This window comes from Girardinichthys multiradiatus, chromosome 4 (genome assembly GCF_021462225.1).
Source record: "Girardinichthys multiradiatus isolate DD_20200921_A chromosome 4, DD_fGirMul_XY1, whole genome shotgun sequence".
In the NCBI taxonomy this organism is placed as follows: Eukaryota; Metazoa; Chordata; class Actinopteri; order Cyprinodontiformes; family Goodeidae; genus Girardinichthys; species Girardinichthys multiradiatus.
The window spans coordinates 24385417-24494319 of NC_061797.1; the positions used below are offsets into that span (position 1 = coordinate 24385417).

Genomic DNA, 108903 nt, shown 5'->3' on the forward strand with positions numbered 1-108903 from the left:
AAAGTATCACAATAGCATCAGCCTGCATGAAGGTTTTTGTAACCAATTTCCTTCCTCCTCAAACCTTAGCCATTCCATCACCTCTGGACTACAGACGTAGCAGTAAAACGTTCTCCAGCGCGTCCATTCAATGGCTCGGCTGGATTGCAGGCAGCAGAGCCATATTTATCGAGCATGCATTAAATAGGGGTGAAAAGAAAATCGGGCCATATTCAGTGGATGGGTATGCAGAGATTAACGGTGTCAAAGTTGCGTTTGAATTTTATGGCTGTTTTTTCCACGGCTGTAAAAAGTGTTACATGCCTCATGACAAGTGTCCGTTGAGAGGGGTCGCATTTGAACAGTTTTACGCAGCCACTGTTGAGAGAAGCAAGGTGTTACAAACTGTGTACGGCCTTCGTCTCGAAGTCATATGGGAGCATGAGTGGATTGAAATGAAAAAATCAGACCCAGGGGTGATCAGCTTTCTTGAGAAAGTTAATGCACCCGAACCGCTATCCCCCCGGGATGCGCTGTATGGTGGACGCACCTGTCCTATGAAGTTGAGGTACACAGCGGAACCGGATGAAACTGTACACTATGTGGATTACACATCTCTGTACCCTTATGTAAACGCCAACTGCGTTTTTCCCCTCGGACACCCCACCATCATTTACAAAGATTTTGATGACCCCAGCAGCTACTTCGGTATAATCAAAGCTGTGGTCTACCCACCACGTAACCTGTTGTTCCCTGTTTTACCTTACAGAACATCCCAAGGTAAACTTGTGTTCACTCTCTGCCGCTCATGCGCTGAATTAAATAACCAGTCAGGTCCCTGCATGCATAATGATCAAGAAAGAGCTTTGATGGGAGTGTGGGTGAGTGCAGAACTCTGTAAAGCTTTGGAGTGTAGTTATCGTCTTGCTAAAATCACAGAGGTGTGGCATTTTGAAAAGAGAAGTGATACAATCTTTAAAGGTTACATTCATTGCTTTTTAAAGGGTAAGCAGGAGGCTTCAGGCTATCCGTCTGAAGCAGTGGATCAGGAGAGTAAGTCAAAGTATATAAGCGAGTACAAACTGCATCAGGGCATCCAATTAGACCCTGAGAAAATCGAGATGAATCCTGCCAAAAGGCAGGTTGCAAAATTGTGTTTAAACAGTTTTTGGGGGAAATTTGCGCAAAGAAGTGATCTGTCTCAGACCACTGTCATCACTAACCCTGAAGACTTTTTCAGCTTCATGTTCTCGAGTAAATACAGGGTTAACTATTTTCATTTTTTCAACCCTGAAATGTGTGTAGTGCAGTGGAACTACAGCAAACGTGTCATATATCCACCAAGTAAGACAAATAATGTGTTTATAGCAGCATTCACCACCGCTTATGCACGTTTAAAACTTCTCAGCAGCATGGAGAAGTTACAGGACAGATTGATTTATATTGACACGGACAGTTTGATTTATGTGACAAAAAGTGGTGAAACTCCTCTGGAATTGGGGAATTATCTGGGTGATCTTACTGACGAGTTAGATGGTGACAGCATTTCGGAGTTTGCATCGACAGGACCCAAGAGTTATGCATACCAGACCAAAAACCGTAAAAATGTAATGATACGTGCTAAAGGCATCACTCAGACGCATGAATGCAGCGAGAGGGTCAATTTTGACAGCATCAAAGGGCTGGTCGAGGGCTACTTACAGGGGTCAAGTGAGGGTGTCATTGAAATCCCCCAGCACATGATCAGGAGGGATAAAAAGAGATTCCGTTTGACAAACGCGACATTTCTTAAAAAGTTTCGACTGGTGTATGATAAGAGACGTCTTTTTTCTGACGGGACAACTCTGCCTTTAGGTTATTAGAGTTGAAGAAGAAATAAAATAAAAAGTCACATGGATTTACAGGAGATTGATTTTGATCCTAGATTTAGAGCCCCTTTCTCATGTATGATAGTTGGACCCAGCGGCTGCGGGAAAACTTTCTTTGTAAAAAGTATTTTACAAAACTGTAATCATGTCATGGATATTGTTCCAGAAAATATTGTATGGATTTACACATCTTTTCAACCCATGTATGCTGAATTGCAGAAGATGAATAAAAATATTACCTTTGTGGAAGGATTGCCTCCTTCTTTTGAAGATGAAAACCTGTTTCCTCCTGATCAGAATCATCTGATTATTCTAGACGATGTTATTGCTCAAGCCTCAGATGATGAAAACGTGATGAAGGTCTTTACCCAGTTTCGTCACCATCGTAATATGAGTGTTATGATGTTGACTCAGAATGTTTTTCATCAGGGGAAGTTCAGTCGCACTATTAGTTTGAACTGTAATTATATGGTGTTGTTTAAGAACCCGAGAGATAAGCTGCAGCTGAATATACTGGCCCGCCAAATGTTTCCATCTCAAAAGGGTCTCTTCTTGGAGAGTTTTGAAGACGCAACGAGAGAAGCTCATGGATATTTAATCATCGATTTTACGCCTACCTGCCCAGAACATTTCAGACTGAGAACGGGGATACTTCCTCAGCAGTGGCCTGCTGTGTACGTACCCAGAACAAAGTAAGTCATCATGTCAGCGCGTATAAAAAGGAATTTACCATTATTCAGAGCTTTGTACCAGGCCTGTCCACAGAAACGTAAAGATATTCTCGCACACTGCTCTCCCGACTTTATTCAGGCTCTGTGCGAGATTGCACTGAATATCCTAAAAGGTAACATTAAACTATCACCCTCTCAACACCGACAATTGAAGAAACAAAGAAATATCATCAGATTGTTGGGTGATAAAAGAACCGGGATAAAAACTAAACAGTTGGCTCTCAAAAAGCAACGAGGTGGTTTTATTCTGCCCATCTTAACGGCTCTTGCACCCTTGATCGGTGATCTAGTGGGTGGAATCATCAGGAGATAATGTCTCTCAGAACATCGCAGAAGATGTTTCTCATTTCACCTCATCAATTCAAGCGTCTGACCCAGTCAGACACGTCCATCAGGCAGACGGCGGAGGAGAATTTGGATGCTGAAATGAGAGCGATATTAAACGAGCCGGGTTTGACTTCTTATGAAAAAATCAAGAGATACGATGCTCTTCTCCAGAGGTATCTGACTTTACTTAAGCAAGGTGTCAAAGAAGAAAAACAGCGGGTCAGTTTAACGCTGCAGCGTGACACAGAGGTTCCTGAACATGAGCGGTCCCAAGAAAAACAAGGCCCAGGGCAGGACGAGGCCCCTAAGGATCAGGTTCTTACGGAAGTACTGAAAAGCCTTCCTAAACACAATCGTAAAAATGCCGAGTACATTTTGAAGAAATTATCCGAAAGAAGTGAGAGTTGGACTTCGCGAGGTGAATTTGTATTTAACGGAAATATTATAAAGGGGTCCCACATGATTGATTTGTTGAAAAATCTCATGCTTCCGTTTAAAAAATCTGGAGCATCACAAACCCGAGGATGGTCTGATTTTCTACACTCCATGTCAGAAGTAAACATACCTATATCTTCAGTCATTAACCCTTATGCTCGTGAAGAATATAGACGTTTCAAAACAGAGGGTACATCGATTGAAAATGGGGGTACACCCCCCAGCGTTAAGCAGAGAAGAAAAAGAAGAAGAAGGCAGATAACTCATTCTCCCTACTGGTTGAGATCTGAGCTGGAAGATCCAAAAAATGCTGATGGGAGATCAAAAAGGTCTCTTCGTAAGACGACACTACCCCGATGGATTACATTTTCACCATAAACCGTTATAAGAAAAATGAAACATGTAGTCTATTTCTTTTATTCAATAAAATATTTATTGATTATATTTTTCAAGTCTAACTTCGTTCTCTACTTCACACACTAACATATGATATCATTACACAAATATTAAATCATAAGAAGAAAAAAAAAAAACAAACAATGAAAAAAAAAAAAATAAGACATTTTAAATTCCATAACAATCCAGAAACATCTCCAAAGAGCATGTTCCGTGAGTATAAAATGTACAACTTTGATTAATGACACATTTCTGATATTTTTTCACAAAGTTAGATACCATTAAATCATTCTTAATCACATCTCCGGTGTATTTCGACAACACTTGCTGCATTGATAATCCGCACGCTCTATGACATAGATAAAAAATGCAATGGTGACCGCACACAGTGGACAGAGTGTTTTGAAGCTGATTATTATGATACAATATTTTTGAGGATCTGTCTACTAAAAATGTTACGATGCTTGACGGGTAGAACTCGAAATCCGGAGAGAATCCATAAGAGTCAAAAAAGCTGGATTGACCATTCTCATCCAATGTCAGAGCTAGCCAGTGTTCCCCCGGCATGTGTGAAGGATGTGTGTTCACAATAAAGTAGGCCGGCCCTGGGAATTTGTCAGCTAGCAGCGGCAGCTGGTCGCACGGCCACACACCGCAAAACAAATCTCCCAGCAGATGACACATCAGGCTCTCAATTTCATGATTATTCATGCCTGATTAGATTAATAATAATCCACCAGCACACGCCTCTTTGAATCAATCTCTAAAATAGAATCATAACAAGCGTAGATGATCAGCGTGGTGGTATATGGCAATGGGTTTCTGAAGCGCATTTCCAATCTTAAATTCCCACTGGAAACTGGAGATAGAGCATCTGTGTCCTCACCCGGGTTAAGATTAAATGTGAATAGAGAGTATCCTTGATTAAATTCCTGACGTGTTATACTCAGTGGAAGATCTTTTAGATGTCGTCCTGTAGCCGTAAACAAGTTGTAATATTCTCTCACTGAATGACCTTGGTTAAAATTTGGCTGGAAGGCTTTAGCAGGAATTTGTCTGCCATCCTTACACAAAGCTAAATATTCCATATCAAAATGATTAAAGTCAAACGGATTGAGATTGCGTGTTCCTGTAAAAGCGTCATGATCCAGTAACGCAATCACCACATACTTGGGAAAGATGCCTAAGAAAGATTATCTTGGTTGCATACCCTTGAATTTTCAGGGATGGAATATGTTTTTACATTCACACGTGAAAGTGGATACAGAGCATTTGCTTTCATTAAAGCTGAAGCGTGCCCCAGTCGTACAGCTGGAGAGACAGTAACTTTTTTGATAAAAAGAGATGCTCCTAATATCTTGAGTTTGTAAGTGGAGTCTCTTGCGGCCATGAGACAAAAGGCATCGTTGGCTCTTGTAAGTTTAATTTTAAGGTAAACAGAGTTTAAAAGAAGTCTCTCGCAGAAAAATATGTCTGCATACAGGGGGCCTAGGAGATGTACCTCCCTGGAATTTGCCGTAAAGCCTGCTCTGCTGTTAAGACCTTGGTTAGGGCCGTTAGTTGTAACAATAGAGTTCAGAGCACCTGCAGTGTCTTTATAAAAAAGACCAGAGCTAAACTGGGTTTTTAAAGAATCCTCAGAAAAGTTTAACAATGTCTCAATCATGGCTCTATATGGATGTGTAGCGCTGGATTGTGAAATCATTCGATCTCCGAGAGTGACGTCACACTGACTGAAGATGGTGTTTAACGGGTAGTTGATGAGCCCTACAGGTGCATCATCGTTCCATTCTCGTTAGTAATTTTCACTCTGAGATGCAACAGCGTATCGTTGAGATCCAGATACTTTTCTCCGTCTCCCGGAATGAAAAACTCGATCGGCCCTCCATCAGTGATTGCTGATAAAGGCTGGATCTCGGTGTAAATTTTATCTTCGATCGATAGCTGCGTCATCGGGGCAGAAAATAAGTCCAACTCTGCCAGCGTGCACTCTGATGATTTGTTATGTAAAAGAGCCATTATTTAAATATATCAAAACTTGCGGATTACTTCCTTCCTCTTCGTTTGTCAGCTGCGACTGATCTCCTTTTTCGCGTTTGTCGTTGTTTTTTAACCGTCCTTAAACGATCACCAGGGGGTCTTGTTCTGGGTCTTTTGGATAAAACCATAATTCCTGAACCTTCTTGACCGTCGATGTGTGTAGAACCACTCATTTTACTCACGGCTCTACCGATGACATCCGAAGCGATATTTGATGCAGCCGTTTTAAGATGGGGTTTTGCAATTGCAAATCCTTTTTTAACCAGAGGGGATACGAAGCGGAATAATTTTGAAAATAATGATCCAATTCCGCGTCCGTACATGACCGGGGCCCCATAAAACCCTGGCAGATTACCGCCTGATTGACTTACATAGTAATTTACAAAGCGATTTGGATCACGTCTCAGACTTAGATGTACCATGTTCTCTCTTGCCTGCTTGATGCAGTGTTGAATGACCAGCGTAATATGAATGATAACCAATCAATCTTAGAGGTTATATACATATCTCTGGAATAGTTTATACAAATAAAATTTATCTCAGGCTACGTTGTGATATCACCGGTCTGAAGTGTAGTCTTATGACGGTCTTTCCATAGACGAAATTTACAGGAACGTTTTGGTCCGATTTAATTTCTATATTGATATTTTCAATATGTCTTCTGGAGACTGGAAGGTAGTGGGCGGGGTTAAACGTCTGAGTAATCATATCACTGAATGTGCCTTGTACTTTGACAGTAAAGGTGCAAAAGTGTCGCCTACTATTTGTGGGCTGACCACGTCGCTGTAACAGTATAGGTGATAGAAACCAGCCTTTATATCCGCCGGAAAAGGAGCCAGTTTTGGTTCAGAAACATGAATCCATTCCCCTGGTTTCACGCCCATCATATAAGCTAGAGTGCTGAAGAAGCGTATTTCATACGGACTATTTGCTTGAAATGCAAATCTCTTTTGAACTTTGCTGAATTTAATGCGTAAACCCGATTTCAATTTTTTGAAAAACATTTCCATCTCTGTCTCGAGTTGAACAACGCTGTTATAGTAGCCACTTCTGATCCTTTGCGTATTGATCTCCACATCACCAACCTTCCTCCATTCAAAGTAGGCATCATAATCCGGTAAATTATGCCATGTATGAGGGTATGAAATCTCGGCTAATGCAACCATCCATTGGCCTTCTAAATCAATATGTTGAGCTAAATTTACACGGAAACTTGAACTGGTATTATTTTTAAACACTTCCATGCTAGCATTAGATGGAAGAGTAACGTAAAAGCCATCATCCTCTACCTGACGGTTCATGATGCTGTGTCAACTGTGAGGTTTAGTGCAAACCTTTTTTATACGTTTCGAAGTTCATCAAACTTGATCCAACTGTTGAATTTCTCAGGCCAGTTTTTCCAGCTTACAAAAACCTGTTTGACTCCCTTGACCGTACGTCGTTTTAATATTTTTTCCACTTGATACATCTTGTCGTTAAATATTTTTACTTTTTGAAGTTCCTCAGCGTAAAAGGAACCCTCGATAGGTTCTCCATCCAAATCTTTGAGTTTGTATACAGGAGGAGAACGGGGTATCCGGTCATAGACTGTAAACACTTCATCCGTAAAACTCTGTTCGTATTTTTTGTCAAACACTCCACGGACCTTGGATATTCTGACAAGATCCCCTTGTTTAAACGTTGTCACTGAGTCCTTGCAATATCTGTTGGACTTGACATCATACAGATTCTGAAACACTTGAAAGGCATTTTCTGGGGTCACTTCCATAGGGCTCATTTTAATGCTGGAGTGGTAGGAATGGTTGTAGCTTCTAGCTAGGTTTTGCAGTACATCGACGTACCGCCGGGTATTGTTAGCTGTAAAATATCTCCACATCGTTGTTTTTAATGTGCGGTTAAATCTCTCGACCACTGAAGCTTTTGCTTCACTCGCTGTGGCAAAATGTTCAATACCGTGTTTCTCCATTAAAACTTTAAATTTCTTGTTAAAAAATTCTTTACCGGCATCAGTCTGAAGTTTTTTGGGGATCTGACTTTCTGTAAAAACTGATTCAAATGCCTTTACCACCTCAGCGGCTGTTTTCCTCTTCAAAACTCGTACATATGCCCTTTTTGAAAAGATGTCAATGACTGTTAATAAATAATTATAACCATCATTTTCCATGGCCAGAGCTTGCATGTCACAGAGATCAGCCTGGAACTGCCTCAATGGTCTGGTGACAAAAACTCTGTTTCTCGGGAACTTTATTCTTGCAGGTTTATGTAGAGTATAGGTATCTTCTCCTGATAAAAAATCTTTAACTTTTTCAACCGCAACCTTCTTTCCCGTTTCATCTTGCATAACCCTCCTCAGCCTATCTACACCCCCAAAACTTCCCGGATTTGAAGGGCTATAATATACTTTCTTCATCAGCCGTCTTCCTGCCATCTCTGCCTTATGCTCACTCTGCCGATTACTTGTTAAATAATGAGAAAAAACACACAGGAGGGTAGATTTATCCTTATTTTTATTTTTATTTTTTATTTTTAATTTAATATAAACAAAAAACAACCAGAAAACAAAATCAGATAAAATGCAGATGAATTCAAACACTACTAGCTTTTTAAACAACACTTTTGGGAAAGGTTACTATGTTCCTACTTTAATTGTATTTAATAGTAAAAAGAAAAAAGAAGAAAAATCATATAATGCAGATTAACTAAAGTACTGGAATACTAAAAAAAAAAAAATGATACAACAACAAGTCATCAAACATGTGAGATCAGTTTGTCAGTCCATAGCACTCTGAAACAGAGTTAAGTTGTTTGAGATGTTTCTCATCGACCATGCGATCATAACCGTGCGCTATTGCACTGTGGATGCCTTGTACCGATTTCAGTTCATATAAAACCGTCTTGGCAATCGTCTTCACTCTGAAGTCATCCGCTTGTATGCTTCGAAGTACCAGAAGATTCTGAATAGCAGGAATGAGTTTGGGGGTTACGAGTCGTCGTACGATGCGTTGAAAGTTGACTTGGTAATAATCCTCCCCCAGTACCTCCAGGCAATGGTGTTGACGCTGGCTTGGGTGGTTCGTTATACATCCATAGCAGGTTTCTCTGAGATAGTTCAAAGAGGTTATGTTGAATAAATGAAGTATCGCTGTTTTCACCGTATTGATGAGGGTGGTTGAGAACCAACCGTCAATTTCGTCCTCCTGGTTACTCTCATCCTCTGCTGAAGGCTGAGGGTCCTCCATCGGTTCCAGGGTTTGTGTAGGGGCTTCGGTAGAGGGTGAGTAGCCGGTGGCTACCTCCTCCTCCACGACCACCTTCATGTCTTCAGGCAGGACATTCGCGTCTACAGACTCAGCCATGAATAGCGGTGATGGTGAGCAGAGGTCTGGAGAAAGCGGTAGATATTTCATGTTGTATCCTGTAGGTGATGCAGGACTGTAGTGGTTCTCTGAGAATGAGGATGTTGAGGTGGATGGTGAGAAGAGGTCAGGGGAAGGCGGATGATATGGTCCAATGTTGAAGCTTTCATCGTGCTCAGGAGAGAAGTGGATCTCTGCTCGGTGGTTGTAGAGATCCCTGTATGGTGTCGGTCCACTCATTCTCATGATACAATTCTCAGTGTCTGTGAGCTTGCAGTTATCCCCCCGTATATATATCATAGGAAGGGGCGTGTCCTCAGAAGAGGGTTCGTTCTAAACGTAAAACAGGAAACGTCAGCGTTTTTTTCACTGACATGACATCGATCCAACTTCGTGACTTTTGGAAAAGGTCGGAAAGACGATGTCCAATTTCACTCATCTTCTCTGCCCAAGCTTCAAACGGCAGAGCCAGCATTGTCTTGAATACGCCGCAGTCTTGATTGAAAGCCTCCAACACAAACAGATCTGAGGGACTCGTCCGGTTGTTCCTGCGTCTGCTTGCCCGAAAAGACCAGCGGCCATTTGCTGTGGTTTTTGACCCCCACACTGCGCTAAAGAGAGGTTCTCTCTCAGCTATTTCAACATCGGATGGTATATGAAACATTCTCGCCCGTTTTACAGGTCAAGGAGACAGTTCATTTTCTTCTTCTTCTTCTTCCTCCCTCTCCTGCCTTGAGACTGTTTCAGGGCTATCATTAAGGTGCGGGATTGCAAGCTTTAACACAGCCCAGTCGCTGTGGGTGAGAGTACACAGAGCCAGTGATCCATTAAATACCTCATCTTGATCCAATTGATACAGGCAAAGCTCTCCTATTTCATACATGAAAATATAACCCCAGCTGCCAACCAGGCCATATGGCTCCAAAGACCATTCTTCCTGCAGAGTCTTGAACGGGGGTCTTTGTACCCTGCAGATGTAGTATGTTGATTTCTTAGGAGCATTCAATTCACGGGATGAATACTGGTAGACGGTCACTGGGGTTTCGCACAGAACTGACATACCTCTTGGCCGACCCGAGGTCTGATTTTCAACCATGGTTGTTGAAGTTGATTTTGGATCCTCATCATCGGTAGAGTATGTCACGACGGGAATTCCGATAGGTATCTCCGTTGAGGAAGTATATGATGCAGTTGCTTGTTCATCATCATCATCTTGGCACGCGTTGCGTTTCTCCTCCGCTTGACGATAAACTCTCTTAACTCTAGCCATTGTTGAACGGGTGTTCTTTTTTTCCAACGAATGCTGCATGTAAAGTGCAGAGTTTTATCTCTGTATTTAAAGTAAACACTAAGGCACGCCCTATTGTTTTCATTGGGTTATTCAAGGTTTAACGATGCTTACAAACACACCCCCTCTATTTTTAATTGGTGCTGATGCCAAACAGTTTCCGATAATACCATATTTGTCTTGTTCTATTTATAACAAACACACCCCTGTGTTTTAATTGACTCATTTAAGGTATCGCCCCTAATGACGACAACCAATCAGCATCCACTGTTACGCCCCCTTGGACACACCACCTGCTTGACCACGTGACCTCCTGCCCACATGGCGCCCATATGGCCCCCACCGGAAATCCCGCCCTCACCGGAAGTCCCACCCACCTGTCAAAAAGTTTGATGAAAGGGTGTACTTAAATTCTCTCACGCAGTGTTTCTATATGCAAATATCTCCTAGTTTCTTATTATAAATTTTGAAGTTAAATAACTTACTTTATAATAAAAAGCCATTTTCACTGTATCTCTGTCCTGGCAGCCAACTTTATTTAGTCTACTCATATCATAAGCACAGGTAAAGCTCTGAGATATTGCAATGATGATGGCTGCAAAGGATAGTTTCAGCCATTAATGTGCATCAAAAATGCCCCCACATTTAAGACAACCACTGCTAGAAATATTCAAGAAGAACAATTTTCCAGGTCATCAAGAACTTCAAGTCAAAGACATTCTATATGTGTTTGCTTTTTCATCCAATTCAATTAAATCCAATTCAGTTTTATTTATATAGCGCCAATTCACAACACATGTCGTCTCAAGGCACTTCACAAAGGGTTTGGAATGGTGCGGGGTTGTTGGGGAGGTTAAAATAAACCACTGAGTGTTAGAGTTTGGCCATTTTAGAATGGGCTATATGTAGGGGTACTAAGAAAAATAATAAACTGATAAAGTTGGTCCATCTAGAGCCCACTGGTGGCCATTGCTATATTGTCAAAAATTGAGGCACAATTTGTTCATACTCTGCTTATTTTAACAGGATCATGAACTGTTTCAGAAGTCAAAAGCAAAAATAAAATGTCTCAAAGATTTTAAAACTGTACTGTGGTGAACGTAGCGATCAACACCAAACACAAATAAGCCAAGAAATGGTGAACACAAGTCAGGATGTGAGCCAGTAGTGGACATCCAGCCTGTCAAAATGAATTGCAAAAGTTACAAGTAACAAAAGTTAACACAGTCAATATTGATTCTTTGCATATGAGACGTATGTACTATAAAAAGCCTTTTAAACTTATAAACTATTTTTATGTATGTTACAGAAACATGTAAAACAATCCTTTTGGTCGTGTACATGTCTTTATTGTAATGTTTAAAAACTAATTTTATATACAAAATTTCCTTTCTGTGTGCTTTTCTTTTTTTTTTATATAGTTGTTTCTGCAGATTTTCTACAACATAATATAGTATTTCATCTAAAGAAAATCCTCAGTGTCCCAGACTGCATTATTTCCGGCAAAGCAGCCAGGGTGAATAAAATCCATGTATGAGTTAGAAATGTAAATGTATCAGATGTAAACCAGAAATGGCAATGCTGAATAAAAATAGATTAAAAAAAGTAAAACCTGTTGCCGCCATGGACATCATTGGACGAGATTGTGGCTGCATGGCATGAGCATTGCAGGCTACGTTAGTATCTGGATGCTTCATGAATAACGACAAAAACCCTTTACCCTTTCCACTTAAGACCTGAGATGCGTGATTTGTCCAGCAGGTGGCGGTAGAGTGCAATCGAACAACCTCTGCTTTGTTACAGCAAAGTGCCAGAGGTGCTCCCGGTTTATTTATCATGTCAGGTTCACATGTGCCAAACCATCAACTTTTAATAAAACATGCAATCACCTGGCACATCTTACTATTTCATTTAAATGTCTTCACACGTAAGATACCAGAGATCGCATCTGAAAGATGTTAGAAATAAATGTGATTTATCGATTTAATAACCGGTTTTCGTTATTTAAAGTATGTTTATTGCTTTGTTACTGTTTGAAGCAACGCAGCGTATGTAGCTAATCTTTGGTCAATGATGTCACTTTAATAAATGTATTTTGTTAGGATCCTTAGCCCCATTTATTTCCACCCTTTACCATAGCAAATACGACCTGCAGCAGTAATATAGGCCCTTTATTCGCTGTGTGCTCTCTGAGATGAAAAAATCACGCTGTTTCTGCAGATTTCTCAAGCGTTGAGAGCGAAATATTCAGCAGTAGGCTAGGCTCTTTTGTTCCGAGAGCTGATCCAGATTCTGTGTGTGTGTGTGTGTGTGTGTGTGTGTGTGAGAGAGAGTGTGGGTGTGTGTGTCAGAGAGAGAAAGCGATGAGAAGAGATAGAGAGAGAGAAACACACAGCCAGCACAGAAGCAGCGTTTAGGATACAGCAGAGTGTGTGAGGCGGAAACAGAGGCTGTGGGATGCTGACAGACTCTTCATTGATGCTTAAAATGGCGAGAGCGTCTTGGACCCCATTGAGCCACTGAACAGTAGATTGGTTGGTCGGATCATGTCTTAGCTGAGATTGGACGCTTGAATTGCATTTTATAATTATTTTTATTTTTTAAATCCACTGCTTCCCTCCAATCAACGCTGTAATTTTTCCACGAGTGCTGGAGTATTATCTGTGTTTAAATGGCATCCAAACGGCGCCCATGCCTTGTTTCGTGCTTTTTGGGAATCCTTCTCAAAGCTTTAATCGGTAAGCCGCTCCACCAATATTACTGGAACAGGATGTTTTTGGCTGGATGTAATAACGTTTTGCTGCCATCCTGCAAGGAGCGTAATGCACGCTGGGTGTTCTGCACGCAGTGTAACCCTGAACTTGGCTGCTGTCCGGTTGTATACAGTCTGCAGATTTCCGTGTGAAGCTCGGAACTGATGTCTTGATTTGCGTAATTGCTTCTTTGGTGATTTGTAATTATTTTTCAGAACTTCTTATGAGTAATTCATATGAGCAAACTCAAATCCAGATGAGACTTTTAATGCAGCCAGCTCCTTGTTTTGGTGGGATAACAAGCTGAAGCATGCAGGAGTTTCTAACATATGCTTTTAGAATATTATATCCTATGCTTCAAGGAAATCAGAAAAATCATTTATGGCACATTTGTCTCTCCTTAACTTAAAAGTTCCGATTTCTAAGTAGGGCTTTTTATATCAGGGGACTTCAAAAGTAGATGGATTTATTGACTGGTCAGTCGTTAGAGCACACCACCCCATGGCTGGGCGAAATGACAGTGGTTATTGCTCAGAGAATAGATTAAAAGACTGTGGTTATTGCCTGCTGGGGAGAATATTTGTACAGATTAAATGTCAAGGTTGTCTCTCTACTCCCTTTTAAATGTTCTCCTCCATCCCTTTGTTCGCTATGACAGTCACTTTCTCTCTCTATGTGGGGGCCCCTAATTCAAAAGGCTGGAGAGTGTATTGAGTATTTGCAAAGCATACCACACAGGGACCCACAAAGGGCCCCGCTGGAATCATAGAGGCTACTGGTTCATAACATGTTCGCTCGCTCGGAGGACTGGGAACAAAAACTGTCAGAAACACACACTCAACCCTGTGATGGATGCAGTTCCAGTCTGCTCAGCGCATTGAAGAAATGAAGCTCGTTCAAGTGCTCGTCTGTCTCAGAGAGTAGATTAGGCTGCTCAGATAAGGGAGATTTTATGGCATTTTAAGCAGTGTTGATAAGGGAGAAAGAAGCAGTATCATTTATATCGGCCTTCCATCTGCTAAGAATAGAAAGTCCGAATTAAAATGCAGAAAATCACTAAAGTGAACAGATGGTGAGAAGTTTCAGTCAGTAAATGCTTACTTCATAATAATATTTTTTCATGGCTCTCATTGAACTTCATGCTTGTTTTGGTTCCTTCCATGTTGTTTTTCTCAAAGCACTTTAATCTTAAAATTAAGGTAGGAGAGAATTCACCTGTGATAGTATTGTTTAATATAACAATGATATTTCACTGACTATTCTTTTCTGACATCCCAATGTTCTCATTACTCTCCATCAGCTATAGCATCTTTACTACTATTATCCAAATATATATATTCACTAGTCTAACTGAACTATCAATTCTTTGCTATGGGCCGGTGACTGAGAGCCCATAAAACTGAAGCAATCTGTTATTTGTATGCAAGACATATACGCTAAAAATATGTCTGCCAATCCTGCTTAAGAGTAGTCGTATGTGATTCTAATATTGCAAACACCGATTTAGCTATAATGCTTGTGATTCAATATGTCTTGCAGGAATCATTAAAGTCACAATTTAAATAGTCTGTGACAACAGCATTGTTAAGCAGCCGATGTGCATTTCTTCTCTGTAAAATGTTTCACTTTGATATTTAGAGCTGTATAGAAAAAGAAAAGCAGAGTAACTATAAATTATATAAATAACTAGAAATTATGTCTAGGACACTTTTTTATGTGTGATTTTAAAACTCATATCCAAATCTAAAGTAACCTCTAGACATTTGACCTTAGCTTCATGGAAACCTGAGTCATCCAAAAACTGTGAATATTGCTATTAAGATTCGTACTGTTATAGAACTGATTCTCTGCAAAACATAATGGTTGGGAAGTAAACACTGAAGCATCTGGCCTTCTTTCTCTCCAGCTCATTAACTTCATTCTTTCACTTTCCTATGTTGCATTAGAATATTCAATTATCTTAGGAACTATCATCTCTGAATATCTGTTGTACCAGCAGATATAGCCAGAGAATATACAATAGGGTACTCTTTGAAAATCATGTGCATTAAGATGGGAAGACAAGAGTATTGATTAAATATTTATTAAGCAGGAGCCAATTGTTAGAATATAAGTATCAACATAGCATGCATAGTTCCCCCTGTGGAAAAAGGATAAACACAGCCCTTTAGCCAGAAATAATTGACTTTGGACAAAAGAAGATGAGTTGTTTTGTGACTCTTTTTAATAGCTCGTTTAACGTAAGGGTTCTCTGTAGTTTGATTAATGAACTTGAAACTAAAACAGAACCCTTGTTGAACATGCTGAAATAAATGCTGATTTTCTTTTATTGTTGTTATTTAATATACATCAATTCTAAGACCTAAAGGTGATATTTGTCTTATATGTAGCAATAATAATATTGCTTCTCCTCTTTATTTGCAATTAGGAGCAATTAATGGATCAAAATCAAAGAAGTAAAGACACTTATTAAACCTTTACAAAACATAAGTTGTTGCAGACGCTACAAACTTATCATATGAACTGTAATCAGTTTATGGTATTTGTTCTCATAAAGGTGAACCAACCAAAGAACTAGCATGATTAAGTCTTTCCATCCACATTTAGACAGTTTCACTGTAATTTCAAGGCATTTTTGCTGTTTGGGAGGTTTCTTTTTTAAACTTAAAGACAAAAACAAAGCTAAATATTTCTCATCAAATTCAAAGACAGAACCTCACATGTTGCTTTTGTTTATTTTTACATTAACCACTGAAAGATACATGGTAACTTTTCAGGTTTTTCGAAAACCCTAAAACTTTGGAAAGATTTTGAAATGCAACCTTAGTTTTAAAGAGAAAAATCCTGCATATTTTACTTCTAACCTCTAAACGTGGTATCAGTAGCTTAAAATTGTATTATTGCATCCACCTTCAGGTGGTATGATATCCCCACCTTGCATCCTGCTAGAAGCCTGCGCAGTATCCTGTTCTCTCAGCTTTGCTTGCTGCCTGCTAACGTCATATACTTGTAAAATTATCTTCTCCTTTTCTTTTTTCTGCCCTGTAGCTATAAATCTATAGTTCAAATCTCAAAACCTATTTCTCAATGGTGGTCAGTAAGCACCACCCTGAGCCACACTGAGTCGACCCTTCTTGTGCTTTTCTGGTAATCAGACAATCAAGAATTTTTAAAAAACATCATTACAATATGTGTGTTAATGTGTGTGTGCTTATCTTACCTTAAAAACCCACACTTCCATAGCTTCAAACTTGTGAACATGTGCCTAGGGCCATTATTCTCTACAGCTGTGCACCAAATCTCCATCTGCACACTCCCCTCTTCCCACAATCTATGAAAGCGCACAATTCACAGATGACCGTAACCTTTTTATTGTTTTCTTTTGTCATTGGAGCTGCATCATAATTAGCTGTTGTGCTCAGTTATATTTACTCTGACATTTCTCCCAGTGCTGTTTATGACCTTCGAGCCACCCAGATCTCATATTTGCATTAGCCGGTCAGTCGGGCAGAATGCTTTATTCGTCAGGAAAGACATTGCTGTCACATTTTCGCCATTAATGGAAGATACTCGGATTTGAGTTAAACACAAAATCATTAAAGCTATTTAATGTGCTTCTAGTGAATGGCACGTTAACACTGCAACATTATTATCACTTTGGTGCAGTGACATTGTCTGCTGTCAGTCTTTAGTTTAATGCAATCAAAGAAACTTGATGTTTCATTTATTTTTTCTAGAAGCATTTTGCATTGGTAACTGTCCTTTCTTGGATAAAACGATGAGCCCATGTGTGCATGTCTGGCACCTGTTTGTAATCAGTTAACAGCTTTCTTTGCTTTCTGGACATCTGAGGCCAGAATCAGGCCAGCTAAGGGTTAAATACTTCTCCACCACCACCCCCTTGTTCACTGATGTCTCTGTGGTCCATTTTACTTTCCGTCCTCTCTGAGGGGAAAAAAGAAGGAGGGAAGGGGGGACCACGTATGGAAAGAACACAGCCCAATCATGGAGGTATATTTTTTGTGCAGTTCTTTTTACATGTGCTCTTCATGGAGGGGCGTGTCGGTGAAATGGTCGACTGTTCCTGAGGAGTAGTACTTTTCTTTTGGAATGTTAGTGGATCTGGCCGAAGGGTTCTCGATTTTGACCCCCTCCTTTGCCCTCATATAGCCCATCCCACCAGATTCCAGGGCCCAGTACAGAGAGTGGTGGTGCTTAGTCCATCAGCAGCTGAAATATGATGCCAAAAGAGCGTGCTGGGCTACTCTTTTACAGAACAAAGTCATGCCTTGCTGTTTACACCCCCGAATACACAAAATTAGATCTCCTCACATTAATATGGACTCAAACCATCAATACAATTAAGCCACTGGAAAGTTTCAGTGAGAGTAATATCTTGTGTTTGCAGTGACCAGTGTTTAAACCTTCTGCCTGTAGTACAGTTTAAAGCTAGAATTCAAGTTTAGATATATGTTACACTACAGGAAAACACTTGCTCTTGATGCAATAAATCTAAAGAGCATGAATTCCCTTGTGACTGTAGCCTAAAATTGGCAAAAAAAACAAAGGCTTTTTATTCATCAGATGCAGGGACCAGTGAACAGCTACCGGAACATAAAGAGCATTCTAGTTTGTCTCAGTGAAAATAGAATAGATTAAAACATAAATATCCTTTATTGTCCCAAAGTGGGAACACTCAAGTGTGTCAGCAGCAGCATAAAATGCAAATGGAAGCATATAGATACAAATGTAAAAAAGTATAAAAATGAATAAGTAACCACAGTAAAGAAAAAATAAATAAATAAAACATAAGAAAAATAAATACTTTACAGTTATAAAAAATGGCATATTCAGATTATAAATTATAATCTGTCTGACCAAAGCTACAGCTCTGTGTGATTTCAGATATAATGCATAGTAATTGATAGTAACAGAATGATTTGACACAGCTTTGCTGACCTGGCAGAAAATATTAGGATGAGTGAGAAATATTTGGGGTGGGTGATATGGCAAGAATATGATATTATGATGTTTTTAATGTAAAATCACAATTTGTCTGAGTAAATCATAATTTAGAACAATAAACATTTCCCAATATATTTTAATGAGATTTTCTGAACTTATGTCAAGCACAATTAAAATGTATTGAATATGTTTACAAATTTGAGACTTAGTGTACAGTCGATCTCAAACTGTTTTGACTCCAAACGGCAAATGACAGCACTACTCAGGTTAAGTGCCCTGTTGCTCAGGGACACCAACAAGTGGTGACAAAAGCCCCACCCCAGCCAGACAATATTTTATGTATAATTTAATTTATTACTATAAATTTAAGATTGAGAGTAAATGCTATAATAAGTTTAAATTCATTTATTATATGTCATTGATGGGATGAAATTTCACTTATTCCCAGCTCTTCACCTCCTAAGTATGAGATCATTGTAAACCTACTGAAATCCTGTTCTGGCTTTTGGTTTTCGTGTGCCACCCTAAGATTATTAGTGCCCCCCATCAGGCCACACTTTTGAAATTTTTCCAGAGGTGCCCTTTCTCGCTACATAATAACCTTAACCTTAATCCAAAGGACAGATGTAAATAGCTAAGTGTGAACAGCCATTGGCAGAATGACATTATCACAATCTTTCTGGTTTTGGAGAAGATTATCAACAAGTTGTAATCCTCTACGATTTGATATTGTCAAACCACTAATCTCTAATAAAGATGAATACTTTAGGAGACAAACAGGTGTATTATCTATCGAATTGCTATACATGTTTCAAAGTAAATTTCTAACATCTGTTTTTGTGTGTATATCTCTCTTCAGGTGGGGTTTGTGGAGCTGAACTCTCCTTGAAGCTGGAGCCCAGCGACATCATTGCTGTTCAGGAGCAGCCGCTCATGCTCCACTGCCAGGTGCATGGCATCCCACCCATCACCACGCAGTGGAGGCGCAACGGCCTGCTCTTAACTCAGGAACGGCATTACACCACCTTCATCAACGGCTCGCTTCTGATAGCCCACTTCCAAAAGACCAAGTCTGATGGCTCATCTGATGAAGGCGACTACGAGTGCATGGCCCAGAACTCTTTTGGGCGCGTGGTGAGCCGAAAAGCCCGCATTCAGGCAGCCAGTAAGTTACTTTATTATTCTTAGGGTTTTTTTGTGTGTTTCATGTGGCTCATTTGCCTGCTTCCTGTTTAACCCATTGTTATTTCTCTTGTTAAATATGCTACATTTTTGTGTATCTTGAGAAAAAAGTGTGACAATTTGTCAGCATTGTAGTTACAAATCAAAATCAAAGCTGATTACTTCAAATGCATTCATTTGCAATGTACAAATTTGAAGATTGCAATAAGTTGTCTTATGTACTGTATAGTCACTTTTAGCTAGCTGGCTAATCATTTAAATATTTATAAATCATTGAGTTTAATTAACTTTCTGATGCTCATCTCTGGTGCTGCTTGGAAATTTAAGCCTCTGACTGCAGCTTTAACAAGAACTCCTGCTGAGACTCTCTCCACTGCGTTGTAGGAGTGCAATAAGCTGTAGGCAACTTAGCAACCCACTCACTGGTACAGGCATCAAGATGCATTTTCTCCAACCTGACGACCGAACTCCTTATTAAAAAAAAATAAAGATCCTCATTAAGTTCCAAGTTTTTGTTGCCATGGGTCATCTTTACCTCATCTCTATCAGATCATTGTAAGACAATCTGACGCTCTGTCCGCCTGATTTGTCTATCGTTGTGCAGCATGAAGTTTTCATCCCGCTTGAAATCAAAGGCCTCAGGGATACACAATCCACACCAGCTTAAAGCGATAATGCACTCTTCCATACTGTGCCAAGTTAAGGCTGTAGTCTCTGAAACACAGATGGACAAAGGCTCACAAAAGCCTGTTGATTCATAGATTATGTGTAGACAGAAAACGGCTGTGACCGATATAGCTTTTCAGCTCTGTGTGGTGCGAAGATTAGCATGGATGTCTCTGACAGAAAGGGAAAAGTCACTTTAGCACAATGGCTGGTCCTGTCAAACAACATGTAACCTTTAGGGCATGCATCTTGAAGTCTTTCTAAAATAAACAAGTCAAAAGAAATAATGCAACATAAATCAGTTCAATCGGTTGTAGAAGCAAGATTCAGTATGCTTTGTGCATCAGCAAATACAGGCAATGATTTGGCTTATTTGAGTTATTTAAGCTTGTTTAAAATCCCATAATATATTTATCTTTTATCACAGAAACATATTCTCACACTGAGAATCTTAGCTCTAATGCATTTATGCATTTAAATGCATAATGCATTTATTCAGTTGGGTAAAAAAAAATTTAATATTACCATATGGCACAAATATTGGTACAACTAACATTCCCTTTAAATAAATGTAAATGAATACTTTTTGTTTATTTATAGTTTTCTTTTTTAACTTGATCAGATTTTAGTAATCCATGACTATTCATGCCTTGGGGGTATACATGTGATATGACGAGGAACATCACTTTCAGCCACAGGCCACTTTGCTGGATAAGATCTTATATTTTCTGGCCACCATGTACAATGAGCATGGTAAGGAAGGAGAAATAAAATCTCCAAAGCTTGAGTGAACCTCAGAAAAATGTGGCACAATGGGGTCAACATGTATTCATAAAAACTGTTGCATGCTGGCTGATTTTTGGGTGGCAAAATGACAGAAAATAAGCCTTTTCTTTTCTACCATCACGACTGCTGGAACTTTTAACGGGGACAGTAAGCTTTGGTTAGATGTGTCTGAGATTAATCATCTCTGCAATAACCATGTCAGGTTGCACTGGTGATAAACAAACAATGAATACATGGAATAGTGCCTCATTCCCAGTATGGAGTATGGTTGAGGGATCTGTGATGCTGTGGGCTTAGTTCTCTTCTTTTAAATAAAAATCTGTCGGTGTCTGCTAGTAAACTGAAAGAGGGTGACCACTGGGTCCTTCAGCAGGACATTAATCCAAAAACATTTCGCCAAAACAGCACAGAAATGTGAGATGCAAAATCGGCCTTCTTTCTAGGATATTACGTTTCCAAACCTAAATGTGTTAAAAAAGCCTGTATGGTGAGCAGAAGAGAAGAGAGCACATGAAAAACTCTAAAGAGATTGTTCAAAGAGGAAGAGTCAAAGACCACTCTCTCTGAATAAACTAACCTTATGACATGTTTTAGGAGACAACAAGACCTGTTTGATTGGCAAAAGAGGATGTACAAAATTACAGCAGTGCTACCAATAATAATGCCATCAGTAATACCGATTAAATTTAGTAAAATTAACGGCTGGAGTTTTCAGTTTTATTTTTTAGCATGAGGTAAAACAAGATTAATTAGCCTCTTTTACATATCTTTACCAGAGGTACCAAAATATTTTGTCCATTGTATATGGTAGAATTAGCTTTTTCCACAAGTTTTCCTGGTAAATAAAATATTGCCAAAAACAGAGTCGTAGCCTTTTTAAGCCTCAAAACATCAAAATGGGCTTTCAGGTGCTCTTAGTGCACACGACAATGTATTTGTGTGGTATTTATGTGGTTTTTAAAAAAACATTGACTAAAAATTAATTATAAAGAGGAGGTTTTCTAATGCAGTCATCTAGTGTGACATTAATGTGCTCTTCTAGTGATTGAGTGTTATGTCAATGGCTCTAAATGGTGTAATAATCAGACATGATTTTAAGGTCTTGTAATTTAATGTCAAATTGCTACATTTATTCTTTAAAGATAATGTTAGAAAAACGTTTTTCATAATTAAATGGTTCAGAGCTGTTAATTAAGAGCTGTAGAGAGCAATTCTCTTTCACAGAAAAAAACAAATTAAACCTCATGGTTGATTTCCACTGTTTCAGCTAGTCTTTTCCATTCAGAAGACAGTTTCTGTTTTTTTGTTTCACTTGCATTGATTAGAATTACTAGGGAATTAGCAGAAGTCACATTCTGACCCCTGACCTCTGATATCTCAGACTGTAAAACACTCTCTTTAATCAAAGTATAAAACGGCTAAATTGCACTGTTATGTATCGATGAGTTAACTCAAGCATCTGTCAATTAGACTTTTCTTTCAGTCAATGTCTAATTTTATACCCATTGTTACCCAATAAGTCTGAGATTTGTGATGCTTTAAAAAACTAATTTTATTTGTTATGGCTGGCTCTGGATTCTCTCTACAACAGAGTATTAGATCTATTGTAGATCAAAGGAAAACAACGATGTGGGCACGGAGGAGTAATAAATATCAGTTTTTTGTTTCCGACACATTTCTGACGTTACAGTGTCAGAGAATATCTCAGTTTTAATATCATAAATGTATCTTAATTCATGGAAAATTATAAATTGTTTCTGGCAAATTTATGACTTTTTGACATCAGAGACTATACTTTTTTCTTGTAAATATGTGAAATTGATCTAGAAATATCTGAGTTCCTTGTTAGAAAGGTATTCCTGTGTGGCCACGTGTTTTTTTTCCTTGATCTACAATGGCTTTAATATTTCTCTCTGTGGTGTCTTATGGAGCAGAATTACAAAGATAATTCTGAATAAGCAGAGATAACAACTTTGCTGCTGAGGTTTTCTTAATTTCCTTCAACTCTTTGCTTCAACATAAGTTGCAGGTCCTTATAATAAATTGTCGCATGAGCTTCATCTTGAGTATGAAATATACATTGTTCCTTTTTTCTTTCCTATGTTTTTACATAATAAAACAAAACAAATATTTTTGAGTGTGTTTGTGCTCCAAGACAAGTGTGTTTAAATGTAGGTGGTCTTGTGCTATTTGCTGTGTATTTGTTTTCTCCCAGAACAAAGCTCTGACTTGTATCACTGTGATATGGTGCGTGGTACGATTTACTAAACCCTCTTTATAGCCCACCCAGTGGATAAAGCCTCTATCCAACCCTTCACGCCATCACCCTCTTTAAATTTCACTTTTCATTTGCTTGACAACCGTTTGTGGGGATTCGCTGCTGGTGGCTGGTGTTGGACAGACTCCCTGCTGCCCATATAAATCTGCAGTTGGTCCCAGAAACGTTTTTTTTTCCTGCCCAAAGGTTATCTCTTTAATGGTGGGTTCCTCTCGTTTTGTGTCTCCCCTCTTCCCCACTTCCTCTAAGACTTCCTCATTAGCTTAGGTTCAGGAAGCTCTTTATCATTCATACCAATGACAAGCCCAGTATAGTGGACCCGGCCGCTGCTCCATCCCCCCACAGCAAAAACTGTGTCACCAGGCACGCACCATGACAGCTTCACGTAACAGTAAAAAAAAAGCATTATTTAGCTTGACATCTTATTTATTTTAGAGAATTTACAGAACACATAGTGTCAGCCTTTTCTAATCAGATAAATAATGTAGGTTTTCCGAATGTGACTTTGATGAAAGAACTGACTGAAATAATGACCAGTGAGTGTCTCATTTGTGTTGGTTTAATCCCCAAATATGTCTCTTTAAAACGGGGTGTTTTCAGGCCTGATAGGACTCAAATATGTCACATTTGACTCCTTAAAGCTCTGTGGATGGTTTATCGTGTGCAGGTAGTGAAAGTTATTTGTGTGGCATTGATGTAAGATTACGTGACAGGGGTTGTTTTGTTGTGAGCTCTGTCTCACTCCCGACTGCCTTCATAGTCTCCTGCCTCGAAGATCACTGGAGCAACATCCCTGCCATCTTGTTGTAGCTTTCTTTGTCTCCCAGCCAGCCAGAGTCCATTCTCAATCTAATATCCCCCTAACCCCTCGTTTACCACCCCTTTGTTCACAAGGAAGCAAATTGTCTCTCTTGTCATATTGGTTAGCCGTATATAGTACTGACATTTAAAAATTGATGTTTGCTTGAATGAGATTAGCTTTTCCTCTTTATTCTCACATGGTTAGGATTATTCTCAGGCATGCATGAAACTGAAGTAATACTCACTACATTTATGTTCTTTTTTTAATTTAAGCAGGAGTCTTTGCATTTAGCTACAAAACTAAAAATGTAGTCCTTCCTCCATTTTTCTTTCTCTCTTCATTCCTCTCATTGGTATTCCTGTCATTTAAACATCATCTCGGTGCATATGGACACGGTGAGCTGATATTGACTCACATAGTCCACCATGATGTGGTCAGTGCTCCATCTGTCTGCCTGTGACTCAGATGGATTCTGGATAAAAGAATATTTTTTTAATTAATTTCTTTGGCTCTGTACCAAGGAGGCAGACAGCGAATAACATCTCCGATATGTGCATTTTAATAACTAAAGGTGTAACATTTATTTGCACTATGCTTTAAAGAAGTCACAATGATGTTACCACAGCTTATTACCAGTCTGCACAAACGTGTTTTTATCAACTTGTGTGAAGTGCCATGATAGAAAATTAGTAGGTGAAGGTGCTATCTACAGCATTCCACACCAATCTAATGCATCAATGGCTGTTAATAATGACACGCAGAATCTTGATCAACCAATTGTTTTTTGAGCCATTAGTGTGTTTTAGAATGGATTGCAGGAATGGGAAAGCAGGTAAATGGAGAGGTGATGAAAATATGACAATGCGATGGTCATATATTCACTTGTGGTAAGCTGTTTATTTATTTATTTATTTGTCATCCTTGATATCCAGCATCAACTGTGCCTGCTACTTTGCAGCTTGTTTAAATCGAATAGGCTTCTAGGAACAACCAGATACGATATAAATGCCATTAGATTCTAACAAGTCCTAGTCCTAGTGAAGGGATAACCTGAGCCAAATAAAAAAGCTCTCAATACAACGGTCTATGTTTGTTCCAACCCTCACCTATGGCAGTGGGACGTATCATGACTAAAGAAACATAGCCCCAGATTATAACTCTTGATATGGACTTAGCATTAATAAGATAAATAAGGTAAGGAATGTAATCATCTAGGTGCCCTCCTCACTAATGATATCAAACACTGATTTAGTTATTTCACTGCATCCCTGATAATAAAAGCCTTTTTATTGGCCTAAACTCTCAAATTTAACGACCATGACTTTGTGTGGTGTTGATAAGTTTAGAACGTCATAGATCCTTCCATTTCCTGTAAGGATGTACTTTGTCCTCTGAGGGTTATTTTCTTGTCAAGAAGCTGAGTAAACTGCTGCTCTGAAAACCCTTCATGACAGTAGCCCTGTGAATCTCAATTATTCTTGAGGATGACACATCATTGACCTTGGAGCTGTGGAAAATCACCAAGGGATCCCAGACTGCAGTAATATTGTCTTAGACTGCTGTGTGTCTTCATGTTGCAGAGTTGAATAGGATGCAGTTTAAAACAGGGCTTCAGAGAGATTTTCTAAGCATATTACTATTATTCAAATCACTTCATTTAGCTAATTGCTGATCAAATATTAATGAAAAGCATTCATCACTAATTATGATTTATTAGAGAAGTGAAAACATTGCACACTGGGAAACCAAAAAGGCATCTGTCCTGGCTTGTTTCAATGATTCACATGAATTCCAGTCAACTTATTTCCCAAAATCTATCAGTAAATGCAACAAAACAGGAGAACACTGGTTGCATGTTTGCTTAAAAGCTAACAGGACTTATCTATGGACAGAAGAAATATATTCCAATACTCGGTTACTTGCTTCAACGTGTTAGATCTTAGCTGCTGCATGGAGCAGAACGGATATCCTTAAGCTCTAAAAATACCTCCTCATGTAAAAGGCATCAAATGGTAAATAAATCAGCCAGAGGAGGTAGATGGAAACAGATGGGTGATATATATATTTAACATTTTGAAACAACCATTACTACATTTATTCCTTAAAGTCTGTGCTAATTGCTGAGTGGTTTCTATCTAATATGTGGGCTGTAGAATGACAAAAGATACATGGATGCTCATGTAGAACCTTCAAAAGTAAAAGTTAAAATGCACTAGAGGAAAAACATCGGATGTAGTACGGAGTGCTGACATTCACGAACTCTGACCTTGCTTTTTTGCCCACTGTAAGCATTTATTTACAACTGCTTTACTGCTTTCCTAAAATTTGTCTAAACTGATGGTAAAAATATTTTTTATATATAATCTAAAATAAGAAAAATCAAACTTGATTGACTTTCCTGTTGGTCTCATAAAATTTCTAAATGCGTTTATTGAAAATCTCCGCAGCTTTCCCTGGCTAAAATAAGGTGTAAAAGAAAAAAGAAAAAAAAAATATATATATATGTATATAGACACAGAATTGCTTTACCCTAGCAAGCCAAACAACTGAAAAATACATGCAAACCAAATATTGAGCTGTAAATTTGCTAATTTGGCATTCAGTTTTTGCTCTTGTCTGACTCTGCTGCTTGTGTGGAATCTGTTGTTAAGGTCTCTGTTGGTCTTCAGACCACCCTAGCAATCCTCAAACAAACAAATGAATAGGGGGCCAAAAATTCCTTCTGCCTCCATTTAGGGCTCAAGGGAGGAATTCCAGAGTAATAGAGGTGAGAGGTGAAAGGAGACGAAGCAGAGTCCAGACCAAAGGTTAGCTGACACCGACTACAGTCCAAATGTGGTATTTTACTTTGCTCTGTCCTCATTAAACCTGCATACTCAACCAACACACTGCGGTAATGTAAAGTTTAGGTTCAAGTTCAACAAACCAAAATCAGCTTTATCCTTCAACTTTTCAACAAAAGGAACAAGCAATGGTTGTGGTCTTTCATCCCTGAAGTTTATGCTGGTGTTTCCGTGACTGCAGGCTTAACTAGGCTGGTTCTTGCTACTGCCCTGTCACCGCGCTTCACTACACTTAACAGAGCCTTTATGGCTACACTGTGCAGTTAAAACACTTACAGGGCTTGCGGCATCCACCCATAAAAGCCCCAAAACTCCCTCTTCCTGTCCACTCCTTGGCGTAAATTTTGTTTTGCATGTGTGAAAACGTGAAAAAGGGCAGAGGTGAAGCCACTGGTAGATGATTTTCCTGACACAGCCACATGCACACACATACGCACACTACAGGGCCTCTCAGTCCAGTTTTCCACATTGTTTAAACTGGGATCAGGAAATCATCCTGCCAATAAGCAGAAGAGACTGAGACAAAAGGCCATATAGTGATGGTCAGGCAGCAGCTTTGGGCCTCTGCCATCTCTCCCCCACTCAGCTCCATGCGTGTTTGTGTGTTTTTGGGGTACCTCTCGCCTCAGAGCAGTTCTTATTGTGCAGCTCGGGGTGTTGAAGTGGCTGGGAACAGGCAGGGGCTGCATGTTCAGCCTGTGGTTATTCTGCTTTGTGGTAGTGGCCTCAGCATTTGTTGTCCTGGCTGACTCAGCTAACAGCGGCTGAGGCCTCTTTTGTCACTGCTGACTCTGAGTGGGTGTGTTTTTCCTTGTACCCCGGCCCCTCAACCCACATTTCACCAATGACTTAGAAATACAGAGGTCCCCCCTAGGGGTTTGATAGGTGGGGGGTTATCTGGGAAACTTTGACCTTTTTGAGTGCGCTAGTGCGGAATAGCCAGTATCTTTTATATCTCCTAACATTATGCTACCCCTCTTCCAAAGCTGCACCTCCTCCTCTGTCCCCAGGGGAAACCCACCCCCTGTCTGTTGGCCCCAGGGCAGAGGCAGTGACCTTGGCTTTGGCTTATAAACAAAAGTGGCCCAAACCTGCTGCTGCATCACAGCTCCAGCCTCTATGCCTCGTAAACGAGCAACGCAGCAATGCATTGAAAGGCAAAAGAGCAACATATGCACAATGTCCGAACTCAAAAAGTAATTCAGAAGGTGCGCACATTTGCTCCATGGCTTTACCTTTTCTGTCATATTTTATGAGTGCCAGAAATGTGAAGCAAAAATCCTTCTTCCTTCTCACAATTAGAGTGATTAAGTTCTGCAAGAAAGCAGGGATTTGACCCAAAATGACACGGATTAGTGATAGCACACATCTTTGTGGTCCTGCTCCAACTGCAGCCATTAAACTTGCCATATTTGCACATCTTTGTTTTTTTTCTTTGTTTTTTTTAGCAAAAGAAGTATTTTTCAAATCACTTTTAAATTATAATAATGTTTTTGTGATGGAAAATAATTAGTTTCCCTATGCATGAATTGTTAGTGACATCATGGTCTGAATGTAAAATGGAGATCTGTTGTAAGAACATGAACTCTCTGAGATCCAAAGTCTTTACTCTCTTCTTTGCTTCCTCTATAGTTGTCACAAAGACCCTGAAGTGTTTGGGGTCAAAAGCCTGTCTGGCTGCTGCATACGTGGAGTCGGTCACTGGGGATAAAATAAATTCCACAGGAGCCAATTAGAGGAGGTTACTGCTGCATGGCACAGGATGAAAGATATTGGGGATGGCCAGTTTCTCCCTGACAACCTGTATGTTGTCTGTAACTCTACTACTTCTAAGAGCCAGGAAGGCTGGCAAAATATGGAGCCCAAGATGCCTGAATTACAATTTATGTTGTTATACTTCATGTTTTACAATTTGTATATTAGAGAAAAGTATGTTTTACCTCTTTGAAACAGACACAGGAATCCATTGGGAATGTTGTTTGGGCAAAATAAGATAAATAATAAGGTTAGTCTGAACCAGTATTGAATCATAAATGTCATTTTGGAAATGTAAAAATGAGGATTGAGTGCAGAAAGGTGAATGCAGCAGATTTTACTCAAACAGCTATATCATATCAATGTTTGCAATATCGCAAGAGACTGCTTGAACACAATGTTTGGTACGGTATTATACATCAAGTCCCATGCACACAAATTCTACATGTCAATAGTATATTGGCAGGTTGGATGAATTTGTCACGATGTGTTTTGGGGTTGGACCACAGCGCAGACAAGAGCTCGGGAGCAGCATTTCAAAGCAGTCTTCAGTTTATTTCAAAATATCAAAGTAACAAAACACTGTAGGTGTAAACCAGAGTCAGGAGTCCAAACTTACAAAGTCACTACAGGAACATGCGGAACTCGAAGCATGGACGAGGGCAATGAACGAAGGTGTGAGACGAGCAGAGAGTTGTGAACGAGGTGTGAACGAACAGAGGAACCAGCAAGGAACAAAGAGAACAGACCAACTAATATACAGAGAGACATGAGAGGGTAACAAAGGGCAGACAATCAAAGAAACAGGGAACAGGTGTGACATGGACGCAGGGAGACAGAGGGAGCAGGTGAACCTAATAAGACTAAGACATGAGGAAAGGGACTAATTAACAAAACAGTGAAACAGACCTAAATGAAAACTATAGACCAAGATAAAACAGAATCAAGAATAAACATGAATTAAAGGAAACTGAGAACTGGAGGTAACACAACAACCTAAGATCTAAGGACTTAGCAAAAAGAAACCATAAAGGAACCCTGACTACAAAAGTAAACAGTAACTAAAGCTAACCTATAAAGGAGGGACTGGAGAATAAAGATAAACTAGAGGAAACAGAGCTAAGAGGGACAATGAATGTAAAGGGGACAAAAACTGAGTAATTAACAACTAAAAGAGGAAAACCACTGACGAGAAGTAACAAAACAGAAAATAAAATAAGAGTGCAAAGGAACCAATACCAAAACATGAATATAAGACGAGAGCAAAGCTAAGGAACCAGAGAACTATAATAATAATAATAAAGAAACCATTCTAAGTAAATAGGGAAGCAACACTAAGGGAACAAGGGCGAGAGGAAAACACACTGGGAGGGAGAAGGAAACCAGAACAGCCAGGAAAACAAAATACCCAAACATGAATACAAACCAAAAACCTCTAGCTAAAGTAAACAAAAACACAAAAACCCAAAACAAAGTCCAAAATGTCACATCCTGACAGAATTGACAACACTAGATTTATTTTTTGACAGCTGTGAGGCTAAAGCTCATAAAGATTAATGGGGATACTGTCAGAACGAAGAAGAAAGAAAAGACAGAAAAATATGGGTTAGTTACAATATTCAGCAACAGTATCTCAATTGCATGTTTTCCTGATAGCCTAATCAATACAAACCAATTAGAAAACAGCAAATAGATTTATAAAGTATATCAGCAACAATCAGGGATAAAATAAACTGTACAGAAAGATAGAATGTAGAGTAATGAGGGAGCTCCAGGTCTCTCCGGATCTGGAGATTGGACCTTGAGACATGGAGAAAAATTCAATTTCAATGCTACGCCATGACCTTCTCACCCCAACAGCTTTGCTTTCAGGGTCAGCATTCGACTAGAAGAGTGATGCAAAGAGTGGATGTACCCTCTTAGCTCCAAGAAGTCTGCCTCTGCCGTGAGAAAATGCCAGAATGCTGCTCTCCAGACCCCAAAGTTGTAAATCATCTCTGTACCGTGTGCATTATCAACACTTAAGATCACATAAAATCCCTGACAGGGACATGTGCTCAGTGGCTGTACGTATGCTGACTGACTGCTTGCACAAAAAGCAACTGCACAGTGTGTGCTCAGTCTGCACATGAACATGTGACCGAGATCGTTTTTTTTCTGTGAAATCTAACTAAAGACATTTAATTCTATCCAGAACTAAGGAGCAATCTCAGGCTCCATCTGCAGACTTCAAATAGCTCTCTTTCAGTGAGTGTCAAAGGATGAAATGTTTATTTTTCCTTTGCAGGTCGGAAATTTGTATCAGCTTTCCAGCTGGTGCCTTTAATCATTTTTACGAATCTGTCTCTCCTATTTTTTCTTTACAGAAGTCGTTTTATGTCACGCGTTAGTGAGTTGTAAGGTGGACCACTTCATTGCCATGGCATGAAAAGATGAAAGATGATGCTTGTAGCATAATAACCCAATCCATTTTCCAGCACGGGCATTATTTGTGAGTGGGAAGACAGCTTTACAGGGTTAGCTGGCTGATGCTGGGTTGGGCGAGCCAGTGATATGTGCTTATGTCTGACAGCCTATGGTAGAGCCCCTCCCATCCACTGTGGTGGGAGGCAGTGGTGGGAGGATGGCAGGCTAGATGAACCTGAAGACTAGAGTCGTCCTAGCTACATGTAGCCCATGTGTTTCCATATTAGTGGGCATCACTTTACATCCCGTGCAATCCTTATAATACCAGATTTCAGACAGATAACTGTTCTAAAATGAGGGGTTATTTACCTGTTTGGAAATGTTTACACAATTCATGGTAACAAACACAAAAAATTAAAGGAAAAACTTCAGTTTACTAGTGTTAGTGAATCAGTTCTCTAAGTTTATGATTCTGTCCACATCAACTGTGCCGAGTTTCCCTTTTTGCTGAAGGAAAACATTCTCACAGCATGATGCTGCCACCACCATGTTTCACAGTGTGGGTTGTGTGCTCAAGGCAATGTGCGATGTTAGTTTTATGCCTCGAAGCATTTTGCATGTAGGTCAAAAAGCTGGGTTTTGGTCTCATCTGACTAGAGCACCTTCCTTCACATCTTTGTTGGGTCCCCTACATGGTTTGTGACAAATTGCAAACTGGACTTTTTATGGCATTATTTCAATAATGGCTTTCTTCTTTCCTCTCTACATTAGAGCTCAGATTTGTTGATTGCACAGCTAATTGTTTTGGTGTCAACAGATTTTTCCACTTGAGCTGTGCAACTCTACGGCTTCTCCAGAGTAATTAATGTTCTCCTCAACCACTCTGTCAGTTTATGTGGGTGGCCATGTATTGGTATGTTTGCAGTAGTAAAATATTCTTTCAAATTTTGGATGATGGGGTCACAAGCACTCTGTGTGATGTTCAAAGCTTGGGATGCTAAAACTTTTCCATATTTATCCTTTCTGGTATCTTCCTTGTTCTCCATGCTGTTTGTTTGATAATGTTATCTGACAAACCCATTAACAGTCCATTAACAGAGATGCTGTATTCATACTGAGCTTGAATTATATGGAGGTAAACTATTTACTAATTCTGTAATATCTGAGCACTGTTGGTTGCACTGTATTTTATTTAGGCTTATCCGAGTAAAGGGGGCACCACACTTTTCAGATTTTTTCTTGTATAAAATATTGAAAACCATGTATGATTTTCTTTCCACTTCACAAATACGCACCACTTTCTGTTGGACTGTCACATAATGCCCAAATGTGATACATATTTACATTTCTATTACTGCTGCTAATGCACAATGGTGGTGTGTTAGGCACATCAAAACATGCTGATCCATTGATGATCCTTCTTAGCTTTGTTCTAGTTTCAGGCATAACCCCTTTTAAAGAACCCTTTCAAAGACTTAACTGGACCCATCTGTTCTTTTTCAGCAAACTTCAGCAGGACACATCCGGTGTTTGATGAGATTTAAACATGTAAAATTAAGCCCCTTACTGGTCTTGGAGTATTTTTACATTAACGTATCCAGAAATGGCATACGGCTAATCAAATAATTGTTGCAGTCCCACAATATACCATGTACCTTTCATTTTCACAGTTGTTAAGCTATTTCAACCTATACAGCATTGAACTCATGAAAGGAAATTATACACAATGCATGTTACCTCAACCATTTGAGAACAATTTTTTTAAGCTGTGGTGTTTTTATTAATATGTATAAATATACACTACCGGTCAAAAGCTTTAGAATGCCTTTCTCATTTAATGGTTTTCTTTAAGTGTATGACTATTTGCATTGTACGTAGATTTTCACTCAAGGCATCAAAATGTGAATGAACACATGAGGAATTATGTAGCAAACAAAAAATTGTAAAATAACTTTAATTATGTTTTATATTTTAGATTCCTTAAAGTAGGCGCCCTTTGCTGTAATGACTGAAATATTAACCTTTGGCCGTCTCTCAATGAACCTCTGGGAAGTTCTTTCAAGACCCTTTGGAAAACCATTGCAGATGACAACCTCATGAAGCTAAGGGTGCAAAGCAGTAATCAGAGCAAAGGGTGGCTATTTTGATGAATCTAAAATATAAAACCTTTTACAGTTATTTCACACTTTTAGTTTGCTACATAATTCCATGTGTGTTTATTCACTGTGTGTTGCCTTTGGTGAGAATCTACAATGTAAATACTCATGAAAATAAAGAGGCCCATTAAGTAAAAAAGTGTGTCTAAAACCTTTAACCGGTAGTGTAAATAAAATGTTAATTAAAAAAAATGTCTCTATGTCAGTAGCACAAATTGCATCCTTATTAAATTGATAATTCAACAAATTGGAACTTCGGTTTATTCTGGAATATAAAATTTCATCAAAAATGTAGATATATATTGTGAAAAAGCAAAAACTGATTTTCTTTCTGTTCTTTTAGTATTTTAACACATTTTACTCCTTATGAACAATCTATGGACAGTCCATAACAAGTAATGTTTTTTCCTTTTTTCAGTTCTTGAGCTTTAGCCTTGGATTTGTCGCTACAAAGGGCAGAAATGTCTAGTTTATGCAAATCCAGGGCTTTTCTTTGTTTATTCAGACCCTGAAAAACATGTTTAATTATTTGAGGGTACAAGCATGCTTGTAAACATTTCTGTGCAGTCTTTTGTTTGCACCTACTATAGGTAGCAGGAAAGACAAAGGGCCATCCTTTCGCACCCAATGTCTGGTAAAAATGGTTGGTAATGACAGGATCTGCTCCTGCCTCTCCTCTCTCCACTACCTGTGTATGAGTTGTGGTTATATTTTTCCACTGATACGGTGAGAGCTCAGCTTCATGCAGTGGGAGTGGCTGAAGAGTCATACGTTTGCATGGACAAAAGAGATAGTGAGGTTACTGATTGTGCATTACCATAAATTTGCCAGATTTAGCAGGTTTGGGGGTAAGCGGAGGCCTGGGTGATCCCCAGCGATCACAGTTGGCTGCCAATCTCAGTGGAGGAAAATAGGGAGACCAAATAAAAGAATAAAGAAAACGTAAGGACTGGAGGGAAAACTGGAAATGTCTAGCTGCTGTGATAAGAAGATGGGCTTTTGACAGTATCCACACATCACAAAATGAGCTGGTGGCAATTTGGGCAGCTCCTTTGGTGGTCATGTTAAACGCAGCATGTTTTTGAAGGGCTGAAGCCATTTGCAGCTTCCCTGAAATGATTATGTTTATTTCCAGTTCCATTTATAAGTCTTTTTATTAAGTTTCAGTCCTTACATTTTTCCTTCTTTTTTTGTGCAGTTGTGCATGCTAATTTGTTTGTCCTATTAATAATAATTAATGCTACAGAATGTATTACTCCTAATAAACAAGCTGATGCTTACTAAACAAACTTTATTCTACATGTTAATGTAGAGAAATGTGGGTATGTAAAATATTTCCTCATTTTCCTTCATCATCAGTCTACTCTCTCTGTCTTCGACACAATCGGCTGCTCTTCCTTCACTGTGTCACACTTTCTTGCCCCCTTCATCACCCCTAGAACACATCTCTGTTTGCCACACACATGATGGCACCATGTTGGTTGAGATTGTGATTAATAGCTGCAGCTCAGCCTAAAAAATTCCCCTGAGTGGGTTTCAGTTGGCTTACGCAGAGAAGAAACTCATTACTGCTGTCAGTTGGGATGATGGCGTAGGGACGGCTAACAGGGACTGTATGTGGGTGTGTGTAGGGGAAACAGAAAGAAAGACACAAATGTCTGAGCATGTCACTAAGTGCAGGCATGCCTGTTCACCCTTTCTATACATAAGCTATCAGGAATTAATAAGAGTTTCAGTTAAAAAAAAAAAAGAGTGTGTGTCACAGGTCTGGTGTCGAAGTAAAAAGGATAATTTCTCAGAAAAGACTGAGCTGCTCTCTTTCAGTGGCCTGTGCACACAAATGTTCAACTTAGAAGTCTTTAATGCATAACCCCTGGACGCGTGGTGCTCTATCACCGCTGTCATTTTCTTCTACCATATGGTGTTTGAAGCTTTGAACCAATTTAACTCTATTTCTGCACATCGCCATCTTTCAAGTGGGACTAGATCTGGTTTCTGATACAATATGGTCAACCTGAAATCATGCCATGGTGTAGTATTCACATATGCGTAAAAAGGGTTGTGATATTGGTACTGCATGGAATTAAGGGCATATTAAGCATTTCTTATTTATTTTCATCATTTATAATCATATTTTATTTTTTTGTAAATATATATTTCATCACAGAAAAAGGGATAGAAACAATAAATCAGCGAGGCCCAAACAGCAAGTCCATCTAGAGACCATGCCTCCTTTAAGGCATGCTCAGATTGCGTGGCAAAATCATGTAAAATTTTGATTTACATGTTGAATAGGTTTTTTTAGATGGAGCGGCGGCTTGTTTTGCTAAAAAGATTTAATGTTTGGGGTCTGGGAATGAGTAATATTTTAGTGAGCATTTATGTTTTTTGGGTTAATCAACAAAAAGACCATTCAATAAAGTAATTAAAACTGTTTAATTCAGCTTATGAATACATTTATTAAAATTTATTTCTTTATTGTTTTGTATCAGTATTTCATTATAACAGAATAAAATGTTTATATTTACATATAATACAGTTTGTTTAAATTATCTACAATTTCCAGCCAATTCCCAGAAATTTACTGAAATTCACAAATTTAGAACATTTCCAAAATTCCCCATCATAGCTTCCTATGGAAGGCTTAAATTTATCAGAAAGTTTCCACACAACTCAACTGACATCCATGTGGGGCAGACCTGAGCGCTGCTGAAACACTGATCATTAATAATTAAAATGTTTAAAGCAAACAGCTTAGCTTATTCAACAAGAGAAGGTAAGTTTTGTTTACACACAATTAGCTGAAAATGCAAAGAAAAAATTTTATGCCGAGTTATCAACAAGTCATATCAAAACACAGAGAAGGGGAGCTAACGGTAGCCTGCTGTTTCTGTAAACTCCGCCCTTAGGCAAGATACTAGCTGAGCGAAGTTTGTGTTTGACTAAGGACTCTTTTAGCTGTACATGCCAATCAAATAATTATTGAGGTGAAGTGCTTTTAGAATACTGTGTCGGCTTTCTGAAACAGATTTAATCCTTGGGGGAAAAATATTGGTGGCTATTAAAAAAATCAGTATCTGAGGTTGGAAGGCTTCATTTCTATCACCCTAATTTTTAGCTCCCTCCGCAGACTCTATCAAATTCAAGTTGGGACTCTGACTGGACCACTTCAAAACATTAATACTGCTTCCAGAAAATTGTTAGTGAAATTAAGGTATTACTTGAATTATAACTTTGTCAGGGGTATTAAAACATTTGGGCTTAACTGCATGTAACCAGCTGCATCCTCTACTAACCTTCTGGCACTCAAAATCAAAACAAACCAAAACAGCAAAATCAATGATTGTGAAAAGGGAATCTTCTTAGACTGATTGTTCAACAGTTTCCTTTAGAACTTGGAATTCAGAATCTTTCAGATTTGTATGTTTTAAAAAAAATCTTGAATATTACATCTTGTTAGTTTTATATTTAGAATTAAATAAATGTGCGCTCAAACTACAAAAACGGTGTCTGATGTTCTCTGCAAAAAATACTGCTCACATCAGCAACCCCAAAGGATGTAGATTTGTGATAAACAGACAGCTCTGGACATTTTGCCCCTGCTGCATCTCTGATGATAGATTTGTTTGCGTCGGTTGTTGATGGGGCTATGTTCTTGGAAGTTGTGAGGTGCAGATTTGCAAATCAGCCCAGGCAGAGAGAGAGATAAATGCAAGAATGGAACCAAACCTCTTAGGCCCCGCGGACCTCCCTCTTCTTTGGGCTTACGTTGTTGTGCTTGTTGGTCGGGGGTGATGAAGGCGTGAGATTTATACATTTGCTCCAGTTGTTTGGGGGAGCCCTGTTTTAAAGGGTGGTGTGAGACGCAGTGGAGCGCATGGGCCGGTCCCGCCCTGCTTCTTTTAGATTTCCCCGGGGAGTGCCAGATGCAGGGTCATCCATCTACCCCTGGGATCAGACCCACCCCCCTTAAAGTCACTGTCAGATGGACAGATAACACTCCCAGGTAAAAATATACCCTCACAAATCATGGTATATGAATTTCTCTAAACAAGAAACAGTGATGGCAATAAAAAGGGCTTTTCAGCAGCAATATATCACTCTCTATTCAAAGTGCCCTCTAACCAACAGTTGTCCTCTAATGAGGAGGAAGTAATGAGTGTCAGGCCGAGGAGAATTGTGATGCCAAATGTCCATCCAGGTTGTTATTCAGTGCGATGTCTGTCTGAGGGCCTTACTCATTTCTGGCTTCACAAAACAGGGGGCGTAGACTGTCTAAAGAGGAGTTTAATGGCATTTGCATTAGAATATGAAAGTAATTTATCCTAAATGTCCTAAAATATCTTAAACTCCTCAACACAAACCAACTGCAAGGATTAAACGATGTATGTTTTAACTTCCTGCAGTGAGAATACTGTAAATGAGTTTTAATACTTCTTGTGGGTATGAGCTTTCACACAATGGCACATGATTGAAGAGGGATCTCATTTGAATTCTGAAGGAGGCCGTTGCATGCAGATGTATTGGTGATATTAATTAGATATGTGGCCTCTGGACAAATAGAGAATTGGTATTGAGAAGCCATCTTTCCTGCAACAATACAGTGAGGGAAGGAAGAGTGTCTACAGCTTTTTAGGGTACATTACTTTTAGCAATAAGTGCCTGGAGAATAATGGTTATCAGAGCATATTTCCAGAACTGACATAAAGGATGTCATCATCATAAGTATTGTTCGGTGTGAGCTTGAATGCATTTGTGAGAAAAGGAATGTGAATTTATTCATTCAATGCTTGTGAATTTCCGCACACTTAACAATAGCTTGCTGGTCCCTGAAATTCTCAAGAGCAACAAATTTCATTTATTCGAAACATTAATGCTCATCTGTCAGGTAAGTTAAAGAAAAAAGGTGGGAAATCCGCAGCTTTCAGAGAGATCAAACCTGACCCACTAAGAGTAGATCTGATCTACATGGATTCAGCTTTCTTTTTTACTTGTATAGCCTGAAAAGCTAAATTAGATTCTTCTGTAAATCCTAAGCAAAAAGTAAGGGCTACGTTTTTAACTATCCGACAGCTCGAGCATCAGATCTAGGGTCAGATATGACAAGAAGTCGGTTGAACTGATGCATTCACAAGGTGGCTGGAAACCCTTGAAAATGCTTTAATTATACTTGGATTATATTACCTAAAAACTATTATTTAGTTTGACAATTTCATTTTTAAATGTTCATGCCCTTCTAGTCTAAGTAAATGCCAATCAGGCGTAACATTATGACAGACAGAAGTGAATAACGCTGGTTGTCTCATTATCATGGCACCTGTTAGCAGGTGAGCAATATAAGGGTGTACGTCAACATTTTATTCTCAATGTTGATGTGTTGACAGTAGGGAAAATTGTCATGTGTGAGGATTTGTGTGAGTTTGACAAGGGCCAAATTGTTATGGTAAGACAAGAGGGCCAGAGCATCTCCAAAACTGCTGCATTTCTGGGCAGTTCCCAGTCTGCGGTGGTCAGTATCAATCAATCAGCACAAGGTAGGAACATTGGTGAAATGGTGACAGGTCCTGACTCATGCCCACTGCCACAACTGCCCACAATGGGCTCATGACCAAGACAATGTACCCAACTTCAAAGAAACAATATTTCCTGAGGGCTTTGGCCTCTCTCAGTAGGATGATTTACCCTGCCACAAACCAAAAATGGTTCAAGAAGGGTTTTAGGAACACAACAACAACTTTGAATAGTTGACTTCGCCCCAAAATTGCTCAGATGCCTATTAATCAAGTATCTATGGGATACACAGTACAAACAATTCAGCTCCACAGAGGTCCCAGTTCACAACTTGCAGGACTCTAATCAGCTGCAAATATTTTTGGTGTCAGATATTACAACTCTCTATCAGGTGTTTAAGGGAGTTCATGCCTCAATATATTAAGGCTGTTTTTGGAGCCAAAAGAGGGCCGCCATTTTGTTAGAGAAGTGGTCATGAATTAGGTGCTAAAAAACATGTTAAATTTTCTTTGAAAAGTCCTTACATTTAACTTTGCATTATAGCCGTGTAAACATCTCAAGTTGGTTTATTAAGGCACTAGTTCAGAGCTCTAGCATATTTATTCATTTATGTGACAAATTCGACAAAAGAGGTTGCAGTAAAGTCTGCTCACTGTTGAAAGAGAAACTTGCAGCTTTTCAGTTATGTGTGAAGCAACAGAGTTTTTTTTACAGGTTGTTAAGCTTAGGAAACGATTAGATTTACTGCTAATAGGGAATAAGGAAAGGCCAAAGTTTGCCTTAAAACACATTTTGAAAGTAAACAGATAGATCTATGCTGTACGTAATTATAATCAGCATTTGATGTCTTAAAGCACTGTATATATTGTATTAGAGATGTAAACTACCAAAAACTGGGCCTTTAAAAAACTGATCAGGCTGAGGTCAGTGTAAGACTTTCAAGGGACTTCACAGGACTTTGTCCCTCTGGAGCTATCCCACATGCAATGTCCTTATTAAGATGGTAATTTGGAAGAGGAACAAATTAAGGAAGGGATAGAGTTAAGAGGAGGTCGAATTCATTCAAGTAAAGGATTTGATGCTTCAGTAATGGGAGAACACCCTCATTCACTGAAGTGTCTCTTTCCCCAAATCTTCTCTATTTGTCTGTTTTTTTTATTCAGTTGTCTTATTTCTGAGCGGAGGTGGCTTTTACAAAAAATCTTTAAATATATTGTCTCTCTTATTATCTGGCATTTAGCAAATAGTAATAATTTTAGTAATAAAGTGACCTAAAGCAAGAAAGATTTAGTCTGATTGAATGTCAGATAGTGATGAAATGTTATGCTTGTTTTCATACAGTGTGTGTGTAAAGTTTTAGCTGTATGGTTGTCCATAATGCACGGTTCTATATATGGAGCAAACCAAACACAACATGATTAACACCTCAATGTTAAACAGTACAAGCACCTCAATGTTGTGAAGAAGAGTAGACCAAAACTTAAATGGAGTACAGTAACATCATCACTGTCCTAACAGGTGGATGTTAGTTGAAGCTCAAGCATATATTAAAAAGAAAAATTGTTATTAATACCATTTCAGACGATAAGGTTGGCGTGTGAAATCCTATTAATACTTTGGTTTTGTAGGAAAATAAAGCGAAGGGCGCAAAGTGAAATAATTTTGACAGATCATAAATTTAGCTGAGATTTGGGGACATTAACACAAAAACATTTGGAATCATCAACGCTGCTGAGTGTGTGTTGTGCATAAGAAAACACACTGACCATCATTAACTACAAGCTTAGATAGAAACTTGGCAAGACTATGATGACATCTGTTCTCATTAGTATCCCATCATCTCCATTGAGTATTTGTTCCAAAATATTTCTTTTTCTGATCTGATAGACATGAGTTTTTCAAAATTACGTCCATTTGAAATGCACAAAAAATATACAAACATTTGACTTATTGTACTGGGATTTATCTTGCAAAGATGTCAAATTTACAGCGAAATTGCTAAAATTAGTTTACAAATCACCAAAACTTTCATTTTCATGTTTATCAATTGTTTATAAGTTAAGTATGAATTTAAATCCTCTTATTTAATGCAAAACTATAACAGAAGGTTTATTAGCTGCTTTTTGACTTCACAAAACCTAGAGATATTGCAAAGACCATAAATTAACAAAAAATGTTGCTGAAGGGTTGTTGTTTACCCACATCTACTGGAAACCAAATAGCACATCTAGGCTTTCTATATCTGTGCGGGCTAAGGATTGGGAAGGGCAAAATGCCAGCGCTACTCAACTTCTGAACATGCATAACTCACATCGGTTAATGGCAGGGACCATGCAAATTTCATGTTGAAAAGAGAGACAGCTGCATTTGAAAGTAAACAAGATCATGTGGTAGGCAGTGCTAGGATCACACTGAGCCCATGTTTGGAAAGCAGATGAGATTTGTGAGCCCATTAAAGCCATCTCTGACTGTAATGAGGGAAAGTTTGAAGATTTTAATGAGTTTTACACCCTGTGTGTCCTGAAACAATACAAAGAAATGGCTTTTTATGTTTTTCTTTCTGTTGTTCTCACATAGCATATTGTTTGATAGTTCCATGTGAGTCTTTGCATATTCAAATACTTATTAATTATTGTTCATTAAAACAAAACCACATCCAAAGAGTTGGCAGAAGCAGGAAGAAACACTTAGATAATCTCAAATCCCTTTTTCTTTTTTGTCACCGGTTTGCCTGTTATTTTAGGTCTTATATTCTCCTCCCACCCTGCTCCCCCCTGCTGTTATACGCTCTTCTTTTTCCCGTGCCTGTCCCTAATCTCACGAAGCCGTGACTGGGAATCCTTTGAATAATCCCTTAATTTTCAGCATCTGTTGAGCTTTAATGGATCCCCCTTTAATTGGAGTCTATAAACTGAAGAGAGTGGCGGATGCTAAGTGTGAGATTAAGGTCCACTGTGAACGGTGCATTAAGGTGGGGGGTTGTAATAGGCGAAGCAGGGACCGGTGGAAAGAAATGATGTGCCGCGGAGGATGTTAATGGTGGTGCTGGAGCGAGGGGTGTGGCAGGCAGGGCGAAGGTAGTTGAAGAGGCACTGGCTTTGTCTCTGAGGTCGATGGGCTGGGTGAGGAGGGCCGGTAGAAAAAAACAAAGCAGACATTGAGAAATATGCCTCTCCATCATGCCGTTATTGCGCGGTATGTCATTATATCTGCCTACCTCAGCATCCTGCAAATTGATAATGCACCACCAAGAGCTATCTCTGTGTTTACACTGCATAATTACACTGATTACGTGTTTGTTCACCATTTGGCCGCCAGTCTCGTAATGTTTGTAATGACAGTAATGGATACTGATTTAAAAAGCCTATATTTTACCATCACAATGTTTCTATTATATCTATACATGTAAGACATTTGAAATGCATGTGTTGGTTCCACCTACACATTCCTTCCTGAGAGCACTACAGACTGATTTTTTCTTATATTAGTTTAATTACATCATGTCTGATTCAAAAAGGCAGCACTGGGCATCAGCAATCCATGTCGTTTGGGTCTAAAAGATTAGAATTAATTGATTAAAATCATGACCTGGATTTTCTAATAATGTATTATTTAAATAAACATTTCATGTCTAATTCAGTGTAGGAAACTACATAAAACTGCAAAGGAGATGGGCTGCATGGTGGCTCCGGTGGTCAGCAATGATCAGAATCAGAATTTGCTTTATTGCCAAGTTCGTACATACAAACAAGGAATTTGACTCCGGTACACTTTGCTCTTTGGTTTTGTTTTTGTATTACAGAATATACATATTTACAATGTACAATATACACATTTATAATAAAAAGGTGCATTTGCAACATCTGTATGCTGTTGTTTTGTACTCTATTGAATGTTCATCAGAGAAACAGCCTGGGGGAAGAAACTGTCTTTGTGGCGGCTGGTTTTAGTAAACAGTGCTCTGTAGTGGCGGCCTGAAGGTAAAACTCTGAACAGTTTATGTGCAGGGTGTGTGGGGTCTGCAGAGATTTTTGCAGCTCTTTTTCTGACCCTAGACCTGTATAAGTCCTGGATGGAGGGAAGGTCAGCTCTGATTAGTCTCTCTGCAGTCCCAATTATTCATTGCAGTCTGGACCTGTCCTGTTTTGTGGATGAGCCAAACCACACTGAGATGGATGAAGACAAGACAGACTGAATGATGGCAGTGTAGAAGATGACCAGCAGCTCCTGTGGAAGGTTGAACTTCTTGGGTTGCCTCAGGAAGAACAGTCTCACTGGGCCTTCTTTCGAACAGTGTCTATGTGTGAAGACCATCTCAGGTCCTCAGACCTAAGTTCCTAAGAACCTAAAGTGGTCCACAGCCAGCACGGTGTTGTTGAGGATGGTGAGGGGGGTGTATGGGGGTGGTGTTCTCCGAAAGTCCACCACCATTTCCACAGTCTTGAGTGGGTTCTGTTCAAGGTGGTTCTGACCGCACCAGTGTACCAGCCGATCCACCTGCTGTCTGTATGCAGACTCATCACCGTCCTGGATCAGTCCAATGACAGTGGTGTCATCTGCAAACTTCAGGAGTTTCATGGACGAGTCCGATGAGGTGCAGTCATTTGTGTAGAGGGAGAAGAGGAGTGGGGATAGAACACACCCCTGGGGGGCACCAGTACTTATTAATCTGGTTTGGGAGAAGATGCTCCCCAGTCTCACCTGCTGCTGTCGGTCCGTCAGGAAGCTGTTGATCCATTGACAAGTGGGGGCTGGGACGTTGAGCTGGGTGAGCTTCTGGTGGATGATGTCTGGTATGATGGTGTTGAAGGCCGAGCTGAAGTCTACAAACAGGATCCTGGCGTACGTCCCTGGACGGTCGAGGTGTTGCAGGATGAAGTGTAGACCTAAGTTAACAGCATCATCTGCCGACCTGTTTGCTCGGTAAGCAAACTGCAGGGGGTCCAGCAGGTGGCCTGTGATTTCTTTCAGGTGCTTCAGCACCAGCCGCTCAAAGGATTTCATGATCACAGACATCAGGGCTACAGGCCTGTAGTCATTTAATCCTACGATGGTGGGTTTCTTGGGAACCGGGATGATGGTGGATCGTTTGAGGCAGGAGGGGACCTCACACGTCTCCAATGACTTGTTTCAAGATCTGGTTGATTTGCACAGGCTTTCAGGCATGATGGGGAGACGTTATCAGGTCCTCCAGCTTTCTTTGTTTTCATGCGCTGAAGGAGCCTATTTACATCTTCCTCAGAGATCTTTAGTGCAGGGGGTTGGTTGCTTTATGGGAAGAACTTGTTCCTGAATGGGATGTGGAGGGGATGATTTGAGGTGTGAATGGCTTCTTGTCATGTCTGCAGTAGAAGCCATTCAGACGGTTGGCCAGGCGAGGACTCTGTTCAGGAAGGGTGTGGGGCCTCCTATAGGCAGTCAGGTTTCTCAGACCAGTCCATACAGCTGAAGTGTCACCAGTAGAAAGGCTGTTCTTAAGCTTCTCACTATAGCTTCTCTTAGCTGCTTTGATCTCTTTTTTTAGTCTGTTCCTGGTCTGCCTGTACCGCGCCCAATCTCAAATGTGAGCTTCTTCCTTGTCCTTGCGCAGATTCCTGAGGTGTGGAGTAAACCATGGCTTATTGTTTCCAAAGGTGCAGAAGGTCTTGGTCTGCACACACATGTCCTCACAGAAACTGATGTATGATGTCACCACATCAGTTAGTTGGTTTAAGTCAGTGGCTGAAGTTTCAAAAACAGTCCAGTCTGTGCATTCAAAGCAGGCCTGTAGCATCTGCTTTGATTCCTCAGTCCACTTCTTAACAGTGTGAACCGCGGGTTTGGAAGCTCTTAGTCTCTGTCTGTAGGTTGGGATGAGGTGGATTAGATAATGATTCGAAAAACCCAGAGCAGCCCTGGTAACAGCATGATATGAGTCATTTATAGTTGTGTAACAATGGTCCAGGGTGTTTTTGTCTGTGGTGGGACACTTAATATGCTGTCTGTATTTGGGGAGCTCATTGGAGAGCTTTGCTCTGTTAAAATCTCCCAGTATTATAATGAAAGAGTCCGTGTGTTTTTTCTCCACGTCTGTAATGTTGTGATGATGTGAGTTGAAGTCTTGTTTTGTCTCTCTGTTGGCCCTTTTATGAAATGGTAACCAATTTATCATGCACCATGCCTCTTGCCGGTGGACTAATAAGCTCCCAGGACCCTTGGCAGAAAGAAGTTGTCACGGTGTGACATTTTGGACTTTGGTTTTGGTGTCTTGTGAGGGTTTGTTTTGTCTAGATGTTTCTATTTTGGTTTTTGCATCATGTTTATTTGTTTCTTTTCCTCCCTCTACCATCTCCTTGTGTGTATTGTGTTCCTCTAACTCTTAGTTCCTTTTGTTTTTGCTTTCTTATTATTTTTTGTATTATTATTATTATTATTATTCAACCTTGGATTCTTATTTAGTATCTCTGTGTTTAGTTATGGTTAGGTATTTGTTCTTATTCCAACTTTAGTTATTGTTTACGTTTGTTTATTTTATCATTTAGATTCTTATGGGCTCTTGTTTATTTCTTAGGTTATTGTTTTTGTTTCTATGTTTCCCTCTAGTTTCTCTGTTTACTTTTGTTCATAGTTATTCTAGTTCTTTATTTCCTCCTCTGCTTTATGCTCTTGCTTAGTTTGTTTTCTGTTTGTTCATTCCTCTCACTCTTCCTCAGCCTTTGTATTTGTTTCACCTGTTCCTTCTGCTTCCCTGCCTCATTGTCACACCTGTTCTCGGTTCCCTTGATTACCTGCCTTTGTCTTTCCCCAGTATATTAGTTGGTTTGGTGTCTCTGTTCATCGCTGGTTCATCGCTGGTTCCTCCTGTTCTCAACCCACGTATTTGTACTGAGTTTTTCCATGTTCCTGCAGAACCAATCTTGTAAGTTTTTGGATCAGGACTTTGTATCTGCAGTGCCTTGTTTGGTTCCTTTGATAACCTCTGGAAATAAAGCTGAAAACCTTTTACAACATGTTGCTGCCCAGCTCTTGTCTGCACTTTGGTCTGCCCAAAAACCACATTATGACAGAAGTAGGTGCATAGATATGCAAGTGTTTTATATATATTTGTCATGAGCATTTTACAATAATGCCTCTTTCACATGTTTGCATATCTAAGTTGCATCACAATGACACAAAAGATATGCAGCTGTAAGATTTCCCACTAAGACAGGGTTCCACAGATTGTTTTCGGACTTCGGAAGTTTATTGTCATTCTGTTTTTACATTTTGGCGAAATCTTCTAAAGAGCTACAAAAGCAATACACAGTATATAGTAAAAGTAACAGAATGAAGCATAATGAAACATTAAAAAAAACAAGGGACATAACTTTGTTAGTAAACAAAAGTACAACTGGAAAAAAATATATGATTGCAAATGAAGAGGTAGTGAAGTGTAGGTGGTGATTAGAAAAAATCAGCAGCATAAGTGTTACAAGTTAGAGATGGCATATAAACCTCACAAAGCTGTCACTCCTATGACATTTTTGTGACTGCAATACAAATTTTATAGCAAAAATGTTACTGTCATAATTCTTGAGTGTTCGGTTGTGATTCTTATTTATGTTTTTCATTATTGTTCATTTCCTTATTCTGCTGTAGTCGGTGTTCTTTATCATTAGTTAAATGTTGCTTTCTTAGTTATTCATTTTGCTTAGTCACTTAGTTTATTTCATGTGTATTCTACTTTATTCCCTTTAAATCTGCATTTGTCTTTTCCTTCTTTATTTAGTGTTCTGTTTATGTCGAGCCTCGTCTCCTCCTTGAGTTGCTCAGCCTTCCCTCTGCCCTGCCACCTGGCAATTAAACTCCTTCATCCCACCTGTGCCTACCAATTACCTCGATCTATCTCACCTGTGTCTCTATGTCTTCTCTTCACTTTCCCCATGTATTTAAGCTCTCTGGTTGTCATTATTCTTTACTGCTCCCTTCCCTTGACTGAATGCTCCATGTTGCTTCCAGTGCTACCTGTTTCACCTTTTTGTGAAAGTCTTGTTTTTGTTGTTTTTTTTTATTTAGATTTACTAGAAAAGCATTGAGCCAGATTTCTGTTCTGCTCTGCAGTTTAGCCATGGACTACTAAAACATGACTGTTTGGCAAATTACTGCTAGACTGTACAGACACTCTGCAGTTATGACAATCTGCTCACCTGAGCATCTCAAATGCTTGAAATACCTAACATGGCAGCAAAACTAGCAGTAGTTTATTATTAATTCAGCTATTAATTATTAGGCCCCTTGAGGGCACTCATGACCAAATTGGTCAGGCTATCATTTAATATGAAAAAATAAATAAACATCCTCGCACAGTAGCACACTGTGAATTTTAAATCCTTATTACACTATACCTGCAATATATTATGAGTGGCACACAAACAATTAACATATACGTAACAAGACTTCGTGTTTCACAAAATATGCCTTACTTCATTATGTCTGGATGCCCGTACAGTTTTTTTAGGAACAGCAACATGTGTGGCAATGTAAACAGCAACTCAACTTAACAGGTACCGGTCCTTCTCAATAAATTAGCATATTGTGATAAAGTTCATTATTTTCCATAATGTCATGATGAAAATTTAACATTCATATATTTTAGATTCATTGCACACTAACTGAAATATTTCAAGTCTTTTATTGTCTTAATACAGATGATTTTGGCATACAGCTCATGAAAACTCAAAATTCCTATCTCACAAAATTAGCATATTATTAAAAGGGTCTCTAAACGAGCTATGAACCTAATCATCTGAATCAACGAGTTAACTCTAAACACCTGCAAAAGATTCCTGAGGCCTTTAAAACTCCCAGCCTGGTTCATCACTCAAAACCCCAATCATGGGTAAGACTGCCGACCTGACTGCTGTCCAGAAGGCCACTATTGACACCCTCAAGCAAGAGGGTAAGACACAGAAATAAATTTCTGAACAAATAGGCTGTTCCCAGAGTGCTGTACCAAGGCACCTCAGTGGGAAGTCTGTGGGAAAGAAAAAGTGTGGCAGAAAACGCTGCACAACGAGAAGAGGTGACCGGACCCTGAGGAAGATTGTGGAGAAGGGCCGATTCCAGACCTTGGGGGACCTGCGGAAGCAGTGAACTGAATCTGGAGTAGAAACATCCAGAGCCACCGTGCACAGGCGTGTGCCGGAAATGGGCTACAGGTGCCGCATTCCCCAGACCTGGGCTACAGAGAAGCAGCACTGGACTGTTGCTCAGTGGTCCAAAGTACTTTTTTCGGATGAAAGCAAATTCTGCATGTCATTCGGAAATCAAAGTGCCAGAGTCTGGAGGAAGACCGGGGAGAAGGAAATGCCAAAATGCCAGAAGTCCAGTGTCAAGTACCCACAGTCAGTGATGGTCTGGGGTGCCGTGTCAGCTGCTGGTGTTGGTCCACTGTGTTTTATCAAGGGCAGGGTCAATGCAGCTAGCTATCAGGAGATTTTGGAGCACTTCATGCTTCCATCTGCTGAAAAGCTTTATGGAGATGAAGATTTCGTTTTTCAGCACGACCTGGCACCTGCTCACAGTGCCAAAACCACTGGTAAATGGTTTACTGACCATGGTATCGCTGTGCTCAATTGGCCTGCCAACTCTCCTGACCTGAACCCCATAGAGAATCTGTGGGATATTGTGAAGAGAACGTTGAGAGACTCAAGACCCAACACTCTGGATGAGCTAAAGGCCGCTATCGAAGCATCCTGGGCCTCCATAAGACCTCAGCAGTGCCACAGGCTGATTGCCTCCATGCCACGCCGCATTGAAGCAGTCATTTCTGCAAAAGGATTCTTGACCAAGTATTGAGTGCATAACTGTACATGATTATTTGAAGGTTGACGTTGTTTGTATTAAAAACACTTTTCTTTTATTGGTCGGATGAAATATGCTAATTTTGTGAGATAGGAATTTTGGGTTTTCATGAGCTGTATGCCACAATCATCCGTATTAAGACAATAAAAGACCTGAAATATTTCAGTTAGTGTGCAATGAATCTAAAATATATGAATGTTAAATTTTCATCATTACATTATAGAAAATAATGAACTTTATCACAATATGCTAATTTTTTGAGAAGGACCTGTATGTTTGTGAGTTGTGACTATTATCCCTTTGCTACTACACCCATTTTCTGCAGAAATTCCTAATAGCAGCCATCAATCTTAATATATTTAACTTACTGCACACCAGCTCCATGCTATTGATCAGCATAACAACTAGCAGACAGTGACACCACTGCAATGCCTGATGCAGACAAACTTGCAATAGCAGAAAAGGCAATTCGGTTCTTGTCAAACACATTGCATTACTTGAGAGGGGAAATTCAGGTTCAGCTGGAGGAACAGTGAACTAAAGACTTTTAAAATTATTTAAGAGAAACAAGTTTGATCATTAAAGGGGACAATATTGACAGCATGCTTTGAATTGCCATTTCTGGAAATAAAATAAACACATGTTTGACTGCATTGTGAGACTCTGACCCTTGCAGTAAGGACAACCTTATTTATGTCTGTGTGTGCAAGCCAATAGGAGCTTACCAACATACATGTGCTCACATTCATGCGACTTTGGAGTCAGCTTCACCAGAGTGTTTGACTTAAGGGGCTGCAATTTTCACTAAATCCTAATAGGAGGCATTAATACACTGGGGTTTACAACTTTCTTTCAAAATGGAGAAAAACCACAGAACTGTGAATTTCTTCTCCATCAAAGAAATTGACACAATTTGTGTGCCCTTGCTGTCCATAACTGATAACTGTTCAATAACTGCTGCAATAGAAGGCAACTTGACTTGTTCTTCCTTATTCAAGAAGACGTTTCCGCCCTTTTCCAAAAGGCTTTCTCAGTTTTGAACATGTCTTGACAGTATCAGGCTTATAAATTGTAATGAGAACTATCACACTAACAGGACACGTAAGATCATTAGTATGGTACCTATGTTCAGAAATAAAGAAGCCTGTTGGGCAAGAGGTGAAATGTCTTCAAACAAGAGAAACAAGGGAAGTTGTTGGTTGCTTCCTATTTAAGCACTTAGGGTTATAGTGAATGACTTAGAAGGTATAACAATGACAATCCATGAGTAATAATTTATCCAACAGTGGATAACATTTATCTCCTTCCACAGTATATCTTCAGAACAAGCACCCTTGTTGTTTTCCTTTATCTTCTTGTGGTTCAAGTGTCTGTCTTCTTTGTCTGTTGTGCATTTGAGCCTACCTTAAATGGGCGTTTTATATTGCCTTCAGAACAGGTTGTAAATTCTGAGTGGTATAAGGTCATCTGTAAAGGAACCTGACAAGTACAGACGACAAAACTGCAAGCTATAAATTGTGCCGTAGTCTCCCCACATCCTACTACCTTTACATTTTGTATGGTTATGTGTCTTGAGCTACCAGTAGGATTTTTTTGGTCAATTTTTAGAGGTTATTGATTATAGTTCCACTACATATGAAAAAATCCCTGTTCAGATATTGTGTGGGATGTAATCTGGTTTTAAGGATGTGCATTATTTAATTGTCTTTTTTCCAAAGCCAAATGGAGGTTTTCCTCTCCATAAAGCAACACAAAGAGTAAAACGTAAAGCTTGACTGCCAGAAATAACTGTCAGGTCATGCCTTATAAATTTTATTACAGGTACATTGGCCTGGGTGCATTTAACATAAATGATCAGTTGGTTTGTTTTCTAAGCCTCGTTTCCATCTGAACATCTGCCACTTGGGCAACCATGGCAGATGTTCTGGTAAATTGATGCTTTTGCTCACTCAGGCTCCGACGCAGGAAGGTGTCATGGTGACAGTGTGTTAAAGGGGGGGAATGAGTGTGTGTCAGTGTGTGTGATGCCCATCCTTCCATAGGTGATAAGAATCGCACACCACAAACCAGCAGATGGATTACAGCTGTGCTCAAGCATTGCACTGGGTTCAGGACAGAAGGAAAAAGCGGGGGCCCGATTGGGCAGTCAGCCAATAGAATATCATATCTGCATTAAAATGCTTTCTCCATTGTCCCATCGTAGGGATTGCCATTTCAAGGATGCCTGTTTAAAGGTTGTTGAAGTGTGAGCTCTCCAAGCTGAAATTGCACCGTACACCTTCTCCATTATTTATTGGTCTCATCTCTGTTTTACTGGTTTACCAAGGCAGAGCAAGAGTGGGTGCAACAGCCACTGCTTGACCAACATGTTCTTAATTATGTCACAGGCTTGAGAGGACTCGTGGGAGTGGAGGTGAGGAGCGTGATCAAGAGCAGCACAGATGTACTTTACGCTGGAGGTGGTTGGAAGCAAAGAGAAGGCAGTGCAATGACATTAAAACACATCTAGCTGCAGGCTAGACTGTTGCTGCAGTAGGTTTGTCTCTGTGATAGCATCATTACATTTGTCATATCAATAAATCATGCCCACCACAGGAAAGGAGAACATTGCCAGAGCAGTAAAATACATAAAATAGCTAACCCCCTTGGCTGATTTCTTCACTACAGTTTGCAGTGTTGCTAATAATGGTGAAAGTTTTTGATCTGTATGTTACCTATATGCTGTGTGTTTGAGTTTGAGTAATAAAGACCACCTCCTTGGGTCATTAGGCAAAAAAATAATAGTAATAATAATTCACACAGGGATAATTGAAACAATCACCAAATAATTTGCATTTCTTAGTTAAATAGATTTGTTGACATGAAAGCACCTTTAGATCCCCTAGCTTTAGGTTTGGGTAAACATGACCAGAGGTGTCAAGTTAAAAGGTGAAAATTTTCAACAATACCTGCATATCGCTGCCCAATATGGACATATGCAAATGCATTTTTTATTAGGTACAGGTCCTTCTCAAAAAATTAGCATATTGTGATAAAGTTCATTATTTTCTATAATGTCATGATGAAAATTTAACATTCATATATTTTAGATTCATTGCACACTAACTGAAATATTTCAGGTCTTTTATTGTCTTAATACGGATGATTTTGGCATACAGCTCATGAAAACCCAAAATTCCTATCTCACAAAATTAGCATATTTCATCCGACCAATAAAAGAAAAGTGTTTTTAATACAAAAAACGTCAACCTTCAAATAATCATGTACAGTTATGCACTCAATACTTGGTCGGGAAGCCTTTTGCAGAAATGACTGCTTCAATGCGGCGTGGCATGGAGGCAATCAGCCTGTGACACTGCTGAGGTCTTATGGAGGCCCAGGATGCTTCGATAGCGGCCTTTAGCTCATCCAGAGTGTTGGGTCTTGAGTCTCTCAACGTTCTCTTCACAATATCCCACAGATTCTCTATGGGGTTCAGGTCAGGAGAGTTGGCAGGCCAATTGAGCACAGTGATACCATGGTCAGTAAACCATTTACCAGTGGTTTTGGCACTGTGAACAGGTGCCAGGTCGTGCTGAAAAATGAAATCTTCATCTCCATAAAGCTTTTCAGCAGTTGGAAGCATGAAGTGCTCCAAAATCTCCTGATAGCTAGCTGCATTGACCCTGCCCTTGATAAAACACAGTGGACCAACACCAGCAGCTGACACGGCACCCCAGACCATCACTGACTGTGGGTACTTGACACTGGACTTCTGGCATTTTGGCATTTCCTTTTCCCCAGTCTTCCTCCAGACTCTGGCACCTTGATTTCCGAATGACATGCAGAATTGGCTTTCATCCGAAAAAAGTACTTTGGACCACTGAGCAACAGTCCAGTGCTGCTTCTCTGTAGCCCAGGACTGGGGAATGTGGCACCTGTAGCCCATTTCCTGCACACGCCTGTGCACGGTGGCTCTGGATGTTTCTACTCCAGACTCAGTCCACTGCTTCCGCAGGTCCCCCAAGGTCTGGAATCGGCCCTTCTCCACAATCTTCCTCAGGGTCCGGTCACCTCTTCTCGTTGTGCAGCGTTTTCTGCCACACTTTTTCCTTCCCACAGACTTCCCACTGAGGTGCCTTGATACAGCACTCTGGGAACAGCCTATTTGTTCAGAAATGTCTTTCTGTGTCTTACCCTCTTGCTTGAGGGTGTCAATAGTGGCCTTCTGGACAGCAGTCAGGTCGGCAGTCTTACCCATGATTGGGGTTTTGAGTGATGAACCAGGCTGGGAATTTTAAAGGCCCCAGGAATCTTTTGCAGGTGTTTAGAGTTAACTCGTTGATTCAGATGATTAGGTTCATAGCTCGTTTAGAGACCCTTTTAATGATATGCTAATTTTGTGAGATAGGAATTTTGGGTTTTCATGAGCTGTATGCCAAAATCATCTGTATTAAGAAATAAAAGACCTGAAATATTTCAGTTAGTGTGCAATGAATCTAAAATATATGAATGTTAAATTTTCATCATTACATTATAGAAAATAATGAATTTTATCACAATATGCTAATATTTTGAGAAGGACCTGTATTTGTTCTCACTTACAAATATTCCTGCATAAGTAGGTGAGGTTTCTTTCAGGCTAATTTTCATGCTGATATCTGCTTGATTCGGACACCTTTTGTTTAATGTGAAACACACAGCAGGACTGTCCCTTTCACTTTTGACAAAATCTGATTTACAGTGCAGCTACTTGTTGAAAACACCCTGCTTCACACTTCCTGTCTGCAACCCTTCCTCATATTATTCCCTCAATCATTCTTCTTTTGTCACAAACTGTCGAACATATGTTGAAGGACCGATCTCCTCACTGTGCACTTGTCTATGGGTTTCTTTTTAGCATGCATCCCGTCCATTCTCTCCTCTATTGCGGCAATTAGACCTGCTTCATTTCAGCCAGCGGCGTCACGCTGGTAGTGGACACTCTTTAATCATGTGTGAGTGTCTGTCAACAGAGAGCAAAGGAAGAGCGAAAAACAAAGGCTGAACAGGTCCAGTGGGGCCAGGCTTTGCAATGAGTCAGAGCGCCTCAATTTTCCTACAGCATAGGGGGGTTGAAATGGTTGTGTTCCAGTCAGACCAGCTCTTTACATTAGCATATGTTTAGGTATGGTGGCAATAGCTTAGCTTCAGTTTTAGGCTGATTGCAACCTTTAACAACAAGAGACTTAAACACACTTAAGATTGTGAAAGGCTGTTTTCTTTACACCTGGTGCAGACAGTTAACAAGACCCCTTTCCTGTATGCATTTATCTGTATATGTTTCCCTATTGTGATTTGGACAATTGTGTCTGATTTTGTGAGGGTTTGCAGGGGGCAAGGGCCTCTTAAAGAACTCATGTTTTATGCATGAGGGCCAAGGGTGGGGCCCACTAGGGGTGTGTGTCAGAGGACACACAGAAGAGCCAAATCAGCAAGCACCGTGAGTACTTGGCAAAGATGCACAAGATGGCTTCTTTAGGCACTGGTCCCATTTTGTCCTCTTTTGTTCTTTAATGTTTAAGTGTCCCATTATATTCAGACATTACTGTACACTATATAAACCGCTGTATTTTACGACTTTACTTTATATCCTTCCTGGATAGCATTATTCAGCCAAAGCTAATTGTTTTTCTATATATACAGTTGTGTTTAATGTAGCACAAGTCCAACATCACTAATCAGATCAATCATGTTAAAATTATATTTCTAAATGGAAAGTAATTTGCTAGGAGGTAAAGGAAACCAACAGACTCAACAGGCCGGCGATTGATTTAGCTGACTGTGTGTAACTTGATTAGTGAAAGTTGTGTGTTCAAAATAATAGCAGTGTGGTTTAATACTTCAGTCAGTGGGGTCGTTCTTTTTGTGAAAAAAGCAGGAGCCAAAAAGATGATCTTTATTTAAGGACAAATGCAGCAAAAGCTGCTCATAGTGGTTATAGTGCAAATCTCTAAAAATCTGAACAAAATGGGTCCTTTCAGACATTGTTTAGAAAAATAGCAGGATGATTGCAGAAATGAAAACATGTAAAGAAGTGCTGAAACTGATTGGCTGCTCAGCTAGAATGATGTCAAAATATTTAAAAATAAAAGCTGCGTTTTGAATGAATCAAGGAGTAGCCAAAATGGCACGGAGTCAGGCAATGATCAGCTCCGGGGTGATAAAAGATAATCTACAGCTTCCTGGGAGTATTGTAACAATTTAAGACATCTATGTAAAGCCAAGCTGCTACCAAGAAGCCCTCACAAAGTCTAGTTGTTGAAAAAATGACATGAAATGAAGAGGTTTAAATTTGAAGAACACCTTAATGGCACAGCATTTTATGAACTGATGAAAGCAAGATTGTTCTGTTTGGGTCTAGGGGCCACAACACCGACAAACATTGAATTTAAACCACACAAGCATGGTGGCATAGGCATCATGCTATGGGGATGTTTTGTATACTATGATGCTGGGTTTATTTATGGGATATCATGCATCAATTTAAATAAATTAAAATACTTGAAGAGGTCATGGTGTCCTACGCCAAAAAGGAAATACTAATTTAATTTGTAAAAGAATGTGCAGTGTTTCTAACTCGTTTGCCTGTAAAGAAATAAAAGCTACTGCAAACGTTCTTCACTTTATGAAAAACACATCTATTATTTTGAACAAAGCTGTGTTTTTTGGCTGGAAGACTTGGACTGCATGTCTGCACCAAGTTCTTGTCAGCACTTTTGAAAGAGGTAATATAACAAACTGCTCCTCCAGACTTTGCCTCCGGCACAGTTTTACAGTACGTTAACCAGAAACTACATTGCTTCTGTAAAGACTGCAAAATGGATTTGTAAAGATTTTTGTGTTGTACTGACGTTCTACACAGTAAATGTAACAAAATAGTTGATTACATATCAGGTTCTAAAATAAATTGGATGATCTTTGTTGTAAGTGATTAACAGTCATAAGTAATTGCTTATAATCAGAGACTCAAATCAGTAAAACGACTGACCTTATATTAGGACAAAATAATATATATTTGTCTCACAGGACTTGAGACAGAACTTTTAGTTCTCCACCTGAACCATCTTTCAGACCCAGTTAGGAAGAAAAGATGAGAGCTAAAAGTTGCATAGCTCTTGACATTCTGCTAAAGATCTAGGCTGCAGGAAGACCTCCTACTAAGCTTTTCTTCTCCCTCACACTTTCTTCCTTTCTCCAAGGATTTGCAGTATAAGCCTCCTCATGGCTTTTTCTCCCTTTGTTCTCTCATGTCTTATATTTTACTGGGATTATACCAACTTTTCTGGCTGTACAGTTTTTGATCTGGATGTATGGCACATACTGCATCCACTTTAGTACATATTTAACCTGAAAACCAGTAAAAATCAATATGCCCTCATAAATGTGACAAGTCCAGGAGGGATATAAGCATAGGAATTGTTTTGTTTAAAATGGAAATTGTTGAAAATGATCATCTATATCCATCCATCCATCCATCCATCCACCCCTTTAATACCTGTAAGGCTGCAAAGGAACTGGTCTCCAGTCACTGGGCAAAAGGCAGGGTACACCAGGACAGTGTTTTTTCCCAACTTGTTTGTGTATAACCATTGCAATGGTTTGTTGAAAGATTTGGCTAATAGAATCTTGTTTTTTTTTAAAGATAAAGTGACAAGTAGATGGAGGGTCACTATTAATGCTGAAAAGGATAAAATGTCAGAATTGTTTTAGCCTTGACGTAGACAGTATATTGGAAAAGAAATGGCATCATGCAGGACAGAAAAAGACACAATATATGTGAATGAAATGAATGCATAAATGTTTATTTTATTTATTTTTTTATTAAAATAAAAACTATTTCAAACAGATATTTAAGGAACAATTGCACCATGATCAAATAAGAGTTCATTAATTTTGAAATAAAATGGTGCTAATATTGTTCAAATGTCTTTCCTTTAAGACAAAATTCCACATTGCAAGGTGTTAACAGAAAACTGAGGTTTGCAAATCCCAAGTTTTTATCATTTGTTTCTCTGTCTTTTGTCTCTTCACCTTAGCCATTACCGGTAGACAGCCACCCACCCATAGTCTGGTTCTGGTAAAGTTTTCTCCTTGTTTATAATAAGAGGAAGGTTTTTTGCTTTTCACTTTTCGCCAAGCACTACACAAAAGGGAATTGTGTTTACTTTGTAATATGGCATGATCCTGACCCTGCCATCTAACATGCCCCGAGACGACTTTTCTTATAACTCGGTGCTATATAAACAAGGTTGTATTGAATTAATTTTCATTAGAGCTCCTGATATCCATCCAGAGATCTAAGGTCAAGTCATGTTGGAGAATGCCATTCTTCTCATTAAGCTGTGATATGAAATAATTACTTGGACTTTGATACAGCACTGGTGCCACTCTGCTCTAAAGTGCCGCCACTTTATGTGAACTCTTTCTCACTGACTTGTCTGCTTTCATCTGCTGAACTTTATGTTTACACTCCAGTTTTTATGTAAATACATCTAGATTGAAATAACTCAACCCTCCAATACTAATGCTAAGGTCAATGTCAATGATAAACGGTTGATAGGTTACAGTACACAAAAGAGATCGGGTTTCATACAAAGTAAACAATGTAATTGAAAAATGCAAGCAGGCAGTAGTGAAGCATATTTCGGACATTAAATAAGCATGCTCTCTGCTTTGTCTTCCTGCAGCTAATAACTTAATGTAGGCTACATGTTGGAGCAAGAGGTTAAGAAATAATAAGGGTTCTGGATTGTCCTGTTGTAATACAGTAACTATGTTAAAATTAGTCATTCTTCGTCCAAGTTAATTATGGCTGACATTTAAAAGAAGCCATTCCTGTTGAAGCAGGTGGGAGAACTGAGAGAGAGGAGAGGGCCTCTCTCTAATTGAGTTTGCTGCTGGCTCCAACTCTGATTATGCTTTTGTTCTGCAGGGAGTAGATATGTGAAGTGCAGTTGAATGAGGCTCTCAGTAAGGATATTAATACTGGTTTTGTTGTATTGTGTCTGTATCTTTTTCTTTATTAGCAAGCAATTTGAAAGAAAGCTGAGGGAGAAAAGGCTGACCTACATACTAAATATGGCATAAAATCCATGTCTGCATCTGTGCTTAAAGTAGAGATTGCTGCCTGCATTAAAAGTCAGCAGGAAATTCAAAGGCTCTGTGCAGCAAAAGAGATTTCAATTTTGAGGAGATTTGTAGAAATCGTATCTAATTCTTAGTGGAAATTCACTATAGATTATTGCATTATCTGTATATTTTTCAAGTACTTTTTACGTCTTTGTCAAGTCCACTGAGTTAATTCAGTAGAACAAAGCATTACATAACAATAAGTCTCATGGACTCATGGCCTCGATTGCTACCACATCTTCATATAACCTCAGACTGATTCTGTAATACAGAGATCGGACTCTATGGGGACCATACCATCTGTTGCAGGGCTCCATGTTCTTTGTAATCACAGAGGCTTCTTGCGCTGTTGCTGTTTTGTGATGTTATGGCCTACAATCCTATTCTCCCCTTGCTCTCTACAGCTATGGCAGACTTCCATGTGCAACCAGAGTCGGTGCATGCTGAGGAAACTGGTGTGGCTCGATTCCAGTGCCAGATCCATGGTCTGCCAGAGCCGGTCATTAGCTGGGAAAAAGACAGTCGTCCAGTGGACACTACAAATGAGAGGTTGGGCTGAGCATGGCCTGAGGCTTCTTTGAAACAGTAGTACTTTTTATCAATGTGCCTTACCTGATACAGCATTCTACTTTTTCTCTCTTTTAGGTATACACTGCTACCAACAGGTGTTCTGCAGATCACAGGACTGCGTCAAGACGACAGTGGGAACTTCTGTTGTGTGGCACATAACAGTGCAGGAGTAAAACACAGTGCAGAGGCTCTTCTAACTGTTTCAGGTGATTATTAACAAAGATTTATCACTAACATAATATGTATATATAATTTATGAAGACTATTTAAAATCCAGTAGATTGCTTGCCACAAGCCATGTTTGGAACACAATAAACATGTGGTCACATGAAACCAAACTTGACATTTTTTGTCGAGATGCAGAACGCTGAACGTGATGGAAACCTAACGTTGCACGTCACTCAAGGTGATATGCAACATAGTGGTGGTAGCAGCATCATGCTGTGGGAATGCTTTTCTTCAGCATGTACAGGAACATCCATATGAGTGCTGGTGAAGATGGATTAAGCTAATTTAAGCATCTGGCAACCCTGAAAGAAAGCCTGTTACAGGCTGCAAAAGATGTGGGTCTGGGACAGAGGGTAACCTTCAGGATGGACAACATCCCTAACTATGCAGAATTACTTACAATGAAATGATTTAGATCAAATCATAATTATGCATTAGAATTACCCAGTCGAAGTCCTGACCTCAATCCTGTTGATAGTCTGTAGATTATCAAAGACTTGAGAGCTAATGTTTGCAGATGCTCTTTATTCAGTCTGACTGAGCAAAAGCTATTCTGTAAAGAAAAGGCAAACATTTCAGTCTGTAAATGTGAAAAGCTGATGGTCTCTACCTGCTGGACCTTCAAAAGACTTGCATCTGTAATTGCAGTGAAAAATGGTTCACAAAAGTATGGATTCCAATGCATGATAAACTTTGTAGATTTGTATTAGTAAAAAGTTATTTCTTATTTTCCATCCACTTAGTACTTTGCGTTAGTCTGTAAGATGCAATTCTAAAGAAATACATAAAAACATGTTCAATTCAATTCAGTTTATTTATATAGCACCAATTCACAACACATGTCGTCTTAAGGCACTTCACAACAGTCAGGTTCATACATTCCAATTAATTAAAACAGTGCAGTCAGATTCAGTTATTTATTCAAATTGGATAAAACGTTTTTCTGTCTAAGGAAACCCAGCAGATTACATCGAGTCAGAGACTTGCAGCAGTCTCTCCTCCTGGATGAGCATGTAGAGACAGTGGACAGTCACTGGCGTTGAGTTTGCAGCAATTCCTCATACTGAGCATGCATGTAGCGACAGTGGAGAGGAAAAACTCCCTTTTAACAGGAAGAAACCTCCAGCAGAACCACATTATAACAAAAACATGTTATAATGTGACAAAGTGTGAAAACATTTAAGGGATATGAAAACTTTAACAAGGCTCTGCACGGATCCCTTGAGTACATTTGAATATTGTTGAAAAGTTAATTTATTTCACTAACTCACTTCACGAAGTGAAACATATGTAAATTAATTACACACATACTGATGTTTTCAAGCCTTTCTAACCTTTATAATTATGAAGGTTTTCTAATGACAGCTAGTGAAAAGACGACATTTAAGATTACAATATTACATCAGATTAATAAAAAAAACATTCTAATACAGAAAGCTAGGTTTATTGAAACACCATTCTAATAGTGTACCTGCTCAAAGGTTAATTTCTAAAGGTACGTTTAATCTGACAAACACGCCTCATCAGAACGCATATTCTAATTTAATGAACATGTCTGTATATTCAGCAAATTCACAAAAAAGCAATTAAAACATACCAAGCTGTTTTCTTTTCTTGCAGGCTCTCACTCTTCTGTTTACAAAGAGCCTATGATTCTGGTCGGCCCAGAGAATCTCACCCTCACTGTTCACCAGACTGCCATCCTGGAGTGTGTTGCCACAGGATACCCTCGCCCCATTGTGTCTTGGAGCAGATTAGGTGAGAAAAATGCCTCATGAAAGCACAGAAAAGAAAAGGCTACAGAAGTGATGCATTCTGCATATTTCTATTTGGAATTATCTGCTAAGATGAAGTAAAATTTTGTTCAGTTGATATTTGAAGGGCCACGTCCTGGTGGGTCTGTTTATCTCTTGTTGCCCCGCTCTGTGTAATGCAGATGTGTACACAGAATACATTTCAGACAGTAAATCTATTGTGTATACACAAGGCTGTAGGACTCAACATTAAGCCTCAGGGCTAAACATTATGCTTGACTCTCTGCTGATAAATACATGCTTCATCTCCTCATGAAGTCAAACCTTTCTTCGAAGCATAGGAGAGCCTCTGAGTAATTGCCACGAGGTGCTAAGCCAGATACAATTAGTTTTTCCTCCCTACATGTTTTTGTTTTACCTTTACCATCACTCAGCTCTGCCTCAACCAATTTTTCAGTCCCCTATCTGTTTTCTTACCTATTAAATAGCTTGATTTGTGGTCCTAAATGTAAATTGCTGCCCCTCCCAAGCAGTCAGCCATAATCAGATTGACAGTATTGCCTTACGCAATGCTGCCAAAATGAAATGCTAACACGATGGGATTTGTGTGTATTAGATTACAGCAGGGAGGCCTGGATAAACTGCATAATGAATCTGATAGTTTCACATCAGTCACTCCTTAATGCTAGAGTTAGTTTGTTGCTATTTACTGAACAGCGCTGCCGCCCGCTAGCTTGAGCTCTTTCTTTCCTGACACTAAATTAATTAGTTAGAGGCTGGGAGAGGGAAGGTGATTGAGGGAAGCAAGGGAAAAGAAAGGAATACATGCAGCACAAATAAAACGAAAATGCTTCTCTTGAGACAATGGTCCAATGGATCATTAGTTCTTTCTATACTTAGGTGGGCAAAATCAATCAAGCAGCCTTTTATAAAGTCCAGAATATGGTCCGGAAGTGGATCGAACAACAAGGTAGACCCAACTGGCAGAGTGGAAAAATATGTACTTGAGGGCAGAATTTGACACATAAAAATAGGGAAAACTGTAAAACCTAGGTTGAGGCTGTTAACTGACGGTGCCATTTTTCATAGTCTGGATAACTCTTACCTCTGCTGTTTTGGTGATTTCAGTGACTTGTTGCAGTTTAGGTTAATGTTTGTTCTTGAGTGTAAAGAAATACACTTTATTCAAATATGAAAAGTTATTAAGTTAATCAAGGCAGGGTTATGCTTAGATTTATTGTTAAATTAGTTGTAAATGTAAGGGAATTCAATAAAAGAGTTATTTATCACCAGGTTTTCTAAACCTTTGGTCTTATCTACAAACAAAATGTAGACCTTTGAACATACAGTTTGAGAATTCCAATGAAACATGGCAAAATGGTAATTTCTTTAACCTATGTTGACATAACTGATAATAAAGAGCACATTGAATCTTTGACTGGCCCTCCTGCCTGCTCATGTGTCCAGCACGGCACCCATCAGCATCCCTGCACGATTGATCATTTAAAACATCAGATCTGGAGCATACAAGCTGCAGATTGAAGCCAAAGATGGGATTGGAATGTCCCCTTGTCCCCATAGCTAATATCAGAGGCAAGTTGAAGTCATTGTTGGGCCTGACACTGCAGATAGGGAGCACAGGGAAAGCGTTAGCTTATCATGTAATGGCAGTAAGAGCAGAGAGGGTATAGCCAGGGATCATGTAAGGAAATTATGTGTGCATCTGTAGTTTCTAGAAACAAAGTGGCCTTTTTAGTATAAACTGTAATCTAAAGCAATCTCAAAGACATGAACAATAAATAATCCTGCTCAAGCTTTACTTAAAGAAAGGCATCCAAAGAGAAGCTTTATTTTCTGCAAAAAAACTACATGTTTTGTCAAACATGTGTTTCACAGATTGCCATGAAAAGAAGCTCAGAATTGGAAACCATTGCACTTAAACAGTGAATAAAAACTCTGACCTTCCTCCTTGTGTCTATTGCATCAGCGACTTCGCCACATTATAATTCTGCGCCTAACTGTGAAAGTTCATCCTTGAGGGACAGAAATAGCACTCTGTCAGCTGGTGGTTGTATTCTTGCATTATGTTTGGTCTTTCTTGCCTGTGCTTTTAAACCTTCTCTAATCCTCAGTGCAACACACACACACACACACACACACACACAAACGCTGATAATCCCTTACAGTACATAAAGGTATGGTTGGGATACACCTGCCTCATGTAATTCCTTCCCATCTTTGTGAACTGCTCTGTTTTATCTACCATCTGTGATCAGACGGCCAGCCCATCGGAGTGGAGGGAATTCAGGTGCTCGGCACAGGGAACCTGATGATCTCAGATGTTGGTGTGCAGCACTCTGGCGTCTACGTTTGTGCTGCTAACAAACCAGGGACACGTGTTCGCAGGACAGCTCAAGGACGACTAGTAGTCCAAGGTGAGCTCTGGATATAAGGGGTTTCCTTTTAGTTATTCCTGTTTTTACAGGTGGGCAGCTATAACTAAGGTCACATGATACCATACAGTTTAGAGTCAGACTGCATGATTACCATAACATTAATCGAGTTATTTATGCCTTAAGCTAAAGCAGTGTCTCAACCATGATAAATGTGAACTCTCTGCGACAAGTGTGCCTTATGTAGGTGTTCTTTAATTTAAATACTGAGCTAGTGGGTGGTTCCAATCTCTCATGCTTGTGGTTTTTGCAAAACTACCCCTAAGAAAAATGGAAGCATGCCATACTCCTTTAGATACATTTTTTAACAGACTACAGCAGCAGTTACTGTTTGGTTTTGGTGTTTCAGGTGAGGCCGTCTAGGATGTATTTCTGTATACCTGTATACCAAGAAGCAAAAAAAGCATCCCTCCATGTTGTTTTCTACAACCCACTTCTATTGTAAGCCTTAAAACCCCTGCAACCATACAATACTGAGCAGAAGCAAGGAAGGTAAATTACTCAAAAGGTCTGGATGCAAATCTTTAGTAATGGCAGAGCCTGGATAATTGTTTAGCATCATCCATCAATCCATTAAGATTCGCTAACAAGAGCTTAGTAGGTAATCACGTCTGCAGTATGACATGAACAAGTCACTTCTCTAAATTATTCTGTAAAGCAGTATGTAATCACTCAAAAACTGAATGGAGATAAGAGCAGCTTTTAATAGCATTAGCCATTAAACACAAGCATTCTATCAAATGCCGAGTATTAAATTTATAGAGGTAAGCCTGATTGCATCTTTTATGGCAAATAGCTTTAGATAGAGAGAGCAAAGACTGTTTTCATTGGTAGGCTCTGAACGTAGAGTCCACTGTGACACTGGGTGATTACATACAGGATTCAAGAGGTTTTGATAGTGTGGGAGTTTATACAGAGAAATTTGGATTCTATGAACAAAAAATTTGAAGAATAACACTTTATTTTAACATAATAATCATTTTTGTGTTATTATTCTAGTGAGGAAAAAAGTAAAAATGCTTCTCCTTTTGCAAACATTTGTATCCACAACCTTTTAATTTTTCTTCTCAATTTGTTTCATCAGATATTGTTTCTCTCTCTCTATAAATACAGTTATCCATTTTTTCTAAATGTGACCCACATATGCAGCCAAATTACACATGAAATGCAGTATTTTATCTTCATAAAAGACTTGCCAGAGATCTTCAATAAAGTTCAACGAGAAGGCCAGTAAATAGATCAGGATATTGTAGTGCAAGTGTTAAGTAATTAGACCTTACCATTAAAAATGTCCCTGTCTTTATCGGTCCTTAGTGCAAACACATTGTGCCTGTAATTAATAGTCTTTATATTGATGGCTTTGTGGAAGGATTACAAGGAGAAAATATCCCTTTATTATTGCTGTATTGATTTGCTAAGTGGAGGATTTTGTATTACTCCTCCACAATCACACGCAAAAAGGATGAAGGTTTACAAAAAACAAAACCTTCAAAGAAATTAAACATTTATTGCTTTGGCAAGAGTTCTGTGACAGTGAAATTTGGCTTTTACCCCTCTAACAATCCTCATCACTGTGCGAATTGAAAAGACAAACTTTGGTCCTCGTCCACAGCCTTGTTACCAAAGTTGGTTTTTTTCTGACTCTTAGTTTAGATAGGTTAAGGGGAGAAGCTGTTTTCTTGCAGTCATATCCATCACCACACAACTGCTTTACTTGAATGGTATGTTCTCTTGTCCTTCCCATTTTGAAGATTGGCTAGGGGAAATGGGTCTCTGAAAACAGGGAGTCATGGATTACTAATTAAAGGTTCCTAGAAACTTTGATCAAATTATAAAAGTAAAGTATACATTAGAAAATGCTTCAGTTTTATTTTCTTTATTCAAGGGGTGGCAGTAAATGTCACCATTAATTTTGTTGATTATTTGTTTTCCCATTAAATGAATGCACTCAAATTAAAGGTTGATTTTTTTCCAAAAACAATTATGCTAAACGATGCCATTTTAATGCTTTTTAAACCAGGGTTTCTAATAAAGGTGCTTTATATAATCTATGCTTGCAAATTTACTTTCATTCATAATCCTATACTGAAAGCATTTTTTTCTCCTTATATTTTTTAACACCCAGGTTTTACATTTTACAGTGACAGCAAAGATGTTTGTTCAATGGCTTTTAACCCTAGAGCAAGGGCATCCTTAAGAGACATGGTGTTCATATGCTATAAACAACGCAGCTATAGTGGAGCAATATAGATATATCTTACCTTGCTTTTATTCTTTCATACAAGGAGCGTGAAACATTTAAAAATTCTTAACCCTGATCTATGTTTAGCCTTCAGCCCTTTTGAGCGGCCCTGTTGATGTACTATAAGATTTTGTTTAATGACACCTCTGTAGATGTTTTTGTTCTTCACAGTACTGAAGACTGTGCCTTGAAGGTGTTTGATGAAACCTAAACAAGATTGATTTTATTTTTATTTTTTTTACATGTGATGGAGCCATTTCTCTGTGGTCCTGTGCATTAATTGTCACCAAGAAGGAAACAGCTAGCCTCTACTTTGCTCATGAATTGATCAATGGACCACACTGTGCTTTAGCCCATCATGGTATTGATCCTAATCAATATTTCATTTCATCAGCCTGTCAACTCTAAGACTCGCTCTTACCTAGCTGGAGACAGCATCTGAAAGCCATAGATGTTAATTATGTCAGTTTCTTTGGTTTTTGTCATTGATTTGTGAAAACAAAGGTGTTCTGTTAACTCCAGACAAATGTGTTGTAGCCCTGGTCTAATATGAGAAAACAATGTTTTACTGCATGTCCTTGAGGTATTGGTAAGCCACTTGACACATCTATGGAAATGAGAGTTTCGGTAGCTATCCATTTAGTACACAAGGCCAGCAGCCACAAACTTGGTGAATGGACAAAGGTACTTACAAAACCATAACATATCAGGAAATAGACCTCCTCAGAAATGATGTCACATTCATTTTAAGTCCCTTTCTGGTCCAAAAGTGAACTGAGAGAGGAGTCAAACTGTTAGGGCCAGCAGTGAAAAGCAAGAGCAAGATGGATGACTGATGTAGATGATCTGACCCACGCCAGAGGTGCAAATCAATATCATCCTGTGCTCTTGCTGATATCTGCCTTTGAGTTAGTCGGCTTTAAAGAAATAAAAAATAAAAAACTGCAAGTGAGAAAAAAACTATACTGCTTGGATGCAGAAAGATAAATGAAAGAAACGTCTCAAGCTGTCGGCTTCCTCTTTTATTTAATTGTCTAGAGGCACCTTTGCTTTTTTACTGGAGGAATGGAAAAGCATCAGATGATATTTGATGTAAAAGGGTGGGAGCAAGAATAAAGGCTGAACTGCAGGGAAGAAAAACAAACTGGAACTTAAGACAATCTGGACAAAGAACAGGATACTAGGAAAATAACAATGACAACTAAGAAACGCTAAATTTATTTATTGCTTTTTCTTATTCGGTACTTTTGTTATTGTCAGTATATCACTTAAAAAGACCAAAGCCTTCATATAATCAGTGGTGCAAACAGGTACTTTCTGTGTAGCCAGATGCTGATAAAACTATTCCCCCAGCTCCCTGCTCTTTTATTGCAAAGGATTATTAAAAATAATGTTTCTTCATAACATTGAACATGGCTGCCTCAGTTGTTCTTGAGACATTTTATTTCATCTACTTACTCACTAACATTAAATCTGCTTATATGCATCAAGGATTGTTTTTTAAAAAGAGAAAATATAATGTCTCAGTGTCAGCCATGTGGCTATATGTGGTAAAATTTTGAATTTAGCTAGTTTGAACATTTGTCTATTTGTTTTTTGCATTTTATTATTGCGCACAGTAAAGGTTAAAGGTGCCAAAGAGAAAAGGGGAATACATGCAGTAAGTGGCCCAGGCTTGGATGTGAACCCAGAACAGTTGGACTGAGAACTGCTAGCCTGTAAATGGGACATTTGCTTTACACACTAAGTTACGTGATGAGTATTATTTAAAGAAATTGCTAAAGTGTAAAATAAAAATAGTTTTTCAGGCAACTTTCCTTACTCATCACCAAACTTTGAGCACAACTATAGAGCAGAAAGCATTGCTGATATAAATTTGTTTTTGCTGGGGTACTTGGGATGCATGACAGTAAAAACAAGGTGCACTGCGGTCATTAAAATCCCAAAACCAGGAAAAATCTCTGCAGAGTCTGCACCTTGTCTCAAAATCCAAAACACTGGCTCTCTATAAGACATTTCTCTTTAGATAATGATATGTATAACTTGTCGTGGTGCGACATTTTGGTCTTTGCTTTTGGTTTTGTGTTTTTGTTTACCTTTTTAGCTAGATGTTTCTTATTTGTGTTTTGTATTCATGTTTGTTGTAGTTTTCTGCTTTGGTTATCTTCTGCCCCCCAGTGTGCTCTCCTCGCTCCTAGTTTCCTTGACGTCGCCTTCCTGTTTTCTTAGAAGGGTTTCCATATTATGATTATTATTATTTATCAGAGTTCTCTGCACTCTCTTATTTATTAGTTTCTTTTTTGTTACTACTCTCGTCATTTGTTTTCCCCTTTTAGTTATTACTTGGTTTATTTCCCTTTATTCTCCTATTCTTCTTAGCTTTGTTCCCCTAGTTCATCTTTGTTCTCCAGCCTCTCCTCTATAGGTTAGCTTTAATTATTGTTTACTTTTATTCTAGTCCTCGTTTCCTCTGCTTCATTCTTAGTTTTATTCTATCAGTGTTGGTTTGAGTTTGTTTAGTTTTGTAGTCGGGTTTCCTTATGGTTTCTGTTTTACTAAGTTCTTAGGTTCTTGTGTTCCCTCAGTTTCCTTCAGTTCATGTTTATCCTTGAATCTTACGCTTTATTTTTATCTTGGTTTATAGTTTCATTTAGGTCTGCTTACTGTCCTGTCTTTAGTCCCTTTCCTCATGCTTTGGTTTAATTAGGTTCACCTGCTCCCTCTGCCTCCCTGCCTCCTTGTCTCACCTGTTCTTAGTTCCTTTGATCACCTGCCTTTGTTCTCCCTCTGTATTTTAGTTGGTTTTGTGTCATTGCCCTTTGCTGGTTCCTTCGCTCACACTTGCTACCCTCGTTCATGCCATGTTCCTGCAGTGTCGCAGCTTCGTACGTTTTTGGATTCCGGTTCTGTGTTGTACCTGCAGTGATTTTGTTATGGTTTTTGATCTTTCAAATAAAATAAGGATTTATTTAAGATGCTACTTCCAAGCTCTTGTCTGCGCTTCGGTCCACCCCAAAACCCCACTGTGACATAACTATACATTTACATTCACGTTTCCCTTGAAACCCAGAGCTTCTGGGATGTGTGAAAACTCACTTGGAGAGATTATTTGAATATTTGGCTGTATGTGTTTATTGATATGACTGACTGGATACAGGGTGGGCATTTTTACTCTCCCAGACTAATTAGGCTGTCATTCCTGTCCCTAGTTTACAGCCCTTGTAGTTTCTGTAAAATCTGTTGTGTTGTAAACTCACCTCGTCATGAACATTTTTATTATTTTCCGAGCCCAGTGAGACTAACACTAGCCCCAGACTACTCATTTTGTCAAATAAGAGCAAAAATACAGATAAAAACCATGCAAGATCATTCAGAGATATTGTTAGCAAACACTGTCCATAAGTCTGTATAAAACCACTTAAACATGAAATAGTGCTTTGATATTATTTCATTTTCCTGTCAGCAGTGGCTATAAACCTTATAAATGTCTGTTTACAAAAGATGTGTATTTGTTTTTGCCTCCTGGCTGAGTTTGTAGAAGCTAATGTTTATCACCAAGGAACCTACTTATTAGCTAAAAGGCAGCTATCAGTTTTAAAATTTTTAATTACAACTGACAATACTTGCATATAAACAATGTATATTTTCATTTAAGCAAAGTAATTTATATTAAACAGCAACTTTATTAGGTACACCTTGGTAATACAGTGTTGGTCTGAGTCAGTTAAGAATTTTCGGCTGCATATCTAAAATGCAAAGTAAAATCTGGTGACTGTGGAGACCATTGGCGTCCAGTGAACCTATTGGCATGTTTAAAAATGCACTTTAAAATCTGTGCTTTGTGACATGGTACACTATCTGGCTTGAAGTAACCACTAGACGATGGGTTGAACGTGGCCATAAAGGGGTGGACATGGTCAGCAACAATACTCAGGTAGGTTGTTGATTTTAAACAATGCTCAATTAGTTCTGAGGGGCACAAAGTATACCAAAAACATATGCCCCACACCATTACACCACCACCACAGAAATTGAGACTCATTGGACCAGGCAGATATTTCCAATTGATTATTGTCCAATTTTGGGAAGCCAGTGTAAGTTATAGCCTCAGCTTTATGTTTTTAGCTGACATGAGAGGCACTCTGTGTGGTGCGGATTTTATGCCAATTTTTGCCCTGATGTTTCCCTTCCGACATACCCTGATTATCGTGATGGCTCTTAGGATAATTTACCTTCCCGCCATGTGTGGTGTGTTAGGAGTGATCTAGTGTGCCGGGATGGACGTCAGGACTGCTCCGACCTCAAATTGGGGATATTCAACATGTTGGATTGTCGTGGCCCGCTGTCCTAGCATGTGGGGTGTTCCCCGAGGACAAACAAGCATGCAGCCTCCTGAATGTGACGTGTAGTTAATCAGAAAGCCGGGTGACAAAAAGACAGAGGGGAATTATTCTGAACTCATCGTGAGAGGGTTTACGAGTTTTACCGTCTGACGTCTGAATGTTCGTGAGTGAAATCAGTTTGTAGGGCCAAATCTATTACGTATATCTATGATTTCTCATCACCTGTGGGGTCTCTAAGGTATTGAAAATCAGCCGCAAATTTGAAAATCCTGCCATTTGAACCAGGTATTAGAGATGGTATTTCACATACATTGGTTGTAAGAAGTGGTTATCTGAGCAACTGTTTCCTTTCTTTTACCTCCACCCAGTCGACACATTTTCCTATGGCCTCCCAGACCAGCCTGTCTGGCACCAACATGCACTCCATTATCAAAGTCACTGTATTGCACCGACTACACCAAAACAAATTCCTTGTATGTCCAAAAACGTACTTGGCAATAAAGCTTTTCTGATTTTGATTCTGATTCTGATTAAAACTCTTTCTTACCCATTCTGTTGTTCAGTAAGATCTTCTTCATGTCATCTTCAGCACCATATCTAAATGGATTCAGTTGCTGTCATGTAATTGGCTGATTCACTATTTATGTTAACCGGCTTTCAAAATAGATTTAAATCTGTCTTACTCATGGGGAACAGAGTGGACCACAAGCTTTCTGTGGCTAGAGGTTTCCAAAAGGTTGTGTGAACCCTGCCTGGCTCATTGCAAGCAAGTGCTTGACACAGGGATTTTTATTTGTAGTTAATTTTTAGATATTTATTTATCATGTTTTCAATCTGATGTTTAATTTCCGAGTGAGTGCACCACTGATGCCAATTAATTTTGTTGTATTTTTGTATACAATAACAATAAAGTCTTTAAACAATTCCGTCAGTTTGTGATATAATAACAGATTGGGGGTTGCATGCATTAAGGAAAAACAATACAAAAGCATAAACATAAAAAAATTAAACTAGACATTTGTATATATGTAAATAAATGAAGAAAATTATTAGTTATAGAATACCTATGCGAAGAATTTAAAGCAGATATTTAAAGCAAATTAGGATTGTTGTTAAGTAGGATTTACATTGTCTTACTTTCCTTCTTCCACTTTTCTGTTTACCTCCCTCACACTCCTTTTTATGTACCTATTAGAGCATCGATCCTGTGTCTTTCATAATTAAAGTAATTGACCCTTGCCTGAATTATAGATTTAAATCAGTACTTACACTTCTATACCCTAGGCGCTTAGATTTTTTCTTACTCCTGCTTGCTCTTTTATTACTATCTTGACACATCAGGATCTAGTTTAAAATCGCAGTATTTTATATCTCTGGCAGTTCCCGATCCCACCAATATCTGGGGATGAGCGAGTGATGTTGCCTGATTATATTCTCCATGTCCTTCTTCTTTCAGCTCCAGCAGAGTTTGTTCAGCTTCCACAGTCCATCGCTCGACCAGTTGGCACCACAGCCATCTTTACCTGCCAAGCGCAGGGTGAGCCCGAGCCTCAGCTCACCTGGCTGAAGAATGGGCAGGTTCTGGAGCCAGGAGGACATGTTAAACTCAGGAACAACAACAGGTAGACATATATTATTGATACTTTTTCCTTGCATTTCTGGGGCTCGGTTTATGAATACTGTGTACATAAAATGTTGTTGGAATTATTTAAAGCAATAAATTTGGTTTATTGCAAATAAAATTGTCATCAATTGTTGACTTTAATATATTTATTTATGAAAAACCCAATACATTGTATGTAAAAAGTAAAATTTGAGTTGTTTACTTGAAAAAACCTTCTGAGAATATGTTAAAAATGAACTGTTTATTATAAGAGCCTGTGAACATATTGATGCTAATTGCTGGTGTTACTTTCTGCTTGATGAGCCTGAAGGTTTTTGCCTAAGTGACATTTTTTATTCATCACACAGTTGTAGAGCACTAACTATACAGGGTCTGAAAAACTGAAGAGGCTCTGCAATGCTTTCATTTATTCTTTTGCGATAACCCACTTTACCCTGTTCAGGGTCACTGGAGGGTATTAGCCTGTCCTACTTGTCAATTAGTGAGAAGAGATGTATACAGGCTTAAAGATAATTAAATGTACAATTTCAGAATGAGAACAGGTCTCATTGGCCAAGATCGTGTGCTCAAGCGCTCACAGCATACAGACAATAAAAAAATAAATAAATATGCTCTCTGGTGAAAGTGATTGTAGTGTAGCTATGTAGAGGGCAAATACAGAAAAAAACCCACAAAGCACAACCAAACCTGGTACAGAAGTGGCCATTTGAGTTGCCATCATGAATGTGTTTTCACATATTTGTGTAAAAAGAATGTTACTCTACTGTGACTGTACTTTCTATTGGCAGAAACCAATCTACTGCATATAGGAATGCAAAGCAGAATATGTATTTTGTAGTTAAATTCAAGCCACCGAACAGTTTACCTATGTGATTGCTTGTCTCATTTGTCTTTGGTTTGGTCCTCTTATGCACTGGTGAGCAGTTCAGTATGCACCCCAGCTGTTGACTGCAATGATAGACTCCAGCCTGTCATGGCTCCAGCCCTGCCCAACCCACAATGAACATGGCAGATTTCATATTTGGCAAATACCTGCTAGATATTTTAAAATACTTTGTACTTAATTATTACTGATCACACTTTATGGGGAAATGCTTCCTGTTGTGCTCCTTCTGTAAACATGCTTTGAATGTTTTTACATGTGCATTGTTTCCATCCCTTCAGTAATCCTTTTGAGTGATGATTGGAAACTGAAATTATCCATGGATGTGGGTCAAAAACTCATTTTAAAATGTTTTTATGGATTACGTCACATCCAAAGTTTAATTATCCCAGTTGACCCTGGCCACAGTTATCCAAGTGTATTATAAGTATAAAGTAAATTAAATATGTTGAAAAAAAAATCAATGCTTGCACTTTGCAGCAGCAAGTGAAAAGAGCAGACATATCCATTGCTCACATTTATTTCTCTGCTTCCACTCGCATCTACCAGCCTGTATTATCAAGACAGATGGAATGATATAATGCTAAAGGCAGAAAGAGGACAGGAAAAAAAAAATAGGTGAGAAGCCTGACTGAAAGGTTGAATTAAAAAAAAGTGCTTTGGAGAGAAACGATGAGTCTGCAGGAAGAATAAATGGATGAAGAGAGAGACTAGAAAGATGGAATAAGTAGTCAGAGCATCACTTCAGTTCCTCTTCTCTTCGTTACAGATGACCTGCTGTAATACTGTAATATGAAGACCATGCATCACAAACTGCACTCTGTGATTGGTTACAGAGGCAGATCTTAGCTTGAGCTCCACCATTAGTTAATGAGCTCATAAACTCTGGTTGGCTGATTGGCCAAGAAATGCAATCAGCCATGTGGAGAACAGAGCAGCTTCAAGAGCATCTTAAGACTCTGTCGCTGAACTGCGCAGTAGGTGGAAAGAACATGAAACAATGTAATTCCTTTTCACGGTCAGGTGCAATAATGTGGATGTGTAGCTGTTTAATGCTGTTCACAGAATCACTCTTACATCCTGCAAGATAAATTGTTATCTGTAGAAATATTCTGAAATAAACACCAAATTACCTGAGTTTGCTGAAAATCTATGTTTTTGTTACTCTTTAAACACGGATGTTTATGTACACTAAGATTGCTATATCTTCAATCAATTTTGAATGTCCAGATGACGATATCATGGCTTTGTGAGCTTCTGACTGGTTAATTCATAACATTTAAGTTAATTGGAGCCACAGCTGTGGCTTTATTTTATTATTAAACAATTTTACTCCAGCATTTTACTCCACAGGTCAATGTGTTGGTATGGCAATCACAAAGCCCTGATCTAGACCTTGTAGAAAATGTGTGGGCAGTGCTGAACCAGTTCTGTTATAAGGAATGGGCCAACAGTTCAACAAACTATTGTGAGCAACTTATGGAGGGATGCCCAAAATGTTTGACCCTAGTGGTACAACTTAAACGGCAACTGAACCAAATACAAAAAAATGTATGTTAACTTCTGAATTTGAGGAAAAAAAACAAAGATCTAAAACAATCCCTTTTAGTATTTAGCAAATAATGAGAATTATGTAACTGATGTAAAATAGGAAATGTTTAGTTTGATTTAATGTCAGGCAGTGATGAAAAACGTCTGTGTACACAATGTATGTACAATAGAAGTCTGTTTTCACCTATAAATGTGCATGAAAGGTCAGACCTTACTCTTAACTAAGGCAAGTGATCGTTTTCATTAAGGATTAGGGAAGAAAAAGAAATTGAATAACTTTGCTTTTTTCTATTTCTTTTCAGAATGTAGGGTTTTTAAGGGCATTCACAGACTACACACTAGATGTGCATATTCATAATATAGTCTTCAATCAATATTTAATCAAAAGAGATTTTAAAGAGGTTGTGATCATATCTCAGAGATTAAAGCTGAAACTTACTCCCAGGTTGTAATACCAGCTAGCACATGCTGCACATTAGTTCAGTGAAATATTCAATAGAATTAGTCAGATCCATTTTTATATGTTGAGTGATAGTAATAGGTTTAAATGCATTTTTTTTTCTTTTCTGCAAGCTTCCTCCCTGCTTTGTAACCAGCTTTGTAGTGTATATCTCTCACCCCCCCCCCCCTCTCTCTATAGATATATATATAGAGAGAGAGAGAGATAGTGAGAAAATCCTGTTCATGTCAAATTTTTATCAATTTATTTTTTATTTTATTTTCTCTTTATTTTGTGCCACCAGAGATGGCATCACAAGTTTGAGTCTCCAATTTGAGTCGCACTTGAGTCGCAAAGTCCTTCTGACTTGACTTGGACTTGTGCCGTAAGGCCTTGAGATATGACTTGGACTCCTGGTCTGACACTCGTGTCCTGGTTACACTTTTAATCTCATGTAATGAAGAGTAAAAGGAAGCTAGTATGTTTTACTGTAAAAGGATGCATTTGATTATCAGCCAGAGACATTTGTGGAGTATGGGCTGTTAATGGCTCATAACAATCTGTTCATGTTAGCTGTAGCTTCACAATGATGACCACAAGAATGTCTCTTCAAATGAACACTGTATTAAATGACTTTCGTTCATTTAGGAAACAAAATAAATTTAAATGAATGCCAACATTTTCTCGCTCCTAATCTAGCTGCAAAATTTCAACGATGCTTCTGACTGACAATATCAAAATTCAACCACTTCCTGCTCTGTACATTCAACACACTCTATTTACTTACCACACTTTGCCTCTTTATAGCTTTACTATTTAGAATTTAGAACGAAGGTTAAATCTGATTTTAGAAAATTGGTTTCCAAACATAAAAAAATCTCCAGCTCAAAATGAGGAGAAGAAACCCAATAAATCATATTTTGTGCAACAAATAATGGAGTGGACAATATGAAGATGGGGATAAACACGTACTAACTTAGTCATTATAAAGACAAAAAAGCACCTTCTTTGATTTTTTCAGAAATTCAACATCAACAGGTTTTTATATCTTTTTGTTATTTTTCTTAGAGCAATAAAGCTATTTCTAATAGAATAAATACAACATTTGATCAATCATAATCATAGTAAGGAATGTTGCCTATTTTGTAAGTTGGCTTTGATCATCTCCTTTTTTGTACACATTTTGGTAAAGGCATATTCTAGGACAACTTTGAGTACAAAACTAATTTCCACAGAGGGTAAAATAAGAATTATTGAAGAATAAAACCTTTAGTAGTTGGTGGTGCTATTGTATTTTTATAGTAGCACGCACTAAATCTAACCATAGTGTTTCTAAAATTTGTTGGCCTAATTGTCAGTTAAATAATTTTGTCAGTCCAAACAAACATTCTCTTTAGTAACATTCGATTATGCTATGTTTTTCATCTTTCATGCAGCTTAGCACTAGATAAAGGCAATAATAATACAATGTTTGTTCCTCTACCTAACCATGGGACCTCCATTAAATTGTAATTATAATGAACATCGTTAGACTTTATAAAGTTTTATCTGAAGAAATAAATTTGGATCAGGTACAATTTACTTTTAGTGATACACAAAACAAAAGTAATGATATGTTAATAAATTCAAGAGCTCCAGGCAGCACAGTTATCCTGCTCCATGTTGCATATTTATATATTTATGCACTCATATTATGGCTGATGATGGAGGATTAGTGGATAGACAGTGCAACAGCCCCTGTAGAAAGATTTTAATTAAGGTTTGTGGCTTATATTGCTGTGAGTTTGTATATATATATACATACAAACGCTTCTCCTCTTAGCCACGTCTCAGGAAACTGAAGTAGGGAAGGGAGCAGAATCGATTGCACATTTCATTTACTTGCATGTTTGCACCGAAATAATCAAAAAAACAAGTGGGTCCGTATATGCACAAATAGGCCTGTGGTGCACGGCCTTATTCATTTCAAACACGTGCATAATCAAAGAAAAAGCATGCTGCCCTATACTCCTTGTCCAATACGTAGTCCACACACTAATGAACAAAGAGGTTGAAGCTGGTTAAAGATCCAATGACAGTATAGAAGAGTTTACTTAGCGCTCATGGTGGGTCATCACACCTCAAAAGATCCTGACTCGTGTAGTGGTGCACACTCCCAAACATTAACAGACATGCTGCTTTGTAAGCCCTGTCATTATCAGCCCTGACTGACCGGGTTCCTGTGAAATGTTTCTCAAAGCCGCTGTTAAAGCTGTTACTAATTATGTATTTCAAGGCTTGCCTCATTCTTATGCCTCCAAAGCAGCTACGCATGATCAGCCAGTATATACATACTGTGATCTGTGATCAGACAGCCTAACAATGTGAAAGCCAGCCAGTGTTGTTTGAAAGTGATACTGTTGCCGATGAAGGGAAATAATTAACGTGTAACGTGTTCCAAAGGAGCGTGTGAGCAACATGTTCTTTAATTACTGGCCAACATCTGAGAGAACAGGCTTCCACTCTGACGTAAGAATTTGTCATTGAAATATAGTCTCAAAGTTTTTTTTTTCTTTTATGTTTTTGCCTGTTTTTTTTTGTGTGTTGTTTTCTATACCTTCCCACCCCCCAATAACAAGAGCTGTGGCCTGGGCATTGGCCTTGAACTCTGACCCGCCTGTAATCAGTCATATCCCCGGGCCCCTCCCTCCTTTCAGGCCACAGACAGCTCCTTGCTCCTCGCCCTCCCCCGCTATCCACACCTCTTCCTCCTGTTCTCTCTTTGTCCCCATATTTCCCTCCTTTACACACTTGCTGAATCCAGAACGGCCCCGCTGCCTTTTGATGGGGCGCTGCTCAGAAACAACAGAGGGTAAACATGGACTAAGCAGCTGAACAACAGACCCTAAAACCCCGCTGTCATCTACCCCTCCGCCCTGACCCACTGCCTCGTCCGTCAATCTGTGAAGTGACCTCAAACTGATGCGTAAATGATGGTGTCAGCTTGTCAGGACGGGACAGCCTGCTTTAGGGAGCTTACAACAAGCAAACAGCCTGAATTCTCCCATATTCTTTCTCCTCTGTCACTCAGACGTTCCCTTTGTCCCTCGCACATTGTGTACATCCAGGGTTTGATGTTGCATATTAATGTGAACTGTGAGATTGGAATAATCATTTGCATTGCAAAACTGACCCCATTGAGTTGTGTCTCAAGAGAATCATGAGAAGTAACGTAAAACAAAGATTCACATTTGGTACCTGAATTATGGAATGAACTTAATGATGAAATAAAATATGCATAGTCATGCATTATAGCTTGCTTTGTTGATAATCTGATCAATGTTTGTTTAAGAGAGGCATACATTTGCACTAAGGCTTCATCCTGTTCTCCCACTGGTTTTCTGACTTGCTGCTCATGTTTTGCGTCTTTCCCAGATTCCAACTGTTGAGACAAATCAATCAATCACTGTTATACAGACAAGTACTCTTAATATGTTTCTTTTGTATGCTATATATGTTCATATCTACTTAAACTTTCATCTCATAAGTTGTGGAGGAGTCTTTGATGGGATGTGGGGAATTTAATAAGCTACGCTTCAGCAGGATATGACCACACATCTGTGACTTGTCACAAACCTTTGAATGTTATTGTACCTTGTCAAGCAAGCAAAAACATTTTCCCCCGCTTCCCTTCACACGCTCAGGGGGCCCATCAAGCCCTGGTAGCACCAGTAGTACTTCCTCCTTACTTTTCCTACTTCTCTTGCATCTGGTCCGGCGCCCTGCCTTCAAACACTCCATCCGTCGCAAATATGAAAGGCTGTCACAAATGTAATGGTTGATTGGCAAGCCGAAGGCCGCTGTACAGCCACCTTAAGGGTCAGAGGTGAGATTAGTTGGACCTCTTTGACCTGATAACTTTACAGATTGAATCCACCTGGCAGGCAGGGTGGAATAATGACTGTTCCACATAGCAGCCTATTCAGATTCACATAACTGTATCCCAGCACATCCATTTTGAAAAGGAAAAAGAATGATTTAGTAATTCTGCACCATACCTACTGACCCAGAAAATTACCTATACACTGCTGTTGAATCCTAAGATGTTACCTTTTCCCTAAAACTCCATTTTCCAGATCCAGGAGGTGTTGAAATTTAACCCTCCAGACTGACATGCTGTTCTTTCCATAAGTTATTTGCTGTTTCTCGGTGGAAGTTCATAGATTCTTGATTAATTTTGTTTTAACACTCCAAAGATGTATCCTGTCCATCCAAGGGAGATGACATTTTGCTTGACAGGCTCTTACAAACAGCAGGTGACAGATTAGGGACATACTCTAAGAGGTTGAAGTCAGGTGCCACTCACTTCTCCTGTTTAAACTTAAAGCACCGCAGAACTGAAAGGCACCTTCTTATTAAAAAAAAAAAAATGCCTCTGATCTCTTGAAATGTCACGATCAGCGGGTCTTGGCACCATCTTGATTTTGAAAAAGACTTCTATAAATCTCACTCTTTTTCATATCATTGCTTGCACATTGTGAGTTTGTTTCTCTGTATGTTAAACAATAAATGATGCAGAAATAGCCTTGGCTTAAAAAAATAGAAAAAAGAAACACATCAAATCATAGGTCTTCACTCCCATAAGAAAATGTCTCTATATGTGAGAACAGTTTGTGTGTTCTTGTCCTAAAACTTGCACACATATGAACAAACATACATTGTGCATATCTGCACACTATCACATAAAAAGCTACCCTACATACTGTATATGTTTCCTTTAAGAAGAGACCTGCCATGTGAGTGGGAAGGCAACCAAGCAGAAATGGAAGTGTGAGGACAAAGAGCAGTGTGGCAGCAGTGCAAGAGAGAGTGGGGGCATATATATATATATATATATATATATGTGTGTGTGTGTGTGTGTGAGTGTGTGTGAGTGACTATAGATACATGACTTTACATGTGTGCACCGGCAGATGAAAGGTATTATTGATGCAGGAAAATTACATTTTTTGTAACCCTGAAATAGATTTATTGGATCCTAGAGGAGTTTCAGGAGACAACGCATGTGGTTTGCATGAGTAAGGATGGCTCATACACTCCGCTGCTGTCTGTCACACAGGAATTTGTGTCACAAATCTCTTTACTCTCACTCAGCAGAGCACAGGGCTTTTTGTGCTTGATAAAAATATTGTCCCATTTATATTTTATGCTGTATCCTCTTCTGTTTCCCAAGACATGATGCAAATACATTAAGTTTATTTGTTTTAACACAGGCATTATTGACTATTGGTGCAAAAAACATACATAAAATGAACAAGTTGAAAATGTATTAAACATTTTTGAAACTGGTCAATCAGTGTCAATTTCAGACTGGTGCTGTATGTTACTATTCATACTTTATAATACCATATACAATAATACTATTTACATTGTAAAAGGAGATTTGTTTTTTTAGTTGTTCCACAGCTGCCTTCAGGAATGTTTTCCTCAGTTGCACAAATTTCAGAGCATCTCTAATCTAACTATGCTCATAACACAGAACAATATGACAGTGCTTCCATTTTTTTCCCAGCGAGGAGCCACCAAATTGTTCAGAGCTCAGCCTACTTATATAAAATGCCGTAATGTTGTGGAAGACCTCCTGTCTTGTTCCGGTACCAAAGAAAACTCACCCATCAGTCCTCAATGACTATAGACCTGTTGCCCTGACACCCCACATCATGAAGGTCCAAGAGAGACTCCTGCTGGCCCACCTGAGAAAGCAAACAATAAACTATCAGGACCCCCATCAGTTTGCTTATCGCTGTGGAGTTGGAGTTGAAGATGCCATCATACACCTGCTTCAACAAACCCACTGTCATCTGGACCAAGCCAGCAGCACTGTGAGGATCATGTTCTTTGATTTCTCCAGTGCATTTAACACAATCCAACCTGATTTGCTTTGTCAGAAACTCCAGAAGACTCAGGTGGAGGCCTCAACAATCTCCTGGATCAAAGACTACATGACAAACAGACCACAGTTTGTGAGACTGAAGGGTTATGAGTCTAACCAGGTAGTTAGCAGCACAGGAGCCCCACAGGGCACTGTACTCCCACCATTCCTTTTCACTCTGTACACCTCAGACTTCCAGTACAAGACAGACTCCTGTCATCTGCAGAAATTACTCAGATGATTCTGCAGTTGTGGGGTAGATCAGAGATGGACAAGAAGATGAGTACAGGGAGCTGGTGGACCGCTTTGTGGCATGGTGTGGAAACAATTGTAAGGATTATGATTATTGATTAATTAATATTTATCAATAATTATAATTAAAAATCATAATTTGAGAAAATTAATTTCTTCACCAAAAATCCTCATTTATGAATCGAAACCAGAGATGTCTTCTGGTGTTGTAATTGTAGCCTAAAGCCCTTGATAATTACAACCGTTAAATACCCACTAATAATTGATAACTATTACCAGAGATGTCACTGTTTAATCAACCGTTTCTGCTGAAAAGTGCAGAACTTTAACCTTATTTTGACTGACAAATCACAGTTGCACAAAATAAACACAAAACGCCTTCTCTTTATCTACGTGAAAATTTATTAAACCAATCAGCCTGATAGAATCAGCTGTTCGATCCAATGATCTTCACCTACTCAAACATGCAAAGTTCTACACAAAAGTGTAAAATATCTAACTAAACAAAATAAAACAAAACAGCAGTGGGTGTGTATGAGATCAAACCAGCAGTTATGGCAAAATAAAAGGGGAATATGGTTGAACGAAGCTTTGGGTGCGCCCCTCCCAAAGTGTAGCTAAACAGGACACGGGCGGTCATAAACCTTCCCCAAGCAAGGTTGTAAAACTCAGCCCACACAAAGGATCATAAACCCTTTTGGCGGCAAACCAGTAAAACATGAAGTTTAAGACAAAGAAAATGGTTGACTTTCACCATAAGGTTATTCTAGCAGTCCAGACACACGGAGCACCTGCTCACAGGTGTTCGCACAGTAAAAGCACAATCTTTCAGACTCGGCGGCCTCAGACAACAACAGTAATCACGTTTCAAAAGACAATGGCATGCACATACAATTCAGAACACATTAGACTCTAAGTGGCGATTCTATCCTGCCCAATCTTTATTCCTTATAAAGAAATAAAAATAAAAGGTGGATTTTACTTGTTGTTGTCTCCTCTGACCAGAGGGGGAGAGGGGGGGGGGGGGGGGGGTGAAGAGTTCCACGCGTCCGCGGATACTTAGCGAAGCAGTCCGTTTTCTTCCTTGGTGACCTCCGTGGCAGAAAGGTAGAAGAGTTATGATGGACCGTCACTAGTTGACTGGTACAAAACAAGGAGTGAAAGTTGCGTCTCCTTGAAACTCCGTGGTTTTTTGGTTACGTGTTATGGTGCGTTCACGCGAGAGCGATGGACGAGTTGAAAAATCTGAACTTTTTCCTAAATTCGCGTCGTGTCAACCAATCAGGGACTGGATGTGGCTGTGACGTAGGGTGAAAGACCACAGCGGAGAAGAAGCGGTTGTCAGTGAAGATGGAGGACCAGATCATAGTGGCAGTGTGCGGCAAGCCAGAGTTGTATGACTCAACTAATTACTTTTACCGAGACAAGTACAGAAAGGCCTGGCCTGGTTATGTTTAGGCACAAATATCTTATATTTAGGAGATGTGGACATTAAAAATCAGCTGTTTTTTTTACTGAGGTGAGATTTATTTGCTCACTGAAGACAGATGGACAGGCGTTCAGCAGCGGGGATATAGTGCCGGTAGTTGGTGTTCCGGAGGGCGATTTGTCTTCCAACGCGGGACAGCAGATCTTCGAACTGGGTCCTGGATAGACGGAAGTACCGCTGAAATCGACCGTCATCCAGACGCAGCTCCTGGAGTAAGTGGTGGTAATCTCTGAACTGTTCCCGTCCCTGAAGAATCTGGTGAACCCAGGTATGTTGACGTCGGCTGCGTTTTTCGGCTCTCCACAGGTAAAACACCGTAATTATCCGTGAAATCCATGTCTGCCATGTTCAGTTGAAACCAGCAAGCAGCAGATGGGAGCTCCTCCTATTTGATGACGCGGCGAAGCGTTGCCGCTTGTTGCCAAATGCCAACGCGGAGTTCACGCGGAATGTCAAGGGGGCAAAAGCACACAAATGAGGCAAAATATTCGCGGAATCCGCGTTCGGTGTGAACGCACCATTAAACTCACGTCTTCGATCGGCAAAGTGAAATTTCTGGCCGCCTTATTCCAGAAACCTATTTCATGAATTTTTTGTTGGCCATCGAAGGAGAATAAATGAAGAATCCATGTGGGACCTCTTCTTCTCCAGAGAGAGATGCTTCAGATGTTGGTCCGGTATCCAACGTGAAAGAGCTTCTTTCAAACGTTCGCCTTCCTATATTACCTCCTGTGACGTCAGACCTGGGACGGCCCTGTCATATCAGCCGCAGTGGCCGCTGGGTTTTGTAGGACAGACTATCCTGTGGCACAAAGGCGTCCAGGAACGTGCAAATGGTCCGATATTCAGCAAACAAGTGGTCTAACACAATCATCTCATCTTGAACGTGACTAAAACAAAGGAGATTATTGTAGATTTTAAGAGAAACATTAATAAGTCAAAAACTATTTCCATCATGGGAGAAGAAGTGGAGGTGGTGGAGGAGTATAAATACCTCAGTGTTCACCTGGACAACAGACTGGAGTGGAGATACAACTGTGAAGCTGTCTATAAGAAGGGACAGAGCAGACTGTACTTCTTGAGGAAGCTTGGATCCTTTGGTGTTTGCAGCAAGATGCTGCATATCTTCTACAAGTCTGTTGTGGAGAGTGTGATCACTTCTGCCATCAACTTCTGGGGAAGCAGAATCAGAGCCAGGGACTTAAAAAAGCTCAACAAGCTGATAAAGAAGTCTGGCTCTGTTCTGGGGACTCCTCTGGAACCTCTGGAGATTTTTGTGCAAAGAAGGATTCTTCATAAAATGAAGAACATTATGGAGAACCCTGAGCATCCTCTTCATGAGACTGTCCTACAACAACAGAGTGTCTTCAGTCAGAGGCTTCTTCAGATGTGCTGTAAGACGGAGCACTACAGGAGATCCTTCCTGCCCACAGCCATCAGCATCTACAACGTCTCTTTGAAGAAACCCTCATAATGAGCTACAACAACATTTAATTTCCCTTTGGGATTAATAAAGTATTTTTGAATTGAATTGAATTAATTCTTGAAAGCATGCATAGCAACACCAAGTGATTCCATAATGTTAGATGACATTTCTGCTATCGATGGTATTACATCAACATAACTTAAATGGTGCACACCTCAGTGCTCTGCATTCTAACTCACCTGGAAAAATGCCCTCATGTAACCCAACATCATTCATATATCATGGCTGCCATCAGCCAGCAAGCACTGCAATTCAATTCAATTCAATTCAGTTTTATTTATATAGCGCCAATTCACAACACATGTTGTTTCAAGACACTTCACAACAGTCAGGTACATACATTCCAATTAATCCTAACCATTGAACAGTGCAGTCGGAGTTAGCTTTTTATTCAAATTGGATAAAACGTTTTTCTATCTAAGGAAACCCAGCAGATTGCATCCAGTCAGTGACTTGCAGCATTCCCTCCTCCTGAATGAGCATGTAGAGACAGTGGACAGTCACTGGCGTTGACTTTGCAGCAATCCCTCATACAGAGCATGCATGTAGCGACAGTGGAGAGGAAAAATTCCCTTTTAACAGGAAGAAACCTCCACCAGAACCAGGCTCAGTGTGAGCAGCCATCTGCCACGACTGACTGGGTGTTTGAGAGAACAGAGCAGAGACACAAAAAGAACAAAGAAGCACTGATCCGGGAGTACTTTCTATGGGAAGGAAAAGTAAATGTTAATGGATGTAGCTCCTTTAGTTGTTTCACCTAGAAAGAAAGAACAGATAAACTCTGAGCCAGTTTTCAAGGTTAGAGTCTGAAAGAGAGCACATACAGTTAGTTACAGTTAAGCTCAGTCAATCGCCATGTCTAGGAGAGAGAAAGGGTTAAACTCTAAAAGACAGGGCTATGTGGATCATTGGTAGAGGGTGAGCATTAAGTTGTTGCCAGCAGAAGCTCGGACGATTCCCCTCTCCAGAAAAGTGTCACAGGTAGACACATAGCCAGGCCAGATGTAGCTTCTAAGAAGAGAATAGAGAAAACAAGGTTAAAAGCTGAAATAACAGCAAATAATGCAAAATTGGAGAGTAGTGTGAGAATGTAGCGAAGAGGGTGAAAGTGGTCGTTATGTCCTCCAGCAGCCTAAGCCTATAGCAGCATAACTACACAGATAGTTTCAGTTCAGATTATTTTGTTAAACGGCGCTTATTTACAACAATGTCGTCTCAAGGAACCCCACAAACGGTCCCACTGATGGTCATTGTTATACTAAAAACCACAAGGATTGGAATACCTCTCTCTGTCAGACTGATTATAACCATTGGAAAAGAGAAGGGGTCATACAGGTAGCAGAAATGGAGGGTGTGTTTGCACCTCAACCATAACTGAGCCGGTTTAGCTGGCTAAACCTGACTCCCCTTACTCCAACCAACAGGGAGGGAGGAAGGCTCCCTCCCTGATAAACTAAGCCACTCTAACTATAAGCTTTATCAAAAAGGAAAGTTTTAAGCCTAGCCTTAAAAGTAGACAGGGTGTCTGCCTCACGGACTAAAGCTGGGAGCTGGTTCCACAGGAGAGGAGCCTGATAACTAAAGGATCTGCCTCCCATTCTACCTCTAGAGACTCTAGGAACCACCAGTAAACCTGCAGTCTGAGAACGAAGTGCCCTGTTAGGAACATATGGAACCATCAGATCTCTGATGTATGATGGAGCTTGGTCATTAAGGGCTTTATATGTGAGGAGGAGAATTTTAAATTCTATTCTAAATTTAACAGGGAGCCAATGAAGGGAAGCTAAAAAAGGAGAAACATGATCTCTCTTTTTAATTTTCATCAGAACTCTTGCTGCAGCATTTTGAATCAGCTGAAGGCTTTTAACTGCATTTTGTGGACATCCTGATAGTAAAGAATTACAATAGTCCAGCCTTGAAGTAACAAATGCATGGACTAGTTTTTCAGCGTCACTCCTGGATAGGATATTTCTAATTTTGGCAATGTTCCGGAGGTGAAAGAAGGAAATCCTAGAAACCTGTTTAATATAGGATTTAAATGACATGTTCTGGTCAAAAATAACACAAAGGTTTTTTACTTTATTACCGGAGGTCAATTTAATGCCATCCAGGTTAAGTGATTGACTAAGCAGTTTCTTTTTTAAAGACTCCGGTCCAAAGACGACAACTTCTGTCTTGTCTGAATTTAGAAGCAAAAAATTTAAAGTCATCCAAGTTTTTATATCTTCAAGACATGCTTGTGGTCTATCTAACTGGTTGGGCTCATCAGGATTTATGGATAAGTAAAGCTGACTATCATCAGCGTAACAGTGAAAATGTATCCCATGCTGCCTGATAATTTGACCTATTGGAAGCATATATATAGTAAAGAGAATTGGCCCAAATACTGAACCCTGTGGTACTCCACAATTAACCCTGGAGTTTAAAGATGATTTATCATTTACATGAACAAACTGGAATCTGTCAGACAGATAAGATTTAAACCAGCCTAGTGCTGTTCCCCTGATCCCTACAGCATATTCCAGCCTTTTTAAGAGAATATTATGGTCGACTGTATCAAATGCAGCATTGAGATCTAACAGAACCAGAACAGACACAAGTCCATTATCTGAGGCCATAAGAATATCATTGGTGACTTTCAGCAGAGCTGTTTCAGTGCTATGATGAGCTCTGAAACCTGACTGAAACTCTTCAAACAGGTCATTACTGTGTAAATGCTCCCATATTTGATTAGCAACTATTTAGAATTTTAGATAAGAATGGAAGATTGGATATAGGTCTGTAATTTTTCAAGTCATCTCGATCAAGCGAAGGTTTCTTAAGTAAAGGTTTAATTACAGCTACCTTAAAAGCTTGTGGTACATATCCATTTACCAAGGATAAATTAATCATATCTAAAATGGGGCTGGTAATCAGAGGGAACACTTCCTTAAATAATTTGGTTGGGATTGGGTCTAACATACAAGTTGAAGGTTTAGATGAAGCTAATATTTCTGATAACTCAGGAAGCTTCACAGGATCAAAACAGTCCAAACACAAATCAGGTTCTGCAGTTCTTTCCAATGTTGTCTCACTTGCTGAGGATGAAAGAATCATCTTCGGGAGTATGTCAAAGATGTTCTTTTTAATAGAATCAATTTTATTTAAGAAGAATCCCATAAAGTCATGGCTGCTAAGAGCTAAGAGAAAGGATTGCTCAACAGAGCTATGACTCTGTGTAAGTTTAGCAACTGTACTAAAGAGAAACCTAGTATTATTCTTGTTCTCTTCTATTAATGATGAGAAATAAGCTGTTCCAGCTTGGCGAAGTGTCTTTTTATATATACAACAGTAGGCTATTTTTCCAGATTAAGTAGGAATCCTCTAGGTGTGTAGAGCGCCATTTTCTCTCCAATTTTCTAACATTGCGCTTTAAAGTACGCAGCTCTGAATTAAACCAAGGAGCTAGCCTCCTATGAATGATTACTTTCTTTTTCAAAGGGGCAGCATTGTCTAATGCATCACGCAATGATGAAGAAACATTATGAACAAAAGAATCAATTTGTGAAGGGGCAGAAACAGAATTATTGCCCTCCATTGTGCTTTTCAGTGATAATGAGGAAATTAAAAGTGGAACAGATTCTTTAAAGGTTGTTACAGCATTGTCTGATAATGATCTACTATAATGAAATTTTCTTTCAGGTGTGGAGTACTCGGTTAAATTAAACTCAAAGGTTATTAAGAAATGGTCAGACAGGACAGGGTTATGAGCGAATATTGTTATGTCTTTACATTCAATGCCATATGTCAACACAAGGTCCAGAGAATGAAGACAAAGGTGGGTAAGTTTGTTAATGTTTTGAGCAAAGCCAATTGAGTCTAAGATAGCATTAAACGCTATATTTAGGCTATCACTTTCAGCGTCAACATGAATGTTAAAATCCCCCACTATAATAACTTTATCTGTATTTAACACTAATTCAGATAAAAGGTCTGAAAACTGATCTAAAAATTGAGAGTAAGGACCTGGTGGACGGTACAAAACAATAAACAGAAGTGGTTTTAGTGCTTTGCAATTTGGATGAGGAAAACTAAGGATTAAATATTCAAAAGAGTTGTAGCTATTGATTGGTCTGGGACTAATCAATAAATCCAACTGACAGATGGTTGCTACACCTCCTCCTCGCCCAGTATTTCGAGGAATGTGAAAATTTAAATAATTAGTAGGAGTTGACTCATTTATAGTAACATAATCCTCTTGCTGCAGCCAGGTTTCTGTGAGGCAAAATAAATCAATCTGATTGTCACAAATCAAGTCATTAACTAGCAATGTCTTCGAAGAGAGACATCTTATGTTCAGTAAGCCACATTTAATTGTTTATTTTTCTTTTCGGTCTGAGTTGTGTTTATTTTTATGAGATTTTCCTGATTTTCTCCTTTTAGATTATTTTTTAACCTATTCAATTTTGGCCGTGGGTGAGACACTGTCTTAATAGGGTAATGGCTGGGTAGCAGTACAGAAGCTGCAGAGAGGAGTGTTAAACTATGACCCTGCTTCCAGGTCTGAACCCTGGGTTATCAGAGTTTTGGAGAACTCATAAATTTGGCCAGATTCCTAGAAAGAAGAGCCGCTCCATCCAAAGTGGGATGATGCCGTCTCTCCGGATAAGACCAGGTTTTCCCCAAAATGTTCACCAGTTATCAATGTAACCCACATCGTTTTCTGGACACCACCTAGACAGCCAGCAGTTGAATGACTGCATGCGGCTAAACATGTCGTCACTGGTCAGATCAGGGAGTGGACCAGAGAAAATTACGGAGTCCGACATTGTTTTGGCAAACTTACACACAGAAGCAACACTAACTTTGGTGACCTCCGATTGACGTAACCGGGTGTCATTACCGCCAGCATGAATAACAATCTTACTGTATTTACGCTTATCCTTAGCCAGCAGTTTCAGGTATGATTTGATGTCGCCCATTCTGGCCCCTGGCAGACATTTGACTATGGTCGCTGGTGTCTCTAGTGCCACGTTTCTGACTATGGAGCTGCCAATTACCAGAGTTGGCTTCTCAGTGGGTGTGTCACTGAGCGGGGAAAATCTGTTAGAAACGCAGACAGGTTGGTGGTGACCTGTGGGCTGGGATCTAGGACTATGCTTTCTACGTACCCTCACCCAGCCGGCCTGAGGCCCAATTGTGTTGTAGTGGCGCCGAGATAGTGTATTTGCAACTTAAAGTGGGAATCTCTGAGCGCACACATTTCACCTGCTTCAATTTGATGGCCTGGTATTTTTACAAATGCTAAAGTGATACTAACATACAGGGCCTTGTCAGAATATTCAAACACCACTTCCATTTTGTGTTTTTACATCCACAAACCTTATTGTATTTAAATGGGATTTTATGTTTTAGATCAACTCAAAGTAGTGCATAATTGTAAAGTGGCATTCTGTGGCATTCATTTGGGTTCAGCCTGGTCTACTCTAGGACCTCCAAATAAAACCCAGTACAACCACCTGCCTTTAGGAATTCACCTGATAAGTAAACACAGTCCACTTTTTATTTAATATCTGTATAAAAACAGCTGTTCTGTGAAGGGCTCAGAGTTTTGCTAGACTATACTAGTAGACAAAGATTGATGAATTCATTAGACAAGTCAGAGATAAGGTTTTGGGGAATTTTAAAGCTTGATTAAGTCTCTTTAGTTATGGTGAAACATGGTGGTGGCAGCATACTGCTATGGGCTTCTATTTAGCAGGGAAAGGGAAACTTGTTATACTTTGTAGAAAGATAGAGTCAAATAAAGTGCAGTCCAAGAAGAAAACCTATTGGAAAAGAGTTTAGACTAGAGAAGAGCTTCCCATTCCAGCAGGACAATGACCCTGAACATAGAGCCATAGTTAAAATAAAATGGTTTTATACTGAAGCATATTCATGAGTTAGAATGTCCTAATCAAAGTCCAAATCTAACTACAACTGAAAATCAGTGGCAGGTCTTGAAACCTGCTGTTCACAGATGCAGTCCATCCAATCTAATGGAGCCTCAGCTTTTTTACAAAGAAGAATGGGAATGGGAAGAATGTTCCTGTCTAGATATGCAAAGCTGATAAAGACACACCCAAAAAACTTAAATGCATTGGACTCTGTATTTTTTACACATAGTGTTTCAGTTAATTAAAAAAAATGTGAAAGCCATGTATCCTTTCCCCTTCACATCAGTTCTTTGTGTTAGTCCAACAGTTTGTTGTAACTTGACAAAATGTGAAAAAGTTCAAGGGATGTGCATACTTGTGCCATGAATGCAGTTAACGTGCAACTGTGACACAAGGAATGGTGTTACAAGGTTTTCTGTTCTAGAAACTCAACTCTTCCATCTTTTTTTTTATTTCCATCTTTCTCTATTCCCTCTTCCCCCTGCTGTCTTCTCTTCTCTCACAGCACTCTGACGATATACAGCATCAGCCAGGAGGATGAGGCCATCTACCAGTGCATCGCTGAGAACAGTGCCGGCTCCACTCAGGCCAGTGCCCGTCTCACTGTGCTCTGGGCGGATGGACTGCCTGGTGTGCCCACCCATGTGCAGGCAGAGGCCCTCTCCCCCACCACCATTCAGGTGTCCTGGAGGGAGCCCGACCGAAACACTCAGGACATCATCGGATATGTGCTCCACATTCGCAAGACATCAGGTAGGTACTTGTATTATAATTATTATATTATCCTAGTATTTCATATTTCATTTACCATTAAAAAATGTCTATGACTCTGTTAATGTTATTTAGGAAGTACTTTTCAAATCTTTTTACTTACACAACATGATGGTTTTGGAGGTTAACTGAAATGTTTCCAGCCTAAAGAGACATTTTTCAAACAAAATCACATCTTCTGTCTTGTTAAACCTCTAAAACAGATTTCAGACATGTAAACCAAGACCAATAATCCTCAGTCCCAAGGATGCAAACTAGAGAAATCCAGACCTTTTGTGTTTGTCATTTACATTTATTAGATATGTTTGTTTATGCTCATTTTGTCACACTGACAGGTTCTGTTTGTACTAGGAATAAACATGATTTATTGTGTGATCTGATTTTAAATTTAGAGCTCTAAGTAGTTTTAAACAGATTTGGGGGGCATTGGTATCCAATCCAGACGAGTTCTGGCATCTTTTCAACACAGCAAATGTAATTGCACCTTGGGCTACAATAAAGACCATCTGATCTGCTTTCACATATGCAGGAGATGTTCAGCAGGGATCTTCTCTTCCTGGGTGTCTTGAAAAAATGTATTTAATATAAAACTGAGTCTGAATTCATCCCTTGCCATAACCTGCTTGGCCTGTCTTATCTTTAGTTTTGCACAAAGTGAGGGCACTGCCAGTGCTTTGAAGTCATTTTCTAAGTCCTGGATGCTGCCTGGTGTAGTTTCCATTAAATGTTTATATTTGAGACTTGCACTGGGAAGGCCTTCTAAACTGGCATTTTAATTCAGCTCAGAGCTTGACATAAAGTGTAGGAGGAAGGAAAGCGTGTGCTGTTACACCAAGGTGCACAGAGCCATTAGACGTATGATGGTGAATAGATGTTTTCAGTGATTTAGACTTTTCTTTAACTTTCAAGTATCACAATGAAAACTGGTGAAACTTTGCAGGCTTCATATTGCTTTCCAAAAAAACAACAATCATTTTTGTTTTTTTTATTATTTAACGTCTTTGACATATAACATGTAGTACATACTGATTGTAATTCTTGCCAAGAACAACCATTAATGTAACTCAGGCTGAAATACAATAAGGTTCTTAAAGGCTCTTAAATACATTAAGAAAAACTTACATCTAGTTTGTTTCTCAGTGTTTATTATGTGAGTTGAAGATAAGACCAATGTATTGCAAAGGCACGTTTTAATATGGAGGTTTGTATGGAGATACATATTTATTTCAAGCATAAAATGATGCTCACTTGTTTTTGGGCCACAAAACACGTTTCATTGCCAAGACTAAAGCTTGTGAGTCTGTTCACAGCTTTCGGATGAGTGTAAGTGTGTGTATCAGTGTGTGAGAGAACCGTAGAGCTGATGTTAACCTCAGTACTTCTCTGGGATAATTAAGGACCCCGGGGATGGCCAACCAGTAGAATCTGCTGTAATTACCATCAGATCGTATGGCCCAGTAGACTGAGGGATGGGTGTGGATAGCAGTTATGGCTGGGTGTGTCTGAATTAAAAGCAAAAAAAAAACAATCCTGTAATCTATACAATTATCCCCCGTTTACCCTGTCTATCCACTCACTCCACCCCTAAAATTTACCCCATCACTGTATCTCCAGGCTGACAGGACCATGCTAGAATAGTTTTAACTCACCAATGAACTTTTGTAAAACCAGGAAAATGGGCAATAATCACAAAATAATTCCTTTCTCCCTTATTTTCTCTCATTTTAATTGAAACCATTTCCATTTCTTTACCTATTTACCTTCTAAATCGGCTCCTTTTAAAATCTAACATCTTTTTCTTCTGCTGCCATCTTCTCTCTTTCAGACCCACTGGAAATGGAGTATGAGGAGGCGGTCAGTAAGGTGACACTACAGCAGATCATCCGCGACCTGGAGCCCTCCACCAGTTACAACTTCTACGTCAAGGCCTACACATCCCATGGAGCCAGCAAACCATCAGAGAGGGTTACAGAAAGCACTCACGGCGAGGGTGAGTTTAACTTGTAGAGAAAGCTCATCTTTCACCCATAAAATCACTTGCTGCAGTATGTTACAGAGCAGGCTTAGATCAATTTCCCTGGGATTGCTTATTTAATACTTTAAACCTAATTTGTTAAATTGAGTAATCTGGTTTAGTTTGGCATCAAAGTCTCACTTGTTAACATCAGCTCAACTTTTGCTTAAAGCTGATTACAAGATTATTAGACACAGTAGATTAATTAATATGAAATAACTATTTTATTTTTTTGCATATCTTTGTTCACTTACATTTGTTTTCGTTTTTTAAATATAAAAAGACCAAAGATAACATAAAGAAAATGACAAGGAAAATACAATAACAAGTCCATTGCTGTTTGAAAGTCAGACATATTTGTAGGTTTATCATTTTTTGTTTGTTTTTTAAATGTTGTTGAATAGTCTTTCTAGTTCTTTCCAACCATTTCTGACCTGCTGCTGTTATCTGCTTTGTTGCAGTTATTTTGACTGACATTCTGTTTTGCGTTGCAGTGCCTGCTCCTCCTTCCCTCTTCACCAAGGTGTTGAACAGCAGTGTTGTACAGGTAACGTGGGATTCTTCCTCCAAGATGGGCCAACACCAAGGCTTCAGACTCTACTACAGGAGAGCACATACGCCACTGTTTATTGGTCCCATCCCTTTCCCTCACAACATCACCCAGTACAACATCACTCAGCTTGGTGAGACCTACTGTTTGATAGAAAATAAAATACTTTTTGTTAGTTATCAAACCTTTTCTAGAGACTTTTGTAGCTTTTTACGCATTTGTATTCCAGTACCTGTCAATTTCAAGATAAATATTTTCGTTTAAACCTCTTGAGGAATAAAATTAAAATTACAATGTCACTCATCAATATTTGAAGTAGTAACTGATCTCAGTGTATTTGTAACTTAACTTTCAGAAGAATATTTTCTAAAAAGAAAATTAAAAATCACAGAAATATAATAACTAAGTCATAAAATCATGCCTAAGTTGTATCTAAATGTATATTTTTATAAGCTGATGTAGAGCAGAGAGTTCAGGGCAGTAAGTACCACTAAATCTAGCTAAAAAGAGTAGTATCTGTGGATTTCACATGAATGCTGTATCGAGGTCATTGTTTAGCAAACTTCTATTATAAATCCAGAAATGTAACGTATTTGATTCATTGACTCATGAGTCTTTGGAAACTTAGAAAAAAGGGTGTTTGTCAAACTATTTTGTAGATTTCTTGCACATTTAGTTCACCCAGAAAACTCATTGGCTTTGCCTGTCAGTTGTTTCAAAATAGTCTCCTGTTTGAATCAAATTTTGATCGATCTTCTGAGATTTTTTACACAATGCTTCACCTTTTCAGTTTGCGTTTTGTAGTTCAGATACATTTTTAAAGGTTTTGTGTCAACCTAAAGATAATTTTCCTTGACACCTGATGGCGGAAAGGTTTTCCTACTTTACTCTACCAAGTGATCATTCAGGTATAATTAGTCCCTTAATCTTACTGGTTGGACCTTAAGGCACTTTGTTAATCATATCCTGTCATAAAGACACAATTTTTTCAAATTTATTTAGCTAAAACTATGAAAATTGCAAAAGACGGGAAATAGCACTTTGCACATTTTGTAAGCACTTTCACTGTACAATATGCTGTTGGGTTTAAGTACAAAGATTTGGCATAAAATTTGAAAAAAAAAAAAGCAGCAAAGGTCCAAAGTAAAACCCTAAAGAAAATGAGAGAAAACTTTTAGAACTACTGATCAAATCCGCTTTAGATGATAATAAGAAAGTCTTGGTCATTGATAAAATATAATTAAATTATATTTAATTATATTAATTATATAATTATATATGGAAACCTGAACGAACGTTACACAAGTACCGTTGTTTTTAAATCTTGGTCTCAGAATTGTCTACTTTAAGCTAAATTAGAGTTGTGATGCACTGATTGGTATCCAAAGCAATTGTTGTTCTTGTTTTATTTTTAATCCCTTATTTCCTACTTGGCTCAGCCACCGTTTCACTGCAGGGTGATGGTGCTTTATGTGTTGTACAATACTGCAATGACAATGATGTCATTTTTTTTTTTGGGGGGGGGGGGGGTAAAAATAAACAACAAAAATTTGCTATCTTTTTTTTTTTTTACTAATGTTATTTTGTTATTGATTGAGAAATGTTATTTCTTCTTTCCCTCTAAGATTAGTTTTGGGTTCCTGAGATAAGCATTGTTTTAGTCAATGAACAAATTTGCAGATTCCTTCACACTTCACATAGTTGGCTTATATTTTCTTTATAATGCCTATAAGTATAATCAGTCACTGTAGAGATGATCACTGCATTTAGAATTAAGGTCAAAGAAAAGATATTGTTCCTATAAAGAACAGAGCCGGAATATCTCAGTAAGGCTTTTATTTCAAAAGATTCTCTAGCCAAAAGGACTCCTGCCTGAGAGAAAAACTTATCAATATGGATTAGATGACAACAAAGTAGAACTGAAATGACCCCAGCTTTTAAGATTTTTCCTACTTAAAATGTCGTTTTTAGAACATTTCATAATGTGGCCTTTTTCTGTGTTTTACTTTCTTCAGATTCTTCCATGGTTTATGAGATAAAGCTCCTTGCATACAACCAACACGGAGATGGGAATGCCACCACTAGAATTGTTTCACTTCGTGAGGCACTAGAAAAATCTGGTGATATATATTGTTTTGGATAAACCTCTATACTGTTGCACATGATCCTTTACGTTTTCTTCTTTCTGAAATCATCAAGTCACCTCTCTGTTTCCATGTGAACCTGCCTGTTACCTTACCAACACGTGCTGTGTTTCCTCAGTGCTGGATGGCTCATGTAACTGTGTAAAAGATGAACAGAGCAAAACCTCCACTACCGGCATCATAATTGGAATCCACATCGGTGTGACGTGCATCGTCTTCTGTGTGCTCTTCCTCGTCTTCAGCTACCGCGGCAGGTCAGAACCAAAATCCCCGCCAACAAATGAAAACAATGAAAGCAACTTGCCTGCACTTTCTAGAGTTAATGTTTATACTGCAATAAAGTGTGTTATATGTGTGTGTGTTGGTGTAATCTCCAGGCTAATGATGTGTAAGACAGTTCAAGCCACCCCCCAGGCAGGGCACAGCACAGTCCTGGAATCCTCTTCCTCTTCTCATGGGGCCTCTGGGCTCAACGGGGCTGCCAGGAGAGAGATGGAGGTCAATGGCAGCGCTGCAGGGAAGAAAGTGGTCGACAGCAACGAGCTGCAGAGACTCTTTACTCAACCCAACGCACAAGATGCCTGCATGGTGAGTGCTGACAATGAGAGCTACAGTTCAAATCTGAAGTAGCAGTTCTTTACAGAAACATAAAAAAACATATTTTTAAGCCTGATTTATTTCATTTGTAAGAATAGGAATATGCTCTTCTGAAGAAACTGCCAACTTTCCACTGAAAACCGACAGCCCTAAGTTTTACTAACGCAAATACACCATCCCTCAAAATCACAGAAGTCTTAGTTTTAGTTTATTCTGGTTTTATTAATAAACTAAAATACATGTACCACTATAATATTGAAAAAATGTAACCATGGCCCTCACAAGTGTGACGTTCAGCTCAAAATGATTTGGTTATTTAGGCGATTTGATTTCGTTCAGGTATCTGCAATTCCCATTTAAGAATAAACACAGAAATACACAAGCTCTGTAAAATTATTATGATATATTCAAAATACTAAAAGAATCATTAAAAAACAATTATTAATTTATATTAAGAGCAAGTAGCAAACCAAAAACATCATAGAAAAATAAGACTAAAATAAATATATGGCTAAAACAGACTAATATTTTTGGGAAAAACTAGAAAAGAAATTACAGTTCCACTTCTATAAATAGAAAAACAAAACTAAATTATTACAGGAAAAAATAATATTCATTTATTACCCATTTCTTATTTTCTGAAATACTTTTGTTGAATCTGTTGGCATAATTGATTTACTGAGTGTAATGTATTTATTTATTAAACAATTATTTGAGTTATGCAGTGGAATTGGTTCTGGGTGTTATTGAAGTTCACTTGTGCTTGCAAAAACTTAATATAATATATTTATATTTTTCTTTATTGTTGTTTGTTTGTTGTTCTAAACAACGATCTTTGAAGTGGTCAAAATTAATCTATAACTGTGATCAAGAACAGTTCAATTTTCCCCTTTTTTAACCATTTTTACAGTCTATGGAGCTTTAGATTGAACTTTTTTTAGCCCCCCTTCTAAATGTGTTATGTACTAAAAGACACATATATCACATTATGATGAAATACCTTTAAATAATATATTGAAGAAAAACAGTAAGGACAGTAATAAAAACATTAAAGGTTTGAAGAAAGTGGGCATTGTGGTGCTTATAAACTTAGCATGCAGCCTTGTTGGTATTTGACTAATAACTCTTGCTTGCTTGTGTTTTTAGTCCAACTCCTACATACTGAATGACACCGACCTGTCTACAATACCTTTGGATGAGTTTGTAGAGGAGAGGGAGACGCCATTTCAGGAGCATTCTTCAGCCAGAGCGGCTCAGCCAGACCAAGGCTAATCATGTATGAAGGCCCATTCACATTCGACACTTTTAGTGTCCACTTAGACTTTTCTCTCACTCAGGTCAACAAGTGTTTCTTTTCAAAGTATTCTTTCCTTTTGTTCAAATAATTTTTTTATGGGTAAGTTTAGAGGTACTGGGGGATCTGGGACAGTTTATTGGAGTGTTTTATTCATTTTCTGGTGTTTGCCAGCACAGAGAATAGAGACCCTTGAATGTCTTTGTTATTACTTTATTTTTATGTTTATATTAGAACTGTCGCTATACAATTTGAAATCGTCACAAAACCGTATCAATCAAATTGTGCCAACATCTGCTGTTTTTTGTGCAAATCTGCTAAAAACATAACCTACAAAATCAGAGTCCCAATACTTCATTAAAAAGTATTAAAAGGAGTGAATGCAGTAAGGTCTGGTGGATGGTACTATATAAAAAAGGTGGAGCTGTATGGCCCAAAATATTTTAAATGCTTCGTTCTGCTGTATAGAGATCCGTTTTTCTGAGTTTTGTGACTATTTCACATTTTTCTGTGAGACTAAGCTTTGAGATTCACATAAATACCTACACTCTGATCGTGGTTATCAGTTGTTGGTCTTATTTCTATTTTTCTGTGGATGTCAAAGACTTGCTGCCGGCTCTTAACCACCAATGATTCCACCTTCGTACTCAGAAAACCTCAACCTTCTTCCAGGGATTCAATACATTCTGTCTCAGGACTTTGTTTCAGTAATATCAACATTTTTATGAGTTCTTGGCCTTCATACAGGTTCTAGACTTGGCTGTGTGAACCTTACAAGTTGATAAAAGCCTACCTCAGCCGGAATGAATGTGTTTCGGGAAGTTGTAGGGACTTTGCCTTCCCCTGTGATCATACTCACTCTACAAATGATGAGGAACCAGTTGTTTGCATAACTACAACGTCAGGTGCTGCTCTACCTCAGAAGTCAACAATCGTCTCTCCTCTCCTTCTTAACGACGTAAAAACAGACAAAAGAGCATCCAACATAAAGCACTTCCAAATGCTGAAATTATTGTTCTACCTCAAGATAACAAAATTAATGTTGTCGCTGTTGTTGTTGTAGTTTGTTTTATTTTTTTATTGCATAATGAAAACCCTTCTTTTTCTCCCTTTGTGAAGTCCTGGCTCTTCCCCTCTGTTGTTGAATATGATGTTTGTAGAGAGTCAGTACCTCATGCAAGTTGACAGACTGATAACGCTGTATACAATGTGTTGAAAAATATGTACGAGTTAAGCTGGGAGTTAACTTCTAGCATGTTATTTTCATTGGTTGAGTGTAAGAAGATGTTAATTAGAGATACACTGCATTGCTATTCATGTCCCTGGGAGGATTTAAGATAAAAGACATATTTATTGTCAGACTGACCAGGATACAGTATATTACCAATGCAACTGCAGATGATGCAGTGGTTAATAGTCCATATTTTAGTTTTTAATTGATCAAATTATTTCAGACAGATAAGGTTAATCTATTAACTAAGAAATAAAGAAAAAAAATCAAAATTATTTTTCTAAAATTATTGGTGTTAAGACTTTAATGACTACTTTGACATTGCAGTAAGTTTTGGCTGGAGATGAGAAGATCAATCCTGCTCTTTCAACGTTTTTTGTTTTTTTTCCACCTTGAAGACGTTGTATCAGAATAGCTTGGCAAAAATCCAAACAACAAAAATGCAAAATGCAGCTAGTTATCCTAGACCACTATGCTGGTGGTTAGGAACATTTTTGTTTTCTTTTTTGTCACGTAAATTGGTAAATTTTAATCCCAAATCTTCTGTAAGTACAAGAGAAGCAGCAGCATCTCAGAACATTAGGCTTAGCTTATTTGCGGTGCCTTGCCTTGTAAAGTAAACATTTTTGTCCATTTTGACACATAACTGCAAACATCAGTGTATATTATTGGGATTTCATGTGATAGAACAACACAAAAAAGTGTATTTTTGTGAAACAATGTGAAAACGATGCACTGTTTTCAAATTTTGAATTTAGACTTTGACTGGGCCACTCTAAAGCATGAATATGGCTTGATTTAGATCATTTATTGTAGCTCTGGTTCCCATACATGGCTTGTGGCAAACTGGATGCAATATACATTATGGTTTTCGTTCTACAATGGCTTTCTTCTTGGTAGGTAGCAGTTCTGCTGTACCTATACCAGTTTCAGATTAAAAATTGAACAGAGCTCAACAGTCTTACATTTGAACTATTGGTTTTTAATAAAATCCTCTTCAAATGTATCCCTGAACTGTTGGGTGTATTTCTTATTCTTTATAATGCTGTTTTTTATTTGTGAAGGAAATTGAAAACTATGAACCATTTCCCTTTGACATTGCAATTAAGCACTACTGTGCTTTGTTTTATCTAAGAAAATCCCAATGATATGTATAGAAGTCTGTGGTTGTAAAGTGACAAAATGTGAAAAGTTTAAGGGGAATCAATAGTCACACGGCAGTGTGGCGTGTTTTCGCTGGTTGCAATAGAGCTTAGCTCATTTAAGCTTTTCTTAAAGGCAGAAAATGATGGAGGAGGTAGTATTAGGTAAACTAAATCCAGTCACCACCATCATTAATCTTGTTTTATGTGTATAAAACAGCAAACGGAGACAACACAGTAAAAGGTAGAGTGGTGTTGATCCCTCATCAAAACCAGAAACTAAATATGCATTTTTGCTAACTATTATGTCAACAACACACATGTGGTATTGATCTTTAAAAAGAAGACCAAATATGCATTTCCAAAAAGGAAACAAAGTAAATTTGTATTTTTCAAAACTCAGATTGAAAGCAGTGTATCTCTAAGTTCTTTATGAACATTTGTTGCTGCATTACTTTTAGATGCATCTTTTTTTTCTTTTGCATTATATCACCTGACATTGTTTTTTTAAAGAAACAGTCGCCTTTTACACATCTGGTGCCCAGTAGATGAAAAATATTCCATACCTTGCTCGTCTTCTGTTACTCTTGCCAAAACCACCATAGCTGCTCACCCATCTTCCTCCCAACACTTCCGGATCACCTGCCTTTTACTTCTTAGACTCTGATGACTGCAAACAGAGAGCTGGCTGAAGGAGACTAACACATAGAGATTGTTCGGTAACAAAAAATAAAAAAAAACACACAGGGACTCTCTATGCAGCTCAATTGCTCTCTGTCATCACAGATGCATTTTGGTTATCTACCTCAACCCTGTTATTGGCCTTTCTCTCAGGTTCTAATGAAGGAAACTATATAATATGAACAGTAAAGTAGTTAATTTTAGTAGACAAACACAGAAACAATACTCAGCCACACAAATAGAGGGAGAACTTTTCAGGACCTTTATGTCATGCACTATGTAAACACCTCATACTTAATTTCTGGTTCTAGATAAGAATGTGTTTCACTTTTTTTTTTTACTTTATTTTAACTTTTTTTTTTCCTCACTTTGATTTACTTGTGCCAGGAAAAGTGAGAAAACAGTGGGTGACACGTACAACTCACACAGGTCCACATGATCTGTTCATTGATTTTCCTCTCAGGCTAAGACTTACTTATGCCTTAACTAGATTAAATTCAGATTATTTATAAGATCATAAAAACAGAAAACCTCTCTCATAATTCAGTGTAACAAAAGTTGCAATTTTAACACACAATTTTCCAAAATGTGGAAAGTTGAGTTGTACGAGTCCCCTCTGCAGTCATTTTAATTTTTTTATGCAAACCAGCACTTCTGTACTGTATATGTGGTTACCATCTTTTTAATCATTATACATGGTCTCCAGTTGTATGCCTTTTAAATTATGTAGACTTAAATCTCTGCAGATGTTCTTCTTGCTTATATTTCTTCTACTTAATTGTTAATATCTCATTGGAGGTGCTAGGATGAAAAAGCAGTAAACTGTCAAAATAGTGTATCAAATGTCGAAGTTAAATCTCGCCTCTCTGTATATTTATTAACCACCAATGTAATATTTTCCCTCCAGGGCTGCTTGCAGCCAGAATCAGTGTTGTTTTAACCTTTGTTGGGAGTAGTTTTACTAAGGATCCACTGATCCACTGGGTCTGTGGTTCAGCTGTGATCATGTGTACGTGATAAGACTTTCATAGGTCAGGCTGTCATGTTGCAGAATAACGTTAGATTTAATGGGTTGCTCAGAGCTGTCATCACAGACTATCAGCAAAGGGGACCTTATGACTCTTTTGCTAACACTTTAAGTAAAATGTGAGATTTTTTCTTCTGTGTTTTACAATCTGTTCTCATCTCTTTTTTTTTCCCCCTCTTTGTTTAAAAACCTTGAATTTTGGTCGAAGAAGATTGTGTGCTCAGGAACTCATTGATCTTTGCTCATATAACTCAAACCAGGTTTCTTCCATAATTCTGTACAATGTTCAGGTCAAACAGATTTTCTGTGAGGTGTAATTATCTATGCTGGACATTTAAGTAAATAGGAATCCAGCGGGGACAAAAATAAATCAATACAAGTGTTTTATTAGCACGAAAAAGAAATGTTTCATCTGCCTCTGTAGCACACCTAAGGGGAGATAAGCATCACCATAAGATGAAACAGCAGCCTTGGGAAAATAATGTGACAAACAGTAACATTTACAATAACAACTTAGATTTTTAAAAATAAAAGAAATGTAGCTTTCTGGTATCTTTTAGGGTATTAAATAAAATATATTCAGGTTTAGAATGTGAATGAGACTATTTTAATTGAGCTTTACAAAATTGTGAAAAGTTTAGATTTAATTTTATTTACATAACAATCAATAGAAAGATTGATATATAATCATTAAATCACTATTTTCTGCCGTAAATCAGCCTCAAAAGCTTTCAAAGGGAGCGCTGTGAGCTGGGCATTCACAGGGTTTGTTTTACTTCGAGTAAAACGATGATGTATGGCTCAAACGCATTTCCCACGAGCATCTATCTTTCTTCTGATATGCATCATCTAAACACGAAAGCAGATCAAGTCAGAAGGAGAGGAAAAAGGCTTAGACTGACTAGAATGATAATATACTTCTGTATGTAATCCTGTACCTCTGTTCTCAGTGCAACGGATGTGTATGAAAACCTGATAAATTCAAAAATGTTTTTCTAAAAGCTGAAACAGTGCAATCAGCTCTTTTCTTGATAGATCCATGACATTAATCAAACTGCTGCCAAATGACCACTATGATATGATTGTGAAATACTTATAATTCCAATTAATTTGCCTGTTTGGTGTTCTTACTTATCCTGGGTTTCAAGATTTTCTAAGTAATTTATTATCAGATCGTGATTTGCTGTAATTGTTCTTCATTATTTGAGCTCAGTGTTATATTTTTACATGCTTCTTTCAAGAAGGAAGATTAAATCCAGTGTATTTAAAGGTAGTAGGCAAAGTAAACTCTACAGTAGATCTGCATAGAAAAAATAAAAAGCAAGAAAAAAAAAAAACAAGAAAGCTAATGTGTTATTTTAGCTTAATTAAAAAAGTGTTGGTTAATTCTTATTGGACTTGTGATGATAACACTGTGATATTCAGCCATATAATGGCAAAAATAATGTTGTGATCTCAGTATGGTACTATTGATGGTCCTGTCTCACATTGTCAGTCAATCAGTTTTAATGGTGTGTATTGATGAAAAAAGGCTGACTGACCTTTCCAGTTGACAAAGTCTGTCTTGCCCCTCGTTGGGGCCAGATGATCACATCATCCTCATCCTGTTCCCATCTGGCATCCTGTTCACATGATTGTCTTGGGGTGAGGTCCTGTCAGTCGTGTTACCTTTTTTTAAAACAATATGTTGTGTTTATTTTCCCCTTCACACCATCTTTGCTCGAGGAGAATGTCTGGGTTGTATTGATGTTACAAACATGAGCTTAAGCCACCCTTCATATCTCTGAAATGGGGAAAAAAGCTCCTGGGTAGAATTTGCTCTGCAAGTGAAACCAACTACACAACACCTGTCCTTTAAATTTAGGATTAAACATTAAAGTCAACTACAGCCTTTTAGTAAAAACACAGAATACTGAGACATTTATTAAATGTCTCTGTATAGATAATAAAATTACACTGTTAATCTTGCTTCACAACGTGGAAACAGAGAATTCAAGAACACATTAAGGGGCAAAATTATATCAATAGGTTGTCAACATAACTTGTTGAAGTAAAGAAATTTCATCAGCTCTAACCCACTGCTGTCAGGGTTCTAAGAGTTATACGCACAACATTGAACAAATTATGTTTAGTATCATCGTAACCTTACAAACTCAACTTCAGATTTGTTAGCAGTAGGATTTAAACTTCTACTTTCTGTAGAAAGAAGTCATTAGAGATTGCAAACATAATCCAATAGTGAAGTTACATTTTTAATACTGAGCTCAAAGTTACCAGAGAAATAAATGAATTTTGTAATTGTCATTAAAAACATCTGCTTATATCAGATAGGTTTCCTGAGTTGTATTACAAAATATATGGCAAACAAACAGAGACTGGTCACCACTCTTTAAAAGTATCAACTTGTTTTTCATTTTACAAGGATTAATGGTGGATAAAAGTAAAAACTTTTATTTTGTCTATGCAGTTTAATTTTACTATGTTCTGCAGAGTTCAAACATGGTGCCAGCCTGAACACAGAAAATTAACACTGTGCATTTCCAGCTGTTTAATGTGTCATCAACTTCACTTTAGGAATGAAGGGAACATAAAGGTTTATATTTAGCTCATCGCCATATAGTCATGTTTGTTTGTCTGTGACAGATTTTTTTTATTTTGTTATTATTGTATGTCTGTCTGATGAGGTCACTGCCAATATCTGCTTTTTACCCACAGTTTGATCCAGGTCAACACAAAATGTTTTAGTTATTGTTCTCAGAGCATTGTCAGGGATCTCTACATTTCCATAAAATTTTGTTTCTACACTCTCCGGTGTCACAATTCTAAGTTATAAATCTCTATACATATCCACATATACTGTGTGTACTGTATGTGTGTATGTATAAATGTATAAAAAGAACATTTTTTAGTGGGTTGTATTGTTTTAGGGTTCATTGTGCAAAACTGATTGAAGAAAAAAAACAATATCAGTGATAATAAACTAGTTACAATAATAATAAACCCTGTCTTGGTCTTCTATTGTCTGTATATCTGTGTACGTAGTTGAAAACATAGTAATTTAAACATGTGTTTTCTTCTAGCAGTCCACAGAGATGCAGCTGATCAATGCACTTTTATGGTCTCTCTATCCTTTCTATGTTTCGATCTCCTGTTGCCACATTAACTCATGGCCTCCAGGTTAGACAAAGACTATTGAACACAAGGCCCAAAGCTCCTGGTCGATGAGTTTTGGTGCCAAACTTAAACCCATGCTAAATCTGAATGCATTTCTGAACTTTGAGACAAATCCAAAGTCCAATATATGTCATCTGCCTCTTTCTCTCCTGGATAACACACCGAAGGAAGTTTACCTTTTGACTTGTTTTGACCGTCCTCTTAGTATTGAGTATGGAATGCAGCAATATCACAACACATTGATTCAGACAAAATAAAAGTGAAAACAGTGAAAGGTTTATTTACAAAAACTGGCACCATCTAAGAAGTACAGAGGATTGGTTAGGTGGAGTGAAGAATAAGCGAAAAAAATAATTGTTGAGTTTGAAATGAGGTAAAGGAAGTTAGCTTACTTTTCAAGAGTTGGAAGATGGCAGAGGATATTGTGATCCTGGCGGGGGGTTGTGAAATGGTCAGTGAATAATGCCAACAAAGAGTATTTGAGGGAGAGACCTGAAATCCAGAAGGAGACCGAACAGAGTGTTGGAAAGCAGGCATGCAGGCAACTACTGAGAACCGGGGAGCTGCAGAGGACAACCGTGGAGCAGGTGAGTTTTCCAGTCATCTCATGCTTAGTAGGCTCACACTCCACCATAAGACAATAATTGGTAATAGTGGCAAAAGAGCATATGATGCTGAAAGCTGGAGGTGGGGCTTCAAGCCATAACTCCAGCCATCAATGAGTCAGTGGAAACGTAACAGCTTTCGTGCGGAGTAGAGCAAGATAGGGTGGAGTAGAGCTGTGCGATGCTGAAACCATGAATAGGAAAGGAATGAGATATCTGTAAAGTTGTTCCCCTTAAACAAACACCCAGACACAACATTTGAGACCAAAGCTGTGAAACCTTATTCCCAACTGGACCACCTCAACTAGCCCATGGTTCCCTCTGACCCATTTAGCATTTAGAGCGACACCACATTGTCCCAGGAGATCATGAAGGACAATAAGGTGGGGCGCAGATGTCTTTTGGCTCCTCACACCCATTCCTTTTCAGCGGCTCAAAGTGAGCAGTCGAGGCAGAGAGGGGCCAGATGTCAGAGCCACAGCTTCCTTCTGCTTCTCCCTCCTCTTTTTTAATGCTCCCAGATTTCCTCTGCGTTAACGCACATCCCAGGTGACAACCCTCCAGTCAGATCACAAATACTAAAAACCATCCTGTCAACTCCTTCTTTTTTAATACTGATGTCAAATTTATGGTATTTAATAGAAGGCATTCATCTGTAGAAAACTAAAATCATTTTCTTTGAGCATTTAACAAAATGTTCAAAATTATACTAGAAAAATTGACCCAATTAATTCACAGCACAAACACACTTTATAACAAGTATTTTGCTAAGTTTGTAAATTCTGTAAACATTTCTGAGGTAAGAATGAAAAAGATCCCTTTTTCATTGTAGGGTACATCTTAGAGTCTGATGCTTCTGTGTTAAAGGAGAAACTGAAAACAGTATGATGCAAACAACAGAAGTAAAGGGAAAGCTGAAAAAGCTTATCAAAGTTTCTCTGAAAAGTCCGAATTCAAGGAAATATGTGTGATAATATAGGCCCAATCCCCAGTACTGGGGACAGAATTTAACTTTTGTTTTCTTCTACTTTCTCTACTGCAAGTTCCATTAGTTAAACATAAACATATGTGGTATCCACAGTAATTGTATAATCCTGGCTAAAAGCTGATATAAACTATTTATACAAACACCAAAAACAGTTAAAACTAAAGGCAGTTTAATCAGACAATAAACAAACTCCACAAAATTACATAACCGCAAAACTCAGCTGTTCACCACACGGCTTCAACACACAACCGGCATGTCTGCTGTAAGCAGAGAACTCACAGATTCCAAAAAATACGTTTTGTCGCAATTCACCCAGGTTTTGCTCAACCAGCAGCAAAGGAAGGCCTGTATTATCACTCCCATTTGATTCAATCTGTGAAACTGCAGAAAGGATATTTTAATCCAGAACAATATCCTAATTGAATGGACTGGCAAGCTGTCCAGGGTGACAGCTGGAGATAGAAACCAGCCCCCTGCAACCCTGCATGTAGAAGCAGGGACAGACAAGTATAGGATGAATTTATATTCTGACTGCATACCAATAATATTAATAGAATTATGGTCCATGAATTGAAAAGTTATTTCCTAGTGGTGTTGCTATAATACTGATTCATAGTGCAACTTTTGTTAAAATAGCATAGATTATAATATTTTTTTATTTTATTTTGAGGGATCTGTATAGCTAGTGCATTTTTAAAGTGACTGGTTTTTAATTATGACACGCTTGAAGACTTTGTCCCTGTGAGGCCCTGATGTTTGCGGCTGCAGCTTTAATAACACAAAACTTAACTCGTGGCTTCAACTAGTGTGGGTTGAAGATGCATCCAAAGTAAAGCGAGATTATTTTTCATCTGTCACAAACGCACAAGGAATCAAGACAAATGTGGGTGAAGAATCCGAACTGGAAGCGAGATCCAAAAACTGTGTTTGCTTCTTTCACGTTCCTAAAATAAAGCCCATGGAGGAAGATTCTCACCCTGTCACGATTTAGAGATGCTTGGGTTTTGTTTTTCACATCTCTTTAATATTCTGCAATCTTGCCTATAATCGTTATTGTGTATGATTCTCCACTCAAACAGACACACCCCAAGTTGTGATTTTGCTGCGACCGACTACTAGAGAAGGTCAGCAGAATGTCAGTTTCTGAAAAGGATTAGGAGCGCTGATGAGAGCAGAACAAGTATGATCCTAGATTCAAGAACTGAGTAACAAATGCATGCTTTAAAAACGTTCTTATAACAGGAATCTCATCAGTGATGACATCCCAGTCTTTCTATTGCTGACCACCTTCTCAACCAACAACAGAAAACTGCAATCCAAATAGTCAAATACACAATAAGCAGATAGAGAAAGTCAGATAAGTACAGAATTACATTATTTTTTTGCATTCATAGTGTTGCAGCAAAATCACCCTGATGAGGTGGGATTGTGGCTAATTAACTAGGGTACAGAGCTAAACAGAAACCTAGAGGAGAATCTAACATAAATCTAACTGGAATAACTATATAAAGGAACAGTAGAAAAAACACAAAAGAATACACTCTTGCAGAAAACACCTAACCATAAAAGCACAGGGCAATTAACTAAAAAAGGCAAAAGCTGAAGAACATAATAAATTGCAAAGAAATTATCAAAATACCCACACAAAAGAAAATCAAACCCCAAACACATCATGATTGTGGCAAAGTTAGGGAAAAAAACTCCCATTTATTCCAATTTAATACTGATACAATTACATACAGGTGTATCACATAATGTGCCTGCAATAAGAACATTGTTACTCTGCATTTTGAAAAAGTGTTACATGGTGCCTCCACAGTCAGAAAGAGACTGCAAGACAAGTTTAATTGTAATAGAGGACGTGCAAGGTGGTAACCAATGCTCTCTAAGAACAACACAAAGCCCAAACTAAAGTTCGCCAGAGAGAATGGAGACAAAGACAAGTACTTCTGAAATAATTTCATTGGTCAGGTGATGGTTAAATTTAATTATTTGGACAGCAGAACATAGGGCATAAACAAATCACTGCATTACAGGAAAATAACCTCATACCTACTGTGAAGCATAGAGCTGGAAGTGTCTTGCTTGGGGGATACATTGCTGCAGGAGGACTTGGCTAGCTCAACATAATAGAATCCATCGAAAAATCTTACCATGTATTAGAGAGAGTTAGATGCAAATGTGACACTAGCTGTGAAAAAAAAAAATAAAGCATTATATTGAAGTTAAACTAGACTCTGCCATTCACCCAACCTGTGAATGTAAATCCACAAAGGACTGGCTAAGAATTAAGAAATGGAAAACCCTGGGCTGAGCACACTTTCCTGAAACCAAGCATTTCACTAAAGGTATTTCACCTCAATGAAGTAACACTAGCTAACAGAGGTTAGGGTATGCTATATTTTCCTCTCATAGAAAATTCTGTTTTGTTGCCATCCTTTCTTTCTTTAAAAAAGTGTATTTTTGTTAGGAATAATTAATCAATTTCTTTTTCAGAAATAAAAAAATGAAGATCAGATACTCATGTGAACATTTCTTTATGCAGAACTGAATATTTAAAGGGGTGTCCTATTTTTTCACATGACTACTTGAGCGGCCCGCTTTCTGTAAATCTCCTTTCAATGACACTAGAACTCAGGCCCAATGATGTGTGGCAATAAAGTGCTGACTGGACTCTGTAATTGATTTATCCTGTTTAAGGTATTAACATTGCTCTGCAAGTTTTTTTGTTTACTTGTTGGAATCTAGGTCCCTAATACACACCGAGTCATTGGTTTTAAAAATAAGGTGAACTGGTCCAATCCTTCAGGGTCAATGCTTCTTGTTCTGTCTGCTCAACTCCTCCTGTGTCTGACATCAGCTGAAACAGTGGACCAAAAGTTAAGTCCCTGTTGATGGTGTAACTTTTGCAGGAGATCATCGTGAGACTTAATCACCCAATGAATTTTCATTCTTTAGCAATGGTAAAAAACAAGGGGGAAAATAAATTATTCCCTTCTTTTCCAAGATTTATCCTGCATCTCACAAGGGAAAACTGGTTACCTGGTCACATGGGGAAAACTGGAGAGCTGATCCCTGCAGGAACCACAAACCACAGGACTCATAATGCCAGTTTAATATAAGATGGTCTAGAATTGACTGGTTTCACATTGACTGAATCACATTTAAGGTTCTGGTTTGTTAGAAATTTGAGTCAAAACAGACTAAACTTCAAGTGCAGAATCTTTACAGAACCCCTTATTTGCATAAAACAAAATACCTTTTGTTACAATTAGAATTATTTAATCTAAGCAAATACATATTCATCATGCATATGCTGTGTCATTTCTGTATTATGTAATCAGGAAATGTAATGTGTTGTCTAACAATCTTAGGGCTGTTTTCCTTTTCTTGCTCTTAACGCTGTGTTGAATGCTCCTTGAACAAGAACAGAAGAACAATATAAATAACAAACAAATTAACTGATTTAAATAAAAATCTCTGTGATGCAGTCCATATTTTACCGCATTTCTTTTAGGTGAAATATGTAAATAAACTGTGTTGTGCAAATTATGCAGAAACTGTGAGACTGTTTTGTGGGTATGTTTTCAGAGAGGGTTTTTGTGGTTAAAAATGATAGTATAATTTCTGTCACTTCTCCCTACCCCATGCTGTTGTCTGTGGCTCTGGTTTAAGATGGACTGTCTAGTGGTGGAAGGTGACTGATGGAGAATGCTAGCATTAACATGCTGAGGCCTGTCAGGATCTGGGTTGTGTTTGTGTTTTTGTGCTCGCTACATGTGTTCAGTGTTTTCAGACGGTGCTGGAGTTCTCAGGTGTGCTGGGTGACAGGTGCGACTTATTCTACTGATTACTTTAAGGAGTACTTGTGCAGGAGGCTGCCATCACTTCGACGCCAGAGTATTTTGCCCTCAGTGGTAACGAGCTTAAGCCAAACACTAAATCTATGCTTTGTTCTGTGACCTCGTGTAACTTTGTTTATGCTCCTTTGAAGGCTAAGTAACCCTGAACCCTGGGTTTATGTCACTGAATACTGACTATGTGTCCGGA

The 108903-nt window shown here is 38.7% G+C and overlaps 1 protein-coding gene across 1 annotated transcript; it reads left to right on the forward strand.

Moving 5' to 3' along the window:
* The first annotated feature begins 12856 nt into the window (after nt 1-12856).
* igdcc3 (immunoglobulin superfamily, DCC subclass, member 3) lies at nt 12857-103082 on the forward strand. Its single transcript, XM_047364022.1, has 14 exons — nt 12857-13158; nt 18998-19303; nt 57900-58044; nt 58141-58271; nt 59914-60051; nt 62324-62482; nt 70542-70707; nt 89141-89388; nt 91232-91396; nt 91915-92103; nt 93986-94090; nt 94233-94368; nt 94492-94702; nt 95858-103082. The coding sequence occupies exons 1-14, from the start codon at nt 13092-13094 to the stop codon at nt 95981-95983; spliced, it is 2292 nt and encodes a 763-aa protein (XP_047219978.1). The 5' UTR covers nt 12857-13091; the 3' UTR covers nt 95984-103082.
* Nucleotides 103083-108903: the final 5821 nt, after the last annotated feature.

What these genes read in the sequence shown, in the direction of transcription:
- igdcc3 (XM_047364022.1), top strand. Translation starts at nt 13,092, where the DNA reads ATGGCATCCAAACGGCGCCCATGCCTTGTTTCGTGCTTTTTGGGAATC. An exon ending in AGCCCGCATTCAGGCAGCCA is followed by an intron (nt 19,304 to 57,899) that starts GTAAGTTACTTT and finishes TGCTCTCTACAG; the next exon opens with CTATGGCAGACTTCCATGTG. An exon ending in AGAAAGCACTCACGGCGAGG is followed by an intron (nt 91,397 to 91,914) that starts GTGAGTTTAACT and finishes TTTGCGTTGCAG; the next exon opens with TGCCTGCTCCTCCTTCCCTC.